This window comes from Podarcis erhardii (assembly GCF_964252035.2).
Source record: "Podarcis erhardii genome assembly, chromosome: 5".
Lineage (NCBI taxonomy): Eukaryota > Metazoa > Chordata > Lepidosauria > Squamata > Lacertidae > Podarcis > Podarcis erhardii.
The window spans coordinates 10693847-10806986 of NC_138509.1; the positions used below are offsets into that span (position 1 = coordinate 10693847).

The 113140-nt window shown below is 45.1% G+C and overlaps 1 protein-coding gene and 1 long non-coding RNA gene across 6 annotated transcripts; both read left to right on the forward strand.

Moving 5' to 3' along the window:
• Positions 1–45484: 45484 nt before the first annotated feature.
• FGFR3 (fibroblast growth factor receptor 3) lies at positions 45485–109544 on the forward strand. 5 transcript variants are annotated; one of them, XM_081864270.1, is made up of 18 exons: positions 45485–45604; positions 45936–46200; positions 71060–71323; positions 78124–78186; positions 80680–80849; positions 82455–82578; positions 85147–85337; positions 89562–89712; positions 93825–94018; positions 95376–95521; positions 95637–95758; positions 98281–98391; positions 99289–99479; positions 101710–101832; positions 103525–103595; positions 103999–104136; positions 105158–105263; positions 106738–109544. In XM_081864270.1, exons 2-18 carry the CDS (start codon positions 46011–46013, stop codon positions 106897–106899), a joined length of 2517 nt encoding a protein of 838 aa, XP_081720396.1. In that variant the 5' UTR covers positions 45485–45604; positions 45936–46010; the 3' UTR covers positions 106900–109544. The 5 variants fall into 5 exon arrangements, with proteins under 5 accessions (XP_081720396.1, XP_081720397.1, XP_081720398.1 ...); XM_081864271.1 differs by having other exon boundaries at positions 93825–94012; positions 95373–95521; XM_081864272.1 differs by having other exon boundaries at positions 93825–94012.
• LOC309343168 lies at positions 90867–93133 on the forward strand. The gene is made up of 2 exons (XR_014157144.1): positions 90867–92282; positions 92524–93133. It is a non-coding gene; the product is annotated as an uncharacterized lncRNA (long non-coding RNA).
• Positions 109545–113140: the final 3596 nt, after the last annotated feature.

A 113140-nucleotide genomic window follows, 5' to 3' on the forward strand; every position in this document is an offset into this window, starting at 1 on the left:
GCTTCCAACAAAATATTAAAATACTGTAATACATCAAACATTAAAAACTTCCCTAAACAGGCTGCCTTCAGATGTCTTCTAAAAGTCTGGTAGTTGTTGTTCTCTTTGACATCTGGTGGGAGGGCGTTCCACAGGGAGGGCGCCACTACCGAAAAGGCCCTCTGCCTGGTTCCCTGTAGCTTGGCTAATAATAATAATAATTTGTTGTACTAAATGTGTGCCTTTAGACTTCAAATACCATCTAAGACACCCTTCGTTGTACTTTCTAAACTAAATATAGATATTATAAGTTGGTGTTACCAATCTGGTGCTGTTCAAGAGTGGTTGTATGATGGCAGACTGAGAACTGTTTAAAAATAAACCAAGAAATCAAAATAAAAAACTAAAATAAAAAAGATCAAATTATAGTCCAAATTGTATTTATTAATTTTTTGGAGCTCCCCACAGTATGGATCTCTGAAGCATATCTCCACATCTTATTCCTGCTTCTCCTCGTTGTTTCCATATTTTCCACATCTCGATTTTAACGCTTCATAATTCTTTATCCCTGGGTCCACGATTCTCATGCATGTCAAATATCATGTACTTTCATCCATTGAATACAGCTTTGTTAATATATATTTTTTCCAACTGTCTTTTTATCACCTCAGCTTCCATTCCAATTAGGGATGTTGTCCAAATCTGTTATCTTTGATGACGCAGCAGCTTTTATTTTAATTGAAGTATTATGATTGGATATATTAATTGGATGTTTTTTATTGGAAAATCAATAAAAATTATTTAAAAATAAATAAACCAAGAAATCAAATCGATTATTCTTTTATTTTACTGGCGCACAGAGGAGGCAAACTGGATACACCAGTGTCCCTGGTTTCTTCACACCCAGTAAGCAACAGTGAATAACCGGGAAATGGCTGCTTATGCGATTATGAAGGAGTTTGATGGTGATCAGGAGGACTGGGCCCAACATACAGAGAAACACTCCCAAGAAGTGTGCCATTTTCCTGGGTGTTTGTGAAGAAAAGTCATATGGACTGATTAAAAGTTTGGTAGGGCCTGAAAAGCTGAGTGCCAGAGCCTTTGAGGACCTGACTGGTGTGTGTGTTTTTTTAAATGGTCACAACCTCTTGCCATCTAAGATTGTGCAGGGATTAAAGTTTAACAGTTTCTCACATTCTCCTAAGGTGCCTGTGGGCATCTTTGTCAGAGCATTGTGGAACTGAAGATACAAAGTCACGCCGAGGTCTGCAGTATCAATGACAATGGTGCTTATTGGCAATTTTGCCGGGGATTATCGCAGAACATTTGCAGTTATTCTGACCCCAAAACCTTACTCCTGTCAAAACCCCAGTCTTAGAACAATACGTTAAGAAAATCATGACACTTTCATTTGAGTGTTTGTGTTATGTACTGAGTTCAACAGGGTCCAAAATGCAGCAGTCTGATTGGTCCTAGAACAATAGGATCCAAAATGCAGCAGTCTGATTGGTCCTAGAACAATGCAGCAGTATGATTGGTCCGCAGGAGCCACCCAATCCAACTCCAGGTGGAAGTGAATCACAACCTGATTGGCCTACAGGAGAATCCCGGAATTAGCCAATCACGTGCAGCCCATTGCGTAAATAATGTATATAAAGCAGATATTGTGGGGGAACTTCCATTCCTCCTCACCACTATGAGCTGAATAAAGAGCATGAAATCCACTCTCAACTCCGAGTATATTTCAGTTTACTTACTAAATGGGCTGGGAGGAGGGCATCTGTTTGCGGAGATGGGAAGGTCCCTTTGGTTAAGATGGATATATAGGAACAGGGCTGTCTTAAGCATATCCGGCACCGTGGTGCAAAGATCCCTCTGGCGCCCCCCCTCCGAAGAGTTGTCGACCTTTTTTTAGGGCTGGAGGAGGTGGGCAGTGGTTGGAGGGTGGCTCTTCCAGTGGGGAAGAGGCAAAGGCTGGACGCGGTGCCTCCCTGCTCAGCTAGCCGCTTCGTGCCACAGTGGCCACGGCAGGCAGCACACCGAGCGAGCGGGCCTACACCAAGCGAGCAAGAGTGCATGCGCCGCTCCCGCTGAGCGTCAGCTCGTTTTTTTTCCCTTTTAATAGTAATAATAAATTTTTATTTATACCCAAAGAATTGATGCTTTTGAATTATGGTGCTGGAGGAGACTCTTGAGAGTCCCATGGACTGCAAGAAGATCAAACCTATCCATTCTGAAGGAAATCAGCCCTGAGTGCTCACTGGAAGGACAGATCCTGAAGCTGAGGCTCCAATACTTTGGCCACCTCATGAGAAGAGAAGACTCCCTGGAAAAGACTCTGATGTTGGGAAAGATGGAGGACACAAGAAGAAGGGGACGACAGAGGATGAGATGGTTGGACAGTGTTCTCGAAGCTACAAACATGAGTCTGACCAAACTGCGGGAGGCAGTGGAAGACAGGAGTGCCTGGCGTGCTCTGGTCCAGGGGGTCACGAAGAGTCGGACACGACTAAACGACTAAACAACAACAACAATTTATACCCCGCCCTCCCCAGCCAAGACCGGGCTCAGGGCGGCTAACAACCAATACTAAAAACAAGTTGATTAAAATACAATTTAAAAGATTAAGATGCAACATTAAAACATTAGGGTGCAATCTCTTCATAGGAGGAGAAAGGAAAAAGAAAGAGGGGGAGGGAATTAAACTGATTCTAAGCCAAAGGCCAGATGGAACAACTCTGTTTTACAGGCCCTGCGGAAAGAGATCAGATCCCGCGAGAGACAGGGCATTCCACCAGGCCAGAGCCAGTGTTGAAAAGACCCTGGCTCTGGTTGAGGCTAATCTAACTTCCTTAGGACCCAGGACCTCTAGGGTGTTGCCATATATGGACCTTAAGGTCCTCCGTGGGGCATACCAGGAGAGGGGGTCCCGTAGGTACGAGGGTCCTAGGCCGTGAAGGGCTTTAAAGGTCAAAACCAGCACCTTAAATCTGACCCTGTACTCCACCGGGAGCCAGTGCAGCTGGAAGAGCACTGGGTGAATATGCTGCCATGGCAGAGACCCCGCGAGGAGCCTCGCTGCAGCATTCTACACCCGCTGGAGTTTCTTCTTCTTTGCTGCCCCATAGAATTTGGTGCCTGCAAGCTAAAAGGGAAAAAAACAAGCCGACGCTCAGCGGGAGTGGCACATGCACCCTCGCTCTCTCAGCTCACTCGTTCAGTGTTCCCGGACTCCCGCCTGGCGCCCTCCAGAACTTGACACCCTGGTGCCCCACGTCACTAGCATCTATGGTTAAGACGGGTCTGTACAGTGGTACCTCAGGTTACATACGCTTCAGGTTACATACGCTTCAGGTTACAGACTATGCTAACCCAGAAATAGTGCTTCAAGTTAAGAACTTTGCTTCAGGATGAGAACAGAAATCGTGCTCCGGTGGCGCAGCAGCAGTAGGAGGCCCCATTAGCTAAAGTGGTGCTTCTGGTTAAGAACAGTTCCAGGTTAAGTACAGACCTCCGGAACGAATTAAGTACTTAACCTGAGGTACCACTGTATAGGAATATAAGTAGAAGAGTAGAAATGCAAAGTTACTGCTACTGATCCATCCAGCCCAGTCGTCCCAAGTCTCAGAGGGAGGTCTTCCCCCATCACTTACTATCATAGATCCTTAAATGAAGATGCCAGGATCTCATCAAGCAAAGCACCAGCTTCATTACTGAGCCACAGTCCCCTCCCACTGTCATGATTGGCATCTTGTTCCCTAGTGGAACCCTTGTTATACCTCCCATTTAATACTTAAAGATACAGTTTCAAATAGGGATGCGGGTGGCGCTGTGGGTTAAACCACAGAGCCTAGGACTTGCCGATCAGAAGGTCGGTGGTTCGAATCCCCGCGATGGGGTGACCTCCCGTTGCTTGGTCCCTGCTCCTGCCCACCTAGCAGTTCGAAAGCACGTCAAAGTGCAAGTAGATAAATAGGTATCGCTCCGGCGGGAAGGTAAACAGCGTTTCCGTGTGCTGCTCTGGTTCGCCAGAAGCGGCTTAGTCATGCTGGCCACATGACCCGGAAGCTGTACGCCAGCTCCCTCGGCCAATCAAGCGAGATGAGTCGGCCATGACTGGACCTAATGGTCAGGGGTCCCTTTACCTTTACCTTTTACAGTTACAGTTACAGATGTAGACATATTACTGAAGAGGGTCTACTGTTCTGTAATAACTTGCTTGTTGCATTGTTGCTGTTAGAGAGTTCTACATGCCTGTGGGTTTGGTATCTTCTGGACTCCTGCACATGGAAGCCTCGCCGTACCGTTATCAAGCAAAGTGTATTCATTAAATGTCTCTCGCTGCTATCATGTCAGAGGCTGAGAAACCCTCAGAGACTGAGAACTCCAACAAGAAAGAGTTGTCATTATGTTCTTTGGGGGGGGGGGAGTCCTGAACAAGACAACAAGTTATTCACATTTTCCTCTATCATAATAGCATTATGTTTAGGTGGTGGCTGGAGGCATACAAGTTTTAATAAATGGCGGAATTGTACGCTCGCATCTGCCGGTGCCAGAAAACTGCCTTCTGAGCATTAGGTGTGGTAAGTGAAATAAAAGGGTCTGTTGAAGGTGTGTTGAAGGGCATGTAAGAAGCAGTGGCCAGGAACTCAAAAGAAGCTTTGTGCATTTCTCGGCTGTGTCTCAGAACACTCTGAGTGCATGATTAGGAACACCATTTCCAAAGCGCAAGAGGCGTTTTTGGCTCAGCCTTAAAATAGGCATACTTCTCCAAAGCTCACGATTCAGATTATTTCCAGAAAATACATGCTGCCTCCATAACAATGAGGGGAACATGTTTTAAACATGTGTTTGTGGTCGGGAGCACCATGCGTACAACAAAGCCCTGCGGCCCGCAAATAAATATGCACGTGAAAATGCCTTTGCCATTAATGTTGTTGTTGTTGTTTAGTCGTTTAGTCGTGTCCGACTCTTTGTGGCCCCCTGGACAGAGCATGCCAGGCACTCCTGTCTTCCACTGCCTCCCGCAGTTTGGTCAAACTCATGCTGGTAGCTTCAAGAACACTATCCAACCATCTCATCCTCTGTCGTCCCCTTCTCCTTGTGCCCTCCATCTTTCCCAACATCAGGGTCTTTTCCAGGGAGTCTTCTCTTCTCATGAGGTGGCCAAAATATTGGAGCCTCAGCTTCAGGATCTGTCCTTCCAGTGAGCACTCAGGGCTGATTTCCTTAAGAATGGATGCATTTGATCTTCTTGCAGTCCATGGGACTCTCAAGAGTCTCCTCCAGCACCATAATTCAAAAGCATTAATTCTTCGGCAATAAGCCTTTCTTTATGGTCCAGCTCTCACTTCCATACATCACTACTGGGAAAACCATAGCTTTTACTATACGGACCTTTGTTGCCATTAATAACTACGAGTAATGCACTTTTATGCCCACAGTGCTTTAATTCTTATTTTCTGCTGCTTACTATTGTGCCACATAACATAGCTCAGTTTTTAGATGGGAGTCTTCATGAAAGAAGATATGCAGGAGTGGTTAGGTGAATGAAATTAAGATGGTGATTGTGACACACGCATTTTCCACTAGCATTGAAAGGATTAATTGAAAGCTGGAAAGGGGGTATTAATCACTTTCCTCAACAGGGAGAGGTTGTTCAGCTCTCCTGGTGACAGAACAAAGCCGCATGGAACCCAGGTATAAAGGTGCTGCTGTGGTTGGCTTCTCAATTACAGAACCGATGCTCTGCATTTTAGAAGCAATTACATATGAAAGATGCTAGCCATTGCTTCTAGAGGAGATGGCGTTTCAATGAGAAAACAGGCGGAAGGCATTTTCTGTCCACACTCCTTTGCAAATGTCAAAAATGTTTTCTTCCGTATCACCGAATTGTCGGAGGGGTTGCAATAAACTAGGTGCATGTTCTCATTTTATAGTGCAAATGTCAGTTGGTGCAAGATTTTGGGGATTTAATTTCGACAGAAGTGATAAATATTACTAGAGAAAATATGGTTTGGTGTCCCAAATTAATGTTACTGGATTTTTTTAATGATACCAATGTCAATATATTATCAAAAGAATTGGTCTTATATATAATATTGGCAGCAGGAATAGCAATTGCAACTCAATGGAAAACAGCCCAAAATTTTACACTCAAGGCTTGCTACCGCTTACTCTGGAATATAGCTGTAATCAGGGCTTTATCAGCTGGAACCTGCCGGAACTCAGTTCCAGCACCTCCCAGATGGGCACCATTGCCAGGAGAGGAAGGGAAATGACATCACACAGAGCCCTCTCTACCAATTGTATTTCTATGGTCTATGAATCTGCCTTTCAGCAACACATCTCTGTGGACTTAACCCCTTGTCATGCTAACTAGCAAGACTATGCAATTGTTGGGTTTGGCTACTAATCTCCCACAGGAACAAGCCAAACTGGTAGTAATACAAAAAGAAATTATAAAAACTGCACTAAGGAAAAATCTTACAGCCTATTGCTTTATTAAACCAGGATCTCAAGATCTGGATGTCTGCATTGGCACAAAAGCTGATATTGGTAAATAGATGAACGACAGCCAGACAGGAATTATTAAAAAAGAAACACCTGTAAACACACATCAAATATATGGAAGTAATCAACATAATTCATTTAATTTACAGTTCAAAACAGGCATATGCTATCATGTTTACTGATGCTCAGAAAGCATTTGATAATTTCAAATAATAATAATAATAATAATAATAATAATAATAATAATAATAAATTATACCCCGCCCTCCCCAGCCAAGACGGCTAACACCAAATATAAAAACAATTTATTGAAATACAGCTGAAAAAACAAGATTAAAATACAACATGAAAACATGAAAACGCAGCCTCATTTCAGTGGAAACTCAAACTTTTTGGGGGATGAAAATGTCAAGAAAATTGGATTTCTGTCCCCCACCCCCCCTAATTCTTGGCAGCCAATCTTGCTTGCCTCCTATCCATCATCTGCTTCTCCGTGGCCCCTGGAGCTTCCTTTTTTTATTCAGATTTGCACAAGGAGCACCAGGGCAGAGGTTGGGAGTGGCTGCAAGAGAAGCCTGTGAGAAAGGGCAGAGGGCAGAGGGCAGCCACCAGATGAGAAAAGGGAAGGAGGCAGGCAGGTGGGTGCTCACCTGACAGAAGAAGAGACCCCTTGGGAAGGGGGAGGAGGGAGTCCAGCATGCACTGGAGAAACAAACCTGTGACCCCACCCGCTTGGAGCTCTTGGCCAATGAGTGGGGGGGGGGAACTAGGATTGGCAAATGCAAACCCTGCAAATAATAATAATAATAATAATAATAATAATAATAATAATAATAATTTTTATTTATACCCTGCCCTCCCCAGCCAAGGCCGGGCTCAGGGCAGCTAACAAGCAATAATAAAAACAAGTTGAATGATTACAACTTAAAAACAAAATTAAAATACAACATTAAAATATTGAAATGTAGCCTCATCGCAGGAGGAGAAAGGAAAAGAAAAAAGAAAAAAAGAGGGAGGGAGGGAATCAAATTGGCTCCAAGCCAAAGGCCAGGCGGAACAACTCTGTCTTACAGGCCCTGCAGAAAGAAATCAGATCCTGCAGGGCCCTGGTCTCATGAGGCAGAGCGTTCTACCAGGCCGGAGCCAGTGTTGAAAAGGCCCTGGCTCTGGTTGAGGTTAATCTGACTTCCTTAGGGCCCAGGACCCTTGCTATTTATGGACCGCGGGGCATACCAGGAGAGGCGGTCCCGTAGGTATGAGGGTCCTAAGCTGTGAAGGGTTTTAAAGGTCAAAACCAGCACCTTAAATCTGAGCCTGTACTCCACCAGGAGCCAGTGCAGCTGGAAAAGCACTGGGTGAATATGCTCCCATGGCAGAGACCCCGTGAGGAGCCGAGCTGCAGCATTCTGCACCTGCTGGAGTTTCTGGGACAGCTTCAAGGGCAGCCCCACGAAGAGCGAATTACAGTAGTCAAGCCTGGATGTGATCGATAAACAAAGAGGAACATGCACATTGCCTGCAGAAGGGACGTCCTGGTTCATTTCTCTGTTAACAGATGAAATGCTGCTGTAGCCAGGGAGAGGGATGTGAGCTAGGATCCTACGTGGGAATGTTCAGGGAGGCAGGAGAGGATATATTGTTTATTAATATCCTTCCTAACTTGCGCTAGTACATTCCTTTACTTAGCAGAGTTTTACATTCCCCTTTTAAACGCACAGCAGATAGCTGGTTGCAGGTTTGTAGAAGCCTCTAACTATTAGGTTCCTGGTAAGTTCCCTTATATCCCTCTTAAAAGAATAAACACGCCACAATCTTGTTTAAAGTCAATACAAGAAGTTTACTCACATCATCAGTTCACAGTTGGATCCCTGAAGGCAGACTTAGTTACAAAGTATATACAAGGAGAGTCTTTTAAAAGAGGCCCCGTGGAACATGTGTGCTCTGTATCCACGGGGCCTCTTTTAAAGGACTTACCCTGTACGTGTGGAGCTATCCCATATGGAGATAATCCCAGTGTCCTCTATTGGCTGAAAGCATTTCTAGCTAAAAGCTGCTCCAACGATGCAGTAAGTCAAAAATAGAGAGTGTGGCAGCATGCCTTGTCATTTTGTTACCTGGACACGCCCACCTCTAATCCAGGCCTCGGTCCAGTATATCTGAAGGAGCGTCTCCATCCCCATCGTTCTACCCGGACACTGAGGTCCAGCACCGAGGGCCTTCTGGTGGTTCCCTCATTGTGAGAAGATAGATAGATAGATAATACTTTATTCGGCTATAAGCCCACAAGGTAAAACAAATCAATCAATAAAATAGCATTTTACATTCTAAAATATCAACTAAAATATTTCAACGCATAATCTCCTTCACATTACTTACAATCTCTAGATGTGCCGTATTATGGCCTTGAAGATAAAGATGGTGCATAGAGTTTACTAGATTTTTAATAGTCATGCATCATTCCATGATATGAAAGAACTGAAAGAACTGAAATCAGGAATCTGGCAACCTGTAATGTTCTATAAGAGTCAATGTCCTGGAGTAGATAAGCTAGATGTAATTCAGGTGGTTTAGCAACAATTTCCAGAATGATTGAACTCAGAATCCTTGATCGGGGAACAATGTATAAAGGGCAATTAAACAAGATATGATAAAGGGATTCTATTGGTTTGTTGTCACATGCGCATAAAACAGAGGTTTTTCCGTTAGAAAATCTATTGCTCAGCACATTTGAGGGGAACACATTAAATCTGGCTCTAACAAATGCGAATCTATGCGACGCAACCGATAAGGTAGACAGATATCAAGGTATCTGGGACATAGATGTAATGCCCTGATTTATCGGGGAACATGTACCTCCACCTGTAGTAAGATTTTGTTGCAAATCAACCTCCTCCAATCTTTGTTTGATGACCTTTTTAGCTGTAGTTATATCTAAATTTAGTATATCGGAAGGAGAGATTCCATAAGACAACAGTTTGGAATGGATTTTTGTTGCCCATGGGCTGGTGAATTCATCTCTCCAAAGGCACTGAATAAGATGGTAATTTGGCAATTTATGCCAAAGGGCCAGCCAATAATTAAAGGCCAAGTTGCATGGAGCCAGGCAGAGGGCCTTTTCGGTAGTGGCGCCCGCCCTGTGGAACGCCCTCCCACCAGATGTCAAAGAGAACAACAACTACCAGACTTTTAGAAGACATCTGAAGGCAGCCCTGTTTAGGGAAGCTTTTAATGTTTGATGTATTACAGTATTTTAATATTTTTCTGGAAGCCTCACAGAGTGGCTGGGGAAGCCCAGCCAGATGGGTGGGGTATAAATAATTTATTATTATTATTATTATTATTATTATTATTATTATTATTATATGCAAAGGAAGTATGCCCCAGCCCAGGAGGAACAAGGAAGTTTCGACTGGCTGGACCAAACATCTCCTTGCATGTCCACTCTAGGAAAACAAGGAATGTTGTACTTGACTGCTACTTATGTATCCCATCCCACAGCCTACCTGCCCTATCTACTGAACCCCCTCCTACCCAACCCCAAGAACTGGAAGCAGTAGCAACACATGCTAGGAATGCAGACACTGGGAGGAAAGGCAAGCGGCTGCTACTGGCTGCTAGACAATTTTCGGGGTTACATGTATGGAGATGTTATGTAATTCGACAAAGGCGCCTTGCTCTTTGATCACAAAATTCCAAATTAGGATATTTGTACTCACTATGCTAGAGGTTACAAACTATGCTAGAGATTACGGCAATTATACACATTTGTTCCTTTGTATTTAAGCACTTCGGGCTAGAATACAAGTTTGGCTATTAAATTTCCACAACAGAAAGTTGACTCTGCCATCGGCACATTTAGTTTTTACAATTTATGGCTCTCCCATAAAATTCCAAAAGTGAATAGCCACTCTATAGACACTTTCCAGAGATCTTGATAGCAAATGGACCGAGATCCAGTCTATGTTGAAACCATGGTTGGCTTTTCTTGCATATGGGAAAGACTTTTATGCCTCCAGATTCTCTCTAGACTGTATCCTTGTATTAAGTTCCATTGCGTGGTGAGGCCATGGGCCCCACGGTTCCCTTAGATAATAGACACACTGACACAAATGTTTAGGTTAATCAGATAAAATAGGTCACAAATTTATTGGTTACAGATGTGAGCAGTCTGGCTTAGGCATTGGGTGAAACCGGACTACAGTGGTACCTTGGGTTACATACTCTTCAGGTTACATACGCTTCAGGTTACAGACTCCGCTAACCCAGAAATAGTGCTTCAGGTTAAGAATTTTGCTTCAGGATGAGAACAGAAATCGGGCTCCAGCAGCACGGCGGCAGCAGGAAGCCCCATTAGCTAAAGTGTTGCTTCAGGTTAAGAACAGTTTCAGGTTAAGTACGGACCTCCGGAACGAATTAAGTACTTAACCCAAGGTATCACTGTATATCCTGACTCCTGCCCATCTGTAGGGAGTCTCATATGGGTAAACCACGGATAAGGGGAGTCCTGTGATATACATCAAGTCGGGGCACCCCCAGGATCCCTGATGGGGTCGTGCCATGGCCCTTGCCCACACCCAGGCTTTGGACAGGAACCACGTCCCCCCCAATCCCTTTAACGGGATACCCTTAATGAGGAGAGGCAGGCAGAGGAAACCATTTCGCCTCCCATAAACAAGGCTTAAAGGTAAAGGTAATGGTACCCCTGACAGTTAAGTCCAGTCGTGAATGACTCTGGGGTTGCGGTGCTCATCTTGCTTTACTGGCCGAGGGAGCCGGCGATTGTCCGCAGACAGTTTTTTCCGGGTCATGTTGCCAGCATGACTAAGCCGCTTCTGGCAAAAACCAGAGCAGCACACGGAAACACCGTTTACCTTCCCGCCGGAGTGGTACCTATTTATCTACTTGCACTTTGACGTGCTTTCAAACTGGCTTACCCAGTGCCTAACCTTACAAAGTTGTGACGATCGCTACAAGGTAGGCACAAACCAAATGGCTGGTGCCGGCGAGGAGGTGAAAAGAGGCCGCCCCCCCCTCCCGCCATGCCACCGTTTAAACCAGGGGTCAGCAACCTTTTTCAGCTGTGGACCGGTCCACCGTCCCACAGACCATGTGGTGGGTCAGACTATATTTTGGGGGGGAAATCTGAATGAATTCCTATGCCCCACAAATAACCCAGAGATGCATTTTAAGCAAAAGCACACATTCTACTCATGTAAAAACACCAGGCAGGCCCCACAAATATCCCAGAGATGCATTTTAAATCAAAGGACACATTCTACTCTTGTAAAAACATGCTGATTCCTGGACCGTCCGTGGGCTGGATTTAGAAGGCGATTGGGCCGCATCCAGCCCCCGGGCCTTAGGTTGCCTACCCCTGGTTTTAACAGCGGGTGGTCACGCCCCCCAGCCATCCCGATTGGTCAGTATGTGACGCAGCGGGGAGTCCCAGTGATGCAGGCGACACATCCCTCTGCCCACAGCCGGGTCACCAGGAGGCCCAGATGCCCTCCCGCAATGCCACCCTAATATTTAATGTCATGCCCTCTGCTTTTCTGGGCATTATAAGAAATTACCCTTAGAACAGCGCCTTTGTGTTCCTTGCGAAACTCTTACAGAGAACATTGTCTGCTGTATTGCTCAGTATCCACTTTATATAAAGATCCCCATGGAAAATATTTGTTGCCATTTAGCTGCAGGAAGAAATTTGTCACACCTAATGGAGTTGCATGCTTTTTGCTGTCTGATAATAAAAACCGTTTTGTGTGTATGTGTTTATTTGCGCCGGCAGCCAGGAAATGAAGAACGAAATGTGTGTGGGTCAACTCTGAATGTTGTTTTGCTTTTTGCTTCTTTTGCTTCCTGTTTTGTTTTTGCTTATAGCTAAACAAATAAAATGATTGCCGGCCTACTCAGTTTCTCAACCAAGGTTGGCTCCAAAGTGACTTTTAATTAAAATGCACACAAAGCACAATTCTGGAGCAGATCTACTGGGGAAAATGTGTGGCGGAGTCTGTTGGTAACTGGCAATCGATGGCCAAGCTACTTATTTTGCATAGTTAACGCCCATGAGAGACTCTGTTGAACACCATTTGATAAGATATAGATTGTCTGTTGAACCTTAGATCAGCTGCCTAAGATTATTCCATGATTCGAGCATTCTTCCTTCCGTGGGGAAAGGATTGCTAGTTTTATAGCAAGTAAGGGTTTTGGGGGGCAGGGGGAAGGAATGAATAAAAGAGAGCACTTAGAATGGAGATTTTGAGAGCCACTTACACGTACCACAAAAGGAGTTTTCTCCTCTCCAGCTCTTTTGGCAGATTAAAAAAACACACATTTTCTAGCAGTTGCTTGGATATATTTTGTTCTAAGTATAGTTAAAGCATTAAGAATGTGCGATACAGTGGTACCTCAGGTTAAGAACTTAATTTGTTCTGGAGATCCGTTCTTAACCTGAAACTGTTCTTAACCTGAGGTACCACTTTAGCTAATGGGGCCTCCTGCTGCCGCCACACGATTTCTGTTCTGATCCTGAAGCAAAGTTCTTAACCCGAGGTACTATTTCTGGGTTAGCGGAGTCTGTAACCTGAAGCGTATGTAACCTGAAGCGTATGTAACCCGAGGTACCACTGTAATGGTATTCTGGCTTCAGTTTTTTTTTCCAGTGATTGAAGACTGTGCATTACTTTTTCTCCTGAACTAAAACAAACATTTGTTTATTTAAAATAGTTATGAGAATCTGTGAATAATCTATAATCACACAGATCACAGCATACAGTCATACCTCGGGTTAAATATGCTTCGAGTTGAACGCGTTCGAGTTGCGCTCCTCGGCAACCTGGAAGTAACGGAGCGCGTTACTTCCGGGTTTCGCCGCTTGCGCATGTGCAGACGCTCAAAATGACGTCACATACATGTGCAGAAGCGGCGAAAAGCGACGCGCGCAGACGTCTACGTTTACCTCTAGATGCGAACAGGGCTCCGGAACGGATCCCGTTTGTATCTAGAGGTACCACTGTACAACAAAGAGCAGCCAGGTCAAAATTATCATTCCTAAAATATTGCTAAAATAACGTCTTCATTAAACCCGAAAATCTATACAGTTTAAGTGTCTGCTTCATCTCCACTAGGAAGTGTGTTCCATGATGCAGGAGCTACAGCACTGAATTCTCTCTCCTGGGGATGGAGATTTTATTTCTGTGGCAAGAGGCACTTCCAGGGGGTCCAGGGGGTGTTCATGTGCCAGGCACCAAACCAGCAGGGGCCAAAGATCCTTAAGTTTCATTTTTTTAAAAAATTAAGCCAACCTCTTAGTTATACACTAAGCAAAACATGCAGGCAAGGCTTAATGTTTTAAGAGATTTTGTGGGATAAACCAGACTGGCTGCTGCTGCCTGCCTTTCAGTGCTTTTTTTTTTTTTTAAAGTAATATTTATTAAAGTTTCCACAAAAAAGATTACAAAATTAATAAAAAAAACACTAAAAATACAAACACTAAAAAAACAAAAACAATTAAGAAACAAGTCCCTCCTTCAATATTTTACAGTTCATTTACTTATTTTCATGACTTCCTCGCACCTCCCTCTTTTGTATTCCAATTCAAGTATTTAATTCAGCAAATCCATACCCTCTCTATTTTCTCTTAATTCTTTGTCTTCACATATTATGATTTCGAATTTTCATCTAATATCAATCCCTTTTTACATATTCCTTTTAACCTTATTGCTAAGACCACTTCTTTTCATTCCAACATCATTTTAGCATTCAATAATTTTACAATGTTTCTGTAAATAATCTTTAAATTTCTTCCAGTCTTCTTCCACCAACTCTTCTCCCTGGTCTCGGATTCTGCCAGTCATTTCCGCCAATTCCAGTGCTTTTAGCCAATGAGGAAAGTCAGATTGGCAAGCGAGAATTAGGACACCAGGAATGCCTGGGGTCCTAAAAAGCTTCTCTCTCTCTCTCTCTCTCTCTCTCTCTCACACACACACACACACACATACACACACACACACACCACTTAACCTTCTGGCTTCTGTTTCCTTGCAGTCTCTGTGTGAGATCACGTATACCTTATAAATTACCGTATTTCCTGCAGATTCTACTACACAGTGTTTCTTGAGTGAGTGTTAGATACGGTAATCCTCCCCCAACCAGTTAAAAAGGAAAAGGAAAATGCAAATGGTACACATGTCTCGTAAGATGTATCTTTGCGTTTAATGGGAAGGGTTCATGGCAAGAAGGTACCAATCTGCTCACCATATTAAGATTGGTTGAAGCCTCGGACGTCTACATTGCTGGTGGGGTAGACAGAAAGCAAGCATGTCGCTCTATAGAGCAGTTGCACTCCTTTGGTTAGACACAAAATTAGATCTACCCCCGTCCAAGCATTTTGCATTTTCCTATATGCAAAGAGAATTTAAAAGACGCCTGCTTCTTGGAAGAAAAGCAATGACAAACCTAGACAGCATCTTAAAAAGCAGAGACATCACCTTGCCAACAAAGGTCCGTATAGTTAAAGCTACGGTTTTCCCAGTAGTGATGTATGGAAGTGAGAGCTGGACCATAAAGAAGGCTGATCGCCGAAGAATTGATGCTTTTGAATTATGGTGCTGTAGGAGACTCTTGAGAGTCCCATGGACTGCAAGAAGATCAAACCTCTCCATGCTTAAGGAAATCAGCCCTGAGTGCTCACTGGAAGGACAGATCCTGAAGCTGAGGCTCCAATACTTTCATGAGAAGAGAATACTCCCTGGAAAAGACCCTGATGTTGGGAAAGATGGAGGGCACAAGGAGAAGGAGACGACAGAGGACGAGATGGTTGGATAGTGTTCTTGAAGCTACCAGCATGTGTTTGACCAAACTGCGGGAGGCTGTGGAAGACAGAAGTGCCTGGCGTGCTCTGTTCCAGGGGGTCACGAAGAGTCGGAAACGACTAAACGACTAAACAACAACAAATATGCCAAGTGAGACTGAGGGTGGGTGGCTGGCCAAGGCAGGAAGTGAGCAAAAAAGTGCATGTGCTCAGAATATTTTCCTTTTTTAAAATCAAGATTAGCAAAAAAAAGAAAAGAAAAACAGAGTTTGCATCTTGCCAAGAGTTTTGAAGCTTTGTGCTCAGGGGTAGAGTGCGGTTCTGGTCCACAAAACTTTTCGCCACTATAAACGTGTTGGTCCTTTTTTTGTGGCATCTAATTTCGTGCCTTCCTTTTGAGTGGGAGGGCAGTCCTATTTGGGAAATTGCCCCAGGACCACCTTAATCTGATTTTTGCATCCGAACTTCATACCTTATCGCTGTGCTCTCTTTGTGTATTTGAAAATGGACCAGACATTTGAGAGGCACTGTGAGCATCCAATATGCTGTGAGCTGTTGCAGGAAACCCCCCCCCCTCACCATCATTCAATTTGTACAAACACGACACACTCACACGCGACATACGTGACGTTTCTGTTATAAATCCATAGTAAATCAACCGTACATCGGATTTACACCGGTCCACTTTTATTTTGCTCCATGAAGGAAGGACTATCAAAGGGGGGCAGTTTGATACAGGATGGCCATAATCCCTTAACCGTACCCAACACGTACTCAGGAGCCCTGCCCAGTTGGCATGGCAACCTTGATGGTCCCAGACAGAAGACCATCAAGGACACAACGGACTTGCATATGGGAGTGGATTCAACATGGACTGGAACAAAGGGCAATGATCAGATCTTCCCTCTGGGGGCAGGAAACTGCCAACTCCCCTTTGTCCTCTGGAAATGACTCATGGGGAGGGGGAAAGGAGGAACCAGCCAGGTGACAAGATACTCAGGTTACCTCCACAACCCCTCCCTTAACCCCTCCTTTTTGTGATGTGTCAATGATGTAGTCATGATGTAGTTGTGATGTAGTTCTAGGGCTGTAGCTTGGGGGATTAGTAGCTAATAAAAGTTGGGGTCTTCTTCTGTTCGGGGCTTCCATTTTGCTTCATCTTGTTGTGGGTGGGAGTCCTGTCGCGACAGTTTCCAATAAAGGCCAAGCCTACAGACTGCTGTTTTCCTCCAAATTGTCCTGGTTGGTGTCTTTGGTTTTTGCCCAAGGGAGCCCTCGAATTCCTCCATTAATAATAAATAATAAATAAATAATAAATTTTATTTATATCCCGCCCTCCCCAGCCAAAGCCAGGCTCAGGGCGGCTAACAACAATAAAATAATGCAACATTCTAAAATCATTTCATTATAAAATTATTCAAATCAAATTGATGGCAATCATTGGGCTAGAGTTCTGTGAGGATTGCCAGAGGAGGGAGTCAGGCTGTGCCCTGGCCAAAGGCCTGGTGGGACAGCTCTGTCTTGCAGGCCCTGCAGAAAGATGTCAAGTCCCGCAGAGCCTAGTCTTTTGTGACAGAGCGTTCTACCAGATCGAGGCCACAGCCGAAAAAGCCCTGGCTCTGGTTGAGGCCAGCCTAACCTCCCTGTGGCCCAGGATCTCCAAGATGTTTTTGCTTGAAGACCGTAAGGTCCTCCATGGGACATACCAGGAGACGCAGTCCCGTATGTACGAGGGTCCTAGGCCGTTTAGGGCTTTAAAGGTTAAAACCAGTACCTTAAATCTGATCCTGTACTCCACCGGGAGCCAGTGCAGCTGGTATAGCACCGGGTGGATGTGATCCCGCAGCGAGGACCCCGTAAGGAGTCTCGCCATGGCATTCTGCACCCGCTGGAGTTTCTGGGTCAGTCTCAAGGGCAGCCCCACGTAGAGCGGGTTACAATAATCCAGTCTGGCGGTGACCATTGTGTGGATCACAGTGGCTAGGTCAGGGCGAGAGAGGTAAGGAGCCAACTGCTTAGCTTGGCGGAGGTGAAAAACAGTGCCAACTATTATACATTTCTGTTTGGGTTCTTTAAAGAGGTATTTAGTTATGCCTCTGAGCATGTTGGGCCGGAGAGTTATCACCTGGCAAAACGTGCGTCCTGTTCTGCTTGAAGTTCTCTAGCTGTGTTTTCCAACGCTGCCGTCTGCCATTCAGCATTCTTCGTGGGCCAAACTGCCTTGGGAACTGTCCCTCCTACTGATGACAGACGTTGGGCATTTCACCTCTGCAATCCAAAGAGTGCACATTCCTGTAATAAGAAAAGGGCCGTCCCCACCCACTCCCTACCCCCAAGTGATGTTTCAATTTGCAGTCAAGTTGGGAGATTAAATGGACTTTCGAGACAGGCAGCCACGTACAGCTTGTGCGGAGAGCCACTGTCAAGACATGCTCTTTCTTAAATCAATTTGTCATCGCTTGGAATGTTCGAAAATAATTTTTTAATTCTTCTGACCTTAACTCTTGGAGGCACCAGTCTTTGAGCTGTTACACTGAGCCTAGGAGGCAAAAGGCACTCTTCTGAGCTCAACCTTGCCCCACATTGAACTACACTTTACAAAGGAACGTTTTCTGGTTAGGTTATGTGAAACTCAGTATCCTGTTTATGAAATCTTAATCTTGCTTTCATAGTTGTCCTTTCTGCTGTTTTTGCAAATATCCAAGATATACACTTTATGCGTCTTCTGTGTGCTTTTGTTTTGTTTTGAAGAAAAGGCACGGGGGTTTTTTGAGCAGGAACTCAGGGGAACTGAGTTTCCTTACCTTTTGAAAATTTAATAATTTTGCTGCTGTTGGAAAAAATATACACCCAATGCCTGAACCAAAAACCCACCTGTATCTGTAATCAATAAAGTTGTGGTCATTTCTTTTTATTATTATTATTCAAAATTATAACAAGACATATTATCCAAAAACATATCATCCTTGTTTCTCCCCCCCCCCATTTTTCCTCCCTCCCCCCGTCCCACACAAAACCCACCCACCCCCACCCCCCAACTTCCCTCAGTTCCAGTCTTTGGTTTCTCTAAGAATGCTGTTTTCTGCATGATACAAAGTTGTATAGATCCTCAAACTATTTAGCTGATTATTATCAATACAAAGTTTGTGAATGTTTATTCAAAACCAGCCAAGGAGTCCAGTTCGCTTTGTTGCGTCTTCAGGTACTTTGTAAAGGGTTCCCATTCATCCTTAAAGTCACAGATATCCTTGTCCCGTAGCTTATACAGTGGTGCTTCGCAAGACGAAAATAATCCGTTCCACGAGTCTCTTCGTCTAGCGGTTTTTTCGTCTTGCGAAGCATCCCTATTAGCGGCTTAGCGGATTAGCGCTATTAGCGGCTTAGCAGCTAAGCGGCTATTAGCAGCTTAGCGGCTTAGAAAAAGGGGGGGAAGGGAAAAAACTCGCAAGACTCGCAAGACGTTTTCGTCTTGCGAAGGAAGCCCATAGGGAAATTCGTCTTGCGAAGCGCCTCGAAAAACGGAAAACCCTTTCGTCTAGCGGGTTTTTCGTCTTGCGAGGCATTCGTCTTGCAGGGCACCACTGTATCTCAGTTTGGCCAGTTCTGCATAGTCCATCAATTTTTTTTGCCATCATTCTTTAGTTGGGGTTTCTTCAGTCTTCCATCCTTGTGCTACCAGAACTCTCACGGCCATTGTCGCATACATGAAGATGTTTTTCAACTTTTTTGGCAGGTCTTTACCTACAAACCCCCACAAAAATGCCTCGGGGTTTTTAAACAAATGTTAAATAGAACATTTTTTTCAATTCGTTGTATATCATTTCCCAAAAATTTTTAATTACCTTGCAATCCCACCACATATGATAAAATGTCCCCTCCTTTTCCTTACACTTCCAACATATATTTGAACTAGTTTTGTACATTTTCCCTAACTGCACTGGTGTTGTGTACCAACTGTACATCATCTTCATATAATTCTCCTTCAGTAGGGAACAATCTGTAATTTTTAAGTCAGTTTTCCATAATTTAACCCAATCTTCCATCATAATGTTGTGAGCTACAAATTGTGGTCATTCTAATCCAGATCACTGTCTGCTTGAGTATATTAATCACATCTTACATTTAGTCACTGCCTGGGGGCAGCGTGTGCCACTATGACTGGGCCTGTAACAAACAAACATACTTCGTGGTGAGTTCCACCAGATGGCGCTATAGAGCACAAAATTTTCTATGCCGTTTTATATAGGGGTTTTTTTTTCCTTTTGTTATAACGATTAAATTTATTACTTATTTATAGCGGGGGTTTTCTTGTTTGTAGATTCACCCATGGATGACAGAAGCGAGGCTAGCACTTTGGCTCCGTTCATGCAACCGAATTGTCCAAACCAGCCTGAAGAAAGTGCAGGGGCAAAGCAGTCTTTGATAGCCACTGTTTCATGATTACAGCCGTCCAGTGCAATTTGCACATCCCTAATTATATCAGAAAAATAAGCAGCCTATATAGAAAAAGGTTATCTATGTGAAGTTTGTGTCTGCCGCTGATTTCAACAGCGATTTCATCATGGAAGTAGTATGCAAAGATTGTAGCTCATTGTTCAGACAGATCTGTAACATAGGCCTCTCATGTTTAGAGTGTTATTCTTCCTGCCACAGAATTCAGGTTGGTTTGTTGAAGTAAGAACTAAACAGAATGACAGAAAGAGATTTCTGTGACATTGCCTCATTTGGCCACCCAGCAAGCAGCTCTGTGCTAAATAGTGATGAGACTGAGACACCACAACACCTAAAGTCAGGGCCGCAGTCTGAAATATTACGTAAATGCTCTGAGCACACATCAGAAATGAAATTCTGCAAAAATGTTCAACCTGTGCATAGCCCGGCTGGGCAAGACTGAACATACGAATATTTTAGTCAGAGTAAAATATGAAATGATAACATCAGGCCGACATACCACAGAAAAAAAACGTTGTTTAAAGTTTAACTAGTGTATGTCATAACGGGTTATTCAAGTCAAACAAGATCACTTTGAATCTTTCACACTGGGCGAATTTTAAAGGGACAGGAGCGACAAGAAGAAGGCAACGAGAGAACAAAATGCAAGGAAAAGGAAATGGTCAAGTTTTAACTCTTCCCTTCATTACATCTCAGAAAACCAGGATTGAGTTAGGAGCAGAATAAAAGGGCAGGCTGTCACTGCTGTTTCTCTGCTCCTCCACAACCACTGCTATAAAATCAAGGGGTGTTTCCACAACTAGGTGTTGACTCTGGAATTGTCTGTCTGTCTGTCTGTCTGTCTGTCTGTCTGTCTGTCTGTTTTTCAATGAGACATCCACATGCTAGAGTCCTCCCCTACTTAATTTTAAATTGTTGGGTTTTGATTGATTTATTTGGGATAGCTCAGTTGGTAAGAGCATGAGGCATGAGTCTCTCAATCTTAGGGTTGTGAGCCCCACTTTGGATGAAAGATTCTTGCCTTGCAGGGGGTTGAAGTAGATTATCCGCGGTCCTTTCCTAGGGGACATGGGTGGCTCTGTGGTTTAGGTTGGTGGTTCGAATCCCCGTGACGGGGTGAGCTCCCATTGCTCTGTCCCAGCTTCTGCCAACCTAGCAGTTCAAAAGCATGCCAAAAAGTGCAAGTAGATAAATAGGCGGGAAGGTAAATGGCGTTTCCGTGCGCTCTGATTTCCGTCATGATGTTCTGTTGCTCCAGAAGCGGTTTAGTCCTGCTGGCCACATGACCCGGAAAGCTGTCTGTGGACAAACGCCAGCTCCATTGGCCTGAAAGCGAGATGAGCGGCGCAACCCCATAGTCGCCTTTGACTGGACTTTACTGGTCCAGGGGTCCTTTACCTTACCTTTTGCCATGGTCCCTTCCAACTCTAGAATTCTGGGATTTTGTGATATCTGTACTATGCTTTCGTTAATTGACACTGGTTATTTATAATTGATCCCTGTTGTGGCTTTTGAATTTTTAGATTTATTGCTGTTTACGTGATCTGTTAGGGTGGTGCTGTGGGTTAAACCACAGAGCCTAGGACTTGCTGATCAGAAGGTTGGCAGTTCGAATCCCCACGACAGGGTGAGCTCCCGTTGCTCGGTCCCTGATCCTGCCAACCTAGCAGTTCGAAAGCACGTCAAAGTGCAAGTAGAGAAATAGGTACCGCTCTGGCGGGAAGGTAAACGGCGTTTCCGTGTGCTGCTCTGATTTGCCAGAAGCGGCTTAGTCATGCTGGCCCCATGACCCAGAAGCTGTACGCTGGCTCCCTTGGCCAATAAAGCGAGATGAGCGCCGCAACCCCAGAGTCGGTCACGACTGGACCTAATGGTCAGGGGTCCCTTTACCTTTTTACATGGTCTCTTGGGAACCACTTTGGGCCAAATCCTGTGAGGAAGAAGGATCCTAAGAAACTTACAGTGGATGTTCCTAAGGGAAAATGTGCCTGGTTTGCTCTGCCACTGACTTTTAAAAATGCTTCAAGCAGCATGTGCGGTTCCAGTCCAGCCCAGGCCCACAATCTCACAGCACTCTTTTATTGCCTGCATCGCACCATCCATGACTGGACTATGTCCTTGAGCTATGATATGCCTTTTGTCTGCCAAGATGAAGAGATGTGCATAGAAGCCTCTCACTTCTATATGACTGGCTTGTAGCCGACGTTGAGTCAAATCCATTATGAAAGGTTCCCCAATCCTACAACGAGGAAAAACTTCTTTGATTGCTGGCCGGTTCCTAGGAACGGGCCTGCCGTGTCCCCTGTCCTTCAAATAAAATGTGCATTGTCAAAGATTAGATGGCATCAGGAGGAAGCATTTAGCACAAAGAAAATAGTGAGGTGCTTAATTGATAGCTCAGAAGGACATCCCCACCCCCATGGAATGGTTTTAATAATTACTTCTGCGCATCCTGGACTCTTCACCCAGGCAGAGATAATAGCACTTGTCCCTGAGAGGCCAGGCCCCAGCTGAGAAGGCGGGACACCCAGTAAAGGAGTTGTAATTTGTATTTTGTCAACAAAAGCTGTTTAATCCCCCAGAAAGGCACCCTTCACGGAGCAATCCTTTGTCCTCAAGCTAGCAGTGGGGGAAAGAGAAATGGGGGGGGGGTTACTCACACAAAATTTATGGTTGAAAGAAAGGGTCATTTATAGCAAACACAAGATGCCTTTCGCATCTCATTTTCTCATCAGGTTTGCCTTTTGTAGTTAAATGAATGGTAACGATCTGAGGAGAGGTTGGCGGTGGCTGTTAAATCATCTGATGCCATCGAACTCCGGCCCCAAACTGATATTCATGTCTGAATAACATTTCTCTGCCATGAAATTTAGAGACACAGGGATACTGAATACATCATTGGGATGTTCTGGGAGTACTTTGATTCTGCTCCTATAATCCTTGACAGAATGCAGAAGAAATAATGCAGAGGGGAAAATATTGTTGGAACAATTCTACTTTCTGTTTATTTGGAATTTAAAATGATGATTAGGCATCTTGGAAGTATTTGAACCACACTTTCACAGTAGAAGCAATCTGCTCCAGAAGTCAGATAAAACTGGATAAAATTCAAAGACTTAAACTTTGATTTTAAAACAACAAATCATGTATGAATACACACACACACACACACACAGAGAGAGAGAGAGAGAGAGAGAGAGAGAGAGAGAGAGAGAGAGAGAGGTACCTCAGGTTACAGACGCTTCAGGTTACAGACTTCTCTAACTCAGAAATAGTACCTCGGGGTAAGAACTTTGCTTCAGGATGAGAACAGAAATCGTATGGCGGTGGTGCGGCGGCAGCGGGAGGCCCCATTAGCTAAAGTGGTACCTCAGGTTAAGAACAGTTTCAGGTTAAGAATGGACCTCCAGAACGAATTAAGTTCTTAATCCAAGGTACCACTATATTACATATTTTGAAACCAGCTAAATTCATATTTCTTATCGCAGGGTTTGCCAACAGAGCCTAGCTAAATTCACGTTTATAACTGGACACACACACACACCCCTCAGCTGGTAATATTAACTGTTTCATCTGTATGCCAAGGGAGGGGGGGGAGAAGAGAGACCTGGAGAACCAAACATGTACCAAGTGATAATCCATTCTTGAAATACATACAGTACTTTTTAAATCAGTTTGCATCCAAACCATCTTTTGGCCAATATGCTCATGGGTCTTTTGACCTTTTTTATATAATGTATATAAACCATGTGTCCATGCGGATTAAACTCTTGAGTACAGAAAGTCAGATTATCTGGCTACAGATATATAGGTAGAGGTAAAAGGTAAAAGACCGGTAAAGTCCAGTCAAAGGTGACTATGGGGTTGCGGTGCTCATCTCGCTTTCAGGCCAATGGAGCCGGCATTTGTCCGTAGACAGCCTTCCAGGTCATGTGGCCAGCGTGACTAAACCACTTCTGGCGCAACGGGACACCATGATGGAAACCAGAGTGCACAGAAATGCCGTTTACCTTCCCGCCACAGTGGTACCTATTTATCTACTTGCACTGGCATGCTTTTGAACTGCTAGGTTGGCAGGAGCTGGCACAGAGCAATGGGAGCTCACCCCATCGTGGGGATTCGAACCACCGACCTTCCGATCGGCAAGCCCAAGAAGCTCAGTGGTTCAGACCACAGATATATAGCAAGGATGTTCTAGAAGGCATTCTAAGTGAAAATATACAGCTCCATGGAACCACAGGGAGCAAGGACTCATGCTAAGCTCTTCGTATATGATCATCTTTCCACACCACAACTGTTTGGAAGAATTCAGCGATGTGAATTAGAGGCACAGGGCGTGCAATATTTGACAGGGGGTGGCACTTAAAGGCTCCTCCATTGTTTAACTAGTAGCTGTTCTGTATTAAACATACAGAGCAACTGCAATGTTCTTGACTATAAACATAGTTGGACGTATACCTGAAAAACCAGAATACCAAGATAAAAACATTATCTCGAGGGAAGTACTGTAACGTAACACCGCCTATGATGACTCAGTAAAAATGGCGCTGAACCGTGTATAATTTGAATCTCCTTTCACTTTCCTCAGCTTTCCTCCACACATTTCCTGTTGTTGGATTAAAGTTCTAAATACATGCAGGAATGGTGCAGCTGTGAGATTAAGTTAAATCAGCCTCAGATTCTTCAGTACGTATAACCATTTTAATTTAAAAGAGAGAGAGAACGCCCATTTCTCCTGCTTAATTCTTGAACACGCCAGAGGGTTTAACAGACTCATGAAAAGTTTCACTGGACTAAAAGCAATACTCCAAGATCAAATAAAGGTTGACCATATAACATCACAGAAATGTTTCGCTTTTACCACATCATGCCAATTCTAAAATCCCTGTCAAAGACCTATTTTTCATCTGTGTTGCATCACTGAAGTGACATCCAGGATTGCATGAGAATATCTCCTAATCAACCAATACAAGAAAAACAAACTTGTTTGTTATATTTACATCCTGACCTATTATATGGGCAAATTCAAATTCATTTTGAGACCTTAACTTTGGCTAACATCATGCTTTGTACAGCTGTAAGTCACCATTCCCCAGTGCAGGCCCATGTTGTGACGCTTGCAGGACTCTCCCTGCTGTCTCTGGCTGTTGTTGTTTAGTCGTTTAGTCGCGTCCGACTCTTTGTGACCCCATGGACCAGAGCACGCCAGGCACTCCTGTCTTCCACTGCCTCCCGCAGTTTGGTCAAACTCATGTTCGTAGTTTCGAGAACACTGTCCAACCATCTTGTCCTCTGTCGTCCCCTTCTCCTTGTGCCCTCCATCTTTCCCAATATCAGGGTCTTTTCCAGGGAGTCTTCTCTTCTCATGAGGTGGCCAAAGTCTTGGAGCCTCAGCTTCAGGATCTGTCCTTCCAATGAGCACTCAGGGCTGATTTCCTTCAGAATGGAGAGGTTTGATCTTCTTGCACTCCATGGGACTCTCAAGAGTCTCCTCCAGTACCATAATTCAAAAGCATCAATTCTTTGGCGATCAGCCTTCTTTATGGTCCAGCTCCCACTTCCATACATCACTACTGGGAAAACCATAGCTTTAACTGTACGGACCTTTGTTGGCAAGGTGATGTCTCTGCTTTCTATCCTCACCCAAGTAAAGGATTTTGTTTTTTTTTTATAATATTTTTATTAAGTTTATGAAATACAGAAAAAAGAGATAAAGACAGCTATAGAAAATAAAGTAGAGAAATTACAAATTTCCATAATCCTTTTTTCCAGCACATCTATTGGACTTCCCCACATCCTCCAAACCCTGCATTCTCTGTAATACAAAACATCAGCAATTTGTTAACTTATTTCAAAACTTACTGTATCTTTCATTTTATCATGTTGCCTAATTTCAAAACTGTTGTAACCCAAATCTTATACGTTTTAGCTTAAACATAATAAAGTTATTTCATTATTCCACCTCTGACTTCTTGTACCTTAATTTCCATTTCATTAATTTACAATTGCTGAAGCTAGAATTTCTAAAAAGTGCATTTTTTAACATTCATACAACTTGTAATGTTTTTTCAAATAGTCTTTAAATTTTTCCCAGTCCTCCTCGATTGTTTCTTCTCCCAAGTCTCGGATTCTGCCAGTCATTTCGGCCAGTTCCATATAGTCCATCAACTGCGTCTGCCATTCCTCCAGCGTGGGTAAATCTTGTGTCTTCCAATGCTTAGCAATCAGGACCCTTGCTGCTGTGGTAGCATACATAAAAAAAATTCTATCTTTCTTAAGTACTCTCTGGTCCACAATGCCCAGAAGAAAGGCCTCCGGTTTCTTAGGTAAGGTAAATCTAAGTACCTTTTTTAGTTCATTATGAATCATCTCCCAAAAGGCCTTCACTTTCGGGCAAGTCCACCAGAGATGAAAGAATGTCCCTTCCGCCTCTTTACATTTCCAACATTTATTGTCAGACAGGTGATATATCTTAGCAAGTTTGACTGGGGTCATGTACCACCGGTATATCATTTTCATAATATTTTTCTTCAAGGCACTACATGCCGTAAATTTCATTCCGGTGTTCCATAACCTTTCCCAGTCTTCAAACATAATGTTGTGCCCCAAGTCCTGTGCCCATTTTATCATGGCGGATTTGACTGTCTCGTCCTGTGTATTCCATTTAAGCAGCAAGTTATACATTCTCAAAAGTAGTTTATTTTTTGGCTCTAACAGTTCTGTCTCTAATTTCGATTTTTCCACCTGGGATCCAACCTTTTTATCCACTTTAAAAACCTCCTGGATTTGAGCATAGTGCAACCAATCTCGCACCTTGTTTTTCAATTTTTCCAAGCTCAGCAACCTCCAATTGTCTCCATTTTTTTCAATTATTTCCCAATATTTAGGCCAGTAGGCTTCCATGTTAAGTCTCTTACGTGCCTTGGCCTCCACCGGTGAGAGCCACCTCGGAGTCTTACTCTCCAATAAGTCCTTATATTTTGTCCAGACCATCAAAATTGCTCTTCTGACAATATGGTTTTTAAACAATTTGTGAACTTTAACCTTGTCATACCACAAATATGCATGCCACCCAAAAGCATTATCAAACCCCTCCAGATCTAGGACATCAGTGTTTTCCAATAAAATCCAATCTTTCAACCAGCAGAAGGCTGCAGATTCATAATATAACCTCAAGTCTGGCAGGGCAAATCCCCCTCTTTCTTTCGCATCAGTTAGTATTTTTAACTTTATTCGGGGCTTTTTGCCCTGCCAAACAAACTTGGAAATATCCTTCTGCCACTTTCCAAAACATTCCACTTTGTCCACAATCTGTAGGGCCTGGAACAGAAATAACATTTTCGGCAATACATTCATCTTTATAGCTGCTATTCGGCCCAACAAGGAAAGTTTCAATCTTGACCATATTTCCAAATCTCTTTTAATTTCTGACCAACATTTCTCATAATTATCTTTAAACAAATTCAAATTTTTGGAGGTCAGATACACCCCTAGGTATTTTACTCCAAGTAAAGGATTTTGGAGACAGAGGGAGGAGGAGAGTGAAGCTGAGAGGAGGAAGGAAGATGGAGGCCAGGGAGCCTATTGACACAGGAATGGAGCAAAGGAAATGAAGAGAAAGGCGTCAAGACACAAGGCGGTGGAGAATCAGAGTAGAAGAGCTCAAGACCAACTACCTTCTTTCTCTGGCACCCCTGTGGGACCCAGGAGCCCAGTTATGTCACCCCTTGCCTGCAGAGCTGGCAGCCTCCCACCCTTTTTTGAACACTCTCCCTTGTGGAGTGTTTTCTCCAGGGCTGTCCTAAGTATATCCAGCACCGTGGTGCAAAGATCCCTCTGGCGCCCACACACACACCCCCCCGCCCGTTTCCCAGAACTGCCGACCTTTTTACGGCACTGCAGGCAGCTTTGAGGGGCTGGAGGAGGCGGACAGCAGCTGGAGGGCAACTCCTCTGGCGGGGAAGAGGCGGAGGCTCCGGGCGCGGTGCTGCTTCAGCGAGGCAGGCGAGGGCAGTGAGCTGATGCAAGGAGGCGCCGCATCCAGCCTCCGCCTCTTCTCTGGTGCCCTCCAGAACTTGGCGCCCTTGATGCAAGTAGATAAATAGGTAACGCTTTGGCGGGAAGGTAAACGGCGTTTCCGTGCACTGCTCTGGTTCGCCAGAAGCGGCTTAGTCATGCTGGCCACATGACCCGGAAGCTGTACGCCGGCTCCCTCGGCCAGTAAAGCGAGATGAGTGCAACAATCCCAGAGTCGGTCATGACTGGACCTAATGGTCAGGGTCCCTTTACCTTTTTTAAAGCTGAACTTATATTTCAGAATTCCAGTCTAGACATTGGCATCTCTTTTTCTTTTGATATGCTATCATAAACAGAAAGTATAATATAGTTTTACTACAGCTGGGATACGGTGTGTATGATATTTTTCAAGAGCAGTATGTTCTGGGTCCCATGTCGGGGAGATGTCTTCTTCTTCTTCTTCTTCTTCTTCTTCTTCTTCTTCTTCTTCTTCTGTGATCACTCACAGCCGAGTAAGATTGTCTTCCATAAACACGGTTTTTAAAGTGAGTCCATAAGTGACTGTGGAGGCCAATTCTGAATCCACACATCCTTCCACAGTGGGGACATTGGTTTCCGGGCGGGAGTTGATCATGGTGTGGATTTGCCAAGTGTGCCTTCCTCTTAGCACGTTTCTTCCTTCCGCCCTGAGTTCGAGTGTCTTCAAAGCCCATGACACCTTTGGTAAAGGCTGTTCTCCAATTGGAGCGCTCACAGGCCAGTGTTTCCCAATTGTTGCTGTTTATACTACGTTTCTGGGATGCAGTAGACAATCCACTGCTTTGCTTCACCCCATTGCTCCCTGGCTGGGGTTAGGCTTACTCTGCCCATCTGGATCCAACCCAATATCAATAACTTTAAAGGGCCATTTTGATAATTATTTTGTTTTTCATTCAAAAGATTTTTCTTTCCCACCCACTCACTCTTTACAAGGCAGAAGGAGCAGACACACTGTCTTAAAAACACAACAAAAGGAAAAACCCTCTTTTTATAGACTGTGGTGCAGAAATAGTTAATGAGGAATGTTCAGATGGATTCTGGCATCAAAGGCTGGGTTTGGTTTATCAGCTGAAGTCTACCATAGGATCTAAACTCTGTGATATATCAATGCTATGCAAACACTGAGCACTTTAGAGCTAGGGTAGAGAGGCACGTTTTCTAAAACAACTTAAAGTTCTTTTGTACAAATCCCCTTTGATGACATCTATGCATTTTGAAAATGCACCAAGACCACTTTAAATAGACAACCATGCGAATTTCTTTTCTACAACTTTCACTCTTTCAAAACAGACCTGTGTTTGTTCATAGTAAAATGGGCATTTGGAACGTTTCGTTTCGTTTTTAATCCTAGAAGAAATAATTTGCTTTGGGGAGTGCATCAACCTCCAGCGAAGACAATGAAGATGTCAGGGCTGCCCTTGAGAAAAGGCTTGGTGCGTCTTGTCATGCTAGGACACGAAGCACAAAATATCTCTATTACACCCAATAGAAACCCCAGAGGACACAGGGGTCGCCTTCCCATTAGGCAACAGAACCCGCCTTCCGTCCCTGGTGAGGTACAATAAGTTGATTATAAAATGCTTTTTTGTTTTGCTAAGTAGCGCACAGCACAATGGCGCATGTCCATCTAGGCCTCTCGGCTAGGACCTTTGTGACAGATCTGCCAGCTCATTCTGCTGGAGAGACAGGCGAGGGCAGGCAAGTGTTGGAGCAGCCTACGTTAGGATCGTCTCTCTCCAGCCATTGTACTGTGGGTTATAAAGCTGTCACTGACTGCTGCCATGTTCCCCATCTTTCCTTATAATAATAATAATAATAATTTATTTTTTATACCCCGCCCATCCGGCTGAGTTTCCCCAGCCACTCTGGGCGGCTCCCAATCGAGTGTTAAAAACAATACAGCATTAAATATTAAAAACTTCCCTAAACAGGGCTGCCTTTTAAAGATAAGATAGCTGATTATTTCCTTCACATCTGATGAGAGGGCGTTCTACAGGGCGGGCACCACTACCAAAAAGGCCCTCTGACTGGTTCCCTATAACCTCACTTCTGGCCCCCTCTGCTGAGGAACAGCTTGTACCTGGTCTCATGATGACACAAAACATTTCTGAGCTGGGGCGGAATACTGATTCACAGGTGCCAGGGCTATTAAACAGGCCATCATGGGTATGAACACAAGATTATATTTCTAAGGGCTTGCCCACACTTGTCCCATGCCTAGAAAGCACAGGTGTGAGAGGTTTCCCACCTGTCCCAACTGAATCAGAACAAGCATCTATCAATCCACAGAAAAACCAATTGGCATTTGTTCCGATTCAGGGGTAAACAATGAGTTTCCTTGGCGGGTCAAGCAGTAGACTGGACAAGCCCTAAGTTGATGCCTTTTTCCCTACACAAGATGGGCTCCCAGTGCTAATATAGCCAGCCTGATAGAATATTCCTCATATACAAACCTCTGGGATGAGTGGTCTTTATCAAGTGCCCACCCAACCCCATTTTCAAACTTTTGATTATTTGTAATTATTATTATTATTATTATTATTATTTATACCCCACCCTTCCTGGTTTAAAAACCGGGCTCAGGGCGGCTAACAGCAAATATAAAACATTGATTAAAATGCAACTTAAAAACAGCATAAAACAGCATAGAATACAACATAAAATGCAGCATCAATATCAATAAAATTCAAAAATTCAGGGGTCATTTTTTGGGGGGGGGAACTCAAGTCAGTAGACATTGAATGATCACCAGGGCTAACTGGCCAAGTTGGTCCCACTAGGGCCAGCAAGGAGAACAGGGATGAATTTAAATGTGGGGTCCCAGAAGGGAAAAGGGACTAGAGGATCATGCTAATTCAAATTGAAGGCCAGGCGGAATAGCTCTGGGTATGAACACACTTTCATTGTACACACTTTCCAGTTGTTTGGAAGGGAGCATACAATATTCTGGCTCTCGAAATCAAATCGCAATTTTTTTTCTGGTACGAAAGCCTGTTTAAAAGAAAGGTAGAACTCCCATCTTTTTCGCCGCTGGCGCTAATAAGAAGATAATACTTTCAGCGCTTTGTAAGCCAGCACACGCAATTAATTACCCACTTACTTAAAAATATTGGGGCACCTGTGTGTGTGTTTAGTTATTTTCCTATGAATAAGTGCTAGCTCCTTCATGCTGAGATTCACACTGGGCAGCAGCCGGCTGCCTTTCCTCTGATGGAAACAAACTGGTTGGCTTCAATAGGTTATTGTGGAGTAAATGCAAATATCTGCACTCATTGGAGCAAACAGGAGGCGGGGGATTAGGAGTGAGGAGTTGCTGGAGTGGTTGAGACCATCTGTCGCAATCCTGAGAAAAGAGAACTCCCATTTGCCACGCATGCTAATGAGGACCGTGATTGGCTCTGCTGTCACCTCTGTAAAGTGGGATCACCCCAGCACAATTGAATTCAGGCCCTTGGATGCTCATCAAAGCACATGTTGTAGCCTCTGCTGTTTGAGTTGTAATTTCAGATGCTCCAAAATGAGCCTTTTCCATGCCTTCCCACCCACCCCCAACCCCCAGCCTTAATTAAGATGTGATTTGAGCTGTTTGCCGAAGCGCCTTGCTCTTTAATACACTCGAAATTACTCATTTGCAATCGAGGAGCTGTATTTATTTCTCTTCCCTCTGTGTTTATGCAGGAGGTGTCGGGTTTGAAAATATCCTTTTGGTCTGTTTTGCCTCTCACAATCTCTTCATTCAGAGAGAATTCTCACCCTTAGAAGAACACGTTTTGTTAAAATAAAATTATCTCATGGAAAGCTTGTTTCTTCTTCTGTTGTTACAGCTATGTTCTTGAAGGCTGCAATCTTCCCTCCCCAGTTTAACCATCTTGTCCTCTGACGTCCCCTTCTCCTTGCGCCCTCCATCTTTCCCAACATCAGGGTCTTTTCCAGGGAGTCTTCTCTTCTCATGAGTGGCCAAAGTATTGGAACCTCAGCTTCAGGATCTGTCCTTCCAGTGAGCACTCAGGGCTGATTTCCTTCAGAATGGAGAGGTTTGATCTTGCAGTCCATGGGACTCTCAAGAGTCTCCTCCAGCACCATAATTCAAAAGCATCAATTCTTTTGCGATCAGCCTTCTTTATGGTCCAGCTCTCACTTCCATACATCACTACTGGGAAAACCATGGCTTTAACTATATGGACCTTTGTTGGCAAGGTGATGTCTCTGCTTTTTAAGATGCTGTTTAGGTTTGTCATTGCTTTTATCCCAAGAAGCAGGCGTCTTTGGTTAAGAACTTAATTCGTTCCGGAGGTCCGTTCTTAACCTGAAACCGTTCTTAACCTGAGGTACCACTTTAGCTAATGGGGCCTCCCACTGCCACCGCGCGATTTCTGTTCTCATCCTGAAATAAAGTTCTTAACCCGAGGTACTACTTCTGGGTTAGCGGAGTCTGTAACCTGAAGCATTTGTAACCCAAAGCATTTGTAACCCGAGGTACCACTGTAGTAGAAACAATGCTAAATACACGAGAGCAGCTGCCAGTAAAAACTCTAGCAGCTCTAGAGGGTCACTTAACTCCAGTTGTACTCTGAGTTGTGGGTCTGCTGTAGGCAAATGAGCCAATAAACTCACAACGGCATGGCTTGTATGCCAAAGGAAAACTTGTTTACTGGCTTCAATGGGAGTAATGCTGGGGCGAGTTGTTTACAACTTTACTCTTCCCTAATAGCCTCATAATGCAACTCACTGTTGAAAGTTTGCTTGAAAGCTTGCTTGCATAAACATGCTCCAGTGAGTTATTATTTGCTTTTTAAACTTTTGTTCCCAATATAACATATTATTAAACGCCCCCTTTCATTCGAAAATGTTGTCTGGAACATATGCATGTCTCCAAAAGGATAAGTAGGATTCCCCACTATCGTCCTTCATTTGTTCAAGCCTTCAACTTTTGACCTGTACTTTGAAAGAGTAGTTACGACTGGGTGAATTGTGTCCACTGAAGAAGAAGAAAAAAGATCACCTGTTAATAGATCTGCTCTCTGTACGTGAAAGGTTTGTTGCATTTAACACCACCACCCAATTCCTCACCAGCTGACGGCAGATTCAGGTAGGTAGCTGCGTTGTTCTGACGCAGTTGAAATAATTTTTTTAAAAAAATTGTCCATCATAACTCTTGTTGCTCGGTCCCAGCTCCTGCCAACCTAGCAGTTCGAAAGCATGTCAAACTGCAAGTAGATCAATAGGTACCACTCCAGCAGGAAGGTAAACGGCGTTTCTGTGTGCTGCTCTGATTCCCCAGAAGCAGCTATGCCATGCTGGCCACATGACCCAGAAGCTGTACGCCGGCTCCCTTGGCCAATAAAGCGAGATGAGCGCCGCAACCCCAGAGTCGGTCACGACTGGACCTAATGGTCAGGGGTCCCTTTACCTTTTAAGAAACAAGGCGCAGAGGTAGGAACAAAGGGGGGGTGCTACGACTGCATGAAAAGCGATATAGTCATGTGTCCCCAAATGGAACCCTGAAACTTTTGGCCGCTAATCTATTCGGTGCAATGTGAATTTGTAGGGTTTCATCCAGCTCCCTCAACAAGTGAGGTTCCCATCATGGTGCTGTGTTACATCTGAGGTGAGAGGGGAAACGGCAAGGTTTCTGCTGATGGAACTCCCAAGGCAACTCCAGAGCCTCTAGCAGGAAGCAGCGCAGTGCTCAAATTATGGGGGAAATGTAGGAGAGCCCTTAATGAAATCTCCAAGTCCTCTTCCGTCTCCTTGTGGTGTCTGGTGTCACTGAGGCCATGTTGGTTTCTTACATGCTACAGTCTCATGTGACAGACTAACTGGGAAACTATGGATTAAGGTTTCCCTCCAATCCGGGATATACCGTATTTTTCGCCCCATAGGACGCACCGCCCCATAGGACGCACCTAGGTTTTTTTTGGAGGGGGGATAAAGAAAAAATATATATTTCCCCCCCAGGCACAGGGCTGGCACGGGGGAAGCCCGAGCTTCCCCCAACCCCAGCCCCCAGAACAGGCTGCTGCCTGCAAGCCTTGCGAGCCCGGCGGTACCTCCCCTGGGTTCGCAAGCCTTGCAGATAGCTTCCTGAAGCCTGGAGAGCGAGAGGGGTCGGTGCGCACCGATGCCTCTCGCTCTGCAGGCTTCAGCGAAATCCTGCATTCGCCCCATAGGACGCACACACATATCCCCTTCATTTTTGGAGGGGAAAAAGTGCGTCCTATAGGGCGAAAAATACGGTAATTTATCCTGGGGCTAAAGGAAAGAGGCCATAGACTATGTTTTATAGGACTGAGATAATAACATCTGAACCAGACCAAATGTTTAAAGTACAATTGACTCATTGCCTTTTTCTTTTCCACGCCCGCACACACACACTGCAAAGTTGTTAAAAGATAAGGGAAGGATGATTCAGTAAAATGTATTCTTAATACTGTGTACATTTCACTCTGGCACACTGTAAGAATAATTAGGACGTAAGTTAACCCCTTGGATACTCGGTAAGCACCAAAAATACTTTGAAGAATCGATGGAATGTTGGCTGGCATGGCACAGAAACCTTCAGTCACAGTCAAACCATTTGCAATTACCTCAGGGAAACTTCAGAGCTGCACCTTTGAAAAGTTCTACAGAGACTGTTTTAATCCACAATCACTTTGGACTGGCATGCTTTATCTTCTGAAAATACCTACAAGGCCCAATTCACCTCTGCCTAGCACTAAAAAAAAATATTTGTCTTGCATCAGTGTAGGATGTTACCTCTATAAATAAAGAATTCAGACTCAGTTTGTATTTAACCTTTCCCCCCCCCCCAATATCCTATAAATAATTAGAGAAGGTCTCAAAGCATTTATTACTAAAATGCTTCTTTCATTTGACAAAGGAACCTTTGAGTTTCCATGCTCCTATTCAGAGGCACTATTTAGATTTCCTTAACTGAGACCTATTCACCCACCCACCCCAGTTCCAACCTAGAACTTGTTATTTCTGGATTCATTAAAGATAGTTATCATCAGATAATTTGAGAACAAAGAGTTTTTTGTGGTTATGGAACTAGGTAGGAATTTAAGTGAGTCACGCAGTTTTACAGCATGTGCCAGTTAACTTTATATTATCTCTCTTTAGATAATGATTTATCTTCTTGGGATGTACTTTTTAACCCACAAATGGCTTCAAGAACAACGTCTATACATGGCAGCCATAATCTGCACACAAGCTTAAGTAGGTTTCAGACAGGATGAACTACCAGAATGTTCCCTGAAGAAACCTGGGAGGGGGGGTAGTAAATTTGTGAGGGGAGTAAAAATAGAAAATGAATAATAAACTTGCAAAAAGCTCACATATTTTTAAGAGTTGAGGAGTGTATGCTGAACGGACGCTGGCAAAACACATGCCTTTGCAATCAGCTACCTCCTGGCTGCACGCTAGTTCCTGCACAGAAGGTTGTATTATTATTATTATTATTATTATTATTATTATTATTATTATTACATTTTGTATTTATTTAATATTTTAAGACTATTTTATTAATTTTTACAATAACAAAAAAAATTAAAAATAAATAAATCACATAACAGCTCCCATACATGGCATTTCCAAAAATCCCTTGACTTCCCTCCACTCCCCTTCTTGGTTCTTTTGTTTTACATTTGTTCATTCACGTCCATAATAACTTCAATTCACAATAATTTCCAATTTTGTACATTATTCATCGTATTGCAAGCATCTTCCTATTTTTATTCAATATTTTCTTGTGTAACAAGCAAGCTAACAAGCAAACAAAGGAAAGTACATATAGCGTCTCCACTTTCCGCTCATGGAGTCTTTCCCACAATTTGTTTACAGTGTTTATGAGTCCCTGTTGCCATTTGCATTATGAGGTTGGGGGGAAAGGAAAGAGGGGGCGGGTATTGATCTTTCTACTGTGTAGTGTTTGTGCAGGGTTTTTGTCTCAGCATCACATGTGGGTAGGTAATTGGTTCATTTTTGTTGGCATTGCAAGAGCTTGAAGGGTCTAGAGCTTCCTTGGTTGTAGTGTGGTTTGTTTGTACGTACGTGTTTGTGTGTGTGTGTGTGTGTGTGGAGCGGAGCTTGCTGAGTCAGATAAGTCATATTAATTTGTATGCTGTGTGTCGATGGAGTGATACGTCATTTTCTTCTTGTGCTGTGTATGTGATAAAGGAGAACCACACCTGCGTAAAGGTGTCTTCCTTTGCTAGTTTAAGTTTGTTGGTTAACTTTTCTAATGGGGCTGTTTCCCATACAGTCCGGTACCAAGTGCTCTATATTCACTCCTGAGCAGTCTTCCCAAATTCTCCTTTGAAAGGAGAATGTTAACCGCTTTTTTTTTAAGTTTTATTATTTATTAAAGTTTTAAATGTTACAAAAAGAGAAAGAGATAACTCCAAGTTAAAAAAAAAACTTGACAACACATCACAATAAAGAAAGAAGAGAGTAGAAAAAAAAATATATATATAAAAACAGAAAAATAGAAACAATTAAAAAACACAACGAACCTTCCCATAACTTATTTTTAATTTACTTGTTTCCTTGACCTCCTCGCACCTCCCTTTTTTGTATTCTAGTTCGGTTAGCTATTTCAGCAAATCCTTTCCATCTTTCCCAATTTTTATCCTATAATTTATCTTAATATAATGTAACTTTACCTTTCCTCCTTTCATCCATTAACAATCTATTTTTACTTAATCCTTTATAATATTTCTGCTAAAGCCACATAACTTCATTCCAGCCTCCTTCTAACATTCCTTAATTTTACAATGTTTCTGTAAATAAACTTTAAATTTCTTCCAATCTCCTTCCACCGAGAATGTTAGCCGCTTTGAGACTCCTTTGGGTAGTGATAAAGCGGGATATCAAATCCAAACTCTTCTTCTTCTTCCTTACGATGTTTCAGGCTGCTGAGAGCAGGGGCGAAAGAACGCATCGTAACACCCGGGGCGGGCGTCGCTGCGTAGGGCGCATGCGTGGCATTGCTACGTACAACGCATGACCCGGAAAAACTGTCTGCGGACAAACGCCGGCTCCCTCAGCCAGTAAAGCGAGATGAGCACCACAACCCCAGAGTCGTTCACAACTGGACTTAACTGTCAGGGGTCCTTTACCTTTTTCAAAAAAAACCCTGATCTTACCTAGTGATTTTTGCTTGCTTGGTTCTGAGAAACCAAGCAGAAAGTATTTTTCTGCTGCTCCAAATTTTTCTAAGTCTGGGGAAGGGGAAGAGACAACTTGCACACTTGCCACAAGGAAGTTGACAGTGGTGATTTGGGGAAAGAATTGAGTACAGGTAACACCATCAGAGAAGGGACACGGGTGGCGCTGTGGGTTAAACCACAGAGCCTAGGACTTGCCGATCAGAAGGTCAGCGGTTCGAATCCCCGCGATGGGGTGAGCTCCCATTTCTCGGTCCCTGATCCTGCCAACCTAGCAGTTCGAAAGCACATCAAAGTGCAAGTAGATAAATAGGTACCACTCCAGCAGGAAGGTAAACGGCATTTCCGTGCGCTGCTCTGATTCGCCAGAAGCGGCTTAGTCATGCTGGCCACATGACCTGGAAGCTGTACACTGGCTCCCTCGGCCAATAAAGCGAGATGAGCGCCGCAACCCCAGAGTCGTCCGTGACTGGACCTAACGGTCAGGGGTCCCTTTACCCTTTACCTTTATCACCATCAGAAAGGTGTGAGGTAGCAGCTGGCCTGCAGTGGGGCTGCCAAAAGGAATGCATTGCCTATGAGGTGTTGACACTGTAACCTAGGAATTTGGAACAATTTCCCAATCTCGGTGAGGCTCATTCTTCTAGTTTGTCATCCTTCATTGATTTAGTCTGGACAATGGAACCTTAAATAATGGAATTTACTTTTGAGTGAAGACGCACAGGATTACACTGTCCTTGAATTGTGAGTCACTCATTATTGGGGCAGAATCAGTGCCAGATTTACGTATAAGCTAAATAATCTATAGCTTAGGGCTCCACTCTCTTGGGGCCCCCAAAAAAATTTAAAAGAAAAAACTGGATGTACATTTCCAAAATATAAGATAAAAAACAAATAAAATAAAACCTACATACAGCAACAGTGTTTTGTGCTGTGTAGGCTCCTATGATGTAAGTCATGGGCCCCGCCTGCTAGCCTGCTCCCTAAAATATCACTGGTTTGCTCATTTCTATATATAGGGTACCATATAGCATATATTCAACACAAAAAACAGCGCAAATTTTTTTGTTGACAAAGGACAGCTGGACATATAAAGGGCCCCATTACCTTCAGTAGCTTAGGGCCTCATCAAACCTAAATCTGGCTCTGGGCAGAATATAATTTTGTTGTGAACAATAATTGTATTTGCTTATTAAATGATGCGTAAGTCTAATATAGCATAAAGGTAAGCATGCCACAATGACAGCTTCTCCATCTCAGCTTCTTTGTAACATTTCAGATCACATACAGTGGTACCTTGGGTTAAGTACTTAATTCGTTCTGGAGGTCCGTTCTTAACCTGAAACTGTTCTTAACCTGAAGCACCACTTTAGCTAATGGGGCCTCCTGCTGCCGCCGCGCCGCCAGAGCCCGATTTCTGTTCCTATCCTGAAGCAAAGTTCTTAACCTGAAGCACTATTTCTGAGTTAGCGGAGTGTGTAACCTGAAGCGTATGTAACCTGAAGCGTATGTAACCCAAGGTACCACTGTATAATAAAGTTGAAAGAAAGCATTTGCTGAAAAAGTTATCATCATTCAGTAGCAAAGTTTCTACAAAGAAGTATAACCCACCGATTTCATGTAGCATGTTCAGCAATTCACAGCATTACAGACAGACTCGAGTCTCTGCACAAAAACACTGTTAACTTGTGCAATTCTGCATTCAGGGTGCCGTTCTGAATCATTCACTTTTTGAGGCTTTTTGCCCCTGTGGGATAATCTGAGTCATCTACGACTCATTTTTTTCCCCCTAATTAATTTCATTCCCAAATAAAATAAAGGTTGCCCCAGTTATATAATCATTCCTGAGAGAAATTGGCTTTTGCATAGCTAGCTTGTCACTGAAGTGGGATTCTCTGACAACACACCCCTGTTTCCAAAGAGCAGACATTTATTTTTAGCAGACCTCCTGCTGAAGCCTGAAAAGTGCGGTTCTGATGTTTTCCTTATTCTAAATTTAAAAAGTGTTGTGAGTTGTGGTGCGTGTGTCAGTCTGTATTATGCCCGAATCCATTCTAATTCTGGGGGTCCAGCAAGGCTTAAAAATCTAACGGCAGATTCCATTGCTGACTTAGCCAGGCAAGATCCTAGTCAGGCCGTCTTACCCATAGAGGCTAGTGGTGTGGGGTGCCAGGGCGCCAGGTTCCAGAGGGCGCCAGGTGAGAGTCCGGGGAACACCAAACAAGTGAGCTGAGTGAGCTAGGGTGTGTGCGCCACTCCTGCCGAATTCCCTTTTAGTCTGCAGGCGCCGAATTCTGCTTGCTCGGCGCAGGCCGTCTCGCTGCCTGCCGTGGCCACCGCAGCACAAACCGCCCAGCTGAGCCGGGAGGTGCCACATTCAGCCTCCGCTTCTTTCCCGGCGGAAGAGCCATCCTACAACCGCTGCCCGCCTCCTCCAGCCCTAAAAAAAGGCCAACAACTCTGGGAAAGTGGGGGCGCTGGAAGGATCTTTGCACCACAGCGCCAGATATGCTTACGACCTGGCCACAGTGATCCATGTGACGGTCACCCCCAGGCTTGACTACTATAATTTGCTCTACTCGCGGCTGCCCTTGAAGCTGTCCCAGAAACTTCAGCGGGTGCAGAATGCTGCAGCGAGGACTTCCGGGTTGGCGCCATCGCCGAATGGCGGACTCCCTCCGAGCTCCGGAGGGAGCCTGCTCGGCAGGGGTTGGGTCCCGATGCGCCGGCGACGCGGGGACCCTCAAAAACCATGGGCACTGAAACCCATGGACTTGGTGACTCGGCGGGCACCGTTTGCGCCCCCCCGACCCGCGAAGGAGCCTTTTTAAAGGCTACGGAGCGGGGGACGGGGGGTGGTGTGGTGCTATGAGTCCTCTGCTTCCCCTGCCGAGCGAAGCCGCATGCCATTCGACGGAGAGCGCTGACTTCTTCCATTGAAAATTTGGACTTAAAAGAACAACCCGTGAGTAACTGGGAAATCGGATTTAAAAGAAAAAAAAATTAAATTTGGAACGAGCGGGGGAGGTGCAAAAAGGAAGTCCGTCTCCCCTCTGTTGTAGAGGATTTAAAGCAAGGATTTGATAACTAAGATCAAGAGAAGGGTCTATTTTATATTGACAAAGTTATTAATTTCACGATGGAAAATTATAAGACTGTGCTGGAGGAGAAAAGTGGAACGTGTGAGCTAAAACGTAACCCCCCCCCCCGGGAACCGGGAGCGATCCACGAGAGCGCCTGGTGAGGAGAAATAGAAGCTTTGACAGCTGTCAAAGGAGCTGTAAAGGTTGAAGAATAAAAAGAGAACTTTGTTACGAGGACTTTGCCGGTTATATTTGTTACAATTTGGATATAAATTGTTGAAAACAAGGGATAACAAGTTACTTTTTATCTCCTGGGAAAACTGCAGAAATGGAACATTATTTTGTCTACAGAGGTCTCTACACTAAAGGAGACAATAGATCTATCTATTGAAGAATGGAAGGGACTTGACGTAAGGTTTTGTTCCTGAACAAACAAAGCCTCTGTAGAGGAACTAGAAGCTTTTGGAATTAGAACATTTTTGCAGTGGAGCAGGAAAAGAAACCAGAGGAAAGTGAGGAAAAAGAACAACAAGAATTGGACAAAGCTGGAAGTGGGAACATTTGGGACATCCAGATTTAAAAGGTCTAAAGAAATAAAATTGGAGTTTTACTCTTAAATATAGAGATCTGGATGGAAAAAATGGACCTTCTTCAGATAGAGTTCTTCCAAGATTGGATGTTCGAAATTAAAGACGACCAAAAAGATGGCAAAGTGGAGTTGAGAGGGATTTGGGCCTAGATGTGGGATCTCCAGGACGACAGCAGACATTGATGGACATTGGGGAACGTAACTGGGAAAGGGGGGAGGGAAATTTGGAATCCAAAGGGTGTAAAATTATACTTTGTTCTTTATTTTTTTATTTTATTCTGTTCTGCATATTAAAGAGGGGAACTCGTGGAAGGGAACAGGGGTCGATTTTAGGGGATAAAAAAATATTTTTAACATTGGGTCAATGATAATAAGCTTAAAATTTGGGGTAAGAACTTGCTGAATTTATTTGAAGGAATTGGAATACAAGAGGGGGTGGGGTGGGGAAGTCCTGGAAAGATGTTAATGAAAATAAGGTTTAAAAGCAAATGTTCTATTTTTTCTTTTTCTTTTTTCTGTTATATTTGGAAATTTTCATTAAATATTATTTTTTTAAAAAAACAGAATGCTGCAGCGAGGCTCCTCACGGGGTCTCTGCCATGGGAGCATATTCACCCAGTGCTTTTCAAATTGCACTGGCTCCCGGTGGAGTACAGGGTGAGATTTAAGGTGCTGGTTTTGACCTTTAAAGCCCTTCACGGCCTAGGACCCTCGTACCTATGGGACTGCCTCTCCCGGTATGCCCCACGGAGAGCCTCAAGGTTCATAAATAGCAACACCCTAGTGGTCCCGGGCCCTAAGGAAGTTAGATTAGCCTCAACCAAAGCCAGGGCCTTCTCAACACTGGCCCCGGCCTGGTAGAACGCTCTGCCTCATGAGACCAGGGCCCTGCAGAATCTGATCTCTTTCCGCAGGGCCTGTAAGACAGAGTTGTTCTGCCTGGCCTTTAGCTTGGAGCCAATTTGATTCCCTCCCCCTCTTTCTTTTTTCTTTTTCCTTTCTCCTCCTGTGATGAGGCTACATTTTAATATTTTAATGTTTCAATATGTTAATGTTGTATTTTAATTTTGTTTTTAAGTTGTATTCGTTCAACTTTTTTTTATTATTGCTTGTTAGAGGCCCTGAGCCTGGCCTTGGCTGGGGAGGGCAGGGCATAAATAAAAATTATTATTATTATTATTATTATTATTATTATTATTATTATTAAGACGGCCCTGGTCCTAGTTACCACGTAAGTCTAACAAAAGAAGTGGCTCTGTGCAAGCGGGCGAATGGGTGGGTCCCCTCCCTCCCCTGGCTGGTAGCAAGAAGCGCAATAGCCAGCGTTGTGAGAGAGGGAGCTGAGCTGGATGCAGGCTGCAGGCAGACAGGTAGAGCCATGCTGGATTTCTGCTGGGATCCAAGGCTGCGACTATGGGAGAAGCAAGACCCTCTTGGGGTATGAATGCTGCGAGCCCCTCCATCGTAGGCTCAGGCTGTATATATGTGTAAATAACCCATATATCTTAAAGATACAGTGGTACCTCGGGTTACATACGCTTCAGGTTATAGTCTCCGCTAACCCAGAAACAGTACCTCAGGTTAAGAACTTGGCTTCGGGATGAGAATAGAAATGGTGTGGCGGCAGCAGGAGGCCCCATTAGCTAAAGTGGTGATTCAGGTTAAGAACAGTTTCAGGTTAAGAACGGACCTCCGGAACGAATTAAGTACTTAACCCGAGGTACCACTGTACTGCAGTCTCTGTTGTCCCCAGGAAACCACACCCAGAACACCTGGAATCTCACCCACTTGGGAGGGCACACAACAATATCAGACATGTAGACATTTGGGCATGCTGCCCATTGACAGCTAGTTTAGGATCTGGAACATCAGAAATCCGTTTGGAGAAGTCTTTGATGGGGAGAGAGGAAGACAGGGCCGGCCCGAGACATTTTGGAACCTGAGGCGAACCCATTGGAACCAACTCCTAGGAGCTGATGTCCCTTTGCTCCCCCTCCCTAAAATATTTTAGGGCTTCAAAAAAGTTGGTGGGCATTGCCATGTTGCATCATGTGACCGATGGGACAGGGTGGGGCTTACCTGCGCAATATTTTATTCAAGTTGGCGCCCCTGGGCGAACAGCAACATGGTTCCCCACCAGGGAAGAAGGCATGAGGGAAGATCTACATCAGGAACAAGATCGACTTCGGGATCCACTGCCCTTGCAATTTCAGCCGCCAGAGGCAGTTGCCTCACCTTGCTTCATGGTTGGGCCGGCTCTGAGGGAGACAAAGTTCTTAGAGACCGGCCACACCGCACCAGCCAGCTCAGTGGCTGCCCCTGAAGGGTGCAGCCCACATGGGGAAGACCAGGCAGGGACTTGGGGAGCAGCCACAGAGCAGGAGGGTCCACCGCTCGACTGGCGCCCCTGAGAGAAAACAGTCTCGGTGGGAACAAATACAAATACCTTTACAGTGGTACCTCGGGTTAAGTACTTAATTTGTTCCGGAGGTCCGTTCTTAACCTGAAACTGTTCTTATCCTGAAGCACCACTTTAGCTAATGGGGCCTCCTGCTGCTGCCGTGCCGCCGGAGCTTGATTTCTGTTCTTATCCTGAAGCAAAGTTATTAACCTGAAGCACTATTTCTGGGTTAGCGGAGTCTGTAACCTGAAGTGTATGTAACCTGAAGCGTATGTAACCTGAGGTACCACTGTATTGGCATGTCAAGTTAAAACATTTCAAAACACTAGGATAAATTTAAAAGGGGCAGGGGTGACACTGTCAAGGATCACAAGGTACCCTGTCTATTCCCTATACAGTGGTGCCCCGCAAGACGAATGCCTCGCAAGACGAAAAACTCGCTAGACGAAAGGGTTTTCCGTTTTTCGAGGTGCTTCGCAATATGAATTTCCCTATGGGCTTGCTTCTTGCGAGTTTGCTTCCTTTTTTGTAAAACTGTTAATACCCGGGGAATCCACGCTCCGCAAGACGAAAAAATCGCAAGACGACTCGCGATTATCTTCGTCTTGCGAGGCACCACTGTATGTCAAACAACCTTGTATGTCAAACAACCCTGTATGTCAAACAACCTTGGTCAAACCAATGGGTATCAATCAATACTGCCAGGGTTTTTTTTATAGTGTGAGTAGATCGCAGTCTCTTGGAAGTTGGAGGGATGATTTATTAAGAACCCTTTCGGGTAAGATGGAGGTTAAAAAGGAAGCCACTGGGCAGGGCTGTCTTAAGCATATGTGGCACCAGTGTGCAAAGATCCACCCAGCGCCCCCCCCCCAGGTTGCCCAGTCCCAGGGGTGCTGGCTAGCTGCCTCAGCATCTCGCTGGCTCGTTCACCCCCCGAACTTGCGGCCAGAGCCACCTGCAGCAGAAGGGCCCGCCATGGCGCTCTGACTGATGGATGGACTCTTCCCCGGACTCAACTCTCGGGCCCCGGACTCTCGGCCTGGTGCCCCTGAGAGCCCGGCGCCCGAGTGCCCCACACCCCTAGCACCTATGGGTAAGACAGCCCTGCCACTGGGGCAGTCCTTGTCCCTATCTGCTAGGAGGAACCTCATTTGGCTTTCTCTCAGAGCCGTGAGTCGCAGGTCCAATATCTTGCTCAACATCTTTTTGCGGAGTCTGCTGTGCAAAGGGCAGTCCAAAACAATATGGTCCAGTGAATCTGGTACTCCCTGATTGCAAGCACACAGGCGGACTTGATAAGGAATTTGTGAGTATCTACCTGTGGTACCTGTGGGACGCGGGTGGTGCTAAGGGACGTGGGTGGCGCTGTGGGTTAAACCACAGAGCCTAGGACTTGCCGATCAGAAGGCCGGCGGTTCAAATCCCCGTGATGGGGTGAGCTCCCATTGCTCTGTCCCAGCTCCTGCCAACCTAGCAGTTCAAAAGCACGTCACAGTGCAAGTAGATAAATAGGTACCGCTCCGGCGGGAAGGTAAACGACGCTTCCGTGCGCTGCTCTGGTTCACCAGAAGCTCTTTGTCATGCTGGCCACATGACCTGGAAGCAGTATGTCGGCTCCGTCGGCCAGTAAAGCAAGATGAGCGCCGCAACCCCAGAGTCGGCCACGACTGGACCTAATGGCCACGGGTCCCTTTACCTTTACCTAAGACATCAAACAAGGACATGGGTGGTGCTGTGGACTAAACCACTGAGCCCCTTGGGATTCCGATCAGAAGGTCGGCGGTTCGAATCCCCGCGATGGTGTGAGCTCCCATTGCTCAATCTCAGCTCCTGCCAACCTAGCAGTTCGGAAGCACGTCAAAGTGCAAGTAGATAAATAGGTACTGCTCTGGCAGGAAGGTAAATGGCGTTTCCGTGCGCTGCTCTAGTTTCACCAGAAGCGGCTTAGCCATGCTGGCCACATGACCCAGAAGCTGTACGCCGGCTCCCTACGCCAATAAAGCGAGATGAGCGCCGCAACCCCAGAGTCAGCCACAACTGGACCTAATGGTCAGAGGTCCCTTTACCTTTACCTGTCACTGCGAAAGGGAAAGCGTTTAGTCTCTGGGGGAAAGCTCAGGGGGCAACTGCCCTGGTTCTTCGCCCAGCAGCGTCAAAAATCCGCACACGCCGCCTCTTCAGGCAGACGGGCGCCCACACACCCCGGCCACGAAAGAGGGGGAAGCCCGAGGGGGGGCTTCCCGCCGGCTGCCTTTCCCGCCCTGTTCTTCAGGTAGGCTGCCGCACTCCTCCTCGCTGTCCAGCCGAAGGGCCGCCCCTCGAGGGCTTCGTGCGCCCTGGGCGCAAATACGCGCCGCCCCCTCTCCGCCGCTGGGGGCCGCCGGCCAGCCCAGCCCAGCCGCCCAGCCCAGCCCTCTCAGTGAGGCGGGGCAGGCAGGCAGGCAGGCGGACTGGCTTTCTGGCAAGGCTGGCGAGCGAGCGAGGGAGCGAGCGGAGCGGAGCAGAGCCGCCCGCGCCTCTGCCCAGAAGCGCTCCAGCGGCGCCAAGGAGCAGGTAAGCGGCCGGCTCCTCCGCGCCATCCCCGGCGGGTACCGCCAGCTTAACCGGAGGGCGGCGCCCCTCTCGGGACCCTAGAAGCGGCGTCGGGTTGCGGGAAGGGAAGCCCCAGGGGAGGCGGAGCGGCTGCTCCAGGCTGCTGTCGGGGCAACCCCGGCCGGGAAGGGGGAAACGGTGCGCAAAAATGGTTCTTCCGAGGCGCGCTCGACGCGCCTTCCGAGGTGGCGGGCGGTGCTGGGGCAGGGCTGGCTTTTCCCGAGGGGAAGAGGAGCTGCCCTCTCCGCTGAGGAGCCTCCGCGAGTGTCCCTCTCTTCCCGACTCCTTGCAGGGCACGGGGCCGCCACTTCGGGGACCCAGAGCAGGAGACCCCCGGCCAGCCCACGGAGCAGCATGCATCTGGAGGATGGCTGAGGCGGGCCGAGGAAGCGCTGCCACCACGACCCACGGCGGGCTGCCCCGAAGCGAGAGGAGAGGAATGATTGCTGCGTGGGGAGCCTGGTCTTGCTTTTTCCTGGTCGCCACTGTGCACAGCCTCCCTGCAGCCAGGATTCCTATTCCAGACCCCGAAGAAACGCCGACAAGAGCACCATTAGGTAAGGAAGCATGAGGGTTTTCCCCAGTTATACTTTATTGCATTTTTAAGCATTTCACGGATGCATTCCAAAACGTAAGAATTTTTTCTCTTTTCTTTTATCCACTTCCCATCCCGTTTTCTGTAGCTTCTTATTTCTGCACCCCTATCTCCTCTCTCTTATAACATAACCATAATTACAATGATCTCTCATTCCCTCTGTTGCTCATAGTTCAAATCCTGCTCAAGATTCCATCAAGCTATTTCTTTAAACAGTCCCCAAAAAGGCTTCCATTCTTCCACAAAACAATCATCATTGGGTTCTCTCGTTTTAGCTGTTAGCTTTGCTGATTCCTCAGATTCCATCATTTTACTTATCCATTCCTTTTCAGTGGGAATTTCTCCTTCCTCCCATTTTTCCGCATAAGGAATCTTAGCTGCTGTCATTACATACATAAACAGCTTAATCGTCTTTTTTGGAACCACAGGACGGCTTCTTCTGCAAGGCGTGAATATAGTTGACAAGGTTGGGGTTTTTTGGTTGGTTTTTTGTATTCCATGGTATATAGGCTAAAAAGGTTATAAGCCTTTTTAAAATGGGAACAAGCTTTGGATGTCTAGCTGCCTGAAAGGGTCCCAGTGTTTGATCCCAGAAGACTTGCCTTCAGCTTGGCAACTTTTCCTTTCCAATGCCATTCCCCCTGTGCACAGTTTTACATAGGACTTTGTAGTTTGTTGCAAAAGAGAAACACAGCTCTCTTGAGAAGTACGCAAGGATAGAATTGTTTCTGTTGCCTCCAGAACGGTCCGCTCTGCACATTTGCGATACTTTCCCTGCATACTTGCAAACTGCTGCTGGATCCACCAGAAGTATCCCAACACCAAACTGTTACAGGTCAAGGGCAAAGTCTCCAATAAACAGAAGCACCTCAAATGGTTATTGTAGCATTAGCCAAATGACAAATGCTAGGCTGTATGCACTTAAGATGCCTGTGGCTTCACAGAAAAGCGTAACTTGATTTCCATGCTGGAAATAGTGGGTGTTCGGCCCACACAAAATATCTTTGTACTTTTGAAATTTGAAAATCTGGACTGGAAAGAAACAAGTCCTCCTTTCAAATCCTTTTTTCCAGTCTCACGGGCAGAGAAATGTTCTGTGCATTGTAGTGTTATATCTCCCAGCCAAATGCTGCATTTAAGGGAATGGAAAAACAGGGTTGTTTGGGGGTCTTTGGGAAACTAGAAATTGAAATAAGAGAGACATGAACATTTGTGCTGAACCTTTTAAATATCCAAATGACTCAATTTTAAATATCTAACTGACTCAGTTTATTTTAAGCGGGAAACCCATTGTACAATATTGCTTAAACTAAACATTTGGAGAGAGAGTTAATTGTTTCCCCCTTTGTTGGCAGACAGTAAAAGTCAGGGTATACATCTGTATACACCATGCACAAAAAGTTCTATCTGTGTCAGGTTTCCATTGTTTGGGAAAGAGATGAAACATGCTTGGCAAACAAATGAGGGTGGAATAAATGTGCTTCATGGCAGCTATTCACACCGGGACATTATTTCCCTTCTGTTTTCCTGGTACAGCTATAGATCACCCAGGGCAGTGCTATTTTCCAAAGAAGAGAGGTGCCGGAACTCACCATGAACACCTCCCTCTTTCTCTTAGAATGGCAATGGTCCCCACCTGAGAGGTGTCAAAATGGAGTTCCGGCTTGGGGGGGGGGGGGAGCCCTGACACAGGGTCATGGTTTTATTTTCAAAAAAGTTTGACTAAAATGCTGGGTTCTCCATGTAGATTGCCTGGCTCATTTCCCCACAACTAAATTGGTTGAATAATGGAGCAGCTTCTCTTCAATTTGATCCAAGTGGATAAGTTTTGTACTGTATATGAAACAAGCTGCATGCCTTGTAGAACAGTCCAGAAACTCACTAGGTATACAGTCAGTTTGTTGATCCAGTGTTTGCTCCTTCTTTCCTAGTGGACTGCCCTTGTTCTGAGCTTTTAAACCAATTCCTTTGGAATATGTAACCACATTTTGTAAGGTTCAGAATGGGACCTCTGAACAAACAAGTTTAGGACTGAGTTCCTTCACTGTACAGTATTGTGCTGTACTGCTATTATGACTGCTGATAGCGTAGCTACACTACCATTCTGAAGGAATAAGTACTTGAATGGTGTGCATATTTTTAGAATGTTAAGATGGAAGGGCCTGGCAGAGGTGTCTTAGAATGATGAAATCCCTAGATTGGGTCTACAAAATTGCTTTCTGGCAATAGTATTTTCACTTCTTTCCGTTTTCAAAGAGGTAGAACTGTCCAGCTGTATAGACTCCGATGGCAGTCTTAGTCTTTAGGCAGTCTTGAGGGCCTTTTCATACATTACGGGGTGTGTGTATGTGTGATTTTCATTCTAAAAGCATGCACTTAAAAATATAAATGCAACGAACATGTATTGTACAAATATAGCAGGATCGGCTTGGGCTTGTTGTCAGATATACACTACCAAGAATGGCCTTACCTGAGTGCGACTGCATTTTATTTCCAAGAACTGTATCTCGGACTAGGGATCTAAGGGTGCAGTTTGCTGAGCACAGAAGTTGGTATAATCCCAGTGGAATAAATGGCAACAAGTGGTTTCAGATTGTTAAATAAAATGCACGTTGGTCCCAATGGTTCCCAATGCTTAGCAGCACAAGCAAAGTTGCACTATATATTGCATTATATGTGTATATATAGGGAGAGAGAGAGGTGCTTGATTGATCATTCCCTGTTTTTGAATGAACTATCAATATAAAATGGTCCATAAGAAAAGGTTCTGTTGAATCACTTGTATATAGAAGACAGAAATTCACAGCCAAGCAAAACACAGGTGTTTACTTTTGAATCTGTAAATTGCACAGTCACAAGCAAACACTTTCTCCTGGTCAAATGGGCCGTGGGGGTACTGATTCATTACTGAGGCTTGTTGTTCGGCCGCTTTTGCCTTTAACACAGCTCAAGACCTTATTTTCCATAAAGGGGCTTGGAAGCATTTTTCCCCAGTGATCTAATTCTCCACACGGGGCTGTGAAAGTTGTAACAGCTACTGCCTTGTGCTTCTGCTCAGCTACATAAAACACACATTGAAAGGAGGCATTCTGGAGGTATGTGTATGTTTGCTAATATGAATACTAGCTATTAGTGGAGGTAGTGCAAATTCTGACATCTCTACAGGGAGGTGTTCTGCTGTTAGCAGGAAGAAGGCAGATGGTGGGGCTGCTGCTGAATAGAATCCGAACTGAAAATACTGGGGGCCTCATTTGGGCTGCATTTCTCTCGTCTCTTTTTTCTCAGGACTGCCGCAAGAACAATGTCATTTTTTTTTATGAATGAAAGTGGAGAGGCAAGGCAGAATTGACTGTGTATGTCATTCACTCGCAATGGCAGAGATGACTAGGGAGGTCAGCGAACTTGTTTGCAGCCTTGAACATGTGGTCACTCTATTCAGCCGCCACAGAATAGGCGTTGGAATAAAAAAAAAAAGCGCTCCTGCAATTTGCATTCTTATTCTTATTCAGATAAAGATATTACTGGGTACGATCAGTGAATGTCAAGTAGTGCTTACTGTGTTGTTAGACAGCAGACAGATAAAAATAGCAGCGGCACATTTTAAGGAGTCTGTGAGGTGCTCTGTCCCAATTGTACTGTGGTTTCCACAACACCCATTTTAATTCTTTTCCACATAAAAAAAAAATCCCATTGCCCCATTACGAACGAAACTCCCCCTCCCCTTGTGTTACTCATTAAGTGTTCTGGATCTAATGATATTCTTGAGACAGAATGTTTATTAGCTGGCAGATAAAAGTATCTGTAATATTCAAAGAGCAACAAATACTTATTATTTTATTGTTATTAAACATTTATACCACCCTTCATCTGAGGATCAGAGGGTGGTTCACAGTATAAAATACATAACAAAGTAACAAACAGAACAACAATGCCATACTTTTTGGGAGAAAACTATTTGAACCATACAGTTATTTTATTGAAATAGCTATACACTGGTTTTCAGCCCAGGGGTTCTCTGAGCGGCTTACAGTGGTTTGAAAAAGCAACCCACTGACAATTACAACTTCTTTATTTAAAAAACCAGAAGAGCACCCCAGAAAAGCTTCTTTTTAAAACAAAACAAAACACCAGGATCATACCAGCATTAAAAGTGCAAACTTAAAAGCAAAATAACCCCTCTGTTAGAAATAAACTGGAGCAGATTTTGACATTAAAACAAGTGGGGGAGATAATAATAATAATAATAATAATAATAATAATAATAATAATTTATTATTTATACCCCAGCCACTCTGGGCGGCTTCCAACAAAACACTAAAATACAATAACCTATTAAACATTAAAAGCTTCCCTAAAGAGGGCTGCCTTCAGATGTCTTCTAAAAGTTTGGTAGTTATTTTTCTCTTTGACATCTGGTGGGAGGGCGTTCCACAGGACAGGTGCCACTACTGAGAAGGCCCTCTGCCTGGTTCCCTGTATCTTGGCTTCTTGCAGTGAGGGAACCGCCAGAAGGCCCTCGGCGCTGGACCTCAGTGTCCGGGCAGAACGACGGAGGTGGAGACGCTCCTTCAGGTATACTGGACCGAGGCCATTTAGCAGAGTGCAGGTATCTTGTGTTTGGTCTTGATACATGCAAAGTGAAGAAGTGTAGTTTGTGGGTAGGAAGACCTAGGAACCCTTTGGGTCACCTTTGAGCACTTCAGAATTCCTGCTCAGTGCAGAGACATTGCTAATTTTCCTTATAGGAGTGGCTGAATTGGTCAAGGAGAAGTTGATGCCTCTTTGTCAACATGTTGGGATGGTACAGTATTCCTAACATAGTCACTGAGCTAGTTTGGACAATAAGCCAGGAGATCAGAAGCATTCATTTTCACTTTAGATTCAACACAGCTCACTGTTTTGTCCGAACCCAACACAGTGTGGTTATTATGAGCAGTAGCTTTCTTAAAACAAGCCGGCGTGAAACCATGGATTGTGAAATGGTCCTGTTTCAACAAACCGTAGTTACAATGAACCACAGTTATGGTTTCAGACAGAACACTAATGGAAACTAAAGCTTGTGGCTACACCAGGAGGGAGACGCTCCAAAGCCCGAGGTTAGCTGAAGCTTGTTCCCATTGTGGTAAACCACGGTTTATTGTGATGCCTGAACTCGCCCACTGATTATTCCGAGAAAGAAAGACTCCTATACCTTTTCTGCTGGGAAAGAAAAGTGCAGCAGCTAAAGCAACTAAGATGTTTCTTTCTTGGGAGAATTGCCTTTTTTCTTTCACTCTGTTCCTGTAGGAAATATACTTTGATTAAGTTGTACAGCTGGAAACAGAAGCATATCAGGCTGCCAAGTGCAGATGCAGTCATCCAAAAAAGGGCTGCTGGGTATCTTTTATTCCTTTCAAATGGATATTGTGCAAGTGGGATGGGCATGCCAACCTGTGATCCGTGGCCGTCATGCAGCAAAGCTTGAGTAGGGGCTGAATCCTGAGCTCCTGTTTGGTCTTACTGTGTTTCGTGGCCAAGTTTACATTGTCTGTTGCTGTTTTTATGTGGATTTTCTGTAAAGAAAGAGGTTAAAACGTGGATTTCTGCAGCGGAGTTCGGTTTTCGCAGGTTCTAATAAGAAGGACTTGCTTTAAGTTGCTATAAATCACAAGCAAAATCACATCGTTGACATCGTAATTGGAACCTGACACTTTCGTAACAAGCTGCTGTATGGCGTGAACAAGATTTGTAATCTTGCCGCGTTTAATTATTATTATTATTTTTGGAGCCGTTTTTGTTTTCTTAAAAAAACAACAACAATCATATCTAATTATATTTTTATCTGCTGACAGTCTATATCAGGCTTCCTCAAACTCAGCCCTCCAGATGTTTTTGGCCTACAACTCCCATGATTCCTAGCTAGCAGGACCAGTGGTCAGGGATGATGGGAATTGTAGTCTCAAAACATCTGCAGGGCCGAGTTTGAGGAAGACTGGACTATACTGTATTCTGCTTGTAGCAGCGTAGTTTCTTGACACTGATTGGCTGAGCTGCTGTGATGTCATGGAACATTCCTGCTTGAGGAACAAGGTTTTAGCAACAAAGTTTTCACAGCCTGGCTTCTGTTAGAAAGGATAGGTATTGGCCTTTGGGGGATAGGCATCCCTTATATGGTGTGGTGTAAAGGCATACAGGGGATGCAGGTGGCACTGTGGTCTAAACCACAAAGCCATGGGCTTGCCGATCAGAAGGTCGGCAGTTCGAATCCCCGTGACGGGGTGAGCTCCTGTTGCTCGGTCCCTGCTCCCACCTAACAGTTTGAAAGCACATCAAAGTGCAAGTAGATAAATAGGTACTGCTCTGGCAGGAAGGTAAACGGCGTTTCCATGCGCTGCTCTGGTTTTGCCAGAAGCAGCTTAGTCATGCTGGCCACATGACCTGGAAAAACTGTCTGCGGACAAATGTCAGCTCCCTTAGCCAGTAAAGCGAGATGAGCACCGCAGCCCCAGATTCATTTGCGACTGGACTTAACTGTCAAAGGCATACAAGGCAACAGCCTTGCTGAACCTAAGCAGGTTTTGAACTGGATGGGTGCTCACCTGGGAAGCAGATGCCTTGGGAAATGTAGCTTAATGAAATAGGTCCCTTCCAACTCTACAATTCTGTGAGTCTATGGTTCTATTAAATGATACAGGCATGTAGACAGAAGATCTGGCCAGGGCAGGTGAGGGACTGGAAAAGTGGGGAGAAAGAGGATGCAGCAGGTATCAGAGAGCCCAGAGGCTAGGTGGAAAGGGTCACAGCAAGTAGCAGAGTTAGATCAAGGTGTGTGACGCAAGTGCAGATAGAAGCATCATAAGCTTGAGACTGAGAAGACTTGGGGACTGAGGGCCAGGGCACATAAAGGCTGTGCAGGGTTGCCAAGTCTAGACCCTGAGAGGGTTGCACAGAAGGCTGACTCTGGCATTATTGTCTAGCATTGGCTCCCAGTGCGTTTCCAAGCACAATTCAAAGTGTTGGTGTTGACCTTTAAAGCCATAAACGGCCTCGGCCCAGTATACCTGTAGGAGCGTCTCCACCCCCATTGTTCAGCCTGGACACTGAGATCCAGCACCGAGGGCCTTCTGGTGGTTCCCTCATTGCGAGAAGCAAAGCTACAGGGAACCAGGCAGAGGGCCTTCTCAGTAGTGGCGCCCACCCTGTGGAACGCCCTCCCATCAGATGTCAAAGAGATAAACAACTACCTGACATTCAGAAGATATCTTAAGGCAGCCCTGTTCAGTTTTTAATGTGTGACATTTTAGTGTATTTTTGGTCTCTGTGGAAGCCTCCCAGAGTGGCTGGGGAAACCCAGCCAGATGGGCGGGGTACCAATAATAAATTATTATTATTATTATTATTATTATTATTATTATTATTATTATTTCATCAGCACATCTGTGGTAGTGAGATTATGCTAGGCAATGGATTTCACATACACATTTGAACAAACCAGCTCTTTGATTGTAAGCTTCCTGTATTATCGGATTGAAACTTAACTCGGTGTTGATAAAATTGTGTGGTTTTTTTTAAGCTAGAGGATGGGCAGAGCCTTAATTATTACTTTAATTTTTAGCTTCTTCTGTGTGAATGTATTGGCCTCATTCTTATTTTGGTGGACTCCCCCACCCCACCCCCCGGTTGCCTCCACCATCAAAACAAGAGGAAAGTTGTAAGATACATTGCAGTGAAGTCATTATGGCTACAAGTGATTCTAACTTTTAGAATTGGTGCCTGAGTTTGCTTATTTTCCTCTTTCTTCCTCATCCCCCTTTTTTCCTTCCTGTGTTGTGTCTTTTAGATTCTAACCCACCCACAGGCAGATACCATCTTGTTTTTATTGATATTGGGGAAACTACTCTTGGAACCTTTTGCGTGTTCAGACCCAGAGACCTCCCCCCTAAATAAATACACACTTGACTCAAATTTTAGTTTTGGTTATTGGCAGAATTTAGGCCACAACTTTATTGATTACAGAAAAAGTGAGTGGTTGCATGGGCTCTGGTTCAACTAGCTCCCTACACCCTTGCAGGTAGCGCTGACCCAGAGCTCTATCATAGATCAGACAAAGATGAACACCTGAGGTAGGGGAAAAGCCCGGGAACAGACTCTGTTCACTCCCCCAGATGCTCCCCTGGACTCAGGCATGGGCACAACTCCCTCTCAGGGGTTGACCAAACCATCGAGTCCCTGGATTCCTTTAACGGAATACCCTTCACATAGGGATGGTGAGAGCGTTCTCCCATCCCTGTCACCTGAACCAGAGCCTATCCGCAGCCTTACAAGTTGTGACGATTTGCTATGTGGCAGGCGAAACCCAAATGGCAACAGCCAATCAGCCAAGTGGGGGAAATTCCTGCCGTGCCCCTGTCCCAACGACAGTGGCGTAGCGTGGGTTGTCAGCACCCGGGGCAAGGCAAGTAATTTGCGCCCCCTAACCCGTGGATTTGCGTCCCCTAACCCTAACCCCCAGATGTTGCGCCCGGTGCGGCCAGCCCCCCCGCACCTCCCACGCTACGCCACTGCCCAACGACAGACGACACACGATGGCATAGCAAGGTCAATCACAAAATACCCTAAATATAGGGAGAGATGGGCGGGTGTTTGCACGAGCCGAAAGAGAATCTCTGGGTCACATGCAAGGGGTTAAATAGGTCCCTTGAACCGTTTAGACTGCACCCCATTGGCCAGAGTACACGCAGCAGCAAGGGACCTACCAATCGGGCGTTATGGCTTTCCAGTAGACCCACCCACAACCAGGAAGTCAGTCTCCAGGTCTCACCGCAACACATTCCCTCTTTTAAGGAGGACACAATTTCCGTGAAAAACAACAACCATGCCTTAAATAAATATAAATAAATAAATTTAGTCTTGCAGCGGTGAAGGTGCTACATTTTTCAGCCTGCCTGTGTTGGCAAAGCCATCCTAAACAAGAGGTGTTTTCTGAATGTTGTGAACAAGGCAGGAGGTTGCTGGTTGCTATTGTAAGCTACCGAAGGCCACTCTCGTTTTAGATGATATTTCAGATATCTGTTTCCTTCTTCTCTTTGCCACATGCAAAGCGGGGGGCAGGATTGCAAGTGCTTCCATGTTCGGCAAAGGTGATCAGGAGAATTCCTGCATGGCTGGGATTCCGGATTGTTTGGAGGAATCCTAAGTGTATTTCTGGTGGAATGCATGGCTGCTGCCTGCCCTCTGCACATTCAGTCTCTCTGCGGTAAGAATGAGTAAAAAAAGGGCCCATCTCGTTTTGCTTCTGCTCTCTTGCCTTCAGTTCACAGAAGACAGGCCTATGGAAAGGAATTAGACACAATAATTAAATGGACCCTCTGTGTGTCAATTCATAGCTGTCAACTTACAGATTTGAAAATAAGGAACCAGCAGCCTCAAAAATAAAGGATCAGCAACCAAAATAAGGGATTTTCTGGGCACAGGTAGGTTCAACTTCTGAGCCCCTCCGAGCCAAAGGCAGAAAGCCCAGCCAGCAGCCAAACGAAGCCTCAAGCGGTGGTTCCCACAGCGCAGCAACCCAGCAAAGGGGATGCAGCAAGGAAAACCACCGTCACCTCTCCGCTGGGAAGCGCTGAGCAAAGGCGAGTCCCCAGGCAACGCAGCCGATTTGATCGGCACAAGGCATGCAAGCTCCACCCCCCAGTCGTTCTTAGACTCCTTATTGGGTGAGCAACGCAGCCAAGCAACACAGTTGGAGCCTCCGTCCTCCCTGGCCGGCAGGGAGGGAGGGAGAGGAGCTGCTTCCTTTGAAACCCGGGAAATTTAAGGGACATCATCAATAAGGGACAGCAGCGGGACACGGCGCTGGGATAAGGGAGTTTCCCACCAAATAAGGGACGGCTGGCAGCTATGTGTCAACTATGGAGGGTTTGGCTGGGGGCAACCAAGAAAAGGGAGGGTTGCTTTCCTCATGTTCTCCCAGGAGGTTTCCTGGGAGCATCTGGGTGGCCATGGCTGGAAAGGGGATGCTCAATGGGTATATTCAGCCAGGCTGCTCTTATTCTATTTGCTTCCTTTAAAACATTTATATTATTGTAAGCCGCCTAGAGATCTCTCTTATTTGGTGCCATTTAAATATTGCTAATAAATACATGTTGGATCCCTTTCCGTAGTTCACAGTGGGTTACAATGAGATAATATAGCCCATATTTTTCCGTCTATAAGACGGCCCCTATTTTGTGGGACTCCAAATTAAGAAAATACTCCTTAGCACTACCTGTGTATAAGATGAGCCCCAATTTTAAACCTAATTTTTTGGTTTTAAAAAAAGTAGTTTTATACATGGAAAAATACAGTCAGTGTGTGTGTGTGTGTGTGTGTGTGTGTGTGTGTGTGTTTTCATTTACTGCAGATTTTGTTAAGCTACCTGTTCTGAGAAGTTTTATCTGATTTACAAGATAGAAATTCCTTAATGACAAATAAAATACTGGTTGTATTCAATAATAATAAAAATAATAAAAAACGAGGTAGCGAACCAAATGAAAAACAGGGTGAAAGCTCTTCTGAAATCTACTGGCAACAATTAAAGAGCAAGGGAGAGAGAAAGAGAAAGAGCGAAACTGGTCCCAGAGCAAGCCCCATCCCCCAAAACTGGACTGTGGCTTTTGACTCTCTTTTTTCCTGCCCACCATATTGTTAGAGAAAATATGCCCCCCCCCATCACCCTTCAGAAAAAAGTTCAGATCACAGCTAGAAATGTCTACTGCACTGACCACAGGCAAACCTACCTCCTCAGAGATATGAGCTTCGATTTGTCTGGGAAGTACAAATGTTCAAACAGAAAAGAACAAGTTTTATTTTTTGGAAAAACTAACCATATTTGTTATAGACAAGGCTACTTAGTGTTTGCTATGATTACATTTTTGCTGTTTTTCAAATCTAAATGCAGCGGGTGGAAATGTGTGGAACAGGCATGCATAGTTCTATTTCCTGACTTTCATTTTTAAAAACCACTAAGGATCTAGTCCTCATCGCTGAGAGGCTATTTCTGAAACAATGGGGCAATAGTATCTGAGGAACCAGAGGGGTACTTGGAAAAGTTTTCATTTGGGTGGGCTGGGTGATGTTTCCTTTCCTGCAAAGTCTTTGCCCCCTTCCCATGAGTAACGACAGCAGCATAAATTATGCAAATCAAGAGGAATGTGCAATTTTTGGGCGAAGAGTTTTGCGTGGTCACGTAACTTTTATCAGTATAAACGTGGACCTCGTTGTGGCCAAGCCTTGAATACAGCATTAAAAACTCTGCCGTTCCAATATAGCTAGAGGCTAAAGAACACAGGTGGCGCTGTGGGACGCGGGTGGCACTGTGGGCTAAACCACAGAGCCTAGGACTTGTCGATCAGAAGGTCAGCGGTTCAAATCCCCGCGACGGGGTGAGCTCCCGTTGCTCGGTCCCTGCTCCTGCCAACCTAGCAGTTCAGAAACACGTCAAAGGGAAAGTAGATAAATAGGTACCAACCTAGCAGTTCGAAAGAACCTCAAAGTGCAAGTGGATAAATAGGTACCGCTCCAGCGGGAAGGTAAACGACGTTTCCGTGCGCTGCTCTGGTTCGCCAGAAGCGGCTTAGTCATGCTGGCCACATGACCCGGAAGTTGTACACCGGCTCCCTCAGCCAATAAAGCAAAATGAGCGCAGCAACCCCAGAGTCGGTCATGACTGGACCTAATGGTCAGGGGTCCCTTTACCTTTAAAGAATACCAGCATCGTCTGCTTGTGAGATTTCTCTTTGAGGAAGAGTAGCAGGCCAAGACCTTTGGCATGTTGTGTCTCTTTTAACAGCCATACCGCTATTGTACCCATCTGTGACTGTATACACCTAGCGCTTTTAAAAATATAATGTTGTTTGAGTTGTGCTTTATTTCCCTGCTTTGTGTATGACACACCCTCCTGTTTGTGATGCTATGGAGACTGTCAGGTGAGTGAGACAAGGGAACCTTTATACAGCGAATTTGATATTCATTACCCTCATAACCTTTGTCTTTAGTTAGCAGGAAGGCTTTGCGATATCAAAAGCAAACAAGGAGCCTGAGATACGAGAAGAGCAAAGCCTTAGGTAAACTTGGTAGTTAAATGTGAAAAGTAATCCGATTAAACTTTCCCTGTCGTTCTTCTTTGGGGGCGGGTAGGGAACACACCATGTCTTGCTGTGTTGTGTCATGTGCCCAGACCAGAATCAAGAGTAAAAGCCTGTTTAGTTCTGCCTTCTTGTCTTGAAACGGTGCTGGTGCTTGGAAGAACATCATTTGCATCAATATGAAAAACAAGGGCGTGCATATTTTACTGGGATATATATTCCTAGGAAGTCTGGTGCCATTCTCATCCAATTCCAAATGAAGCCGCTAGTGGTCCACTTCTGGGTTTGGGGTTGGGAAGGGAAGAATGTTTCCACACTGTTTGAGCTGGCATCTCAGGAACAGTGGATCTGCTGGGTAAGCCGGCTGATCTGGAGCTGCAGATTGGCTAGCTGAGGAGGGCTCTCATATTAAGATTGCTCAGGAGTAGGTCCACAGGTAGGAATATCTCCAATCCATCTCTGTGATGCCATTTAAGGTAAAGGGACCCCTGACCATTAGGTCCAGTCGTGGCCGACTCTGGGGTTGCGGCGCTCATCTCGCTTTATTGGCCGAGGGAGCCGGCGTACAGCTTCCAGGTCATGTGGCCAGCATGACCAAGCCACTTCTGGCGAACCAGGGCAGCACACGGAAATGCCGTTTACCTTCCCGCTGGAGCGGTACCTATTTATCCACTTGCACTTTGAGGTTCTTTCGAACTGCTAGGTTGGCAGGAGCAGGGACCGAGCAACGGGAGCTCACGCCGTCGCAGGGATTTGAACCGCCGACCTTCTGATCGGCTAGTCCTAGGTTCTGTGGTTTAACCCACAGTGCCACCCGCGTCTCTATGATGCCATTTGGTGGCCTGCAAAAAAGCGGGTGCTTGAGAACTCTACCCCTGCGTCTGGCTTCCTCTGCAAAGTTCTTCTCAGTTTCTCTAGTCTTTCCCTCCCTGCTCCCTCAGTTCCACCAGTTTTACGTTCACAGTACAGTCATACCTTGGAAGTTGAGCAGAATCCGTTTCGGAAGTCCGTTCGGCTTCCAAAACATTCGGAAACCAAAGCGTGGTCTCTGATTGGCTGTAGGAAGCTCCGGCAGCCATTCGGAAGCCGTGGGAGCCCCCCAAAATAGTTCACAAACCAGAACGATCCGTTCCGGGCTTGCGGCGTTTGGGAGCTAAAACATTCGAGAACTAAGCTGTTAGAAAACCAAGGTATGACTGTACTTTAGAAATCTTTCTTAAAAATCACCAGTGCTTTGCTGAGGTATATAAACTACTTGGGAAAGGTTCTAGCCCAGCAGTGAGCAGGCTCTGTCCAGCAGGTCCCATTAGGCCTGGCAGGATTCCTGTTTTGACCCACAAGGCTTTCTCCCCCAAACACCACCCTTTTCACTTCCCGCATTCCAAGTGTGGGGCGGGTGAAGACATGGCTATAGAACAACGATCAGGAACTACGCTGCTGTTACTCAACCTCCTTACGTAGAGATCTTAGAGACCTCAGAACCAGGTCTCACGAGTAGATCTGAAAACCAGTAGCTCAAACTTGTGATTTGAGACTGAGCCAGCCAGTCTGCAACCAACTGAAGGTTTGTAATACAGTACATGATGATTATTATTATTCCTGTTATTTATTTATTTATTTATTTATTTGTACCCCGCCCATCTGGCTGGGTTTCCCCAGCCACTCTGGGCTGCTTCCACAAAGACCAAAAATACACTAAGACGTCACACATTAAAAACTTCCCTGAACAGGGCAGCATGAGTGGGAGCAGTGAACATTCCCCTCTTTGCGAACATATCTCTGGAGAGCAGCAGCAGCAGCAGAACATTCCAGGAGGATATGTGATAATCTTCTAGGTAAAGAAAGATCCCCATTTTATGAACTCCCACATTATTGGATCTTCAATAAGATGCTTTCCTATAGAGAAAGAGGACTGGCTCTCCCCCCCGCCCCGCCGCCTTTAAAAGATGAACTGGTGGTTGTCTCCAGTGGGTGACAAGGTTGGGCATTTAGCTGGGCCCCAAGGTCTTCATGAAGAACACCACCAATCTTGCTCCACACAACACCTGAGAACATCATGTTGTTATTATTATGATTATTTTACTATCAGGCTGCCTGTCACTATGCTTTTTACTATGTTTTTATCATTGATTTTTTGGAATGTGTTTCTAATGTACATCGCCCTGAGATCTTTTGATAAAGGGCAGTACATAAATTGAAACAACAACAGCATGATTTTAGGGTTTTTTACTAGAAATGGGCAGCTGTATGAATGATGCACACCAGCACCGTTCCTTGGCCATATCACTGCACATCTAAACATTCTGCAAAACAGAGAAACAAAACTAGAAAAAAGATAGCCAATTAAAAATAATAATCCCATTTTGACACTGATGAAAAGCTTCCAGTCTCGTTATATTGAAAGCAACTGTATTCTGCCTCCAGTTTCAGTGAATGCCTGAAATAAATGTTCTAAAAAGTTGGGGGGTGGGGGTTGTTGTAGCATAAGATCAGCGAATTTATAGAAAGTACAAATAGTGATCTGATCCTATACTTCTTTCCTGGAGATTCAGGTAATAGGTGGTAGTGTGGGACTGTTTTAGCTTGCAGAAAGCGCTGGGGGAGAGAATTACAAAGCAGAGAAAACAGGGTTGTTTTTTTACATAGAAGGAGAGGTCTGCCCCCTCCTCCTCATCCAGATATTTGGGCTTATATTCATGCAATCCAGGTGGTCTCGGTTTAACTTCCAGGGCAAGACATTCTAAGCTTGGTGGTTAGTTATTTTCTGAAGTAAGGAAGGGGGCAACAGGGGGCAACTGATAAATGTTAGTATAAGTCCCCGACAGAGTGCCTGGAGTTCCGCTTTGAGCCAATGTTCTGTGAACCGTTTAGACCACTGGAGGAAATCTGGATAAATGAGTACAATGCCCCTGGGTACCCTTCCTAAGATCAACAAGTTCCTAGGAAGCGTGCCACGGGCTGGCTCTCCATAAACAGATTTCTGTTCGATCTCCTTTTGAATACCAAGTAGTGTTGAAAATGTGAAGCCTCTCAAACATACAATTTGCCTCCTTTTCAAAGCTTTACTCACCGACGGCTCCTAGTCCTGCTGTGTTCAGAACGCAATTTCCAGTTGGCATCAGAAACCATGGGTTTCTTTTGAGGCGGCAACAGCTGGCAGTAGCAAGTACTGTAACTGGTTACCCTTTGGAAAAATCCACAGCCCCAAGTGTGTTAAACAACTAAGACAAACTTTGTCCTTTCATTTTAAATTTTCATAGTAGATTTCCTCACAAAATATTGGAGGGAGGAGAAGTTTGGTCATTTGCTCTTATCTTATTCTTAACTTAAGTGTAGATGACACATGATAGAGTTGCCATACTGCAGCCGCAAGCAGTGTCCAGGTGGAGACTGGCAAAATGTCTGGGGAAATCGTCGGCATTGTTGTTTTTGCCGATTTCCCTCAGAAATAGCTTTAAAATGTCAAATTTCTTTACAATTTTGTACCCAAAAAAAGCTCAAAAACTTTGGGCCAAAATAAAAAAAGCTCAACAGCTTTGCCCCCCTAAAAAAAAAAAAACCAACTCCACAAATTTTCTGTCCAGATTTTCACCTTTTTGAAATATGACAGCCCTACACCAACCATCTATTTTTCAGCTTTTGGACTGCTAGAGCAAAGGTGATGGGAAATTGTTGTGATTGAGCCTATTTTTCCTTCTGGGGAGAAAGGGGTTCTGCTGTGTGTTGTCCACTGTCTTATTAGCCATTTCTTCACGTTAGGCATTTTGTTCTGCCAATGTGGCACAGGATTAGTATTTAGTATTGCAGCTTGCAGACGGAACAATACAGTGGTGATAGTGTTGCTATTCCACTTCAGCAGGTCTAGGCTGAGTCTCTTCATTGGCAATCTCCATTCTTGAAGGAAAGAAGACAGTACTGCCATAACTTGGAGTTTGAAAATACTGTCTCAATTTGCATAGTAATAAAAGGTTGTGACAATCTGATGGATGTAGTTAGCACTCTGTGCCTCAGCTAACATACAAAGCAGAAGTCTTGGTACATGCTGTACTTTCAGACAAGAAAACTTCTGCGGGAAGCAAGCAGAGCTATTAGGATGGAGGTAAAAGTTGTTCTGAGTCCTCCTCTCCCCCCCCCCCCGCCTTTCGTCTTTGCCTCAAGCAAAGTTTGTTTTTAAGCAGACTGTCCAACTGTGCATTTTATTTCTGAGCCTCATATGTCTTGAAAAAACACTGATTTAAATGTTTTCAATATTTCTGGCAAATGATTACTAGCGTGGTATTGTTGCCGTTGGCAGATTTGCACTTTAATCTTGCAAAGTGCTAGGGAGTTGAGAGGGAAACAAAAAATTGGGAAGACCCTGTAGCTAGTTTGCGTACTTGAATCTCAAGAGAATTAGAATGGAGCTTTGCTGTTCTCCCACAGACCCTGTAATAGTTAGTGTGCTCCTAGATCACAGCCTTGTGCATATTGGTGTGCCGGGAGGATGGGGTTTGTTGTTGTTGTTTAGTCGTTTAGTCGTGTCCGACTCTTCGTGACCCCCTGGACCAGAGCACGCCAGGCACTCCTGTCTTCCACTGCCTCCCGCAGTTTGGTCAAACTCATGCTGGTAGCTTCGAGAACACTGTCCAACCATCTCGTCCTCTGTCGTCCCCTTCTCCTTGTGCCCTCCATCTTTCCAAACATCAGGGTCTTTTCCAGGAAGTCTTCTCTTCTCATGAGGTGGCCAAAGTATTAGAGCCTCAGCTTCACGATCTGTCCTTCCAGTGAGCACTCAGGGCTGATTTCCTGATGGGGTTTAGTTGCATTGAAAGGGAAAGCAGTGATGAAAGGGGAAAGGAGGACTGGAGAATCGTGTCCCTTCTAGTACACTGAACAGATAGCACAATTAAAATGAAGCGTTTGAATGGTGAGGAGGAGGCTGTAGAGTTGTCTTTGCTAAATTGTCCTGGGCCAGCCCGGTAGAAATAGTCATTTTGCACAGAGATGCCCTACTAATGCCCAAGTGGGGAAATCTCAATAAAACGGCTTTTGGTATTAGTCTCTTTCTGGTGATACTGAAGAGTGTGGGTTGAGATAAAGGTGGGTCCGCATATGGTGGCTACAGCAAAGTTGTTCATTGGTTGCATTTGCGGAGGGAGCAGCCAAGGCAGTATCTTAGCATTGTTAGAAAAAGCAATGTTGCTAAAGTTAAATATGTGTGCCTGTCTTTATGGAGAGCATTGGCAGAAATAGGGACCATAGTGTTGGACTCTTCCATTGAACAATATTTTTTTAGGTTTTAGCTTGTTTTGCTGTTAAACCTTAAATCTTGTTACAGAGATGCTATTTCACAAGTGAACTATATTTCAGTGGCATGGGAAATGGTCAAACTTTATTGAATAATACGATTTGTTAAGTATTGTCTGCCAATCCAAAAGGACAGGGTTTTTGAGGATGAGAGGAAGTGATGTGTGAAAAAGGTCGTGATTAAAGGTGTGTTGGATTAGGGGTAGCAGGCTATTACCCTGAATTAGTAATGATTGGTAGTTAACAAGAGTTGGATTCTGCCATCTCTTGGCTATGGGGCCAGCCCACCCATGAGGCGATGGGAGGTGACTGTCTCAGGTGGCAGAATCCACGGAAGCAGTAGATACTGATGCAGATCTTTATTCAGGCCCACCCAAGAGGCAAGATGAGGCAGCCGATGAGGATCCACAGAAGGAGCAAATCCTGATTCTGATCTTTCTTTCCCACTTCTTCCTGATGTAGCTCTTCACTCACCTTTCCTTCCCTGGCAGAAGAAGGTGGCACCATTTTGTGGTTTGCCTCAGGGGCCAAGATGTTTTGAGCCAGCCCTGCTTGACCACACACATTTGCTCAGTTCGGTTATTCTGGTTTCACAGTGAATTCAGTGAGGAAGGCACTCAGTAACCGAACAGGGTTAAAAACAGACAAAAAAGGTGAACATTATATTAACATATTATAATATTTGCTGATGAATTTCAGCCATCATGGGAAACTGCTCAGTATTGAACAGTAATAAACCGGTTGAAAACAGAATTCTAGCAGTATTATTATTATTATATTTTTTAAAAATCCCAACATAATAAACCATGAATGGCTACAGCACTTCCCAGTCCTAAAATCTACTACATTGCAAGTTTTTCTGAGATTAGGCAGCAGAAAGGCAACTGTGATCCAGACGTGAACTGAACTCAACTTGATATTATCGGTTTACTGGAAACAAAACAAAATTGTCATATTTGGATGGATTTCTTCTGCACCACTCTCTCTTTTAGCATTACGTTGATAATTCAAGGGTTATGTTCCGGGTCTTTGTGTTCCAATAACTTCCAGCACACTCTTATAACGCATGCTCGTCTTCACCAAAAGATTAGAGCGTGGAGCTCTGATTGCTTTGTTAAGAATAAAGTTTTCTCTCTTTGTTTATACAAAAATAACCAGTGCCTCACTTGACATTGGAAAGCAAATGTTTTCACTCAGTATTACAAAAGTTGGCCAACAGCACAACCATCTTCTAGATCAGGCATCCCCAAACTCAGCCCTCCAGATGTTTTGGTACTGCAACTCCCATCCTCCCTGACAACTGGTCCTGTGAGCTAGGAATGGTGGGAGCTGTAGTCCCAAAACATCTGGAGTGCCGAGTTTGGTGCCTGCTCTAGATGTACTAAGTCCCTTTGTGACGATACAGCGACGTACGGCAACTACACAGCTAACCATATTGTTCGCATTGAGACTGCATATGAACTCTTGCAGGGCATTTGTCATATGGGCATTTCACTGTGCAGTTTCTCGGGTGAAAAGCCAATGCTGGGTAGAAAAGAGAGATGTGGTGGTGGGGAGATGGGTATACTACAACAAATCCAGAACGCGGCAGCAAGACTAGTGACTGGGAGCGGCCGCTGAGACCACATAACAGCCCTCTTCAAAGACCTACATTGGCACCCAGTACGTTTCCGAGCACAATTCAAACCGCCGGTGCTGACCTTTAAAGTTCTGAACGGCCTCGGCCAAGTATACCTGAAGGAGCATCTCCACTCCCATCATTCAGCCTGAGGTCCAGCTTCGAGGTCCTTCTGGCAGTTCCCTCGCTGCGAGAAGTGAGGGAACCAGTCAGAGGGCCTTCTCGGTAGTGTTGCCCGCCCTGTGGAACTCCCTCCCACCAGATGTCAAAGACATAAACAATTATCTGACGTGTAGAAGACATCTGAAGGCAGCCCTGTTTAGAGAAGTTTTGAATGACTGATGTTTTAATGTATTTTTAATCTTTTGTTGGAAGCCGCCCAGAGTGGCTGGGGAAACCCAGCCAGATGGGAAGGGTATAATTAATAAATTATTATTATTATTATTATTATTATTATTATTATTATTATTATTATTACAGTGGTACCTGTTTAAGAACAGTCTGCTTTAAGAATGATTTGGTTTACAAACTCTGCAAAACCAGAAATAGTGTCTCAGTTTGAGAACTTTACCTTGGTCTAAGAATGGAATCCGAACGGTGGAAGGCCACCAGCGGCAAGAGGCCTCATTAGGGAAAGCGTGCCTCAGTTTAAGAATGGTTTTGGTTTAAGAACGGTCTTCTGGAACGGATTAGGTTCATAAACCGAGGCACCACTGTATACTAATCCGCATCCTAGCCACTGTTCTAGGTTTGGAAAAGGTTGGCTTCAGCAAAGGAATAGAGGGACACGGGTGGCGCTGTGTGTTAAACCACAGAGCCTAGGACTTGCCAATCAGAAGATTGGCGGTTCGAGTCCCCGCGACGGGGTGAGCTCCCGTTGCTTGGTCCCTGCTCCTGCCAACTTAGCAGTTTGAAAGCACGTCAAGGTGCAAATAGAAGGTAAACGGTGTTTCCGTGCGCTGCTCTGGTTCGCCAGAAGCGGCTTAGACATGCTGGCCACATGACCCGGAAGCTGTACACCGGCTCCCTCGGCCAATAAAGCGAGATGAGCGCCACAACCCCAGAGTCGGCCACAACTGGACCTAATGGTCAGGGGTCCCTTTAGCTTTATATTTGCACTACACTGACTTCCCCATCACATTCCCCCTCCCCACCTTTGTAAGATGCAGCAGTTCCAATGAGGGAAGTTCAGGTAAGGGCCTCTACCTCTCCATGCTGCAAGGATGAATCACAGAAAGCTTTGGGCTCATGCATTGCCCTTTCCTCATTCGGCATGGCTGCAGGGAGGAGTTCAAAAACATTCTTGTCCATATTTAGACCGGCTGCAGCTTGTCATGTCATCTAGACCTGATTAGTCTTAACTATGGTTTGGGGAAACCAGCCAACCTCAAACCATAATGTATGGAATTGGGTTGCTTTCACTAACCATAGTTAAAATTAGCCACAGTTTAGGGTTCAGATGTCATACTAATCTCTAGTTAATTTAAAACAGGTGGAGCTTCTGCTCTCCGCCTTGCAACTATGCCAGCGAAGGAAAGGGAGAAAGGGCACTTTCTCCTTGAAACGAAATGACTGCATGCAAAACAGGCCTGTAATTCTCTTTAACAGAATGCACCTTTGCTAATCTCATGGACACACGTTAGCATGAAGCTCTGCACCTTTCTAAGGAAGGAAGAAATTGGTCCTGGATTTTTGACATTAGAAAAGAAGTTTTAGTGGTTGGGGAAAATCAGCCAATACATGCATTGGAACTGATGGTTTTAACTAGCTGTGTTGGAAAGCGAATTTCGCTCTGAAAGTAGGACGGTTGTAGCTGGAATGACAATTAATGCCGTGTGGGCAAAATCCCTGCTGGAAGCCGGTATCTGAATAGAACAAGAACTCTGGCTCTTTCTACCGGTTCTCCCCTCCTCTTTCGTGATTTGGCCCTATGTTGGCTGTTGAGTGTGGTGGCTTCCATTTTTAATTAGCCAGCTGGGCAAAATTTAGTTCATTGTGCCCCTTCAGTTAATTATCGTGAAACTGTTCTCTCCCTCCCCCCCCCCACCTCCCGTTATAGAGCAGCCTGGGATTTGGCAATCCGGGGTCCAGCATTTTGCTTTTGAGGTATTATTGGGTGCCAGCTGTCTGCCTTAACTGAAGATTTGATCTAAGAGAAGTTTAATCTAAAAAGGGGCAGGGAAGCCCGGAGGAACAGAGAACGTAGACCTGCAGAATCTGCAAAACTTCATTCTTGAAAAACTAGGTGGGCAAACCGCCCCAGAAGGAGCACAAAGTTTCCCCCCACAAAGGCAATAGGAAAGTCTTAAGTGTCTTAATCAGACTAATTTAGAATTGTGCCCTTGCTAAGAGCTTTAAAGGCAGGACATTAAAGGCTGTAGACAACAAATGTAAGAATTAGGAACAAGGTAGACATCGTGCTTTTCAAGAACCTGTCACACAGAAGCAGGCAAAGAGTACCGTGTTTTTTGCTCTGTAAGACTCACTTTTTCCCTCCTAAAAAGTAAGGGGGAATGTGTGTGCGTCTTATGGAGTGAATGCAGGCTGCGCAGCTATCCCAGAAGCCAGAACAGGAAGAGGGATCGCTGCTTTCGCTGCGCAGCAATCCTTCTTGCTGTTCTGGCTTCTGGAATTCAGAATATTTTTTTCTTGTTTTCCTCCTCCAAAAACTGGGTACGTCTTATGGTCTGTTGCGTCTTATAGCGCGAAAAATACGGTAATTCTCTGCCGCCCCAGAAGGTAGGACCAGCTAGAGATCCTTAAGACTTAAAGTAACATTTAAGTAAGTTTTCGGAAGAATTTATAGCTGCCAGAGGCAGCACAAGCGTTCTCCTAGGCCACCTCCCTCAGAATGCCTTGCTCTGAGGAAGGGAGTCATCCCACCGAAGGAAGCAGAGAGGAGAGATGGAGGTGGATTGACTCCTAGCGTCAGCAGAGCAAAACTTGTGAAAAGTAAGCAGGGAGGAGAGGAAGAAGAAGAAGAATTTGGATTTGATATCCCGCTTTATCACTACCCGAAGGAGTCTCAAAGCGGCTAACATTCTCCTTTCCCCTCCTTCCCCACAACAAACACTCTGTGAGGTGAGTGGGGCTGAGAGACTTCAGAGAAGTGTGACTGGCCCAAGGTCACCAAGCAGCTGCAGGTGGAGGAGCGGAGACACGAACCCGGTTCACCAGATTACGAGTCCACCGCTCTTAACCACTACACCACACTGGCCACCCATTTTGGAGATCACCATGGCTTGCACTGGTCTTGCGACAGCGCTGGGTCCGTGATAAATGGTGATGGAGTGGTAAAAATGTCGGACAGCCATTGTGTCAGGTGTCTGGGTGAGCCGCAGACGATCCGCAGGTGCCCAATTTGCCGGCCGTTAGCAAAGAAAGCCAGGAGTGAGTTTGTGCCTCCTTTGTGGGCAACCATGTCTGGAAGCTCTTGCAATGGGTAAAACACCCTCCTCCACAGGGAGCACCTAAAATAAAAGGAAAATAGATAAACTTCTGTTGGGCCTTAAAAGCTAACCATGTGTTGTGGTGTGAGTTATTATAAATTAGAACTGAGGCGGATGAAAACAAGGTTTCTATGTGCGTGTTTTAAATCAATCAGTTATAGTAAGCATCTATCCTTTTTAAAAAAAATAGCATGGTGTTAATGGAAATATGAATTTAATTTAAAGCAAGCACATTAAAACTTACACTTATAAAAATGATCTATCACTTTTAATTGGGCATGGAGTTGAAGGCTACTTTTTCTACATAGACAATGAGAGAGAATCTGAGGTTAAGCTTTAGAAATGATACAGCATATTGTGAATTGTATTTATAATTCTGGGCTTCTTATTGAACTCATGGACTAGCAAGGCAAGGCATTGCAGGAAATAGAATCTCAGGGTGTTGTCCTATATTTTATTGGGGTTATCCACTGAGCCCCTATGGGTTGTGAGCCTGTTTTAAGCCTTTCAGTTACCCGAGATCTACAATGTGTTTACTTTTCAAAATATGCATGATTCATAATTCACAGCCAAACAGCAGAGGCGTTGACTTTTGACTTCATTTTTTACCCAGTGATTTCCACCTTGCTTCTAGGAAATTGTGAATGCTTGTTATAACATGATCCTATGAATGTTTAATCTGATTTGGGTCCCGCGTTGTTCAATATGATTTTTTGGAAGTAGCTGTGTGCTGGATTGGAGCCCTACCCTTCAAATAAATTATCTTGTATGGATACAGAGTCAAATAAAAATCTATATCTAAGCAGGCATAATTCTGAGGTTTTGCATTATGCTCCTAGATTGCACAAAGGCGCTATTTAATTGCAAACCAGCATGTGTCCCACTTAATATGCAAGCTTGTTCAGGAAACACATGGATTACAGAATGGGAAGCTTGATTGAAATCAGTCAATCCCAACTAGAGCTCACTTAGTGCAGACACAGACAGTGAATTGTTCAGACCATATCTACTCATGGGAAGGAGGGGTAGAAGAGAACAACTGTAGCTAATTTGACTGAGACCATGGTTTCATCTAGCCTAAGATGGTCTCCTCTGGCTGCTAACAATTCTCCAGGTCTCAGGTCTTTCCCAGCCCTGCAACCTGAGAGCTTCTCAGCTGGAGATGCCACGGAGTGCATATGCTCTATCATTGAGACATGGACTCTAATTTAATGGAACAAATGAAAAACCGAAGCTAGTTCCCAAGCCAGTGAACATCACCTCTTACATGAAAGCTTCATTCTGGCATTGTGATTCTATCTTGTAGAAAGTATGTCCAAGGCGCTGCCTGTTTCTTGCAATCTATAATCCCGACATATGGCAGCCCTGAAGAAAGCTCATTTCACAGCCACACAGCAAGGGAACAGTCTTTCATTGCCTTTGGTTCAGCGACTGTCGTGTGTATAAACAGAGTGGTACGGGGTCTCAAGCTTGCTTGGCAGCTAGACAACCTATCACAAAGTGCTCTTCAGTTCTACAGTTTCCTAAAAATGAGAGGAAAGGCAGTCTCTGTGTGCCTAGAGGCATCAACATATTTAATTGATGTATTCCACAAATCAGCTCTGGAATGGAAAAGATTCTTGGCAGAGAAGGCAAGAAATATATGCAGGAAAACGAGAGGGTGCGAGATGCAGATGAAATAGGAAATCTGCTAGACGGAAGGAAGCACATAGAAGAAACGCTGTTGCCTGTGAAAGGGTGGAGAAGCAGGAGATAAAGGAGAAGTGGCTGGTGGTGTCAGGAGCCAGAGGGCAGATGAGTTAGTAGATGAAGGCATGGGAAGGAGAGGAGAGATGGGTGACCCAGGACCAGAGGAGAGGAAGCTTGTGGCTCATGAAAAGCAAGGGCGAACAAACAAGAGAGACTCTCTTACAGGTCTAAACCACTGAACCTCTTGGGCTTGCTGATCAGAAGGTCGGTGGTTCCAATCCCTGCAAAGGGGTAAGCTCCTGTTGCTCTGTCCCTGCTCCTACCTACCTAGCAGTTTGAAAGCACACCAGTGCAAGGAGATAAATAGGTACCACTGTGGAGGAAAGGTAAATGGTGTTTCCATGCTCTCCAATTTCCATCACGGTATTCCATTGCTCCAGAAGCGATTTAGTCCTGCTGGCCACATGACCCAGAAAGTGGTCTGTGGACAAACGCCGGCTCCCTTGGCCTGAAAGCGAAATGAGCGCCACAAACCCATAGTTGCCTTTGACTGGACTTAACTGTCCAGGGGTCCTTTACCTTTACCTTTTTACCTAGAATATGGTTATGATCATGTTTAGATATTCTGAGTAAACAAGACTTGTATGGCATCTTTTCCGCTTTCTTTCCTTGCAGATTATTTAAGGACCGATACAACATTCCTTGAAGAACTGGTGGTTGGCAGTGGCGAGAACATCGAACTCCTATGTAACTCTCCAGTCTCTTCTATGTCTGTCTTCTGGTATAAAGATGGCATTGGGATTTCACCTACTAACCGAACTCATCTTGTCCAGAAGTTGTTAAGGATTATCAATGTATCTTACGATGACTCTGGCCTGTACAGCTGTAAGCCAAGGCACTCCACTGAAATGCTCAGGAACTTCACAGTACGAGTGACAGGTGAGTTCAGTGAAGTCCCTCCCCCTGTTTTCTCTCTGCTTTTCTGCAGATCACCTGGATCCATGTTTACATCCCCAAATCAAAAGTGCATTTGAAAGAGTTTTGCATCTGGTTCTAATCTGATCTGAAAATCAAATTGCTTTGACCATTGTTGTTTGACCAATGTTGTTTCCTTCGCATTATCCAACAAAGTTTGTGATACTGTTCAGTCTGCCTAGATTGCAGCTTCCTGATTTGAAAAGTGTTAGGTTAACAAAGAAGCTAAAGACTGCTAACTCAGGTTCTGGAATGCTCTTTGTGGAATAATAGGAGGACCCTAGGTGCTTGGACGCGGGTGGCGCTGTGGGTTAAACCACAGAGCCTAGGACTTGCTGATCAGAAGGTTGGCGGTTCGAATTCCCATGATGGGGTGAGCTCCCGTTGCTCGGTCCCTGCTCCTGCCAACTTAGCAGTTTGAAAGCACACCAGTGCAAGTAGATAAATAGGTCCCGCTCCAGCGGGAAGGTAAACAGCGTTTCCATGCACTGCTCTGGTTCGCCAGAAGCGGCTTAGTCATGCTGGCCACATGACCCGGAAGCTGTACGCCAGCTCCCTCGGCCAATAAAGCGAGATGAGCGCCGCAACCCCAGAGTCTGCCATGACTGAACCTAATGGTCAAGGGTCCCTTTACCTTTACCTTAGGTGCTTGGACATGGATGTGAATGATTTTTCCACTATTGTAGTTTGTCTGCCTTTGGTCTCATCTGTGGTCCCTAGAAGCTGTGCATGCACCAGCTGCCACTTCTTGGGAACGGCTTTGAATGGCCAGCTAAACTGGGCAAGGGTACCCTGTGGGTCTCAAACCCTTCCCCTGCATGTGAAGACAGGTTCTGGTGGATTGAGCAGACGAGGCCAGTTTCTACACCTGCTGTAGAGGGGCAGATGGGGCTCGTCAACCAGAGAAGGTAGCCCATCTAGGAGAAGGAAAGCTCTGGTCCAAACCTGCCTTGTGGGATATATTTGGGAGAAGAAGAAGGCTAAGGAGTGAACCCTACACCAGTAAGGAGTGGGGTCCCTAAGACTGTTGGATGGTGCCTTGTACACCTCCTTCCGGCAACAGCAAGGCCAAGAGAGGTGTCTTGTTGTAGGGGCAGCCCAAGACCTCCATAAAAATTTGAGCTCCCAGGAGGTCACTTGGGTGCTCCAAACACAGCAGCTTGACTTCATCCCTGGAGACGCACACTCCATTGTCTCTTGACTGTCTCTCTCTTGGTTGTAGGCAGACTGGTCCAGGGGAGGGGGGAGAGAAATGATGGGGTGGAACCCATGGCACTTGCTCAAGAATCCAGACGTGGTACGCAACCCCCAGAGTACATGTGGGATGGGAACGTCGTTTCTGAGTATTCTTGCATTATAGAGGGTGCGTCTCTTTACCAACTTTCGTTTTCGTTTTGATCTTCTCATGATACGCATTTAAGTTCACAGGCCCAATGTAGAACAACCGGGAATGGGAAGAAATTTGATTCAGTTTGCATTTAAAGCCAAATCTATACTTTCTGAAAAAATATGTGGTTCGAAAGAGCCACCCTTCAAAATTAACACCTGAACTTTGTGATGCAGTTGGTCAACCAAACATTGTTTGCAATCATGCATGCATATATATATATATATATATAGGGGGGGGAGTGTGCATAAAAATTAATATGTTGATGAAAATCGACATATTAAAAATTATGTTAAATCTTCTAGGTTTCTGGGGGGTTTCCTGTTGTTGTTCTGTCTCTCACAGCTACAGTAAACCTACTATTAAAATTATGGACTGGTCGTTTCTTCGTCAGAGGGCAAACGGGCAAATTTGACAGGGGATCAAATACTTTCCCCCCACCACACTGGTGGTGTAAGTGAAACTCTTGTTTTAAACACTTGTTTTGCCTCAGCCAGACTTGGGTTGGCTCAGCTAGCCAATAAACCAAGTTACACCAGTTTTATTTATCCCAGCATAAAATACTCTCTGGCTTCCCATATTTGGGATTGCTCTGCCTGTAAATACGTGAGGTGGGCTGTAGGGATGAACACACCAGCCATGCTTTACATCACATTTCCCAACGATCTCCACTTGGGGGGGGGGGCAAACTCTTGAAGTGGAGAGCATTTTCTGTGTTTTAGAACTCTGATTTTCCAGATTCCTGAAAGGTTCAGGGAGCCGACACAGATACATGAGGCTCCCTGCTTCAGGAGTCCATCCTCCAAGTCAAAAGAGGGTCAGCGGAATGACTAGGGAGGTGGAACGGCCACACTCGTCTCTGTCCCCTTCCATGTTTACTCTTTAAGTGTCAGTCTTCAAGGGGGCGAATGGAAAGGCCGAGCAGTTGACACGACTTGCAACACTGGGATGCTAAATTAACACCAGCTAAATTGGGATGCTGCCCTGGTGCAATTGCCTCTGCTTCTGAGCTATCTGTGAATAATAATAATAACAACAACAACAACAACAATTTATTATTTATACCCCGCCCATCTGGCTGAGCTTCCCCAGCCACTCTGGGCGGCTCCCAATCAAGTGTTAAAAATTATACAGCATTAAATATTAAAAACTTCCCTGAACAGGGCTGCCTTCAGATGTCTCATAAAGAAAGGATAGCTGCTTATTTCCTTCACATCTGAAGGGAGGGTGTTCCACAGGGTGGGCGCCACTACCGAGAAGGCCCTCTGTCTGGTTCCCTGTAACCTCACAATGAGGGAACCACCAGAAGGCCCTCAGCGCTGGATCTCAGTGTCTAGGCTGAACGATGGGGGTGGAGACGCTCCTTCAGGTATACAGGACCGAGGCCATTTAGGGCTTTAAAGGTCAGCACCAACACTTTGAATTGTGCTCGGAAACGTACTGGGAGCCAATGCAGATCTCTCAGGACGGGTGTTATGTGGTCCTGGCGGCCACTCTCAGTCACCAGTCTAGCTGCCGCATTCTGGATTAATTGCAGTTTCTGGGTCATCTTCAAAGGTAGCTCCATGTAGAGCTCATTGCAGTAGTCCAAGCAGGAGATAACTAGAGCATACACCACTCTGGCGAGACAGTCCGTGGGCAGGTAGGGTCTCAGCCCTCCGCATCAGATGTGGTGTCGTATTCTTGTGTGAAAGCGCCTAGGCAGGGCCAGCCAAAGGGTGGGAGTCAGCATGCCATCCGACAGGTCTTGTGGCTTCTCGTGACAACACATCCCCATCGCCCTGAAACATGATTGCAGCAGAGTGAGTGTTTCTCGGATAATGAATGACCCAAGGATGAAAATGAAAAATACAGCATGAAACTGAAAAAATGAGAGTTGCCTTTGATAAACAGCAGCAAAGGATGGGCATGCCATGCATGGCTCGAATGTAGGGTGTTGCTTTAGTTGCAGCAGCGCAAAAATTGGCGGCTTTGACTGTGACTCGGTAAGCACAGTTTTTGAAAGGGAAGGTCCTTTGACTTCCAAATGAGTATGTTTCAGATTGAAATGGTAAGTAAGTAAGTAGGAAAAAAATTATTTATATCCCACCCTCCCCAGCCAAGACAGGGCTCATCAAATACATTAAAACACAATCAAATGATTGATTAAAATACAGCTTAAAAATTAGAATCAGGATAAATTTAAACGATTGCCCATGATTTACAACCATAGGGGTTGGAAACCTCAAGTATTCATCAGGGCCAGCTATCCATGTTGGTCCCACAGGAGCCGATAAAAGGGCCAAAGAGTTAACTTACAGGGTCCCATAGGGTCAAACTGGACCCGGACCAAAGGCCGGGCAGAAGAACTCCATCTTGCACACCCTGCAGAAGGATGTCAAGTCCCGCAGGGCCCTGGTTTCCTGCGATAACCTGTTAACGCTTAATAAAAACCAGCTCAGTGGAAGCATATTCTCTTGGTACAGGGGCAGTTTTACACTCCTGGCAAATAGAAGGGGAAGAAATGGAGGCAGTGAGAGATTTTACTTTCTTGGGCTCCATGATCACTGCAGATGGTGACAGCAGCCGCGAAATTAAAAGACGCCTGCTTCTTGGGAGAAAAGCAATGACAAACCTAGACAGCATCTTAAAAAGCAGAGACATCACCTTGCCGACAAAGGTCCATATAGTAAAAGCTATGGTTTTCCCAGTAGTGATGTATGGAAGTGAGAGCTGGACCATAAAGAAGGCTGAACGCCGAAGAATTGATGCTTTTGAATTATGGTGCTGGAGGAGACTCTTGAGAGTCCCATGGACTGCAAGAAGATCAAACCTCTCCATTCTGAAGGAAATCAGCCCTGAGTGCTCACTGGAAGGACAGATCCTGAAGCTGAGACTCCAATACTTTGGCCACCTCATGAGAAGAGAAGACTCCCTGGAAAAGACCCTGATGTTTGGAAAGATGGAAGGCACAAGGAGAAGAGGAGGACAGAGGACGAGATGGTTGGACAGTGTTCTCGAAGCTACCAGCATGAGTTTGACTAAACTGTGGGAGGCAGTGGAGGACAGAAGTGCCTGGCATGCTCTGGTCCATGGGGTCACAAAGAGTCGGACACAACTAAGCAACAACAGTGGAAGCATATTCTCTTGGTACAGGGGCAGTTTTACATTATGCAGTGTAAATGAAAGAGTACTGGGAAAAGACAATATATTGCTGCATGTTATAAATCTTTATTGCCACACCCTCAGCTGGTATGTTGCATTCAGGTTGTGGTTTCCAAAGAAATTTTGAATTTCAAGAACTTCCAAAGAGCAGACGAGAACATTCACAGCAACGTGGAAGAGCAAAAAGGACCTAGAGATATTTTCATGTTACGACAACAGACTGTAAATATAGAGTCCACGTAGCTACACAGGGGCAATAAACATGATCTTGCTTGTTTTTTTTCATTAGCAGTGCCTGGCTCTTGGCAGTGGGGAATTCTAATACGAACATGATTTTGCCAAGCTGATTTCCTCAGCAAAACCACTTTTATACTGGGCATCGACAAGCCGCCGACTTAAAACGAGCTTGGGAGCCTTTCAAAACTGTGAAAACGGAAATGATTAGAATGTGCCAACTGAACTTATTAAAGAGCAATGATTGTTAAAAAAAACAAAAACCCAACAACCTCAAATTGGTTTACAAAATATAGATGGTAAAATCAAGAAAAATTCACAACCCCACTTTAAGGCGTACAAAAGTTAAAAGTTAAAATACTAAAACAGATTAAAATTACCTCAACTTTCTAAGCATCTGGGTAGGCTTGTATATACAAGTACCGTATTTTTTGCTCTATAAGCCTCACTTTTTCCCTCCTAAAAAGTAAGGGGAAATGTGTGTGCGTCTTATGGAGCGAATGCAGGCTGTGCAGCTATCCCAGAAGCCAGAACAGCAAGAGGGATCGCTGCTTTCGCTGCATAGCAATCCCTCTTGCTGTTCTGGCCTCCGAGATTCAGAATATTTTTTTTCTTGCTTTCCTCCTCCAAAAACTAGGTGCGTCTTGTGGTCTGGTGCGTCTTATAGAGCGAAAAATACGGTATGTCTTAAACAGGTACTGAAAAGAGTACAGTGAAGGCCCATGCTTGATCTCAATAGGCAGGCAGTTCCAAAGTTGTAGGTGCGTCCACACTAAACGAGAGAGTTCTTATGAAAGGTTAGCTGTGCGTTGCCCCTGTTTATTTTGGATGAGAGTTGACATGAAAGAGATTTTTTTTTATAAATATCAAAGACGATACGTTTTCATTCTTTTTATTTGATTTTTTCAAAGCAGACTACAAAAACCTCAGTCAATAGGTTCCCTTGTAGTTATGTTATGTGTAGCAGCCACCCAAGCGATCTGGATAAAACGCCATCCTTTCAGTTGTTCCGTTTTTTTTCCCTCATGTGGGTGCTTGTCATTTCACCAGATTTCTTCAGGGACATCTTTGCTCGAACTGTTTATATATAAAGGTTTTCTGACCATCCTCATTTTGTAGAAAAGTGCAAACAAACGGGGACATTGGTTTTTTTTATGGTGGAACTGAGATTTTGGGTGGTTTTCATTAGCGCCTTTCAACAGAAGTGGCTAAGTAGAGTGGAACAACCATCCCAACTTCCCAGCAATTTCGTCACTATTTCTTACTGGTCAGGTGAAGAGGTCTGTCTTAGCTGATCGCAGACTAAATGTGAGCAGCAGTTGATTTGACTCCTAAAAAAGCAATTGCAGTCTTAGGCTGCATAAACAGAAGCTGTGTCCAGATAGCAAGAAATAATAATTCCACTGTCCTTTACTGGTCTTGCTGTATTTTGAGTACAGTGGTACCTTGGTTTATGAACTTAATCCATTACGAAAGTCCATTCTTAAACCAAATCCATTCTTAAACCGAGGCGAGCTTTCCCTTATGAGGCCTCCCGCCGCCAGTGCCCTTCCACCGTTCGGATTCCATTCTTAGACTGAGGTAAAGTTCACAAACCGGGACACTACTTCTGGTTTTGCGGAGTTTGTAAACCAAATAGTTCGTAAACAGGGCTGTTCTTAAACCGAGGTACCACTGTACTGCCTCTAATTCAGAATGCCCTACTTTAAGGACATTGATAGAACTGAACCACCTGTGGTTTTTAATCCCCTTTGTTCTGAAGATCATTATTGATATTCTGGGCTTAGCCGGGCTGTATCCCTGTGTCTGTGGATGAGTGGATTTTTGTGTTAGTAAGTTCAGAAGTAAAAGTTGAGTTCAGAAGATCACAGCTTTATTGGGATAACGTTGGGATGTGCCAATTAATATGTTTTGATAATGGAAAATCATTGCAGGAAGGAATTGAAAATTTTGCCTCCACAAAATGTAATTTCCACCCCTCCCTTGTGTCTCTTTCAAGATTCTCCATCGTCAGGTGATGATGAAGAGGAAGATGAAGATGAAGATGACTCTGAAGACGGAGGTAAATATCTGGGGTTTGGGACACATGCAAAGTAATTCTAAAGAATGCTTATGTTAAACTATGGGAATCAATGGGGCTTGGAACTGTTGGAATCATTTGTGCAGATGGGGGGGGGGGGAGATTAGCACGTAGGCTCCAGTGATTTCAACCTTTGTTTTACAATATCTAGCACTGAATCAAAACTTTTCAGTGTTTCAATGTTTTTACTGTTATCTTTTTGAGTGGTTATGCTACTGCACCAAAGACCTCAATTTCCTCAATTGTTTTCTAAGGGCAGCAATCCATTCTTCACTAGAAAAAATTGATGCAAACCAACTCAAACTCCCCCTGGGTTCCCGACGGGGTCGTGGCATGGCCCTAGCCCCGCCCCAGGCTTCGGACAAGATCCACACCCCCGGATTCCTTTAACAGAATAGCCTTCAGCTTGGAGGGGCAGGTGATGGCCACACCTCCCCTGCCCCATCGTAAGGTCAACCAATGCCTAATCGCCAAACCTTACAAAGTTGCGACTATTGCTACGAGGTAGGCGAAAACCAAATGGCCCATGGCAGGTTGCCAAGTGGAAAAATTCCTACCAGAAATAATCCAGAATGCGGCAGCTAGACTGGTGACTGGGGGCGGCCGCCGAGACCACATAACACTGGTCTTGAAAGACCTACATTGGCTCCCAGTATGTTTCCAAGCACAATTCAAAGTGTTGGTGTTGACCTTTAAAGCCCTAAACGGCCTCGGCCCAGTATACATGAAGGAACATCTCCACCCCCATCGTTCTGCTCGGACGCTCAGGTCCAGCGCTTCTGGCGGTTCCCTCATTGCGAGAAGCAAAGCTACAGGGAACCAGGCAGAGCGCCTTCTTGGTAGTGGCGCCCGCCCTGTGGAACTCCCTCCCACCAGACATTCAGAAGACATCTTAAGGCAGTCCTGTTCAGGGAAGTTTTTGATGTGTGACATTTTAGTGTATTTTTGGTCTTGTGGAAGCCACCCAGAGTGGCTGGGGAAACCCAGCCAGATGGGCAGGGTACAAATAATAAATTATTATTATTATTATTATTATTACTACTACTACTACTACTACAACCAGGCCCCTCAACGGCGACCAACTGAGGTCCATAGCAAGGCCAATGTTGAAACCTGAAAATAGGGAGGGCAGGTGGGAGATTGAGGAGGTGAGCCCAGAGGGAGCTCTCCAGCTCATGCCTCCATTTAAATGGGGCCCGGCCACGCCCCCCAGCCAGTGGATTGGCTGGCTGGAGATGATGTGGCCGGGAACGCCCCCGGAGGGGAGTGGTTGGCCACGTGGTCCACCGCACCTCCTCCCCACTGGGAAGTGGAGTGGATTTGCCCACCTTTCTTGACTTGCTGAGCTCAGCATTTTACTGAGGAGAGAGCTTTCTCATTCATATAGCCTGAGGACCTTAATCCGATGCTAACTTGGCGTGGCGTTTGTTTTTCATTTCACTGAGGTCACTTTGGAGCCGTTTCAGTTCTTTCAAGAATTGGGTCTCATCAGCAAGCTTCTCCAAGGCTCAAATAACAACTACCTTGCTCTTTCCCAACCTATGAAAAAGCCTCTCTTCCTCCAGGAGGGCAGGGGTTGTGAGCAGGAGACGATTCCCGCGTCATGCAGGGGGCGTTCACCCCCTGCTTCAACTCAACTCCAGGGCTGGCGCGCCACGCCCCTCCCCGGTTGGGCATCCAGCAGGGAAGCTTGGTGGGGGCGTGGCTTGCCGCTCAAATGTGGCCACGCCAGCCATCCCCGCCATTGCACACACATTTTCTTCAAGTCACCCACCCTCCACTCCCTTTTAGAGTTAGCTTTCCTGAGACTTTGCTTTGGACCTCTGGTTGGTCGCCCTGTTTAACCAGGGGGCCTGGTAGGAGTTTTTTCCAATTGGCTAAATTGGCCCAGCCTCTTGGTTTTTTTCGCCTACCTCGTAGCAACCGTCACAACTTTCATGGTATTTGGCGGTTAGGCATTGGAATGTGTTGTTGGTGTTTCGGGGGGCTAGGTGTGGCCATCGCCTACCCCAATAATTTTGGGTATTCCACTAAAGGAATCCGGCGGTCGTGGATCCTGTCCGATGCCTGTGTGGCGGGGGGGGGGCATGGCACGACCCTCGGTGACATCAGGGGGGAGCTTATAGTTGTATTAGCATCAACAGGCTCCACCTTCTGGTAAATAAACCCCCTTTGGGCTCACCCCACTACGAGTGGGTGGAGTCTAAAGTTCCGTGGTCCAATGCCTAAGCCAATACCTTCTCACATGCTGTAATCAATAAAGTTGTGGCCTTTTCCTTACCCATTAACCTTACCTACTGTGTCCTCGTGTCTTTATTCCCCAAGCAGGGATCGGGTCCTCGAATCACAACAATGATTTTGCTGAAACTAAATCTAGCTGTAGCAGTTTGGCTGCTGTTCCACATAATAGATCACATGACATGCTCGCCAATGGACATGGTGTGATTCTTCAGTTGCTCTGCTTTGTGTCTACAGTTGCTCCGTACTGGACCCGTCTCGAGATAATGGATAGGAAGCTACTGGCTGTTCCTGCTGCAAACACTGTTCGCTTTCGCTGCCCGGCTTCTGGGAATCCCTCTCCTTCTATACACTGGCTGAAAAATGGCAAAGAATTCAAGGGAGAGCACCGTATTGGGGGCATCAAAGTAAGACGCCAGCGGTCTAAATATCTATTTGGTCCATTTCTTGACCTCCAGCTTTGAAAACCTCTTGGAATTGTCGCACTTGAAGTTTTGCTCACTGGACAGTTTTGAAAGGGCAGTTGGATATGGGATCCACCACTTTCACATCATAGATAATTTCCTTTCCAGTCTGTGCTTCTTTATAGCCAAACTGGTTTGCAGATTCTCTCCTTGGGTATAATTTTTAGAATGCAAAATGTGACGGGGATACTGTCATAAACTGAATATATTGGTGAGACAGTTGAAGCATATGAACAACGTTGTAGGTATTCCACACGCGCGCGCACGCACACACACACACACACACACACACCATGTATTTGGATGAATTATTAGATTCAGGTTGTTCTTGAATCATTCAGCCAGGACACTGAGGTCCAGCTCTGAGGGCCTTCTGGCGGTTCCCTCATTGCGAGAAGTGAGGTTACAGGGAACCAGGCAGAGGGTCTTCTCGGTGGTGGCACCCACCCTGTGGAACGCCCTCCCGTCAAATGTCAAGGAAATAAACAACTATCTGACTTTTAGAAGACATCTGAAGGCAGCCCTGTTTAGGGGAGTTTTTAATGTTTGATGTTTATTGTGCTTTTAATATTCTGTTGGAGCTGCTCAAAGTGGTTGGGGAAACCCAGCCAGATGGGCGGCATATAAATAAAAATTATTATTATTACTATTATTATTATTATTATTATTATTATTATTATTATTATGTTCCCCAACCCCTAGCTGCAGCCCCTTTACAAATTTCATGAGAATTTTCCTATGTTGCTGAATCTAGTGTATGTACAAAAATACCAGGAAGCATGTCTGCCACTTCGACAAAGCAAAGTAATACTTTTAGCTTTAAACCATTTGCCGTGATTAACATCCTGTGGAATTAAATGAATGCTCATTACTCAAAAGTTTGCTTGGTTCATGTGAATAATCCGCAATCCCATTTATTGGGCCCTATAAAAGGAGAGTGGGGTTTTTTTTGGGGGGGGGGTTCAAGAGTTGTTTTGGTTGTGATCAAATACTTCTTCCTGACCATTCTGATGTAGGAAATTACTGAAGTTTTGTTTGAGATTAATTCTCACATTAACTAGCTGCAGACTACATACCATATTTTTTGCTCTATAAGACGCACCAGACCACAAGACACATCTAGTTTTTGGAGGAGGAAAACAAGAAAAAAAATATTCTGAATCTCAGAAGCCAGAACAGCAAGAGGGATTGCTGCGCAGTGAAAGCAGCGATCCCTCTTGCTGTTCTGGCTTCTGGGATAGCTGCGCAGCCTGCATTCACTCCATAAGACGCACACACATTTCCCCTTATTTTTAAGGAGGGAAAAAGTGAGTCTTATACAGCAAAAAATACGGTATTTAACAACCTAGGAATAGGCTTCCGTTTTGATAGAAAGTCTTTAAAATGGGATCAGAGCTGAGATTGACCCGGCTTCCTTGTTGCTTTAGTACTTTTAACAACCAGGTTCCAAATCTGATTTCCTTTTGCCATATTTCACTTCAGTCTCTTCCGAGACAGATCCTGCAAAGGGGGCTGATTTGTGGTTATTCTTCATTTCCCCCTCTGCAGTTGCGACATCAGCAGTGGAGCCTCGTCATGGAAAGTGTGGTTCCATCAGATCGAGGCAACTACACCTGTGTGGTGCGGAATAAATATGGCATCATTTGGCATACCTACCAGCTTGATGTTCTTGGTAAGTGTTCTTTCTACCTGTTTGCACCAGGTGGACCGTGTTACTCAGGTGGCTTGGGGCTGGGGGTGGACGTGATTTACCGTATTTTTCACTCTATTGGACACACTTTTTCCCTTCAAAAATGAAGGGGAAATGTGTGTGCGTCCTATGGAGCGAAGACGCCATAGCCCCGCAACCCTCTCCCGGCTCCCTATGGAAGGAGCCTCTCTGCTGCGCCTTTCCGCTGCTCCCTGACCTGCTCTTTGGGGCTGGTGGTGGGCTTCCCCCGCCAGCCCCAAATAGCAGGTCGAAAGGAACCTGAAGCCTGGAGACTGAGAGGGGTCAGTGCACACCAACCCCTCTCGCTCTCCAGGCTTCCAAGGTAGCCGCCTGAACGGCACCTTGTTTTAGAGCGGGAAAACAAGAGGGGGGAAATTCTCCCCCTCTCTGCGCAGCGTCTCCTGCCGCTTCGCTGAAGGGGCGCTGGGCAGAGAGGGGGAGAAATTTTTTTTCTTGTTCTCCCCCCTCTAAAACAAGGTGCGTCCTATTGTCCGGTCCGTCCTATGGTGCGAAAAATATGGTAGTTCCTTCCCCTTGGCTTTCCACTTACTAGCCTAGTAGTCACGAGTCTGCACAACTGCAGCCTCCGGAATTCAAGGGCAGCCTCACATACAGTGAATTGTTGTTGTTGTTGTTTAGTCATGTCCGACTCTTCTTGACCCCATGGACCAGAGAGCACGCCAGGCACTCCTGTCTTCCACTGCCTCCCACAGTTTGGTCAAACTCATGCTGGTAGCTTTGAGAACACTGTCCAACCATCTCGTCCTCTCTCGTCCCCTTCTCCTTGTGCCCTCCATCTTTCCCAACATCAGGGTCTTTTCCAGGGAGTCTTCTCTTCTCATGAGGTGGCCAAAGTATTGGAGCCTCAGCTTCAGGATCTGTCCTTCCAGTGAGCACTCAGGGCTGATTTCCTTCAAAATGGATAGGTTTGATCTTCTTGCAGTCCATGGGACTCTCAAGAGTCTCCTCCAGCACCATAATTCAAAAGCATCAATTCTTCAGCAATCAGCCTTCTTTATGGTCCAGCTCTCACTTCTATACATCACTACTGGGAAAACCATGGCTTTAACCATACGGACCTTTGTTGGCAAGGTGATGTCTCTGCTTTTTAAGGTGCTGTCTAGGTTTGTCATTGCTTTTCTCCCAAGAAGCAGGCGTCTTTTAATTTCGTGACTGCTGTCACCATCTGCAGTGATCATGGAGCCCAAGAAAGTAAAATCTCTCACTGCCTCCATTTCTTCCCCTTCTATTTGCCAGGAGATGATATGACCAGTAGCCATGATCTTAGTTTTTTTGATGTTGAGCTTCAGACCATATTTTGCGCTCTCCTCTTTCACCCTCTTTAAGAGGTTCTTTGATTCCTTAAGAGGTTCTTTAATTCCATACAGTGCATTACAGCCGTCCAAAGGGACTGGTGCTTGCATATGGCTTATGCAATGTACTCTGACGGCAGAATTTGGATTCCCTTGAGGCTGAATGGGTATTTGTTGATGCTGCCTCCGCAGAGCCCTGTCTTTTGTTATTTCTCTCTTTCTGGCTGTTAGGTTATAGCTATATGTGGCCAAGAGAACTGGGCCTGGAGTCAACATGCAGCAAATGTCAGGGCCCATGGTGCTCAGAGGAACCATTGGGGGTTAAGACACCACTACCTTCTTAACTTTTTTCTTTTAGCCCAGAATTCATCAGAGAAGTGTAAAATGAAGTGACTGCAATCCCTTCTCTCAGTGCTTTTCTGTCAAATGTTGGGCTCAGTGCCATCACCTGTCTCTGGCTCCCAAGGATGCTGGCCCTGGAGATAATTATTTTGTCTTGAGAAAAGCCTCCACCGCCCAGTATTATTTTAATTTACCTTCCTTGTGTGATTCTGCTGAGCATATATCTGTCTTTCTTATGGCCTGAGCTTAGACAGAGACTGTATGCTGCCATGCTGATGTAAAAAGGTAAAGGTAAAGGACCCCAGACAGTTAAGTCCAGTCGCGAACAACTCTGGGGTTGCGGCGCTCATCTCGCTTTACTGGCCAAGGGAGCCGGCATACAGCTTCCGGGTCATGTGGCCAGCATGACTAAGCCGCTTCTGGCAAACCAGAGCAGCGCACGGAAACGGCGTTTACCTTCCCGCCAGAGTGGTACCTATTTATCTACTTGCACTTTGACGTGCTTTGAACTGCTAGGTTGGCAGGAGCAGGGACCGAGCAATGGGAGCTCACCCCGTCGCGGGGATTCAAACCGCCGACCTTCTGATCGGCAAGCCCTAGGCTCTGTGGTTTAACCCACAGCTCCACCGCTGATGCTTAATCTGAGATTCTGCACTGTACAGAATAACAAGTCAAAGCACCAACATCATCTTGCCATAAATCGGTTGCCCTGCAGTTGTTTACAGCGAATCCTTCCTCCGACTGAATTCACACAGCAGCATTCAAAGGCTTTCCAGAAAAGAACTGTTTTCCAAAAGAGCAATCTCTATATATCAGGTTCCCAATGAACTACCGGAAAAGAGCCAGCTCATTCCTCCTTTCTTTTCTTCTGCAGAAAGATCACCCCACCGTCCTATTCTCCAGGCCGGCTTGCCTGCTAACCAGACTGTGGTGATTGGGAGTGATGTTAAATTCCTGTGCAAAGTGTACAGCGATGCCCAGCCTCACATCCAGTGGCTGAAACATGTGGAGGTCAATGGAAGCAAATATGGACCAGATGGGACTCCGTATGTCACCGTCCTAAAGGTTGGTACACAACTACACATCCCCTCTATGGCCATTGCATGCTAGAGTTTGACCTCTTGAGGCAGTGAATACTTCTGGAACCTCTTGATTTGGGCATTGTTGACGCTAAAGGCACATACCTTAAAAGCAGGCAGAAAGCCATGTATCACTTTAATTTCCACCAAAGTTTGCAGGTACATTTGGGGGGAAATCTTCTGCAAAATCCAAAATATGGTAGGGCTACTACCAGACTTGTGACAAACTGGTATAGCATAATGGTTAAGAGACTGCAGCTGCAATCGTAATCCCATTTACCTAGAAGTAGGCTGCAATGAATTTAATAGAACTTTCTGAGGAGATATGGTTAGGATTGCATCAGTTAGGAAGTCTCTGGTTGAGCCTCACTCCTGCCATGATCTCGTTAGGTGGACTTAGGCAAGCCATTCCTTCTTAGCCTCAACTCCCAGCATTCACTGCCATGCAACAGAGAAGTTTATACTAACTTGCCTTACAGGGTCATTGTAAGTATTGCAGCTGGATAACACATGTTGAAAGCTTGAATCATAGACCCATAGAATTGTATGTTTGGGAGGGACACCAGCAGTCATCTAGTCCAAAGCCCTACAATGGTAGGAATCACTTGAAAACATGGTCCAAATGAAAAAGAGGGATAAGTATTCTTACTTTAAAGGACCATTATTAGGTAATAGGATTTCAGATTTAGCATCTGATCCAGCAAACAAGATTCTCAAACAAGAGGCACACCCTATTTCCTCTCCTACATGATTAACTCCTTTGCCAAATAATATACAGGAAAAGTGCATTACGGTGCTTGTCATATTAGGGACGTGGTATGTTTGTATGGTGGGACGCGGGTGGCGCTGTGGGTTAAACCACAGAGCCTAGGACTTGCCGATCAGAAGGTCAGCGGTTCGAATCCCCACGTTGCTCGGTCCCTGCTCCTGCCAACCTAGCAGTTCGAAGTGCAAGTAGATAAATAGGTACTGCTCTGGCAGGAAGGTAAACAGCGTTTCTGTGTGCTGCTCTGGTTTGCCAGAAGCGGCTTAGTCATGCTGGCCACATGACCCGAAAGCTGTACGCGGGCTCCCTCGGCCAATAAAGCAAGATGAGCGCCGCAACCCCAGAGTCGGTCACGACTGGACCTAATGGTCAGGGGTCCCTTTACCTTTACCTTTATGTTTGTATGGAGAGTGATGGAATGTAAAAGCACCACTCTATTTCAACATAAATGATAGGGAGAAATAACAGAATTCATAACCGGCTGTTAAAATTGTATATACTTTGGTCCAGTTGAAGTTTGCAAGCTCTTCTTCAGAAACAGCCCCTCGCAGTGCACATCATGGTAATCCAATCTAGCTGTGACTAGGGCATGGATGATGGAAGCCAGGTCTGTAGGACAGAGTGCAGCTGCCGTACCAGCCAAAACCACCACCTGCCTTCTAATGTCAAGTGGAACCCCCCAAGTTGGAAATTTACTTTTTAAGGAGGAGTGCCAATCCATCCAAAACCTGATTCCAGATTGGAATCCCCAGCTTTGAATTGATGTCTATGGCAGATCCATTCCTTGATCCAGTCCAGGATTCCAGAATTATGTGGACTGAGCATAGACTTGTGGACCTACAGAGAGGGACACCAGTCCCTATGTAACTGGGAGCTAGGAAAGTGCTCTAAACTAAACTTCTTCATCTAACAAGCATCACTGATGGGGCACTTTTGGTGGCTCCCCACAACCGTTGGCCGTTACTAGCCTTCAATGAGGCAGGGCCTGCCCTGCTAGCAGAGGCTCGGGAGGAATCATTACTGCCATCTTTCAAATAATCTTCCGAAAACTGTGCTGTTTATGCAGGCCTTTACAACATGATTCCCCTCCTTCCTTAACCAACCAGTATTTACTGATGTTTTTATTGAGGCAGACTTAACCATGATCTTATATATGGCCTTGATATAGTTCTATGAAAGTGCAAACTATTACCGTATTTTTCGCTCTGTAAGACGCACTTTTTCCCTCCTAAAAAGTAAGGGGAAATGTGCGTGCATCTTATGGAGCGAATGCAGGCTGCGCAGCTATCCCAGAAGCCAGAACAGCGAGAGGGATCGCTGTGCAGCGCTCCCTCTCGCTGTTCTAGCTTCTGGCTTAGCCACGCTCTGTCCCTTCCCCCACCTCCCAGAAAAGCCCACAAGAGCCGCGCTCCCTTTAAAGAGCTGCGCGGAGCTTGTGTGTGGCTCTTGGGGGCTTTTCCCCAAGGAGGGAGGAGGAGGAGGGAGGAGGAGGAGAAGAAGAAGAAGAAGAAGAAGAAGAAGAAGAAGAAGAGGAGGAGGAGGAGGAGTTTGGATTTGATATCCCACCTTTCACTCCCCTTCAGGAGTCTCAAAGCGGCTAACACTCTCCTTTCCCTTCCTCCCCCACAACAAACACTCTGTGAGGTGAGTGGGGCTGAGAGACTTCAGAGAAGTGTGACTGGCCCAAGGTCACCCAGCAGCTGCATGTGGAGGAGCGGAGACGCGAACCCGGTTCCCCAGATTACGAGACTACCGCTCTTAACCACTACACCACACTGGCTCTCAGTGACAGGCTGCCCTTCACCCTCCTCAGGGAAAAGCCTGCAAGCGCCACACACACGCTCCATGCGGCTCTTTAAAGGGAGTGCTGAGCAGAGCCTGGGATGCATTCAGGCTCTGCTCAGCACTCCCTTTAAAGAATATTTTTTTCTTGCATTCCCCCTCTAAAGACTAGGTGCGTCTTATGGTCAGGTGCATCTTATGGAGCGAAAAATACGGTAATACTTCAGCAGATAAATGATAAAAGGCAAGATAATATGGATCCTTAAAACACCCCATAGGCAAGTATCCACGGGGTGGGGCAGCAGTCTGCCAACTGATCCTGAGATCCCTCTTTAAAAATGAAGGGGCAACTGTGCTCCCCAAAATATGCATGAGGACGGGATACAGTTTTTATAGCTGCCCATAGCTCCATCTGCTTGTGTTTGTGAGCCTGCATTTGGCTTTCTCAGCTCTTCGTGTCCAGCTCTAGCAAAACGACATTTCTGACATACCTTCGAGGCATCCAAGCAAGTACTGTTCTCTTGGAAGATCGTGAAGATCTCATGATCGTTACGCAAGCAGAACATCAGGACCTTGGCAGATCACTCAGCAGCCTGGGTGCAAGTGAAGCAGGCAAATTGAACCATTCCCCAGGCCCACAGTGAATCCCAGACACTTGCTGAGTTTCCCCCCCTGCCTAAACCACGATCACAGCCACGGGCTTCTAGCACAGCCTTAACCAACCTGGCAACCTCTCTAAATATTTTGGACTACAACTCCTATAAGCCCCAGCCATCACAGAGCTGAATTAAGTCCATTGGGAGTCCATCTTGAGGGCCTCCAGGTTCGTGAAGTCTGACCAAGATGGATTCCTTTTCATTCTTCGCTTTACTCTGTGTGACACAACCCGTGTCTTGGCTAGATTTGGCCAGCTAAGGATATTTGCAGATAACGAGCAAATCAGCATGAAGATGATCCTTCAGGGAGGGGTAGCCAACATTCAGTAATGGGAACTGGAGACTCGTCAGTACAGTGGTACCTCAGGTTACATATGCTTCAGGTTACATACGCTTCAGGTTACAGACTCCGCTAACCCAGAAATAGTGCTTCAGGTTAAGAACTTTGCTTCAGGATGAGAACAGAAATTGTGCTCCGTCGGCGGCAGCAGGAGGCCCCATTAGCTAAAGTGGTGCTTCAGGTTAAGAACAGTTTCAGGTTAAAAACAGACCTCCGGAACGAATTAAGTACTTAACCCGAGGTACCACTGTATTGGCTATCCCTCTTTTAACCACTATAACCCTGATCCCCCAGGTGAACGTGAAAGGAAATCTCTGTTAGTAGCTGCAACACTTACTGGCTTGTCAGGTGCAAGTAAACTCTGAAAACTGCAGCAAATTGAAGGGACCTCATTTTTAAAAACGAGAACCTTCAGCCGAAGAAAATTTTCAAATGAGCAGCTTCACAAGCTGCTTAAAAAATGAAAGAAAGAAACTCCGGTTTGGGGGGGTGGGGACAGGACGCGGAATTTGGCTCCCTAGCAAAATCAGAGAGTCCCTTTTGGTCAAGTAATGTGTACATGTTTAAAAAAGAGCCAAGAAGCAGAAATTCAGTCCTGTCGGTCTAATGTGTGATGCAGAGATATTGTTTGGTTTACTGAAGTTGAGGTTTCTGTCTATTCTGCAGTCTCTGATCAGTGCAAACGATGAAGCCGATGCTTTCCTAAATTTGTCTAAAGTGACAGAACAAGATGAAGGCGAATATCTATGTAGAGCCAACAATTTCGTAGGCAGAGCCGAAAAATCATTTTGGCTCCACATTGACAAATCAAAACCAGGTAAACCCTCGACTCTGTCCCAAAGGCTTAGCAACTGCAAGAATGAGCTGTAACGCTTGAAGATGCTAGTCGTTTAAAAAATTAATATTTTGTGGTCTTTCCTGTGTATGTCATGATGTCACTACTTATATATTAAGATAATAAAATGTTTTTTTAAAAACAAATCAGTTGCAAAGGAAAAATTCCCACATTGATGACTGTCTGACTTTGCTCATTGCATCTTTATCGCTTCGAGTTGCATGTTAACGACCTGAACTCTCATAACCTTATTATAATTTATAGATAGGCTTTACCGATTTCATTGTTCGTTGAACTCTAAAAATCTCCTGCACATCAAATTCAGGTATCAGGGAGGAAGAGAAAACTTCCCTGCAGTTAAAACAATGTACAGGCCAGTAACTGAAAGATCTCTGACGGAAACTGAGAAAGAGGCAGACAATTCCTTCTCCAGCTTACATCAGGAATCTTTCAGTAATTTGGCATGTAAGTGTGATGAAAATCACCAGAAGTGGGGAACGAGTTACAAGTCGCTGGTTTCAAATTTGATGTTTGGGTGGTTTGGGGGGGAATCCTGATCAATTTTACATTTTTAAAAGTTAAGCTCTCTTTCCCCCATGCTTAACTCATTACTCACATTAACTGCATTTTATCCTTGCTCCTTGCCCTTACTTACTCTCTTTCCCTGTCTCCCTGCCCAGCCATACTAACCAAAAGACAGTCATATATATGTGGAGGAAATTTTTTCATTCTTATGCTTTTGCTTGCATGCATTATTAGTGGGACAGAGTAAGAGCCTGGTGAAGGGACCTCCTTGCTTTTTAAACAACTGGTTGTGGTAGGGCATGAGGACAAGCTACTGGCCTCTCAGATATTGTAAATCTGCTTTTGAAATTTGCCTGAGCATCCATGTTGCCTTCTCTGGAAATTTGGCTTTGGAATCCTGTGGGTTTTCCCCTCCCCCCTTCCTTCTTTATCTTGTGTATTTTTTTTTCTCCCTCCGTAGACAGCAGGTGTTAACAAAACAGATAAGGAGCTAGAAATTCTGTACTTACGCAATGTTACTTTTGAGGACGCTGGGGCATATACTTGTCTTGCTGGGAATTCTATTGGGTTTACACACCATACTGCTTGGCTGACGGTATTACCAGGTACTTCGGCTCTGTCACTTTTTTCCTTTTCTTCCTTAAGGGCCTCGGCGCCCACTTCCGAAATGCCAAATTCTTGAGCGGTAGATGAGTGTTACTCTCATAGCCAGCTTGCGTTGAAGCACACGTCACATTTTCTGCAATATGTAACTTGTTAACCAAGTTGGCAGTCAATGCTTCAATTTCTCACTCCAGAATGAAATTGCATCTAAGTGGGCAGGTGCAATGCTCATGGCTCAGTCTCAAAATGGCCGTCCTCTATTGAGATGTGATGCACAATTTTGCCTCCATAGTACCACCAGTTTGTTTCAGACTATGTGCCGCTCAAGCATTTGACATTTCTGTATCTTGACTTTATGAATCGGGTGGCTTTTAATATCGTTGAATCTAATTAGAAGTGCTTCTTTGGCTAGATTGGGTCCATATTTAGTTTTGGAGAACACCAAGGCCCTTCTATGTCATATATCCTACACAGTATGGCCTATAGCATTGACAGCTAATTTCCCATAATGTTCTTGGTGGAGGCTAACTATTGCTGAACAAATTCTCTCATGCTTCCACTCCACAATCACCAATCTTTCTAATACCTGTAGGCTTCTGTTGGGTGGGAATGTTGAAGCTCTGTTACAAATTAATGCCACATCATGACAACAGTTGAGAACATGTGCTCTGTAAATTCATTTTCATTTAATACCTTTATCTGTGCTGGCTCCATAGAGTTTATTGGGTACCATTTCACCCCAGGAGCCGTATATGATTTCTCCAGTAGAGATTCGGCAGGCACAAACAGATCTTTTGAAGACCTTTCTATGTAGATAGGCCTGTGTAACTCTACATTATTATTTTTAATCAACCAGTCATTTCAATTATTATTTTTTTACTATTTTCATGGTGTTTTAAGTTATATTGCTGTACACCGCTGTATTGTATTGTACGAACTGGCGTTGTATGAATACTTTTATTAGTAAATAATGATTTGTGTCTCTTACCTTGACAAGCATTTTCTACAAAAACCTATCAGAAACTTTTTATAGACAATTTTATTAAATTCTGGTGGTGATGATTACCTCAGAATCGGGCTCAGTATTCTACCCATTTTATTACTGAGTGATGAAACAGGATCCATGACAGCATTCCCCCAACCTGGTTTCCTCCAGATGTTTGGGACTACATTTCCCATCAGCCCCTGGCAGCACAGCCACTCATTAACTCAGCCCCACATGTGGCAGAACAGTAGAGTGCTTTTCAATGTCCCAGGACACAATCCTTTATTTTTGCTTAAACAGACTTGGATAGTCCAATGATCTGGAGCATATGGGAGTTTTAAGTGTACAGTATCAGTAATAGAAGTTTTGTTTGTGTGTTAAAAGAGAGGGAGTTGTGGAGAAGGTAGATGCATTTCAATGTGCACTCTGCATATAACAGGCTGAACAAAACAAATTCCTTCCAGTAGCACCTTAAAGACCAACTAAGTCAGTTCTTGGTATGAGCTTTTGTGTGCATGCACACTTCTTCAGATACCTGAAGAATACCTGAAGAAGTGTGCATGCACACGAAAGCTCATACCAAGAACTGACTTAGTTGGTCTTTAAGGTGCTACTGGAAGGAATTTGTTTTGTTTTGACTATGGCAGACCAACACGGCTACCTATCTGTAACTATAACAGGCTGAGTTACATATCTTACGGGCCACGTACAAAAACCAGGTATTCCATGGGGTAAACTTTCATTAACAAACGGTGTCAACCAAAGAACAAGGCTAAATGAAAATTGTCTTACACGATCAGCCTATGCTTGGTGTTTAAGTCCTAGAAACTCTATAGATTTCCAGGCAAGACTGAAGAAACCGGAGTTTGTTTGAAAAAACAGTCAACCAGCCAACTTTAACCCCTTCTGTTTTACTTATGTATTGTTGCAACTGAACCATATACTAATGCACGACTTACAGTGCCTTTAGGAAACCCAAACTATCCAAGATTCTTCAGGCATACAATATGGCTAACTAAAAATACATATTTTAGGGAAATAATGCATGTAAAACACATTTCCCCCCATGATTATTAATTTTTTTTAATCTGGGGGGGGACAGAACAAATTGCTGCAAAACTGACACAGAAATTAAATTGGTTGATCTGTTCACCCCTCTTAACAACATGACAAACCTTTGTGGCACTTAGATTCAGAACATTCCTTTAAGCACATAAACATATTTGATTTTGCCACACTTACCTAGTTCCGCTCAATTGTTTTGTGGCAACTGATTGGAATTATTATTATTATTATTATTATTATTATTATTATTATTATTATTTATATCCCACCCTCCCCAGCTGAAGCCGGGCTCAGAGCAGCTAACAACAGTAAAATGATAAAAACATTCTAAAATCATTTCATTATAAAATTAATTCCAATCAAATTAATGGCAACTATTGGGCTAGAAGTTCTGTGAGGATTGCCAAAGGAGGGAGTCAGGCTGTGCCCTAGCCAAAGGCCTGGTGGAACAGCTCTGTCTTGCAGGTCCTGCGGAAAGATGTCAAGTCCCACAGGGCCTAGTCTCTTGTGACAGAGTGTTCCACCAGATCGGGGCCACAGCCGAAAAGGCCCTGGCTCTGGTTGAGGCCAGCCTAACCTCTCTGTAGCCTGGGACCTTCAAGATGTTTTTGTTTGAAGACCTAAGTTCCTCTGTGGGACATACCAGGAGAGGCGGTCCTGTAGGTACGACGGTCCTAGGCTGTATAGGGCTTTGAAGGACAACTCTTTATCTTTTGGGATGTCACAGGCATTCTGTAGAATATTAGGTGTTTGTACATGGCCCTTAAGATATCTACTGTACCACACAAGGCGTTGTGCTGGAGAACATACACTTTGCTGGGTGTTTGGGGTGTGTGGTCCAGATTTGCTAGGTATTGTCTGAATTGAATTGCCTGTCTCCCATTCAGATTCCTAACACATCTCTATTACTCTGCAGCGGAAAAGCGAGTTGCCATGGACGATTCCAGTTCCCTGTATGCAGGCATCCTCAGCTATGGGACTGGCTTTGTTCTTTTCATCTTGGTGGCCGTGGTGGTGGTTATCTATAGAATTAAAAGGCCCTCCAAAAAACCGATTAGCACCACTACTGTTCAGAAAGTCTCCAAGTTCCCACTCAAGAGACAGGTAACAGAAAGTAGATACAAGGTTCCTATTCCTTCCTTATATCTTTCCTTCCCCTTTGCAATCTTCTGTCTAGATCAGAAATTGCCCTGGTGATATATGTCTCTGGAAGCTGTAAGTGAGATCTTTGAGCGCTGTTAGCAGGAAATGGTTTTATCCACCTATTTTATCTTTGTTTTCATGATTTAAAAACAAAACAAGTGTATAAAATATGGCCTGAAAATCTGGTGGTGATTTAAAATGTTCTGGTTTATAGATCCTGGTTTTCTTTATCTGGTTCTGCTAAGGTCTGACATTTATATAGTGTGTTAAACAGACCTGCTGACTGAGAAAAAGGCGTAGACCTTTCATGTTGGCATAGTTCTGTGCTAGCAAGAGAAACTGGAGGCACAGGGAAGGTCAAGGCTCAACTGGTGTGGGAGATGGCAGATCTTGAAGGGGGCAGTTTTCCATTTGTTAGACGTTTGTTTCTCCTTTGTTCGAGCTTCAGTCATTGCTGCATTAGCTGAGTCAAAAGTGGTGACTTCTCGAACAATGAAGTCTTGGGAAAGCGGAAGTGTGGAGTCTCACTCTTGGGCTATGTGTTTTTCCTATACACTGGAAATGTTTCCTCAGGTGGGGAGATCTTTGATGGGAAGCAATAGAATCTCCATTGGCAGAGGTAGATGGCTTGAGGAGCAGACCGAGGTTCTGGCAGGCTGATAATGTCCAAGAGTTAGCAGATTCACTCCAGTTAGATGAGACAAATTATATTGCGTGTCTGCATGTTGCAGCTATTTCCCCTGTCAGATAGCTAAACACTGTTGCGGAATTTGGGAGCTGTGCTGATTTAAAACAAAGTATGAGGGATGCGGGTGGCGCTGTGGGTTAAACCACAGAGCCTAGGACTTGCCGATCAGAAGGTCGGCAGTTCGAATCCCCACGACGGGGTGAGCTCCCGTTGCTTGGTCCCTGCTCCTGCCAACCTAGCAGTTCGAAAGCACGTCAAAGTGCAAGTAGATAAATAGGTACCACTCCGGCGGAGAGGTAAACGGCTTTTCCGTGTGCTGCTCTGGTTCGCCAGAAGGGGCTTAGTCATGCTGGCCAGCTGTACGCCGGCTCCCTCGGCCAGTAAAGCGAGATGAGCGCCGCAACCCCAGAGTCGGTCACGACCGGACCTAATGGTCAGGGGTCCCTTTACCTTTACCTTTTTATGAGCTTGACATTTGCATATTAAGAGAGGAAGAACCGTGTGTCCATATTGCAGATTATTGAATGAAGCAAAGATTCTTCAGCTAATGCCCTTTTGCTATTCTCTTTCTATGACCTTATATGCTTCCTAATAGAAGCTGTTGGCAATAACACCTCATTTGCTGTATTCAAGCAGGTATCTTTGGAGTCCAACTCCTCCATGAATTCTAATACTCCTCTAGTCAGGATTACCCGCCTTTCCTCCAGTGATGGACCAACGCTGGCAAACGTCTCAGAGCTTGAGCTGCCTGCTGACCCGAAGTGGGAACTGGCAAGATCTCGGTGAGTAAAATGTAGTTTTGAGCTGGTTGACTCTTATTTAGGTCTTTAATATACCACCTTTCATACAGCATCCCGAGTTACATGCTGACATCTTTGCTTGTGTGTTTTGCTTCAGCCTGACTCTAGGAAAGCCACTGGGCGAAGGCTGCTTTGGTCAAGTAGTAATGGCAGAAGCAATGGGGATCGATAAAGAGAAACCGAACAAGCCTATCACTGTCGCTGTCAAGATGCTGAAAGGTACCGAGAACAGAGAATGGCAAGAACTAGACGCCCACGTGCCTCTGCTCTCCATATTTTTCCTGATTTTCAGCCCTCCCCTGGGTTCCTCTGCATTGGTTTCTCCCAGGTTTCCTGCCCATAGCTGTCAACCGTCCCTTATTTGGCGGGAAACTCCCTTATTCCAGTGCCATGTCCCGCTGCTGTCCCTTATTGATGATGTACCTTAAATTTCCCGGGTTTCAAGGGAAGCAGCTCCTCTCCCTCCCTCCCTCCCTGCCTGCCAGGGAGGAGGGAGGCTCCAACTGTGTTGCTTGGCTGCATTGCTCACCCAATAAGAAGTCTAAGAACGACAGGGGGGTGGAGCTTGCATGCCTTGTGCCGATCAAATCGGCTGTGTTGCCTGGGGACTCGCCTTTGCTCAGCGCTTCCCAGCGGAGAGGTGACAGTGGTTTTCCTTGCTGCATCCCCTTTGCCGGGTTGCTGCGCTGTGGGAACCACCATTTGAGGCTTCGTTTGGCTGCTGGCTGGGCTTTCTGCCTTTGGCTTGGAGGGGCTCAGAAGTTGAACATACCTGTGCCCAGAAAATCCCTTATTTTGGCTGCTGATCCTTTATTTTCGAGGCTGCTGGTCCCTTATTTTCAAATCTGTGACAGCTATGTTTCCCAGCTGCTGTGTCAGCTCTCAGACTTCCGGGCCCTGCTTAGCTTGTCCACCCCCTTGCCAAGCTGTCCTAGCTCTTTATAACCTTATGTCAGGCCACAGGCTACACCCTCTACTTCTTCTGCGACGCTTCCTCTAGTTTCACCTCACAAGTGGTCTTAAAAGAAAAGAAGCCCCAATGGCTGCTTCTTGCCCCATTTGTTTATGTCTGTATTTATCTTCAAGCTGCGGAAAGGAAGGAAACAAGATAAAGAGGAAATAGTAAGCAGTGTATGCATAGCTGTCAACTTACAGATTTGAAAATAAGGGGCCAGCAGCCTCGAAAATAAGGGATCAGCAGCCAAAATAAGGGATAAGTGTTTATTTAAGATAAGCAGCTATCTTCTTTTTAAAAGACATCTGAAGGCAGCCCTGTTTAGGGAAGTTTTTAATATGTAATGCTGTGTTGTTTTTAACACTTGATTGGAAGCCGCCCAGAGTGGATGGGGAAACTCAGCCAGATGGGCGGGGTATAAATAATAAATTATTATTATCATACATAAATCCCGCACTCATGGAGCCATGCTGCTTTTGCTGCCACTGACTGTGTTTTGCAGGGTGTTGGACTACATGATCCTAAGGGTTTACAACTCCGACCAAAGAAGAGGGCAGACAAAACTGATGAACGATGTCCAGATGGCAAAGATTACAGGCAGAATTAGAAACCAGGAAGAGAACCTCTTTAATAAAGAATGGAGAAAGTTTATAATTTATATGGAAAGCTATTGTAAAGAGTTACATACATTGGTAGGATTGACAGAAAACTATGGCTGGACAAATGATTTATAAAAATAGAGCTAGGAAAGGGATGCAGAGGGGGAAATCACTACATTAAGATGCTGCTCTGGTTGGAGGGTATGCTAAGCAGCACGTCGTGGCGGAAGTCTCGCAAGAGAGGGGCTGCCTGCCCCCCCAGCCACTGCCACCCGTCCCCTCACAACGCGCTCCTGAGGGGGGAAAGGGAGAGATGGAGACGTGGCAGCTCGTGCACGTGCTCTCTCTCATGGCGGGGGACCCCGAGCTGCTGCTTCCCTCCCGAGCCAGGCGAGCATGAAACCCGGGAAATTTAAGGGGCATCATCAATAAGGGACAGTAGCGGGACACGGTGCTGGGATAAGGGAGTTTCCCACCAAATAAGGGACGGTTGACAGCTATGAGTGTATGGGGTGCAGGAATAATTTAATTCAGATTGGTGGCTCTCCTCATCCTTCAACCAGAAGTCTTATATTAACATTATTAATATTCTTTCTGTTGTGACAGTTTTGAAACGTTGTCAGTGTTTAAGCAGAAGAGCAGCTCTACATGGCTGTGTTCATCCAGCTCCTAATCCTGCTTAAGCACGTCACTGAAAAGTGAGGTTCCCTCACCACTTTTCTCCAGAACTCCCATCTTTGTAAATGAAGGGATATACGTTTTTATATAAAATCGTATACATTTGGCATAATCAAAATAATTTTATTTAATTATTGGAAGGCCTTACCAGGCACCTGAGCCCACTGTATGGTGTAATCCAGAGTTCCCCAAACTTGGGACTCCATCTTTTTTTGAACTACAATCCCCATCATCCCTAGCTGGCAGGACCAGATCTGGAAGCATCCTTTATTGCACCAAGTTGGTGTTCCCTGGCTTGGATGAGAGGCACCTCATGGAGACAGAGGTTACTGATCATATGTGCAGGCCAGTTCCAGTGCAAAGCAGCAAACGAAAGACTTGGGATGTTCTTGAAGTATATGCGCCAAAGTATGAGTAGACATGGGCTGTATGGCACTGAGTGAATCCCATCCATGGCACATAATAAAACACTGTTTTTCCTGATTGCTTCTTTTCCCTTTCCTGTATAGATGATGCCACGGACAAAGATCTTTCTGACTTAGTCTCAGAAATGGAAATGATGAAGATGATTGGGAAGCACAAGAACATCATTAATCTCTTGGGGGCCTGCACACAGGATGGTATGTTCCCAGGGCTCATGGTTGTGGCGGTTGATGAAGGTGGTCATATTATACATACCTAGGACTTGCTGATCAGAAGGTCGGCGGTTCGAATCCCTGTGATGGGGTGAGCTCCCGTTGCTCGGTCCCTGCTCCTCGCAACCTAGCAGTTCGAAAGCACGTCCAAGTGCTAGTAGATAAATAGGTACCACTCCGGCGGGAAGGTAAACAGCGTTTCCGTGCACTGCTCTGGTTCGCCAGAAGGGGTTTCGTCATGCTGGCCACATGACCAGCTGTACGCCGGCTCCCTTGGCCAATAAAGCGAGATGAGCACCGCAACCCCAGAGTCGGCCACGACTGGACCTAATGGTCAGAGGTCCCTTTACCTTTACCTTATAGCTCTCCCTCATGCCTCTTTGCTGCAATCTCTGTGAAAAGCCGAAAGTCTTCCGTTCTGGAAGAGACGTGCCAGATTACCACAGTCTAAATGGGCTTCTGTTTAAATGAGTTTCATGGATGCTTTGAGTCCTCTGCTATAGACCAGGAGCAGGGGGCTTTTTCTGGCTGGCAGGCCAGATTGTTACCTCCCCATCCCTTGGTGGACCAAATTTGGTAGGTGGGCAGGACCTATCAAACTATACAGAGCTGCTGGCATATTTGAAAGGCCCCCAGAGTTTCCGACCACCTCCACACTGTCACCCTCTACTTTGGCACTGTTGTTGCTGGGTTTTGTGTGTGTTTGTTTCATCTGATGGTGGTGGAGCACTCTTCTTCTGAAGAAGTGCCTGCCTTCTAGACTCAGAGGGGGAGGAACAAGCCAGGATACATACAGAAATATCTTCTTACCACTCATCAGAACGGTAGCTTGTCAGTAGGAAAGAGTTCATTTCGGATAAAAATATATTGTTTTTACTCCAGGTCCTCTCTATGTCCTGGTGGAATATGCATCAAAGGGGAACTTGCGAGAATACCTTAGAGCCCGCCGGCCACCTGGCATGGACTACTCTTTCGATACCTGCAAGCTGCCTGAGGAACAGTTAACGTTTAAAGACCTAGTCTCCTGCGCCTACCAGGTGGCACGAGGGATGGAGTACCTGGCATCTCAGAAAGTAAGTAGCATGCAGCTTTATAAGAAACTAGGGGTTGCCCCCCTGTTTGCCAACTCCACCCAGCTCTCCATCTCCCTAGACCTTGCTGGAGGAAAAAATCCCAAGATGAATCCCTTAGACCAGGTGCAAGGAATAATAATAATAATAATAATAATAATAATAATAATAATAATAATAATTTATTATTTATTCCCCAGCCACTCTGGGCATCTTCCAACAAAATATTAAAATACAATAGGCCATCAAACGTTAAAAGCCTCCCTAAACAGGGCTGCCTTCAGATGTCTTCTAAAAGACTGGTAGTTGTTTTTCTCTTTGACATCTGGTGGGAGGGCGTTCCACAGGGCGGATGCCCCACTACTGAGAAGGCCCTCTGCCTGGTTCCCTGTATCTTGGCTTCTCGCAGCAAGGGAACCGCCAGAAGGCCCTCGGCACTGGACCTCAGTGTCCGGGCAGAATGATGGGGGTGGACACCCTCCTTCAGGTATACTGGACCAAAGTCATTTAGGGCTTTAAAGGTCACCACCAACACTTTGAATTGTGCTTGGAAACATACTAGGACCCAATGTAGGTCTTTCAGGACCAGTGTTATGTGGTCTCGGCGACTGCTCCCAGTCACCAGCCTAGCTGCCGCATTCTGGATTAGTTGTAGTTTCTGGGTCACCTTCAAAGGTAGCCCCACATAGAGCACATTGCAGTAGTCCAAGCGGGAGATAACTAGAGCATGCACCACTCTGGCGAGACAGTCCGTGGGTAGATAGGGTCTCAGCCTGCATACCAGATGGAGCTGATAAACAGCTGCCCTGAACACAGAATTGACCTGCACCTCCATGGACAGCTGCAAGGGGCACAGTTACCCCATTCAGGACCACGGCGTCCTCCACTCCTGCCTGCCTCCTGTCCCCCCAAAACAGTACTTCTGTCTTGTCAGGATTCAGCCTCAATCTGTTAGCCGCCATCCATCCTCCAACCACCTCCAGACACTCACACAGGACCTTCACCGCCTTCACTTGTTCTGATTTGAAAGAGAGGTAGAGCTGGGTATCATCCGCATACTGATGGACACCCAGTCCAAACCCCCTGATGATCTCTCCCAGCGGTTGCATGTAGATGTTGAAAAGCATGGGGGAGAGGGCAGAACCCTGAGGCACCCACAAGTGAGAGCCATGGGGTCTGAACACTCATACCCCCACCACCACTTTCTGAACACGGCTCAGGAACCCTTTTGACTCTCTCCTCATAGGTCAACATTAACAAGTGGGTGGGTGGGGCAATCCCATAGCTGTCAACCGTCCCTTATTTGGCGGGAAATCCCTTATCCCAGCACCGTTTCCCGCTGCTGTCCCTTATTGATGATATCCCTTAAATTTCCTGGGGTTTCAAAGGAAGCAGCTCCTCTCCCTCCCTCCCTGCCGGCCAGGGAGGAGGGAGGCTCCAACTGTGTTGCTTGGCTGCGTTGCTCACCCAATAAGGAGTCTAAGAATGACTGGGGGGTGGAGCTTGCATGCCTTGTGCCGATCAAATTGGTCGCGTTGCCTGGAGTCTCGCCTTTGCTCAGCGCTTCCCAGCAGAGTGGTGACGGTGGTTTTCCTTGCTGCATCCCCTTTGCCGGGTTGCTGCGCTGTGGGAACCACCGCTTGAGGCTTCGTTTGGCTGCTGGCTGGGCTTTCTGCCTTTGGCTCGGAGGGGCTCAGAAGTTGAACCTACCTGTGCTTGGAAACTCCCTTATTTTGGCTGCTGATCCCTTATTTTCGAGGTTGCTGGTCCCTTATTTTCAAATCTGTAAGTTGACAGCTAAGGACAATCCACATGTCAGTAATGTGGTGTTATTGTGACCTCACATGATTGGTGGGTTGCCCTGCCCACCTGTCTAAATCCCAGCATCAGAGGTTGAAAGCGGGAGTGCAGGAAGACTTTGTAAAGCCCACCCCTCGCTGATACTTGCAACCTTTTGCAATTCCCCTCAACTCCTCCTTCACACTCTCAAGGTTGAAGGTGCAAAAGAAAAGAGCAAGGAAAATCACCAACCTCAGCTACCTCCCTCCCATCAACAGACAGGTTGCTACAAAGCAGTTCATTCTGCACAAAGGATTAAATGGCACCCCCGCTGCCTTGAATTTAGAATTTAGATGATGCAGCGGCTCATAAACAATGCATGGTCGTTATTTCATTTTGTAAACATCTTAATTAATCACGTTTCTTGGGTGTCCCCCCCCCCATTCTTTTTCAGTGTATCCATAGGGACTTGGCAGCTAGAAATGTTTTGGTCACAGAAGACAATGTGATGAAGATAGCTGACTTTGGCCTTGCCAGAGATGTTCACAACATTGATTATTACAAGAAGACAACCAATGTGAGTGAAAAGCTCTCAGACATGAAGCTATTCTGGCTACTTAAAGAGCTGGACATCTTGTGGGCATTAAATAGCTTTGCCTTGCATTCTCTTTTAGCAATTCAGGTGAAAGTGAGGCCCTGGGTTTTACTTGAATGTTCACTGTTTTCTGTTTTGTAAGTCAATAACTCAGTTGGGTTCTGAGAGAGAGATTAATACAACTTGTTACACACATTCTGGACACCTTTCAGTTTCAAGTCCACAAACAAAACCCAATCTAATTTTGTTCAGTATAGGCTAGAAATAACACATTTATTCTTAAACTAACATTAAAAACTATCCCAACTTTCAGAAGAACATTTCTGACAAAAGCTGAGAATTAATATATATATATATACTACAAACAGAAAAGGGATCTAACAAAGGAATTATTCAAAAGTCAAACTTCTTCAGCCATGTGATTTATTCATTTTAACTGAGAAATATTCACAGTCTCGGCTGCATCTAGCAATAGGTATAGCTGTACTGGGCACATGCTCAGTCCTTTTTTCTGGGCGTACTCAAGGTTGCACAGTGCTGGTACCTTGTTTTCAAATGTTAAAAGTGTGGCACAATTGGAATGAATTTCAGGAACCAAAATGCTTTTTTCAGTGCAGCCTGAGCAGGAGCAGTGGATGAGATTATAGTTGATTCTTGTAGCTTGTCTTCACTTACCCCACCCTGCTCACAGTTGTGAAGAATATTCCTACACTATGAATGGTCTGTGTCACCATTAAGAAAAAGAGGTAGGAATAGGTCAATATATATGTGGACTGTCCCTGGACCAAGTGACTTTTCTTCAATTTCTCGAAGTTCTTAACCTAGCTCAAGGTAGTCATCTGAAATAGCCGGACATTTAATTGAGAATCAATCACAGTCAGCCCATCATTTGAAAAATAAGACTTTGGAGTCGTCTTACCTTAAAATGGCAACTAGGGATTCTGTTTTCGAGACAGTAACCTTGGTTTTAGGAAGCACTTGGTGCCTAGCTTATATATCTGCGTTCCTAACACTGCACTGTACTCAAATACAGTCATATCTTTGAAGCCAAACACCTTGGTTCCTGAACAAATCGGCTCCCGAACGATCGAAACCCGGAAGAGTGTTCCAGTTTTTGAATGATTTTCGGAAGCTGAATGTCTGGTGCAGCTTCCGATTGGCTGCAGGACGTTCCTGCAGCCAATCAGAAGCCGCGTTTTGGTTTTCAAAGGGTTCTGGGAGTCGAACGGACTCCCAGAACGCATTCTGTTTGAAAACCAAGGTACCACTGCACCATCTCATACTGTGTTGTGTTTGTGGCTGCGAAGCTTTCGCCTCTACACTGCCTGTGTCAGGGAGGAGGGAAAGAGTGTGGTCGGAGGGTTAGAGAGAAGGGCGGCAGAGACAGCGTAGTGGCTAAAGCCTTCTCCCATGACCCCTTGAGGTGAGGGATGTCGTATGACTTCAGGGCACTAAACACCTTGCACTGAAGGATGCAATTAGTATGAGGAGAAAGTAATTGTGGACTGGGGGGGGGTCAAATAGCTTGATCAGTTCACCCATGTTCATTATTTGTTTGGCCTGGTCACTAAGGAAAATGTTTCAGACTGGATTATAGTTGAATGTTCAGTTGGTGCCAGAATGGCTGGGTGAAATTGCTGATGGAACTTTCCTTTTCATCCCCCTAAATTACAGGGTCGACTGCCTGTGAAATGGATGGCTCCAGAAGCATTGTTTGACCGTGTGTATACGCACCAGAGTGATGTGTAAGCATTGCCCGTGATTTTAAACAGCGAAAGCAAAAAAAGCGAAACACAAAAGTCATGGGAACAATTGTAACGCCAAGCTGAGACGGGATTTTGTCAATACGTGCATGAATAATTTTGAATTCACCGATGTAGTGGAAAACTTAACAAAGAGTAATAGACAGGCTGTCAGCTACCTGATTAAATGCTCATCTTAATTTCAGACTAGGTGTCTGGGATTTCTATTGAGCTGCCTCAACAGAGATCTGCAAGTGCCTAGTAAAAAAAAAAAATGGCTCAGGCAATTAGTCATTCTATTGATGACTTGTTAGCTGTGCATGGCTGCCCAGAAACAAAAGAGAAGCCCCCGCCTTCATCTCCTTTCCCAAAAGTCTCAATGAATTCTAAAACCTTTGGTTCCCAGATGGTCCTTCGGAGTGCTGCTATGGGAGATCTTCACTTTGGGTGGGTCCCCCTACCCAGGAATTCCAGTTGAGGAACTCTTCAAACTCCTGAAGGAAGGCCATCGCATGGATAAGCCAGCAAACTGCACCCATGATTTGTAAGTTGTCAGTCTGGAAACAACTTCCATTTTTGTAAGATGTGTTTCTGAGTCTGAGGAGAAGGGGGTGTCTTTAATTCAACTGCTTCAGTCCCACATTCTCTCTCTTTGTGTGTGTGTCTCTTGGTGCCACCTCTACCAAACGCTGTTCATCAGTCCCTGCTATGAAGGGCCTTCCTCCTGCTTTCATGTGCACACACACAGTAAAGGTTTCTTGATGTTTTGATAGCCTCGTAAGGCTATTGCTATGCCATGATTGAGAGTTGGGCTAGACTCAAAAGTAGGGTGAAGTCAACCAACCATCCAACCAACCATAGAAACTGCAGCTGATGCCTTCAATAAAATTCTATAAGGCACACTTACTTGCAACTGCAGTTTCTATAGTTGGCTGGTTGTCTTGACTCCACTTTGAGTCCAGCCCAACTCTCAGTCATGGCATAGTGAGCAGCACAAACCAATTTTCAACCAGGCTTAGTTGGATTTTGAATGCTGCTTTGCGCATGGAATGATTGTGAGCCGTGAGAACAAACCAAAGCACACAATAGAAATGGAAAAAGTGGGGAGGGAGGAGGGAAGAAAACATTGGTGCAGGTACTCCTTCTCCAATCAGTGGAAGGGACCAGGCTGGTCTCCTTCCTGACAGGATGATCTTCCCAGGGGAAAGGCAGGCAGCGTCTCAGGGGCTTTTGGACTCTGGCCACGGTGTCCCTCCCTTCAGCTTCACAGTGATGAGTAGCAATAGGTGATTGAAACTCTTTTATTTCCTTTCATTTTAAGCCGACCACTCTTTGGTGAATCATTAGAAAGTCTGGCCGTGCGTGTGCACATGCATGCATAAAAACAAGGAACCGTTCCAGTCCTTTTGTCCATTTTATATCTCTCGCTGCTGTTTCGTAGAATAGCGTTTGGCTCAAGCTTCGGTTTCACGGCCTTCCATTTCTTTTTGAGTGTAAGATTTTGGAATCCCGGCGAATGCCCATGTCCTTCCTAAACATTTGCCCTATATTCTCCCTTTCCCCAGGTACATGATTATGAGGGAGTGCTGGCATGCTGTACCTTCCCAACGGCCAACCTTTAAGCAGCTAGTTGAAGACCTGGATAGAATCCTGATCGTGACCTCAACTGATGTGAGTATTGCCTTACTTTCTGGCACGCTGGGGCTAATTTGCACCTGCCTCTCAAAGTTTAGATGCTTTATTCAAACATACATGAGTCTTAAAGAAATAAAACCTGGATGTACATTTCCAAAATATAAGATAAAAACCAAATAAAATAAAACCTACATACAGCAACAGTGTTTGGGGTAGTGTAGGCTCCTATGATGTAAGTCATGGGTTCCGCCTGCTAGCCTGCTCCCTAAAATATCGCTGGTTTGCTCATTTCTATATATTGGGTGCCTATTGGCGCTGTGGGTTAAACCACTGAGCCTAGGACTTGCCGATCAGAAGGTCGGCAGTTCGAATCCCCACAACGGGGTGAGCTCCCTTTGCTCGGTCCCTGCTCCTGCCAACCTAGCAGTTCGAAAGCACATCAAAGTGCAAATAGATAAATAGGTACCGCTCCGGCGGGAAGGTAAACGGCGTTTCCGTGTGCTGATCTGGTTTGCCAGAAGCGGCTTGGTCATGCTGGCCACATGACCTAGAAGCTGTACGCCGGCTCCCTCGGCCAATAAAGCGAGATGAGCGCCGCAACCCCAGAGTCGGTCACGACTGGACTTAACAGTCAGGGGTCCCTTTAGTTTTACTAGGTCTATAAATTACTATATAGCATATACTCAACACAAAAAACAGCAACAATTGGTTGTTGACAAAGGACAGCTGGACCTATAAAGGGCCCCATTACCTTCAGTAGCTTAGGGCCTCATCAGACCTAAATCCAGCCCTGCCTGCAGCAAACTCTGCTCCCTTCTGCTTTGCCCATGCCCCATCTTGGTAAACTGCAATGGCGTGTGGCATTGTGGGAAACGAGGTCAGCAATGCAACCACTACCAGTGCTTGGAATCATAGTAGCCCTCACCACAGATCTTCATGGGCAGAGACCAGGGTATTTTGCAACCAAGGTGTAGAACTCCCAGTTCTTTTCTCTTTTTTTACAAACATACATTTCATACAATCCTTAAAGATGTTCAAACATACCTACACTCAATCCCACAGATAATTCCTTTTCCCATCACCATCCACCACTCCTCACCCCACCTTTGTGTTAGACTTCCAATCTACTCAATTGCAATTTCTTTCCACTTCTATTACTTTCTTCCACACACCTTTAACCTAATTTCATGCTTCTATTTCTGTTACACGTTGTTATCCGTCTTATTTAGTATTTCAGTATTTAAAACGGAACTTGTTTATTCTAATAGGAGTTCTGATTTTTCAATATGGTTTTGTAAGTATCCTTTAAACACCTTCCAGCCCCTGTCTATCTTCTCTTTTGAGATCCTTCCAATTTCTCCCATTGTTTTGGATATATTGAAATACTCCAATAATTTGGCAAGCCACACTGTTTTTGTCGGTATAATACCACCAGTTCTAACCTAGGCATGAGGTATTGCTACGAAAGAGTCACCCTCTCTTATTATCCAGGCCATTGTTCTTCTTGCAGGAATACATTGACCTGTCGGTGCCTTTTGAGCAATATTCGCCTGCGGACCAGGACACCCAGAGTGCCTGCTCTTCAGGAGACGACTCTGTATTTGCACACGATCTTCTCTCCGATGAGCCCTGTCTTCCCAAACAGCAAGGAAACGGCATCATCAGGACATGATGGCAGACACCCACAAGGAAAAGACTCGTGAATGTACGTTTTGGGGGAAGTCCGGGAGAAAAACCTGAGGGAGGATTTCATTGCTCTGCTCCGTGGCGCAGAAGATTTGTATTGCCGCGAAGCCGTACAAATTCCCCCCATTTCGTTATTTGAAAAAAGGAACCAGCGCCAGCACTGTTTGGTCTGAAGGAACGAATATTGTGCAGGTTAGCAGCATCCAGGCAGACAGTGCCTTATCTAGAGGGTGCCGAACCCGCAGCCTCCAATCAGATTTTCACTGTGATTTTTCTGTGCCTACAGTACCAGGGTGGAAAGTGGGGGGGGGGGGGGGTTTCATCTTTTAAAGAGAAACGCATGTAAAGAATGTAGGGATTCCTTTTCAGAATGCAATCATCACATTAATCTTTTGGGTGGAGCTCAAAAGCCCCGTTGTCTGCAGGGATTCATACATTTATGTAAATATCTTTTGGAATATATAGATATATATTCCCCATCCGCTTTGGAGGAATTTGAAAGCCATTCTGAAGAGTTCGTCGCTCTTAAAAAGTATTTGTCCACTTAAAAAGTTGCCTTGGATTGGCCATGGTGAAGAATTAGCTGTCTCTTGCACTAACGTCAGGAACAGATTAAAATAATATATTGCAGGCAAGAAAGAACTTGACTGGAGGTGTTGCAAGGTGTAATTTAAAAAAAACGGGGGGGTGTCACTTTTTGTGTATGTGTGCATTGTGGTTAACTTGTTCTATATTTTCCCAGCGGGTTGTAAGCAGCGTTGGACCCAAATCTTGCTACGTGGTCTATTTATTTTCCGACTTTCCAGTGTGTTTAGAAATTCTACAGTGGGGCGTAAAATTTCTCGCAACGAATTCCCACAACCTTTTCCCCCCAAAGGTTCTTTTCCTCTACCAGCAGATACTTGGAGAACGTAATTACGGGTACCTGTAAACAAAGCTCCTTTTAACGTATCACAAAAAGTTCCTATTCGCTAGCGTTGTTTTTATGTGTGTGTGTGGAAACCATTAATGCAGCCGCTAGCCAGACGGAAAAAGAACTTCTCCAAGTCTGAAACCTTTCTATCTAGAACATACTGATTTAAGCGGGTGGTGTTTTGTTTTTTTATCTCGCCTGCTTTCTTGTGTTTTTAAAAAAAATATATTTTAACATCATGTATATTTGTAAAATTATTTATAGATATTAACATATTCTGTTCCTCGGTTTAAATTGTTTAGTGTTAATGTATACATTAATTTTTTCACAAAATCTGAGGTTTTAACTTATTGAAAGTATGGGAAGATAATTTAATCAATATTTTTCTTCTGAGTTTGTGGGAAATATTAAAAGAATGTATAGTTGTACAGTCGTATAACAAATCACTGTTAATACTAGATTTTTCTTTTCAAATAAAACAAACAAGTTTTCCCTAGGTTGCAGTAAGTATATATGCATTCTGTAATACATTAGTGTTAAATCCAAACAGATGGCGGCAGAGATTATTTTTACTTCTGTGTAAGAACCAAGAAATCTTTCATCGCTTTTACCACTGTGCATTAAGGGAGGGGGTGGGAGTGAGTGCGTTTTTTATATTTTTTGAATGAAGGTGTTCTTTGTGGTGGACTTGTTGACAGGTATGCAGCGAAGCTGAAAGTTGACTCCAAATGATGTGTGTGTTTGAGGGTTCCCCCCCCCCCCTCTTACCAGTCCCATTTCTATTTTCCTGCTGGAGAAATGGGGATAAAATAATATTTAAATTATAAGTAGGGAAAGTTTGATTGTAGTCTTTGAGCCTAACATTTTGCTTGGAAGGGGGGGGGGTGGCAATAGTGCCCAGTTTTGTACACTGAAAAACTAGGTGTGCTAGACGATTCTGTCAAAGCACTTTCGATAACCAGGAGACATACAAAATGGAATAAGACCAATAGAATTGTAAATGCTAGGACCTTTTAACTCTTCCCACCACAGAGAAAGATGTCTATAGAGATCCTGAGATGTTTCTCTCTTCCATCTCCAGATCGTAAATTTCACTGAAGTAACAAGATAGTCCCCATTCCAGTTTGGTACTCATTCTATAATAAGGATTTTATCAAAATAGTTAATTTATAGTGAAGTTTCAAAGAGGTTTTTTTTAAATATATATATATATATATAGATTTATATAGATAACTACTTTTTGCAATAAAGAATTATTGTATTTTCCTACAGTGTATGCTAGTTTTGTACATTCCAAGAATCTGAAAAGTTGCTGTTCAATCCAGAACAATGTACAAATGTGTGCCTGAGTTCATTTAGATATTATAAATATATAAGCGTTATATATAAATATATATAATTTATTGAGTTTTTACAAAGATGTATTGTTGTAAACTTGCCCAGTCTTTTAACATTCAGCTCTTATGCAATTTTATAGCCAGGATTTTAAAAGCTTAAACTTTTCTTTAAATCTTTTTTATGATTGCTATTATTCCTGCTGATTTCACAAGCTATACGTTTACATGATTTGATATTTTGAGGAAAAGCTTCTTTATCTTCTAGTTTCTGTATTATTATGTTTGCTTGGCAGCTGCGGCTGTTAAAAGATGTGAAACAAACCAACACCGCTTTGCCTTTGTTTGCCTGGCCTCAAAATAAAAAAGGAAAGTTGAATGTAATTTCGCCTCTCATTTCATTTCTCAGTCTCTAAAGAGTCTTTTCAACAGCAAACCTTCGCTTTCGCATAGTATTTCATGTATCCAGTGGCGTAGGAAGATCAGGTGGTACCCGGTGGGGAAAATTTCTTGTCACTCCCCCACATTGAAATTGTTAAAAGAAGGAAAAATAAGATACTTACAATTGCAAGTGTTATTTTCTGGCTTATTTACTTAACATTGTGAGCATAAACACTTAAAATCTTTTTTTCACGATGGGAATTTCTTGTGGATTATTTTTTTTACTTAATTTCGCCATTTTGCAGCCTACTGTTGATATGGGCTACAGGCAGCTAAGGTGCTGTGTGAGTACTACTGCAATAAACAAGCACCAGTGTGGATATGCCCCCACTCTTAAAAGAGCTGACCAAGAGGAGCCAGTGGCGGAGGAAGGGGGCGTACGGGCCACCCCGAGTGTCATCATTGAGGGGGGGGGTAACAAAATGACAAAAATATGAGGGTTGTGTTTTTTTTAATGGGCTCACAAAACTTTGGAGTTCAGTCAATAAACGTTACAAAATGCGGCTGGCACTGGGCCATAGCTGTCAACTTACAGATTTGAAAATAAGGGATCAGCAGCCAAAATAAGGGATTTTGGTTTAGCTTATCCAGAAATCCGGCACTGATGGAGCCATGCTGCTTTGGCTGCGACTGACTGTGTTTTGCAGGGGGTTGGACTAGATGATCCTAAGGGTCTACAACTCCCACCAAAGAAGAGTGGCAGACAAAACTGATGAACAATGTCGAGATGGCAAAGCTTACAGGCAGAATCAGAAACCAGGAAGAGGACCTCTTTAAGAAAGAATGGGGAAAGTTTATAATTTAGTTGAAAAGCTATTGTCAAGAGTTACATACATTGGTAGGGTTGACAGAAAACTTGTAGTAAAAATTTGAACTATGGATGGACAGATGATTTATAAAAATAGAGTTATGAAAGGGATGCAGAGGGGGAAATCACTAGATTAAGATGCTGCACTGGTTGGAGGGTATGCTAAGCAGAACGTCGGGGCTGCCGTCGTCCTGGCGCGAGGAGTTCCATCGGCCCTTCCCCGCCCAAGAGAGAGGGAGAGAGACTCTCGCCCACGCCGCCCGCGAGCCCGGCATGAGGCGGTTGTGGCACTGCCGTGGCCGCTGAAGCGCCGCCCTTCTGCGTCCCTCCCCATCCCCTCCTCTTCCTCCTCCCTCAGGCTGCCTCCTCAGCCGCCTCCGGCTTCCCCTGGCTTCCCCTGGCAGCGCGGCGGAAGTCTCGCCCGCCCGTCACCACCCGTCTCCTCACAACGCATCCCTGAGGGGGAAAAGGGAGAGATGGAGATGCGGCAGCTCGTGCACTCTCGAGGCGGGGGACCCCAAGCTGCTGCTTCCCTCCTGAGCCGGGCAAGCATGAAACCCAGGAAATTTAAGGGACATCATCAATAAGGGACAGCAGCGGGACATGGTGCTGGGATAAGGGAGTTTCCCGCCAAATAAGGGACGGTTGACAGCTATGCACTGGGCGCCACACTGCAGGGGCCAACACTTACCGCGGGGCCTGCAGCGTGCCCGAGCCACGTCTCTCTCCTGGGAGTGACGTGGTGGCTTGGGGGCCTGCATGCTCCGTGCTGCCTGAAATGGCAGCGTGGGACTTGCGCCTGCCCTCCGCCTGTCCCTCCGCCACCCTACAGCTGAGGGGAGGTGGCGGAGAGGCTCCACGCAGCGTGCCCCGCCGCCATGGGCGGCTCGCCCCAACCCCGGCTGCAGGGCACACATTCCGCACCTGGCACCCGAGTGGCTAACTACTGAGAAGAGCCCTGCTGAATCCCATCTAGAACAGAATCCTGTTCTCACAGTGGCCTATAGGAAACCCTCAAGCATATACCTTCCAATACATGGGTAGGCAAACTAAGGCCCGGGGGTTGGATCCGGCCCAATCGCCTTCTAAATCCAGCCTGCGGACGGTCCAGGAATCAGTGTGTTTTTACATGAGTAGAATGTGCCCTTTTATTTAAAATGCATCTCTGGGTTATTTGTGGGGCATAGGAATTCGTTCATATATATTTTTTTCAAAATATAGTCCGGCCCCCCACAAGGTCTGAGGGACAGCGGACCAGTCCCCTGCTGAAAAAGTTTGCTGAGCCCTGTTCCAATACATCTTTACCCACCAGCAAGATCTTGCACCTTTGCTGGTGCTATGTACAAACCTTTGAAAGGCACGATATTATTGCATCATATATATATATATATATATATATATATATATATATATATATATATGCTTTCGTAGATTTTCACGGGTACAGGAATGCAGGTTTTGGTGTCCTCGGGTGTCTTCCCGTGTAAAAGTTGGGGTGTCTAGGCGACGTTTCGACGAGGTCTCACTCGTCATCTTCAGGCTGGTGCTTTCGGCTTCTTGTTACTGGAACAGAGCAGGATCTCAGTGTTTGAGTTCCTATAAATACTGTAGAGGGGGTGTGGTGTATAGCCTCCAATGTTCTGGGCAGAGAGGAAGTTCCCAGGCTAGTGTGCCTTTTCTTCTTTTGTTCCTTAATTACTTGAGAGATATCTTGAGTGATTTCTTGAGTGATATCCTGAGTACCACTTAGGTGGGTCATTAGGTGTGGATTAGTTGTTAAAGTCTTTGTGTCTTGACCTCTTGAACTTTGTGAAGAGTTTTCCTGAGAAGATGGCTGTACTGTACTTAGTTGTGCTCTGGCTTGGCTTCGTGTATAGGGGCGAGCTGTGGTTTTGTGGCTTGTGTCAGCCAGATCTGTGTAGGGATTGCAGGGGGGTGCAGCATCCGGAGGTGCCACCATGGATTGGCTACTGGATGGTGTCTGTAATTCATCTGTGGAGAGGGTCTGGGTTTGGGTCTGGTGTGGTTGATTGGTGTTGGCGTTCTGTGTGCCTCTGGATCTGGTGTCAGTTTTTGTGGGGAGGGCTAATTTCCAGATGTCTGGCAAGCGGGATGTGTCGTCACGCTTGTTCATGTTGTGAGGGTGTTTCTCTATCTCGATGGCTTCCATGATTATTCTCTTGTGGTGATGTTCCGTGTTAAAGAGCAATTTGGAATCTGCAAAATTAATTTCGTGTCCTGTTTCTTTCATGTGTTGGAAAAGAGAGGAAGTTTTTTCTTCTTTTTTGACGGCATTCTTGTGTTCTGCGATACGTGCATTTATTCGTCTGTTTGTTTGTCCAATGTACGTGGCTGGGCAGACTTTGCAGGGTATTTCATAGATCCCTTGGTTTTCCAACTGGATTTTATCCTTGGGGTTTCTGAGGATATTGGCTATTTTTTGGTTGGTGCAAAAGGCTGTTTTGATATTGTGTTTATGGAGGATTTTGCTAATTTTATCTGTAGTGCCCTTGATATAAGGAAGGAGGGCCATGCCATTGTTTTCTTCTGTGTCTTGGTTTTTGGGGGGTGTTTCCTTTTGGATTAGCTTCGTAATCCTGTTTTGCTGGTATCCATTGGCAATTAACACGTTTGAGAGATTCTGTAACTCAGTTGTCAAGTGGTCTTTGTCAGCCAGGCGTTTGGTTCTGGAGATGAGAGTCTTGGCTACGGAGTTTATTTGTGCAGGGTG

Coding starts and splice junctions, on each gene's coding strand:
- FGFR3 (XM_081864270.1), top strand. CDS start 46,011: ATGGCTGAGGCGGGCCGAGGAAGCGCTGCCACCACGACCCACGGCGGG. Junction 95,522..95,636: donor TGGGAACTGGCAAGATCTCG/GTGAGTAAAATG, acceptor GTTTTGCTTCAG/CCTGACTCTAGGAAAGCCAC. Junction 99,480..101,709: donor AGTACCTGGCATCTCAGAAA/GTAAGTAGCATG, acceptor ATTCTTTTTCAG/TGTATCCATAGGGACTTGGC.